The sequence below is a fragment of the Gopherus flavomarginatus genome, chromosome 3 (genome assembly GCF_025201925.1).
Source record: "Gopherus flavomarginatus isolate rGopFla2 chromosome 3, rGopFla2.mat.asm, whole genome shotgun sequence".
Classification (NCBI taxonomy): domain Eukaryota; kingdom Metazoa; phylum Chordata; order Testudines; family Testudinidae; genus Gopherus; species Gopherus flavomarginatus.
In genome coordinates, this window is record NC_066619.1 from 250066897 (window position 1) to 250180089 (window position 113193).

The 113193-nt window shown below is 43.1% G+C and overlaps 2 protein-coding genes across 11 annotated transcripts in view; one reads left to right on the forward strand and one right to left on the reverse strand.

Moving 5' to 3' along the window:
• SMIM20 (small integral membrane protein 20) overlaps positions 1-11049 on the reverse strand; it is a 25804-nt gene extending 14755 nt beyond the window's left edge. For 2 of the 10 annotated variants that reach the window (XM_050947976.1, XM_050947975.1), the window contains exons 1-2: positions 10833-11049; positions 4138-4194 (exon numbers count right to left, since the gene is read on the reverse strand). In XM_050947976.1, coding sequence (XP_050803933.1) covers positions 4138-4194; positions 10833-10941 — 166 coding nt within the window. In that variant the 5' untranslated portion in view covers positions 10942-11049. Of the gene's footprint in view, positions 1-486; positions 1044-4137; positions 4195-10832 lie in introns of those variants that run through there. The other 8 variants (XM_050947974.1, XM_050947973.1, XM_050947982.1 and 5 more) reach the window with 7 other exon arrangements.
• A 5798-nt stretch (positions 11050-16847) lies between these two features.
• On the forward strand, positions 16848-86997 carry SEL1L3 (SEL1L family member 3). Its single transcript, XM_050947433.1, has 24 exons — positions 16848-17038; positions 28304-28871; positions 30263-30389; positions 31918-32039; positions 33180-33295; positions 35759-35814; positions 37357-37489; positions 44060-44192; positions 45067-45213; positions 45811-46022; positions 48002-48181; positions 50430-50549; positions 52412-52552; positions 55834-55896; positions 61226-61402; positions 63541-63668; positions 65469-65552; positions 70185-70275; positions 70381-70465; positions 72908-73017; positions 74320-74447; positions 82504-82606; positions 82701-82773; positions 85825-86997. The coding sequence occupies exons 1-24, from the start codon at positions 16976-16978 to the stop codon at positions 85965-85967; spliced, it is 3303 nt and encodes a 1100-aa protein (XP_050803390.1). The 5' UTR covers positions 16848-16975; the 3' UTR covers positions 85968-86997.
• The last annotated feature ends 26196 nt before the right edge of the window (positions 86998-113193 follow it).

Consider the following 113193-nt stretch of genomic DNA (forward strand, 5'->3'; position numbering starts at 1 on the left):
CTTGGCAGTGATGCAGCCCACAGGCAACCAGTGACAGGCCTCCAAGGACTAGTTTATGCCAGGGGCTTCAGAGAAAATCTAGACTTAGGAGTGTGCTGGTTGAGAGTTTGAAAGTGGAAGGCAGATTGGGTGAAAGTGATGATGAAATGATAAGAATTCATGATTCTAAGGAACGGTAGGAGGGAGAACAAAATAAAGACATTGGATTTCAAGAAGGCAGACTATAGCAAATTCAGGGAGTTGGTACGTAAGATCCCATGGGAAGCAAGTCTAAGGGGAAAAACAACTGAAGACAGTTGGCAGTTTTTCAAAGAGACATTATTAATGGCACAAGAGCAAACTATCCTACTGTGTAGGAAAGATAGGAAGTATAGCAAAAGACCACACTGGCTTAACCAGGAGATCCTCAATGAGCTAAAAATCAAAAAAGTCCTACAAAAAGTGGAAATTAGGTCAAAACAAACAATGAAATGGAGAAAATGTACATCAGTTTTAATAAAAACATGATTTTAATATTGTTTACTAATTTACAGTTATATCACATTACATGCTTTCTGCATTGTTCACTCATCTTGCATATACTATGTCTTTCATTTGTATTTATAAACTCAGAAAGGAATACTCAAACAGCGGAGTAAAGTACAATGATCTGCATAATTTATTCTGATCAGATTTATTCTATAAATGGCTACAGATTAACCCCAATAGCAAGTTCTCTTCTCTTCCCTCAAACCCATGAAAAAGTGTTTCGGTTCTAAACTCGAAAATCATTCAGCCATCTCAGTGTCAGTCCATTTTGTTCCAGCAGCTACAGAACTCTGAAGAAAAATTTAGTATTAATCTTCAGAATCAGCAGCATTCATTGCAGTGACTACCTAAACCACCATATTGAGAATCCTTCTCCAGCAACACCTGAACAATACACTCATTAGTGTATGAGTCAAAACAGTTGCTTTGAACATATCCATCTTCAGGCACACCTTGTGAGGTACACAGACAATGTTGTTATTTCCTTCCAAATGGATCAGACCACACTTTTAACCCTACAAAGCAAATAAAAAAAAATACCATCAAGAGTTTATAGATTTTTATAGGCCAAAAGGACAACTATAATTATCGTCTGACCTGCACAACAGGTCAAAGAACCGCACACAGTAATTTCTGAATCAAGCCCATAACTTCTGTTTGACCTATAGCATATCATTTAGAACGACATCCAAGCCTTGATTTAAAGAATTCAAGTGATGAAGAATCTAGGTAAGTTGTTCCAATTACTCTCTGTGTTAAAAAACTGCACCTTATTTTTAGTCTGAATTTATCTAGCTTCCATCTGTTATGTCTTTTTCCACTAGATTATAGAGCTATTATCAGACATTGCAGACAGTGATCGAGTCACTGCTTAACCTTCTTTTGGATAAATAGACTGAGCTTCTTTAGTCTCAATCCATAAGGCATGTCTTCCAGACCTCAACTCATTCTTGTAGTTCTTTTATGAACCCTATCTAATTTTTCAACATCTTATTTGAACTGTGGATACAGTGGATACAATATTGAAGTAATAGTCTCACTGATACCATATACAGGAGTATTCCCCTGCAGTTGATTTTGGACTTTTATAAAAAAAATTGAAACAAATAATCCTGTAATACATCTTAATAGATATAGCCTATTTCAGAAACACAAATAGCCTCTTGTCTGCAACAACAAATGGCCAACCTTTAGCTAGTACTTTAACCCTCCCACAGGCAAAGTAAATATAAGGGCTATCAGCAAGAATCTCTTTCACTGGCACAGCAAGCCATAGAAGCTAGCTGGAAATTATAACAGTAGTTATCAACAAAATATTTCTGACACTGGAAACGATAAATGCTCAGGCAGCTCAGTTCATAGAATATCAGGGTTCACAGAATACCTAGTCCAACCCCCTGCTCAAAGCAAGGCCAATCCCCAAGTAAATCATCCCAGCCAGGGCTTTGCTAAGCCTGACCTTAAAAACCTCTAAGGAAGGAGATTCCACCACCTCCCTAGGTAACCCATTCCAGTGCCTCACCACCCTCCCACTGAAGCACTGGAATGGGTTACCTATGATTTTTCCAAGGACTGAGGTGAGGATGACTGGCCTGTAGTTCCCCAGATCCTCCTCCTTCCCTTTTTTCAAGATGGGCACTACAGTAACCTTTTTCCAGTCATTGGGACCTCCCTCGATTGCCATGAGTTTACAGAGATAATGGGCAATGGCTCTGCAATCACATCCGCCAACTCCTTTAGCATCATCAGATGCAGTGCATCTGGCCCCATGGACTTGTGCTCATCCAGCTTTTCTAAATAGTCCTGAACCAATTCTTTCTCCACAGAGGGCTGGTCACCTCCTCCTCATGCTGTGCTGCCCAGTGCAGTAGTCTGGGAGCTGACCTTGTTCATGAAGACAGAGGCAAAAAAAGCAGTAAGTACATTAGCTTTTGCCACATCCTCTGTCTCTAGGTTGCCTCCCTCATTCTTTAACCACTTTCTTGTTGCTAACATACTTGAAGAAACACTTCTTGTTACTCTTAATATCCCTTGCTAGCTGCAACTCCAAGTGTGATTTGGCCTTCTTGATTTCACTCCTGCATGCCTGAGCAATATTTTTATACTCCTCCCTGGTTATTTGTCCAATCTTCCACTTCTTGTAAGCTTCTTTTTTGTGTTTAAGATCAGCAAGGATTTCACTGTTAAGCCAAGCTGGTCACCTGCCATATTCACTATTCTTTCGACACATCGGGATAGTTTGTTTCTGCAACCTCAATAAGGATTCTACATAATTTCTTGGTTAGAGCTTCTATTCAGCAACGGGGAGTGCAAATGTACATTTTTACAGTAAAGCCCAGTCTACACATACAAGCTGCATCAATTTTAATTGGTTTAGAAATCTATAGTTTAATCTGTATAACCCCTCTGTATAGATGCTCTGAAACTGGTTTAAATGTGACATATCTCCACACAAAGGGGTTGCACTAATTTAACTAAATCAATTTCAAGACCAAGTTAGTTAAATTGGTGAAATTTCTGTGCAACGACAATGTGACACACTACACCCCAGGTGAGCGCCCTGTAACCATCAACAGGTATTGTCCTGCAAGGGAATTACAATTCAATGACTTACTTGCACAAGGCCTCACCAGGGGAACTGATCAACCTTGCCTAGTGGTGACTCAGCAATGCCCATCAGACATGCCTTAACTTATGTTCTCCAAACACATGGATGGAATAAGTGTATAAAACCGAATACAGGGGCCCCATGCTTTGCCTTTGCTCCTCCCCCAACCTATGCTGCAAGCAACAAGGACACTCCAACAGAGGAGACTGGCCCAGGTTCAAGGGTGAAATCTGCGTACTATGATCTGCAATATCCAGTGGGGCGAGAAAAAACGGTTTCATCTAGATGTTGCCCACTCTAATAGGGTTGAGAGTTTAGACTGCGTACTTATCTTTTCTTTTCTTTTCGTAACCACTCTGACTTTTTGTAATCAATAAACTTGTTTTACAGTTTATCTTTATCAGTGAGCTTGCCTGAAGTGTTTGGTAAATCTGCTCAGGTTCACAAAAGCTGGTGTATATCCACCTTCCACTGATTAAATGGTGAACCAATTAATAAACTTGCACTGCTCGTCTTGAGCTGTGCAAGATAATATATTTCTGAGGTACAAGGCTGGGAGTTGGGGAGATTTGGCTGGCACTTTTCTTTGTGTGATTCATGAGTGGCTCTGGGAGCATTCATGTAATCTAGCTGGGTGTCGGGCTCCACATGCAGTTGTGCTGAGAGATAACAGTGTCAGGAGGGGTTTGCTGCTTGTAACTAGCAAAGCATTGTGAGAGAGACAGCCCAGGCTGGAAAGTTAAGGGGGCACAGTGGTCCCACATTCCCAAGCTGCACCTCGGGGATCCCATCACAGATGATGCCTGAGATAACTGTTTAGCATTAAGTCACATATTACAAGCTTTATTTTTTCTTTTTTTAAATAAGAACAGGGAATAAGTAAATGGGCAGAGTATTTAATTTAACATACTTGCTTTTAAAGTCTATTTAAATGCTGAAATTATAGTATTCAATGAGTGTTTTATTAAATGCATAAACTCAGAAATACAAACTGGATATACCTGGAGGCTGAACATCCTCTTGAACAATACCAGATCGATTTGTTGCCTGGTCCTTCCCTGGTAAACACAACAAACAGTAAAATCATACAGAAAAGACACCATAGCTAACAAAATGCTATGAATCAGAAAGCCAGCACACACAAAAAAAAAAAAATCTGCACGTGACAGTCTGACATGAACAGCAGTCTTCTCAACAAAAATATAATCACCACACAGGATGAAAGCTTGTATCTTAGACCAATAAACAGCATGACAATTTTTGGATATATAATCAGACCAAAAAGAGATAATATAAAAGGAAGAAGTACCTGTGTTTCTATAATATAGTGTCAGCTATCACCAGAAGGTGATTTTAGGGTATACATCACCTTAATGGCCGAAAAAATCCAACACTAGTAAGTGCAAAATAATGCACATTGGAAAAACTATACATACAAAATGATGGGATCTAAATTAGTTATCACTCAAGAGAGTGATCTTGGGAGTAATTGTGGATAGTTTTCTGAAAACATCCGTTCAATGTGCAGTGGAAAGCTAATAGAATGTTAGACACCACCAGAAAAGGGATAGATAATAAAACAGAAAATATCATAATAGGGGAAACAAGATAACATAAAGGGAAACAAGACTTTTTATCAATACATTAGAAGCAAGAGGAAGACCAAGGACAGGGTAGGCCCACTACTCAGTGAGGAGGGAGAAACAGTAACAGGAAACTTGGAAATGGCAGAGATGCTTAATGACTTCTTTGTTTCGGTGTTCATTGAGAAGTCTGAAGGAATGTCTAACATAGTGAATGCTTATGGGAAGGGGGTAGGTTTAGAAGATAAAATAAAAAAAGAAAAAGTTAAGAATCACTCAGAAAAGTTAGATGCCTGCAAGTCACCAGGGCCTGATGAAATGCATCCTAGAATACTCAAGGAGTTAATAGAGGAGGTATCTGAGCCTCTAGCTATTATCTTTGGAAAGTCATGGGAGACGGGGGAGATTTCAGAAGATTGGAAAAGGGCAAATATAGTGCCCATCTATAAAAAGGGAAACAAAAACAACTCAGGAAACTACAGACCAGTTAGTTTAACTTCTGTGCCAGGGAAGATAATGGAGCAAGTAATTAAAGAAATCATCCGCAAACATTTGGAAGGTGGTAAGGTAATAGGGAATAACCAGCATGGAATTGTAAAGAACAAATTGTGTCAAACCAATCTGATAGCTTTCTTTGATAGGATAATGAGCCTTGTGGATAAGGGAGAAGCGGTGGATGTGGTATACCTAGACTTTAGTAAGGCATTTGATAAGGTCTCGCATGATATCCTTATCAATAAACTAGGCAAATACAATTTAGATAGGGCTACTATAAGGTGGGTGCATAACTGGCTGGATAACCGTACTCAGAGAGTAGTTATTAATGGCTCCCAATCCTGCTGGAAAGGTATAACAAGTGGGGTTCTGCACGGGTCTGTTTTGGGACCGGCTCTGTTCAATATCTTCATCAATGACTTAGATGTTGGTATAGAAAGTACGCTTATTAAGTTTGCAGACAATACCAAACTAGGAGGGATTGCAACTGCTTTGGAGGACAGGGTCAAAATTCAAAATGATCTGGACAAGTTGGAGAAATGGTCTGAGGTAAACCGGATGAAGTTCAATAAAGACAAATGCAAAGTGCTCCATTTAGGAAGGAACAATCAGTTTCACACATACAGAATGGGAAGAGACTGTCTAGGAAGGAGTATGGCAGAAAGAGATCTAGGGGTCATAGTGGACCACAAGCTAAATATGAGTCAACAGCGTGATACTGTTGCAAAAAAAGCAAACGTGATTCTGGGATGCATTAACAGGTGTGTTGTAAACAAGACACGAGAAGTCATTCTTCCACTCTACTCTGCGCTGGTTAGGCCTCAACTGGAGTATTGTGTCCAGTTCTGGGCACCGCATTTCAAAAAAGATGTGGAGAAATTGGAGAGGATCCAGAGAAGAGCAACAAGAATGATTAAAGGTCTTGAGAACATGACCTATGAAGGAAGGCTGAAAGAATTGGGTTTATTTAGTTTGGAAAAAAGAAGACAGAGGGGACATGATAGCAGTTTTCAGGTATCTAAAAGGGTGTCATCAGGAGGAGGGAGAAAACTTGTACACCTTAGCCTCTAATGATAGAACAAGAAGCAATGGGCTTAAACTGCAGCAAGGGAGATTTAGGTTGCACATTAGGAAAAAGTTCCTAACTGTCAGGGTAGTTAAACACTGGAATAAATTGCCTAGGTAGGTTGTGGAATCTCCATCTCTGGAGATATTTAAGAGTAGGTTAGATAAATGTCTATCAGGGAAGGTCTAGACAGTATTTGGTCCTGCCATGAGGGCAGGGGACTGGACTCGATGACCTCTCGAGGTCCCTTCCAGTCCTAGAGTCTATGAATCTATAATGCCACTATATAAATACATGGTACACCCACACCTTGAATACTGCCTGCAGATCTGGTCGCCCCATCTCACAAAAGATGTTAGAATTGTAAATGGTACAGAAGAGGGCAACAAAAATGATAGGTGTATGGAACAACTTCCATATGAGGTGAGATTAAGAAAAGACTGGAACTGTTCACCTTAGAAAAGAGACTACTAAATGGAGAATATGATAGAGTCTATAAAATCATGAATGTGTGCAGAAAATGAAAATGGAAGTGTTATTTATCCCTTCACATAACACAAGAACCAAGGGTCACCCAATGAAATTAATAGGCGGAGGAGTTTAAAACAAAAAGGAAGTACTTCTTCACACAGCACCCAGTCAACCTGTGGAACTTACTGCCATGGGATCTTGTGAAGGCCAAAAATATAACTGGGTTCAAAAAGGAATCTGATATTCTCATAAAGATAGGTCCATTGATGGCTCTTAGCCAAGATGATCTGGACACAACCCCATACTCCGAATCTCTCAAAACATCCAAATGCCAGGAGCTGGGACTGGATAATGGGATGGATAACTTGATAATTGCCCTGTTCTGTTCATTCCCTCTGAAGCATCTGGCACTGGTCACTGTTGGAAAACAAGATACTGGGCTAGATGGAACATTGGTCTGACCCAGTATGGTCATTTTTACAAAATGAGTGTGGTTAGCACATTTTGGGAGTGTGGTTAGATTACTGTAATATGATATTATAATAATGTATCTTCTTAAAGACAGGGCTGATAGAACTAAACATCAATAAGTTTCCCTGACACTTCCCAACAGAAGAACTGGTTTGCAATAGCTTTTAACTTTAACCATTTGGGTTGAAAATTTCCCTTCCAGGAGTCTGCCTCAGGCTCCCCGTCCCCCCGGGAGGAGGGAGGGAGAGAAACTGTGACAGAGTTGGAAGAGGAGATTGGCACTTGCTGGCCAAAGAGACTAGAAATTAGAACTAATGAGACAGACCTGTGGAAGAAGCAGACTAGGAGCTGTGAGGGGAGGGAAATATCACTAGGATCAGATGAGGAGCTGGGAGATATACATTTTGATACAGTCTACTGACAAGGAGGAGTGAATTAAGATTGCACAGGCAACCTTAATGCTGGAATTTCCAAACTTTTGAGTGCTTGACTTTGTAACCTTAATGATGTTCTTTTAGCATAGTGTTTTGTATGTAATCTATATTTAAACTGCATTGTAAGGAGGAACAGGGTATAGAGAAGAGTGTATTTTGGTGGAAAGCTTCAGTCTGAAGAAGTGGAGCTTCTCTAATAGACTGTAGGTGCTTACCAATTAGCAAAATTGAAATAAAATCAAAGTCCCTCTGAGGTGGCCATGAAATTAATATTTCACTTTCTCTTTTACAATTCAGAAATATTTTCAAATTCTTTCAATAGATGAATCACAATAAAGTTTGTGTTAAAATGGAGATATAAATTTTAGAGATTAGATCCTTTGTTCGCCATTAAGAGTTCCCTCTTAAAAGCTTGATATAAAATTTCTATGCCTAAATTTGATCTCCTGTGATTTTTCAAACTTTTTTTCCTTTTCTGTTTCCATCTGAGTTGTTATATGGCTCTCTGTGCACAATGGAGCAACAATAACTTTGGAATCAACTGAAAGTTAATTTATGCTCCCCCTGCTGGCTCTGCATCAGCAAAACACTAAACACTGACTCATCTAGGTCTTGCATAAAAAACATTTGATTTTTTAAAAAATTGTTTACAGAATACAATGGCAAGTTTAAATATTATTTAAGAGTCAAAGAAACAGTAGATTAGAGAAGTAGCATATCCTAGACAGTTAACTGTGAAAAACAAAGAAAAAAAAGAGAATGTAGTTTAGACTAGCATTCAAGGCAATGTTCACAACATTCTAGTCCAGGGGTCGGCAACCTTTCAGAAGTGGTGTGCCGAGTCTTCATTTATTCACTCTAATTTAAGATTTTGCACACCAGTGATACATTTTAACATTTTTAGAAGGTCTCTTTCTATGAGTCTATAATATATAACTCAACTATTATTGTATGTAAAGTAAATAAGGTTTTTAAAATGTTTAAGAAGCTTCATTTAAAACTAAATTAAAATGCAGAGCCCCCCCCACCCCTCCCAACAGGTGGCCATGCTCGGGCAGTGAGAGTGCCACTGAAAACCAGCTCACGTGCTGCCTTTGGCACACGTGCCACAGGTTGCCTAACCCAATCTAGTCACTCAAGAAAGCATGACTAGTGACTAAGGTAGCTCTTAAATTCACACTATATACAAGCTACATATGTGGTATACTTATGGGAAGCTTTATGCATCCCTCAAGCTTGGAATGTTCTCTTCTGCCTCATTCAAATGACTCCTGATAAATATTGCAGAAGAAGTGAGTTTTAAGAACTGAGCGGAAGGTAGAAAAGATTTTTTTAACAGATTTCAAGATGTGTTCATGCCTCACTGGTCCACATAGCTGTACGTAATTATTGTCATAATTGACCTTTCCTTTCCCCTTCTCTTGATTTCCCCATACATTGTCACATTGTCAGACTCTTTAGGGATAGGTCCATATCCGTAGTTGTTTCTGTGAGGGGACAGTACATTTTGGGAACTTGAAAAAGTAATTACAACTGCATGGATGTGAGATATTTAAGTAATGGGAAACCATCAACTTGAAGTTCAGGCATTTTTTAAAATAAAGGCCTTTTAGGTACTGGAGGTACAACAAGTGTTCCTGTTCCTTCCCCTGCCTTATTTTTGTTCACAGTAGAAAATGGAACACAGCAATGCAGTCAGGATTCAAAATCTAGAGTTTCTGGATTCCAGCTGTGCTCAGGCCATCAGTCCATACTGCCTCCTACATTGTACATATACACACACGCAAACATCTACTGTGTAGTGGATCACTGACAGGCCTATTTTGAGTGATAGTTTCGAGTTGTTTAATATGGTTCTATTTTCCACTGTAAAAGGTTTGCCTCAGCTCCCTTTTCTATAACAATGGGATATTGAAAACAAATAATAAAAGAAGAGGTTATTCAAAAATATTTCTATAGCAAAGACTGGCTGTTTTACACGGTGTGAAACAACAGGTAGTATACATTAGGAACATTTATTCCCTGATCTGCAACAAGTCATCTTTATCTGAGATAGAGACAAGAAATAAGGAAAAATAGTGAAAATAGTAGCTTGTGTTAAGTGAGTTTGTTGCAAAAAAGGTATTCTAGACACCATGGGAGGTTCTTGCAAGCAAAGTAGCAAGTGTTATGGATATGAAACCCATGCTCATGCTACAGTTTACAATGTAAAAGGTGAAAAAAAAAATCACTCCTCTACTGCTAACGTCAGATGTCTTAATAGTATTTCCACAAGATCATTCAGCATGCAGCATGGACAGAATTCTTTGGGGGTGATGATGGTAGGATTAGTGGTGCTAAACCATCCTATATCCATCATGATGGTAGGTAAATTACAGATGAACTGCCAAGCTAACTGAATACAGACACAATAACCACCCATGGAAACCATCACCATGAAATATTTTTCTTCAAAGTACTTCATTTGAAAGAAGAGAACACCTCTCCTGGATGTTTCCTGCTAAGTGGTTACTGAAAATATAGAACAGATGACAGCAGAGAGGCGTCAGTTGTCAGGTTAGGAACGTTTATTCTGAGAGGGAGTAATGGTGTTCTGTCAGGATGTCAACATTATATGTATATATTTATAGGCTGGCTAAAAATACCAAGGAAAATCTGAATCCCTGCAACAGCCAAGAGGACGAGGTTAACACAGGTTAATTATAATAATTCGTGATTAGGAGAGTCAGGAAGTGATAACTCACGGGGTAAATGAAGCACTTGCTGTACGGCATAGAGGGAGTGTTGTGAGGGGCGAGAGGATGAGTCCTAGGGATTATCTAGGGAGGGGAGCTGGGTGGAGCATGCCCGAAGGGAATGTTGCTCACTGGGGCCCGTGGCGGTCCCCAAGGACAGGGGTCACGGAGGTGGGTCCACGGGCTCAGCCGCTCAGGGTGAGGGGCACAGCCTGGCGGAAGGGACCGCCAGAATGATGCACGGAAAGCGGAGGCGTACACGGGAGAAGCAGCAGAGGGGCGCGGAGAGCGGGGATCACGTCACGCGAGACTCGGCGGGAGTCACTGCGCTGCCCGCCCCCAGCGGGGTCACGCGAGTCTCGGGCGGGGGGGGGGGGTCGCTGCGCTGCCCGCCCCCACCGGGGTCACGCGAGGCTCGGCGGGGGGGTGGTCCGTACTCACTGTATTGCTCCACCTGCAGCAGCGGCCGGAAGTAGATGGGGTAAAACGCCGCCCCCACCACAGCCGCGAACCCTCCGAAGATGAGCAGCGTGCGGGAGATCCGCGCCATGGCCGGCAAAGGAGGAGGCGAAAACCCTGCCCGCTAGCGGCACTTGCCCTCCCTGCCCTCTCACCTCCCAGTTTGCACACTTCCGCTTCCGGGGCAAGCGCAGGGGATCCCGGGAAGCAACCTGGGTCACGTGGGTTCTCCGGCCTGGGCGAGAGCTAAGCCACGCCCCGTCCGGGAGGGGGCCGTGTTCTTGCTGTGACAGAGCGTCTCGCCCAGAGCTCCCCGTTCTGCGTCCTGGAGCCGGGCTGCGAGCTTGGGCGGCGGGGCTGCCGCCTGCCGGTGCTCCCGGGAGGTGCGGAGTCACGGCAGCGACCCTGCAAATCGCGCAGCAGGCTGAGCCCGAGTCTACGAGGGCGCGCAGTGGGCCGGGCTTTGGACAAGCAAGTGGTAGAACGGGGGCCCTCGAAAGCCGCGCTGTGCGGACGGGCAGGCACACAGGAAAGAGGGGTACACGAATGATTCCTGAGGGGTTAGCGTTGTAGGCGGCTGAGGGGAGAGGTGTCAGCTTTGTATAACTTCTTACATCTGTAAAATAAAATGTATGATACATTTATATCTGCCATAATCTCAGTACCCTTCATTTTCCACATGTTTAGTGTCCCCTCTTTCCAACTAATGGAGCAGCTCATGATTTAAAACCCTTTGTTACATCCCATCCTGCCACAGTGTAATGTACTCCTGGGCGAATTTTGTGTCACTGTGCATGTGCAGAATTCGTGTCCCCTGCAGATTTCTATGTTTCCCTGCAGAAAAATGACTTCTAATGGAGAAGCTGCACAAACAGTCATGCACTTCTCTCTGGCAGCGTAGGCAGGTCAGATCAGGCGCGTGGAGTACCCAGGAGAGATGTAAATCATGGGGGGGAAGAGTTGTGGGCTTGTGAGAGAGACATTCTGTCCTCGCTCTCTATTGCACACTTGGCATGGAGGGGCAGAGCTTCAGGGTGCGTCTGAGCAGTTAGGCGTGGGGGAGGCCCTGTCCCCTCAGGCAGAGCAGAATACAGCAGTCTGCCTTCTTAGTGAATTGTTCCCATTGTCTTCGTGAATTCCCCCAGGAGTATAAAACAGGTCTCAAAGTTTTAAGGCTCCTTTACATTGCCAGAGTGGTGAAAAGGACAGTATGGCCTTATAAATGCTTATGGTGCTTTAGTGATTAGAACTGGTCTACATTTTTGGACTGAAAAAGTTTCCTATCAAAATGTGCTCCATGAACTGTTTGCTACTGACCATTCTGGAGATGGTCAGTAGCCAATATAAGTTACGAGTTTGATTCCTTAGCCTTCCCTTGCTCCTCAGTTGCCTATGATTACGGCTGGGAGTTTGTCACGTAGGTCATGGATTCCATTACTTTCTGTGACCTCCGTGACTTCTGCAGCAGCTGGTGAGCCTGGCCCTGGGGTCACCTGAGCAGCAGCAGGCATTTGGGTGTGGGAGAGGACAGGGGGTTGGGGCATGGGACAGGGTGAGGGTTCTGGGCAGCACTTACCTTGGGGGCTCCCCAGAAGCGACAACATCCTCCTCCCGGCCAGTGGGAGCTGCGGCACCGGCGTTCGGGATGGAGGCAGCATGCAGAGCTGCCTGGCCACACCTCCACCGAGGAGCTGAAGGAGGGGGATGTTGCCACTTCCAGGGAGGCACAGAGGTAGGGAGCCTGCCAGCCTCTCCCCAGCACCAGCAGTGGTCCTGGTCTGCTGGACCTGGTCTGCTGCCCCCTTGCCAGCACCCACGGCCCATCCCCCTCCCCACAAGATTTAGTCAGAGGTATATAATACAAGTCATGGACAGGTTATGGGCCATGAATTTTTGTTTACTGCCCGTGACCTGTCCATGACTTTTACTAAAAATACCCATGACTAAAACATAGCCTTATCTATGATGTAACACTGAGCATATGGCTGCATATATTTGTTGACTACAGTCTTTAATAGAAGGGGAGAGGATGCTGAATATTTAATAGACAGTTTTTTCTGCCCCAAGTATTTTGTTAGGTGTTAGAGTTGAATGTACTGTCAAAAACAAAGATTTAAACAGCCTGAACAAGAGTCACTGCCCCTCTCAGTTATCCTTTCACTTGCAGGATAACTGTGTCACATAGGTGGCGAGTTGTATGGGCTCGAGGTGCCCGGGCTCCAGGAATATTCAGGGCCGAGTGCCTTGCTCCAGCAATATTTGGAGCTGGGTCTCTCCCACGGCCCTGCCTGGATTGGGCCCCGGCCCCCGCAGGCCTCCCCCCACTGCCCCGCCCCGCCGCGTCCCTGCCTGGAGCGGGTCCCGGCCGCCGCCTTCCACCCCTCCCCCTGCGTTCCCCCTCCGCCACGTCCCTGCCTGCTCGCAGATCAGCTTCCGGCAGAACTGCCATCTGCTGCCCCAGGGTCTTAGCACCTGCCATCCCCTAATGGCAAGGCAGGCTGCCCTTACCCTGCTCTTCTGCTCTAGCCCTGAGCCTCTCCAACACCCCAAACCCTCATCCTCAGCCCCAACCCTCATCCCCAGCCAGAGCCCTCATCCCCCTGCACCTAATCCTCATTCCCAGCCAGAGCCCTCATCCTCCTGCATCCTAATCCTCATCCCCAGCCAGAGCCCTTATCCCCCTGCACCCTAATCCTCTGCCCCAAACAGAGCCCTCATGCCCCTGCACCTAATCCTCATTCCCAGCCAGAGCCCTCATCCCCCTGCACCCTAATCCTCTGCCCCAGCCAGAGCCCTCATCCCCCTGCACCCTGAGCCTCTGCCCCAGCTCTGAGCCCCTCATCCTCAGCCCCAACCCTCATTCCTCTGCAGCCTGATCCTCTGCCCCAGCGTGCACCACTTCCTCTTCCTACACCCCCCCAGCCGAGCCTGCACCCAAACTCCGTCCCAAAGCCTGCACCTCTCACCCCCTCCTGCACACCCACCCCCTGCCCTAGCCCAGAGCCTGCACCCAGCACCCAAACTCCCTCCCAGAGCCTGCACCCCTCACCCCTTCCTACATCCCCACCACCAGCCCAGAGCCTGCACCACTCACGCCTTCCTACACCCCCACCACCAGTCCAGAGCCTGAACCCAAACTCCATCCCAAAGTCTGCAGCCCTCACCCCCTCCTGCGCACCCACTCCGTGCCCCAGCCCAGAGCCTGCAACCAGCACCCAAACTCCTTCCCAAAGCCTGCACCCCTCCTGCACCCTAATCCCCAGCCCAGGACCTGCACCTCAGACCTCCCTCCTGAAACTCTGCCCAGAGCCTTAGGCAGGTGGAGGCGGAGTTTGAGGGGGCGGAGTTGGGGGGCGGGTTCTGGACACCACCAAAATTTCTACAAACTTGCCTCCCATGCTCTATCATACATCTACAGTTTCTCCTGTTGTCCAGAGAGTCTTTCAGGATAAGCACATTGGACACGATCTGAATCTCCAATGCAGCAGTTCTCAAACTGTGGGTCAGGACCCCAAAGTGGGTCACGACCCCATTTTAATGGGGTTGCCAGGGCTGGCTTAGACTTGCTGGGGCCCGGGGCCAAAGCCCGAGCCCCACTATCCAGGGCCAAAGCTGAAGCCTGAGCCCCATCACACAGAGCCAGAGTCTGCAGGCTTCAGCCATGGGCAGCGGGGCTCAGGTTACAGGCTCCCTGCTGAGGCTGAAGCCCTTGGGCTTCGGCTTTGGCCTTCCTGCTTAGAGTGATGGGGATCAGGCTTTGGCTCAGGCTTCAGTCCTCCCTCCTGGGGTCGTGAAGTAATTTTTGTTGTCAGAAGGGGGTTGCAGTGCAATGAAATTTGAGACCCCTGCTCTATGTACAAAGCAGCCCTCCTTTCCCAATGCCTCTTTTTGAGGGGAAAAAAACAAACAAACCCTTTCAGGCTTTTGTTTTGCATCATTAAAAAGCAAAATAATGGTATAAGCTGAATTTTCAGTTTGGGATATTTAAAGGACAAGCATTTGTGGTATGTGAAGAAGGCATAGTTGTCATCCTAAACACTGTGTCCTTCCCAACCAGATACAAATGTTTTCAAGGACAGAACTTGTATGTAGTACAATACTTCAGATGTTGGGAAGCAATATTTGCCAAATCCTGCTAATACTGAAGCCAGTGGGAATTTGCTTTGATGGGAGCAGGATAGGGGCCATATCCTGCAAGGCTAAAATTCAACAAAACATAGAGGAACCACACATTGCCCTACATACTACTTAAGGTCCCTTCAGTCTTGCATTAAGGGCTTCATATATGTGCAAGAGATCTGCCAAAGCCTACTGATTAGGACCAAGGCCTTAGACTGTAGTTTGGTTAGGGCAGGAAGCCCACAAGCCTGTAAAGTGCCATGCATTTCTATTGGTCTACATAAATGACAGATAACATTGAACTCCATTATCTAATACAGCTCTTAATTACAATATGATAGAAACACATATTAAACAATCATTTTAACTCCATTATTAGAAAATGGCAATTAAATTGACACTGTCCTGCCATATGTTTTATTCAAGTTCAGGTTTGAAAGCATAAGTAAAAACAATAGCATGCTTTATGTGAGTTGTTCGTGGCAGCTACTATGCCTTCCTATGTGTGTATGCCTAACATACTATATGCTCTAACATAATGCAGATATATAATAATTAATAGTAATAAAATGTTTCAAGGACTAAAGCCCATGCAATGTCTTTTTTATTGTAATTTCTATTATTCTGTGATTATGGTTAATAACTAATAAAACGATAATGTGCACTTCTATAGATATGTGACAGATGTTCTCAAAGCACTTCACTAGCATTAATGAAGCGTTACAACTTATTCCAGTTTGACTGATGGGTTCCTGGGGCACAGCAAACTTAAGTGATATGCCAGACTTAACATGGGAAGTCTGTAGAAGAATAAAATCCAGAAAACCTGAAGGCTGACATAGTAACATGGGAATTGCCAGACTGGATCAAGACTCCAGGTCAGGCTAATCCAGCATCTGACAGAGGCCAGCACCAGAAGCTTCAGAAGGAGGTGCAAGAATTCACACAGCAACAGATTTGAAATAATCTGCCTCTCACATTAGGTCTCATGTCATCCTGGTCCCTAATAGTTAGCAATTGCTTTAAACCAGGAGTCGGCAACCTTTCAGAAGTGCTGTGCTGAGTCTTCATTTATTCACTGTGATTTAAGGTTTTGTGTGCCTGTAATACATTTGAACATTTTTAGAAGGTCTCTTTCTATAAATCTATAATAGATAACTAAACTATTGTTATATGTAACATAAATAAGGTTTTTAAACTGTTTAAATTAAAATGCTGAGACCCTGGACTGGTAGCCAGGACCTGGGCAGTGTGAGTGCCACTGAAAATCAGCTCGTGTGCCGCCTTCAGCACGCATGCCATAAGTTGCCTACACATGGTTTAAACCTTGAAACATGAGGGTTTATCATTCTTCTATAATGTGTTAGCACAAATTATCATAATGCTGGATACATTTACCCGGACATTGGACAACAAGAGTATGATCCCTTCTGTTAGCCCAGCTCCAAACTAAAAGGTGTATTTCCAGTTACTTTCCCCTCCTCCCAACTCCCCCACCCCCGCAAAGCGTGGCAGTATATGGGGAATAAACAATACACACGCTGAACACTACACAAGTCAGCGTCTAAGGCAGTGCCACAGACTCAGATAAATAGCGTTAGAGAGGAGCAAAAACGGCGGATTGTCTCCCTTGATCTAACACCCCCTACCCACCCATTCACGCACACAGACAAGTTATACCAAGGGGAAGGGCAAAGCGAGACTGGGTGGGTGGGTGGGTGTCTGTCCGTCCTTGGGGAGCGCCCGGCCCCCCAGCCCAGCGCGTCCTTTCCTGCTGCACCTGCTCGGGGAGGCTCCAGCCCCGCCCGAGCGGCCCCTCCTCCCAGCGCGGAGGCTGAGCTCCAGGAAGCAGGATCTACCTAGTCCCCGTGGCCGGATTCCCCAGGCGGCCCGCGCACCAACCGGCCCCAGCAAGTTCCGCTCTCGGCACCGATCCGCCGCGCGCCGTCACCAGCGGCATCCGCGAAGCCCATGGGAGCAGCTGGCGCCTGAGCCGCATCGGAACCATGTGCTGCTCGGCGGAGCCCCGGCCTGTGACCCACGGGGGCTTCCTCCTGCTCTGGCTGCTGGTGAGCCCGCCTCCCCCCACCCCCCGCACACCGGTCCGGCCGCCACCCTGCTGCTGGGCTGGCCGAGACCTGCGGCCGGGAGCGCCCTGGGCTGGGCTGCCAGCTCCTTTGCCCCGCAGCAGACACATCCTCCGCTGCCAGCCCCTGAGGCTGTGCAGGACCCCGTTGTGCTCTGCAGGATACCCCGTTTCTCCCAGCACACCCGTCAGTGTACCCCCCAGCACACTCCCAATACTCCTCCCCAGCGCACTCGCTATACCCCTCTCCATCCATCTAGCACACTACCTATACGCCTCTCCATCCACCCAGCAAGCTCACTATACGCCTCTCCATCCACCCAGCATGCTCACTATACACCTCTCCATCCATCCCAGCACACTCCCTATACGCCTCCTCATCTCCTTTCATGGATTGAGAACTGGTTAAAAGACAGGGAACAAAGAGCTGGAATAAATGGTCAGTTTTCAGAATGGAGAGGGGTAATTAGTGATGTTCCCCAAGGGTCAGTTCTAGGACCAATCCTATTCAACTTATTCATAAAGGATCTGGAGAAAGAGGTAAACTGTGAGGTGGCAAAGTTTGCAGATGATACTAAACAGCTCAAGATAATTAAGATCAAAGCAGACTATGAAGAACTTCAAAGAGATCTCACAAAACTAAGTGATTGGGCAACAAAATGGCAAATGAAATTTAATGTGGATAAATGTAAATAATGCACATTAGAAAAAATAACCCCAACTATACATACAATATCATGGGGGCTAATTTAGCTACAACTAATCAGGAAAGATCTTAGCGTCATCATGGATAGTCCTCTGAAGACGTCCATGCAGTGTGCAGTGGCAGTGGCAGTCAAAAAAGCCAACAGGATATTAGGAATCATTAAAAAAGGGATAGATAATAAGATGGAGAATATCTTATTACCCTTATATAAATCCATGGGATGCCCACATCTTGAATACTGCATACAGATGTGGTCTCCTCACCTCAAAAAAGATATACTGGCACTAGAAAAGGTTCAGAGAAGGGTAACTAAAATAATTAGGGGTTTGGAACGGATCCCATATAAGGAGAGATTAAAGAGGCCAGGACTTTTCAGCTTGGAAAAGAGGAGACTAAGGGGGGATATGATAGAGGTATATAAAATCATGAGTGCTGTGGAGAAAGTGAATAAGGAAAAGTTATTTATTTGTTCCCATAATATAAGAACTAGGGGCCACCAAATGAAATTAATGGGCAGTAGGTTTAAAACAAATACAAGAAAGTTCTTCTTCACACAGTGCACAGTCAACCTGTGGAACTCCTTGCCTGAGGAGGTTGTAAAGACTAGGACTATAACAGGGTTTAAAAGAGAACTAGATACATTCATTGAGGTTAAGTCTATTAATGGCTATTAGCCAGGATGGGTAAAGAATAGTGTCCCTAGCCTCTGTTTGTCAGAGGATGGAGATGGATGGCAGGAGAGAGATCACTTGATCATTACCTGTTAGGTTCACTCCCTCTGGGGCACCTGGCATTGGCCACTGTCAGTAGACAGGATACTAGGCTGGATGGACCTTTGGTCTGACCCAGTATGGCCGTTCTTTTGTTCATTCACCTCAGCACGCTCCCTATTTGCCTCTCCATCCACCCCAGCACACTCCCTATATGCATCTCCATCCCAGCACATTTCTCCGTCCACCCCAGCACACTCCCAATACATCCCTCCATCCCAATACACTCCATCTCATTCACCCCAGCACTCAGGACTCCCCTACATCCACCCCAGCACACTCTCTCTACATTCCTCCATCCCAGTACACCATCCCTCCACCATAACACACTCCTTATACACTTGTCCATTCCTATATACACCTCCATTCACCCCAGTATGTTGCTAATACACCCTTCCACATTTCTCCATCCACCCCAGCGCACACCCAATACACACCTCCGTCCAGCACACTTCCAGTACAGCCCCCCGTCCCAGTACATCCATCCATCCATCCATCCAGCCACCCACTCCAACATACTTCCAGTACAACCCCAAATATTTTCCCAATACATTTCCCACACCCGTACCCCTAATATATGCCCTCCATACCCCTTCTCCCCCCAGTACACACAAATCCTGGCCCTACCCTGACATCTCGCCATTATTCCGCCCCACCTCTTGCTCCTTCATAATCCTCCCCTTTCTTTCTCTTTTTCTGCTTCCCCAAGATGCATACCTATCCCCTTACACAACCCTTCATCTTTTCATCAACTCAACTGCACCCTCCCCCATCAATACACCACCCGTCTGCCAAGCCTCATCAAAACATATTCCTATTTCCATTCCCAGTGATGTTGATTTCCCCTACCAACTCCTCCCATTTTTTCTAACATTGATTTAAAAAAATAGATTCCTCTAGTTTTCCACTGACAGGGTCCAATCATGCAGCCCCTACTCATGTACAATCATTATTAGAAAGAAGAATCCCATTATTTTCCATAGGACTATATTCACTTGAATCATAGAAATATAAGGCTGGAAGGGACCTTGAGAAGTCATCAAGTCCAGTCCCCTGCTCAGAGACAGGACCAAGTAAACCTAGACCATCTATGACAGGTGTTTGTGCAACCTGTTCATAAAAGCCTCCAAAAATGGGGATTCTACAACCTCCCTTAGAAGATCATTTCCGAGCTAAACTAGCCTTATAGTTAGAAAGTTTTTCCTAATATTTAATCTACATCTCCCTTTCTGCTGATTAAACCCAATACTTCTTTTCCTACCTTCAGTGGACATGAACAAATTGATCACAATCTTCTTTATAACATCCCTCAACATTTTAGAAGATTGTTACCAGTCCCTCCCCGGAGTGTTTTCTCAAGGCTAAATATGCCCAGTTGTTTTAACCTTTCCTCATAGGTCAGGTTTTCTAAACCTTTTATCATTTTTGTTGCTCTTCTCTGGACTCTATACTGTTTGTCCACATCTTTCTTAACGTTGCCCAGAATTGGACACAGTAGTTCAGCTATGCCTAGTAGAGCAGTCTTACATACACCGCTCCTGTTAATACACCCCAGAATGATATTAGTCGTTTTTGCAACTGTCTCATATTGTTAACTCATTTTCAGTTTGAGATTCACTATAACCCTCAGATCCTTTTCAGTTCTGCCACTATCTAGCCAGTTTTCCCCATTTTTCAGTTGTGCATTTGACTTTTCTTTCTTTGCACTTGTCTTTATTGAATTTCATCTTATTGATTACAGACCAAATCTACAATTTGTCACAGTCATTTTGAATTCTAATCTTTTCCTCCAAAGTACCTCTCCCAGTCTGGTGTCATCCACCAATTTTATATGCATACTCTCCACTCTGTTAGCCAAGTCATTTATGAAACTAAATAGTACTGGACCCAGGACTTAACTTCTCAAGAACCTCACTAGATACACCTCCCCTGTTTGACAGCAAACCATTGAGAACTATTCTTTGAGTACAGTCTTTCAACCAGTTGTGCACCCACCTAATGGTAATATGATCTAGAGCACATTTAACGCATTTTCTTATGGGAATGTCATATGTGACTGTGTCAAAAGCCTGACTAAGATCAAGATATATCATGTCTACTGCTTCCACCCTATCTATTAGACCAGTAATCCTATCAAAGAGAGAAATGAGGTTGGTTTGACATGATTTGTTCTTGACAAATCCCTGTTGGCCGTTGCTAATAACTCTGTTTATCCTCAAGGTCACGGGTTCTCAAACTTCATTGCACCATGACCCCCTTCTAACAACAAAAATTACTTCATGACACCAGGAGGGGGAAACCGAAGCCTAAACCCACCCAAGCCCCACTTCCCTGGGGAGGAGGGAAAGGAAGCCTGAGCCCACTGCTCCAGGCAGGGAGGCCAAAGCTGAATCCCAAGGGCCTCAGCCCCTAGTCAGGTGGCCTGCAACTTGAGCCCTGCTGCCCAGGGCTGAAGCCCTCGGGCTTTGACTTCAGCTCTGAGAAGTGGGGCTCAGGCTTCAGCCCTAGGCCCCAGCAAGTCTAAACCAGCCCTGGCGACCCCATTTGGGGTCCTGACCCACAGTTTGAGAACCATTTCTCTAGGTGCTTATAAAGTGACTGTTCAATAATTTGTTCCAGTATCTTTCCAAGTATCAAAGTCAGGTTGCCTGGTCTATAATGCCCCAGGTCCTCTTTGTTCCCCTTTTTAAAGATAGGTACTGTGTTTGCCTTTCTCCAGTCCTCTGGGACTTCACCTAATTCTCTAGGAGTTCTTGAAGATAATTACTAACAGTTCTGAGATTGCTTCCATTAGTTCTTTAAGTACCTTAGGATGGATTTCATCAGGGCCTGCCGACTTTGAGTACATCTAACTTCTCTGAATCTTTAACCTGTTCTCTTATTTTGATTAAGGATAGTGTGTGAGAGTAAGAGCTGAAGAGTTGATAACAGGGCCATTAATCTGGTAATTTATACTTAATGAAAACTATATGGGCAAGATTTTAACAAGATTTTCAGCACCAACAATCAAGGCCACATTTTCAAAAAAGCTCAATTTTGGAAAACCATCAGCATCACTCTGGAAGTTGCTGTATCCTGAGTGCTTTTGAAAATCTGCCTTTATATAAATACCTAAGGGTATGGCTACACTTACAGCTGTACAGTGCTGGGAGTTACAGATGTCTTCGTACAGCTGTGTAGGGAAAGCGCTGCAGTGTGGCCACACTGACAGCTACCAGCGCTGCAGTGTGGCCACATTTACAGCATTTGCAGTGCTGTTGGGAGTGGTGCATTATGGGCAGCTATCCCACAGAGCACCTTGTCCCATTTTGGCACCATGAGTTGTGGGAAGGGGATGGAAGAGTGCAGGTCATTCCACTTCCTGTCCCAACGCCCCGTGGTACATCACTTCACATCCCAGCAGTCACTGTTTTTCCGTCCACGTTTGGCGCCATTGTGAGTCTTCCAGCGGTTTCTGTGCAGCGCGATTTCTGTGGGAAATGGAGCCGGAGCTGCTGAGGACTTTGCTGATGAGTGTCGCCAGCACATCATGTTTGGCAGTTGAGCTATTCCTTCTGCTCCAAAGTGACAGTGAGGAGTCCAACGATGATATCAAGTCGCCTGACGTGTATGACACTAAATTGCTTGTGGCATTCACGGAAATGCTCAGCACCATGGAACGCCACTTTTGGGCTCAGGAAACAAGCACCGAGTGGTGGGATCACATCGTCATGGAAGTCTGGGATGACAATCAGTGGCTGCAGAACTTTCGAATGAGAAAAGCCACTTTTATGAGACTGTGTGCTGAGCTCACCCCCACCCTGCGGTGCAAGGACACGAGATTGAGAGCTGCCCTGCCAGTGGAGAAGCGGGTGGCTATTGCAGTCTGGAAGCTGGCAACTCCAGACAGCTACCGACTGGTCGCAAACCAGTTTGGAGTGGGAAAGTTGAACATTGGAATCGTGTTGATACAAGTTTGCAAGGCCATTAATCGCATCCTGCTAAGAAGAACCATGACTCTGGGGAATGTGCAGGACATTCTGGATGGCTTTGCACAAACTGGTTTCCCTAACTGTGGAGGGGCAATAGACGGGACGCATATTCCTATTCTGGCACCACCCCACCTAGCATCCGAGTACATTAATCGGAAGGGGTATTTCTCTATGGTTCTCCAGGCGCTTGTGGATCACCGTGGGCGTTTCATTGACATTAACACAGGCTGGCCTGGAAAGGTTCATGATGCACGCATCTTTCGGAACAGTGCCCTGTTCAGGAAGCCGCAGGCCGGGACTTTTTTCCCAGACCAGAAGATCACAGTAGGGGACGTCGAAATGCCCATTGTGATCTTTGTAGACCCCGCTTACCCATTAATGCCTTGGCTCATGAAACCATGTACAGGGAAGCTTGACAGCAGCAAGGACCGGTTCAACTACAGGCTGAGCCGGTGCCGAATGACTGTGGAGTATGCTTTTGGCCATTTAAAAGGGCGCTGGAGATCTCTGTATAGGAAGCTAGACTTGAGGGAAAGCAGCATCCCTGTGGTTATATCCACATGCTGTACCTTCCATAATATTTGTTAAGGGAAGAGTGAAACATTCAGTGAGGAATGGACCTCCGAGGTTCAATGCCTGGAGGCTGAATTTGCACAGCCAGAAAGCAGGGCTACTAGAGAGGCCCAGCACAGGGGTACAAGGATTAGGGATGCCTTGAGGGAGGAATTTGAGGCTGAAAACCAACAGTAATATTTGGTGCCTTGCACGGGAGTGAAGTGCAGTGGTTACAATGTTAGTAGGAATCTGCTTTTTCCTGAAATGATTTGCAGTGCCTGTTTCTTTCCTGGGCTAAAGAATTCATTTATTGAAAAGAAAATAACTTTCTTGACAGACACAAAACATTTTGGGAACCTAAAAGGGCATAGGGGTGAGGTGGTGAGCTGTACAGTCACAGGTTTGAATATGTCCTGTCTGGAGTGCTGTGCAATGACTGCTGCACTTCAGGATGAAAATACTGCATGGTGATGGAGGTTGAGTGCAGAGGGTAAGGGTCGTAGTTCTCAGGGCTGGTTGGTGAACGTACAGGTGTTGGGGGCAGCTGGTGGTGGTAAGAACCTGGATGCTGGGGAAGGGGGTTTGGAGCTGACATTGGGGCACAAAGGAAAGAGCTTTGGGACGGGGGGTGGGCCTGCACGGTAGTGCTCTGCCTGCATGGCTATGAGTGACTGGATAGAGTCCGCTTGGTGCACCAGGATGCTTATCAGCTGTTTTGTGCTGTTCTTCTTAGCCACTGCGTTTCTCCGGCGGAGCCTGCTTTCCCTTTCCCTCCAGTCCTGCAGTTTTTTACTCTCTCTGGCAGAGTGATCCATAACTGCTTTCAGCATGTCTTCTTTGCTTTTTCGCTGCTGCTTCCTGAGGTTTTGTAGCCTCTGAGCAGTGGATGATATGGGCAATCGAGTAGTCAAGGACACTTTTCGAAAGGCAAAAATGGCAAGAGTTAACAGAGGCTGCATTGTTTATAATCTCACCCAGACAGTTATTCCCACGCAGTGAAGGAGTTTACAGTCTTCAATTTCGCATACTTTTCCCATACCAAACAGAGCGCACGTAACCCACAGAAGCCACGAAATGGTGAGTAAGGGGCACTGTGCTTTGGGGAAAGCAAACTGCAGCAGGGAGCACCTACGGTGAACAGTCTCCTAACATTTTCCACAGGAGTTAATCCTGGAAGATATCTCGCTGCTGCGGGTCACCTGTAAAGGGGGAATGAGTGCTTCAGCACTGTGCTGGGGTTTCTATGCGTTGGGGAAAGCAAACTGCAGCAGGGAGCACCTACAGTGAACAGTCTCCCAACATTTTCCACAGGAGTTAATCCTGGAAGATATCTCGCTGCTGCAGGTCACCTGGGAAGAGCAGGAGGGTCTTCTACAGCAATGCGGATTCCGCCCTGGCCCCTATGCAGCTTGCCTATGTGCAGCAATGGTCCCCCCACCCCTCGCGGCACAGTGGCGCAGACGCGTTAGCCTGACTGGGACAAGAACCACAGGGGCTCTCCCTATAAACTTGCGCAAGCGCATTGCCTACGCTCTGGCTGAAACTTTTGAAGAGATTACCGAGGACAATTACTGCGACATGATAGACCACATCAATGGGCTATTCCACATCTAGGCATGCATGCATGCAGCCCTAACCCTCTCTCCTGTCCCGAAACATTTCCATCCTGAAAATAAAAGCCGCTTACCGGGAACCAGCTCCTCTGCTTGTCCTTCACCAAGTACCAGCTGCTGCTACTGGCTACCTTCCTCCTGACTTGAGAAGAGCTCCTAGCTGCATGCCTCCTGGGACTCCGGGATGTCTCCCTCCACCCCAGTACCCTCACTCTCAGTTTCCTCTCCCTTCTCCCCCTCCCCCCCCCCCGCTCTGAAGTGTCCATTGTGGTCGTCGGATTGGCAGTGGGGTCACCCCCAAGTATCGCATCCAGCTCCTTGTAAAAACGGCAGGTCATGGGGGCAGCGCTGGAGCAGTGGTTTCCCTCGCGGGCTTTGCAATAGGCACTCCGCAGCTCCTTCACTTTAACCCTGCACTGCACCGCGTCCTGGTCATGGCCCCTTTCCAGCATGGACCTTGAGATCTGCCCATATTTTCGTAATTCCTACGGCTGGAGCACAGCTGTGACTGCACAGCTTCCTCACCCCAAACACTGATGAGGTCCAGCCATTGCTCCATACTGGGGCTCGTTTGGCACGTGGAGGCATGGTCACCTGGAAAGATTCTGATTGCACTCCACACCTGGCTGAGCAAACAGGAAGGGGATTTTTAAAATTCCCGGGGCATTTAAAGGGCGGGTCACCTGAGGCCAGGGCAGTAAAGTGCGAACTGATGAGCAGAGTGGCTGAACAGGTATTCTGGGATACCTCAGAATACTCTGGAGGCCAATTACAGTGCTTTTGGTGGCCACACTGGCGGAGCAGCGCTGCATCACCAGCGCTGCAATCGTTATTCCCCAGGCAAAGCAGGAGTACAGCCAGCACTGCAGCCAGGGAGATGCAGTGCTGTATGTGCCTTGCAAGTGTGGACGGTGAGTAAGTTGCAGCGCTGTAAACCCACCACCGGCGCTGCAACTCTCCAGTGTAGCCATACCCTCAATGGGAGCTTTCCAAATCTGGCTCCAATTGTGGGTTTGAGCACCTGAACATCTGGCCCACAGCTTTTTAAAAAAAATTAGCTTCCGATTTCTAAAGTCTTGTGACCTTAGGTAAGCAACATACCTAACTCTTATTGACATCATTTTAAAATTATTGTATGTAGTTATTTTTTTTACCCATAAAAAAGGAAAAAAATCTTCTCCTCCTGGTTTCTTATTTTAGTGTCAAAATTTATCTTCAGAACATTACATATTTGCTGCCTGCACCACCTGTACAGAAAGGGCTGTGGTTATCTCTGCTGCATAGCCTTAGGTCAGACTTTAGATTATTATCTTTGTCTCTGACAACAGAGTTACAAATTATGAAGTGGGAAATGTCACATGAATTATTAACTCTGTGGCACTACTGATCTTAAAAATGTAACCTTTTAAAGAAGATCCTCCTCATTTAGGCCAGACATATTTATTTTCTCCTATCCAAGTTAGGGTTACTCACTATTTCTGAGTGTACATTATTGATCTAAGTGATGAGTCATACCATTAATGCATTAGAAAACTTTGTATAGTAGATGCCATTAAAAGCTCAACCTTTTCCTTTCCAGAGGGATTGTGGTACCATGGTATCTCTTCCTTTACATGTAAGAGTATACTATCATTACTGCAGGTACCTGGGTGGTGGTAAATAATGAGGTTTTAATGGCACCCACTATACAAATCTATTTAAAGCAGCGTAATTTCAGGACTCTGCTTTTGCTCTTTTGGTCTCCAGTTGAAGTCAGTGGGGATTGTTTTGTTATTGATACTGAATGGGAGCAAGACTGAGCCCTTTGTGCTGAATTTCTCATATTGGGGCTTTTGCACTCTTAAAATTCAGCATGGTACAGTAGAGGACTATGGGCCATGTTCAGATCTTGTGTAAGCAGATGCAATTTTATTGAGGTCAGTGGAGTTACTCCAGAGCTGAATTTGGTCCAGCAATAATATGAGCCCCCAATGACATGCTCATCATTCCTGATACTATTGAAATAATTCATAATAATGCCTATTCAGCCTTTGTCTTTTTTTGTTGCCTGGTATCAATGATTTTTCATAGGTTGAAAACCCACGTCCTCGCTCATCACTGGTGCATAGGAAACTTCCCCTGAAATCTGGCATGATGATTGAACCAATGCCATCAAATTCAGTGGAATCTAACTCCCCTCCAATTAATAAAAAGTTTGTAGCCCTTATGGATGTTAAAATAACTATGTGAATCAGCTGTAAACTAATGCAGTGTTGTCTTCCGGAGCATGTGGAGTGTTAGCATGTGAAATTAGCAGGACACTGTTCTGTTTTACTATTGCTGTTCGATGCCTACCCAATGTCTTGAGTAGATAACCTCATCGAACATCTAGGACAAGCACATATTATATAACGACCTTAGATCTGACCAAGGGATATTGGCAGATCCTCCAGCCAGTGCTGACTGGCAGCCTCACAGCAGCTGGAAGAATGAAGGTGCTGTGAAACAAAGGTGCTGCGAAACAAAGGGGTGCCACAGGAGCTAGCAGGCTAGAGGAGGGAAGTCCTGCCAGAAGATTGGTGACAAGCTGCCCATGCACAACACCTCAGACAAGGGATGACTGTAACTATGGGCTGAAGAAGCCCACAAAGCCAAGTAAGGTAGAAAGGCATTCTGGGTACAGCAGGAGGAATTGTTGAGGATTGATTGTCCCTGCTTGGTTGAAGAGCCCTGAGCTGGAACCTCGTGGAGTAGGTTGGCATGGGTTCGCCTGCTGATCCCTCTGTGGAGACTTAAGTACCAAAAGGTGTTTCCAGACCAGCTAGCCCTGGCCAACTATAAGGGGAAACCTGTACACCCAAGAGATACAGAAACAAAAACCTTCATAGTCCAGAATAGGACTATTATAGAGACTCAGACAGAAAAGGCTGACCGACTGCCCCTCCAGACTGGGCAAACTCTATGTAACAGTTCCGTCTGACCAGAGGGGCGGGGGAACTGACACTTTAGCACCTCAGTCTACACTGCCGCAAATAATGACTACTATGCTTTCCAACTAGTAAGTGCACTGCCATTCTGTATTTCATTCTTGTATTGCACTTTTGGATACTTTAGAAATGTTAATTAATCCTAGCAAAAATGTGATTGAGAAGTGGATTAGGTATTATCCCCACTTTACAGATGATTAATTTAAAGGTTTCTGTAGTAGGACAATTTATTTTTAAAATTGTATTAATAAAAAGCTGACAAAACACAGCTAAACAATAACAAAACAAGAGTCCATCCTATAAATTACAATAGGAGTTCTGATGATCTGATCCTAAAATGTGCTTAGTGCCTCCTAGAGTAAGTAATTTCCTTGGTGGATAGGATCTTACCTGAGAAGGTTTGCAGGATATATCTATATGTATATTTGTTTGTGTACGTAATTCTGAGTATTTAAACTGGTCAAATATTAGCCTAAAATTCTAACAATGTCTCTTCAATAATCCATATCTAGTTTCTGTATGAAAAGGTCTTTACATTTTGTGCGTCTAATACTGTATCTTACATTTTACATTTTAAAATGAGAAGAAACATGTGCAATATACCAGGGCAAAATTATTAATGTTTAACTCAGGCAGGTGGATATAACATTTTGAATTTTTTTTCCAGAGTTTTGTGCCATCATTTGGAAGGGAGACACTCCTGACGACACCTGTTATCCCACAGTCTGACCAAAGCATAGATTCTGAAGATTTTATTCATTTAAACATTTTAGAAAAAAGAGTTCTTAACAATTCTGAGGTCTCAGTTCAGTATTTATGTTCTAAGCCTTGCACTGTCACTTTGGAAGCAGTAGCTTCATCGGAGTTCAGAACTGGTGTGTTAGTGTATAAGAAGAGGTGGAAGAATGAGAAGCATCTTCATATAAGTAGAACTCAAACAGTGCGTTTGAAATTTCCAAACATCATGGTTTACAGAGATGATTACTTCATCAGACGCTCTATAATAGTGCATACTGTGATATTATATGCATGGATCAATCACAAACCTATTGAGAGCTATGATGCCAAACGGGATGAAAGCTACCTACGGGCAATTGCCAAAAATTATACTTTGTTGGAAACAGTTCCACCTTGTGAGCGTCCGTACAAAGATCACAAAGTATGTTTTAAGTGGAGCTCTGAGCATATGTGGAGGCTCCAGGCAAACAGGATACCTCAGTGCCTGCATGAGACTGGTAGGTACAACTATACGATTCCTTTTTTAGAGAGCTAAGATGGGACCAAAATGACACATTGTATACTTTTCTATAAAAGTGTATATTTATAGTTATTACCAAAAATATTTTGCCAGAGGGATTTACTTTTCTTAGCAAAATTATTAAAATCAGTGATTTAAATAGTTTTGATTTAAATCAAAGCACCCTACTTCATTGGATTCAAGAATGATAGGATCAGGCCCTAAAATGGATCTCCCTTCCTCCCCTCACACAGACGACTAGCCTTTGGACTAAGAGTGAAAATGCGAAATTTCAGCCCAGAAGGAAACGTTTTATGATACAGAAACAACTGAAAACAGGGTTTAGAATGCAATGTCCATCTCATCTGCAACTGTAGCTTTGCTATACTACACTTTATTTATAAACAAAATCTGAAGCATCCCTCTACATTTCCTAGAAAGGAACAGAAATGAGTTAAAGCATATGATGAGTCAGATTATGCTTTCATTTACACCCATCCACCCCCTATTGAAGACAGTATGTGAGTACAGTAGTAAATACAGAATGTGACCCACTGTCTCAGGAAAAGGTCTATTATCACCAAAACTGAACAGGTTTTGCCATTTTAGGCCTTTATGGCCCAGTTCTGCCCTTGATTACATGAGTACTTCTGCCAATGAAATCGATGGGAGTGCACTCATGTACCTAAGGGTAGAATTTGTCTCTATGTAGTTTAGAATGGTCTTACTTACATTATAGTCTATAACTGTTATGAGGCCATTATAGTGACCCAAAATTTTGTCTCCACTATAACTGAGCATTTACTATAATGTATTTAAAGGACCCGAGAGTTGCTTCTTTTTCAGAATGTTCCTTGATACTGCCGTCTTATGTTATGATCTAGTGTGGCGTTGTATAAGTATGCTATCACACTGGGATGCAACATGATGACATCTCATGATTGGGTTTAGCCATGATTGTTCCACAAGCACAGCTTGCAGGACGCAGGATATCTCTGTAGAAATCTAGTTAACCCCATATGTCTAGGGAAACCTACGATCTGTCAGAAGTCTCTCAGGATCCTATTGGGCAGATCTGTGTCTAAAAACTGGAATTTTTGCCACATTTTGTGACTTCATTACCATTGATCCTAGCCTCAAAATAGCCATGAGGAATGGATCCCATGCTTCTTTCCCTCCTATGAGTAACCTCTCCCTGGGCTGCAGTGTATTGCGTAAAGGACAGTTGACCTAACATTAGGGATTTGTTGTGTATTTGTGGACTGATTAGATCATAACGTTTGATCTATGTTACAAGATATTTCATTTAAACATTTAACAGTGTATGAACGTGGGGTGTCAATGTGAATGGACATTTCTTGGCAGACTAAGAATAATTACATTTGGCAGATGCTGTTGAGATCCTCAGTTTTCCATATGCATCAAGCGGAGAGAAGACAGGAATTGTGAAGAAGTTCAAGAGATTTCACAACAGAGAGCTTGAGACAATCAGGCAGCATCAGATCGATTACCCAAAGTAAGCAAATGCAGATCATGGAAGATGAGTATATTTAATTCCTAATGGCTAAAATCTGTCCTCAGAGCCACCCTTGTACAGAAAATCACAAGTTAAAAGCACTCTCCGCTAATTCAAGCAAGTGATAGGGCAGCTACCCTGCTGACGTTTATAAGGGGTTTTTTCAGCAGAGGAGAGAGGACAGGACTGAGATTTGCAACACCAAATAAACTTAGGCTCAGTCCTCTTCCATCCTCCACTCCCTCCAAATATTTCAGCAGCACCGAAGTGAGGATATGCAGAGAAATCGTACTTCATAAAGAACTCCCCTCCTGCAGCTTTCCCAGGCTTCCATTGCTCTTTGGTACCACATAGGGATCTGAGGGGGAGAGAGGAGGATTCCTACTGTTCCCCTGGGCTCCTGTTGCTTCCTGACCTCCCCTCAGTGCAACATGGAAAATGATCACTAGATTTGTGTATCACCCCTTATATACTAAAGGACAGGAGGTGTGGCTGCCAAGCTTGCTGATCCTGAGGATCTGCAGGAATTTATACTAACAGTTTATACCAACATGACTGAGAGCTATATTTGGCCCTGTACAGACAGTTTCACTGTTATGTGAATTGTACAGGCTGCACTTTTACTTATCCTGTGACAACCTTGCAATAGCTGCACATGTCCATGTCACCCAGAGGTTCGATTCCTGTAATAATTCTGAGCTGGACTTCCCCAGAGCATTTCCACTGCTTGCAGCTACCGCACAGTTCACATCTCATTTGTTCACAGGTTTCAGCAGCCCTGATTAGAAATCTCACACACACACACCCCACCCCTGCCGTGGTGTCTATATGGGGTGCCTCTATAGTGGAAGATTGTTTTTTAGTTGTCAGTTGATTTTTTAACTCCTGACTTGCGTGGGACCTGGTGATAGTAGAGAGCTGCTCCTCTAGCATTGTTTGATAGGAATGTGTGTTCACCCCTCCCAACCTGTAGAGATCCGCCCTACTATCAAATCTTAGGTTGGCAGGTGAATACATCTTTCCTTTGGGCCCCAGGTTGTGAAGATTTGCTCTCCATTGACATCTGTCTCAGCCCACCCCTCCTTTCAGGCAGCTGGTACCCAAGAGAGGTCTAAGGGACTATGCTCCCTAGCCACACTATAATTGGTCCATTCACAGGGGTGCAAGAGTAGAAGGCAGGCTATTGTGTCCTTCCCTTGTGCACCAGCAGAAGGGCTGGCCACAAGCTTGCCCTAGAGAGTTGCTCCTTCTCTCTGATCTTGGGAAATCAAGCACTGTATCAGACTTCTCAGTGCTACATCAATGCAAACCTGCATATCCAAGAGGAGAGCTCAGCAGCAAGACTCTGAAATGGCTTGTTTTGTCCCAAGCAGTTGTAACTGCTATGTGTTCTGTTTTGAAGATCATGAGAGTAAATGAGCTTTGCTAAACTAAAGTGGAAAACATGTCTTTAAAAATATGTAGATTTTAAAAATTGATATAATCTATATCCTCAGAGTGGGTTGTTTGTTTCTTTTTACTCATGCAGGTTCACTATTTCAGTTTGGCTTTATTTACTCCATCACTGTGAAAAGAATCTGTGTGGAATATTCTACTTTATTGACCCAGGAGAAATGTATAGTACCCCTGCTGTATTTCTAAATGAAGAAGGTAATAATAGTATAAAGCCTTCAGAGGAGAAATAATGTTATCACCCCTGCTCTGTAACAAAGAACAACATTTACAAACATTTTTGTCATGCCTATTTTACTGAACTCATGCCTGGCAGAATGCTCCATTTTGGCCCCGTGTGTTTGGAAACAAAAACTATCCAGTGTATTATTAGAGTAAGATTAAGAAAAATTAAATTTGGCCACGGTATTTCCATAGGAATCTTTGCATCCAGCCTGGGCTTATCTCAGAAAGTGTCAGTTTTCTGATTTTCTTTTTAAAAACAATCCCACACTCTCAGGAGATGAACTAAATATTATAGGATGTTCCCACAGCTGCTGGCATCATGCTGTGACTAAGAGAGCAAACATAGTCTTTGCCTGGGTAAACAAGAGAATATGGAATAGGAGGAAGGAAATGGTATTACTTCTGTATATGGAATTAATGAGACTGGAACTAAAACAGTGTGTCCTGTTCTGGTGTCCACACTTCAAAAAGAATGTTGAAAAATTGGAAAGGGCTCAGAAAAGAGGTACTAGAATGATTCAAGTTTTGCCTTTCAGTGATAGATGTAAGAAGCTCGGTCTATTTATCTTATCCAAAAGAAGGTTGTGGAATGACTTGATCATTGTCTACAAATACCTACAATGGAAGAAGATTTCTGAAAGTTGAGGACTCTTTAACTGGAAAAAAGGCATCACAAGATCCAGTGACTCAAAGCAGAAGCTGGACAAGTTCAGACTGGAAGTAAAATGCTATTTTTTAAACAGTGGGGGTAATTAGCCGTTAGGACACTTTACTTAAGGATCTGGTGGATTCTTTTGAAGTCAAGACTGGATGTTTTTGTTTAAAAATATGCTATAGCTCAACTAGAGCAGGCTTGATGCAAGGCTTACTTGGTGAAATTCTGTGGCCTGTGTTATGCAGGGCATCAGACTAGATGATCATAATACTCTATTCTGCTCTTAAAATCGCTGACTCTGTGACTAACTTCTGTGATTCTAAGTAGCACAGTCAAATTATCATTGTATTGCTTCACAGGACAGGGTTATTGTGAACAACATTTAGGAAGCCAGTTCCTAGCTTTCATATTTTTGTGAGTTTTACTTCTTTCTTTCTATTTGTTGCTGTGTTTGTCAGGTTATGTTCATATACAGATGCGCCTTGTCAAAGGAGAAGACCTTGCAGTGAAAACTATCTTCAGCCTTCCTCTGAAACAGTGGTTTAGACTAGATCTCTCTTTTAATGGAGGACAGGTATGTGTGGTGTCACACCTGCCATCTTGTAGTTGAAGATGAGGGTAACAGTGTTTGGAGTTTGCATAGAGCTATTTATATTCTGTTATGCCACCACTATCCCCTTTTACAGACTGGGCAAAGAGAGGTTATATGATTTGCACATGTTCACACAGCAAAAGAATGAGAGACCTGAGATTTGAAACTAGGTCTTTTGATTTAGAGGCCAATATCCATCACAAATCCACACACATTAGTCATTGCTAGCTCTAGTGTAGCTCTGCTGCTGCTAGAAAAGCGAATGTTTTCCAGTGCAATGAAGGACTGATTTTCTGTGGCTCAGTTTTCCAATCTATTAAGTATACTTCCGCCTCCTCCTCTAGCTCCTGCATCTCTCACTAATCTAAAAACTACCCTTCTCAGAAGCATGCCTCCCAGCTTCTTTCACTCCTAAAGAAAAAATATTCCACCTCCTATGCAATTTCCTAAGCTTTGCTTTCATACAGAGAACCAGTAGAATGCTGTTAAGAGATCACATTACAAAATCCACTGCCCACAGACAAAACACATATTTTAAACCCCTATAATTTTAACAAATCTCAACTAGTTTTAACCAGACCACTTAAAGGCACATCTGGATCATTCTCTCTGCCCTATTTCTAGTCTCTACCATGAACCACTAATGCACTAGAGCGCTTTGAAAATGTTTGCATCGTTTGTTTAAGTGTGCGAATCTTTTTTTCCTCTCATTCTCTTCATTCTTGAAAATGGCTGAATTGATTTCACTCAGATTTTAAAAAACAACTAATTCATGGATTAAAAGAACCACAATGCCCAGTTTAGATCCAAAGGTAAAAAACGGACAAAGCGGAAAATGACACTTTAAAATGAAAACATTTGTGCAACCTTAACTCCAGGCATCTGTAATATAAATATATAAATGGAGGAAAAGGTCAGGGTTCCACAAAGTAGCCTGATTTTCTTGCAAAAAAAATCAGATAGGAATGTACATTTATTTTTAACTGATTACCTCATTTTAACGTGGGTTCTGTCACCAACCTACTTTTTAAAATAGGAAATTAAAAAAAAGTTTGTTTCTGAATAATTTTAGGTAGCTTTTTTAACTTGTTTAAACTGCACTGTGTAATTCAGGCCTCCACTTCTGGAAACAGATGTGGACCTGGTTTGAAGCCCAGTTCATGTGCAGAAGTGAATGTTATTGTCAATATTAATACAAGGCGAATAAATCATTTCCTGTTGAAGGGGGTTGCCTATTGGTCACTTGGATGGCTAAATCAAGACATTATTCCGCAGTCTTAGGGCAGAGTTAGTTCACATAGACTTGAAGTAAAATCTCATGCTTTTCTCTATCGATATGAAAGGAGCATAAAAAGGTTCGTCAGAGACCTTCCTGAGGCAGGAGGAACAAAGCCAGATGGGAGAAAGGTCAAATGCTTTGAGTGGTAACCCGGGACATAGAAGATTCAGGCTCTATTCCCTGCTCAGCCAGAGTCAAGTTGCTTAGTCTTGCTGTGCTTCAGATGCTCACCTGTAATAATTGCACCTGTCTCTCAGGGGTGTTGGGAGGCAAATACATATTATGTGAGGTACTCAGATATTACAGTATCGGGGGGACTATAAGTACCTAAGATGGATGGAAGCAGCTTGACATGGTCTAGCCATGCAGAAGCCTCTCCACAGGCCCACTACAAGGCGGGGAGCAGTTGCTCTACAAGGCACATTCCTCCACTCCCTTCCAAGACAGGCTTCCGTGTGGTGCCCTGCCCAATACTTGTGAAGTCAGGCCGGATTCCTAAGGGAGCCTTAGGGAAATGGAGATTGGAGAGCAGCATGGATGGACAGCTCTCAGTTTGTGTTTGGCAGGAGCCCAGTGTACAGGCTAAGCTCCACATACCTTCCTACTGAGGTAATATCAGGAGGAAACAGCACACAGTAAACATTGTGATGTTTCTCAAGATTTTACCACAAGGAGATACCATGTGGCTTTTTTGTATGTGTAGAAATCTTAGAGTAATAGAAATTCTATACACTGCTCTCCTCCTCTCACTCCTCCCCTCCCACCACACGTGCAAACCCGATGGAGTAGCTATTTATTTTTTAGCTTTTCTAGGGCTCACATCTCTGTAGTATCACAAAAACATGAACGAATTACGTACGGATTATCATCCCCCTTTTATAGTTGGGAAACTGAATCAGCAAGAGATTAGAGGCCAGTTTTTTAAAGGTATTTAGGCACTAAAGATGCAGATAGCCACCTAGTGGGATCTTCCAAAGCAACTATGTATTTTCGAAAATCCCATTAAGCTGTTTGACAGTGCCCCTCTTAACATACCGAAAGATACAGCAGGATGCAAACGACAGTTTTCAAAACTAAGTGCTAATGCGTATCAAGTAATATTATGGCAGTTAACTTGCAATTTTTAGTCTATCACAACTGACATTTAATATTTTCCATTCTTTTAGATAGAAATAATCATTGTTGAGAAGAACCTGAAAAGGCAGCAGCATCAATCCTTTAAGTAAGTGAAACATTTCCCTTTGCATAATATTGTGGTCGGTGTTTGGTTGTGGGGCATGGGTGGGGAGGGGAGGGCAGGGAAGAGGGATGTAACTGAAATTCCAAAACTGATTTTCCAAATCTTTCTACTCTGCCTCTCTGACACTATTGTTTACTCTCTTGTGTCACTACAACAATCATAGGGCTAGATTACGTTACCTGTACACATGTTGAATACATCATGAGAAATCATTCTGAAGTCAATGGGACTATTTGAGAAGTAAGTTACTACTCAGCAGGGGTGACTCCAGGCACCAGCACACCAAGCGCATGGCTGGGGCGGCAAGCCACGGGAGGCGGCCTGCCAGTCACCTTGAGGGCAGCAGTCAGACTGTCATGCCTGCAGGAGGTCCGCCGATCCAACGGTTTCAGCAGAAATTTGGCAGCAGGCACGCCAAAGGCGTGGGACCAGTGGACCTCCCCCAGGCATGCCACCAAAAGTCGCCTGACTGCCATGCTAGGGGTGGCAAAATACATAGAGCCGCCCCTGCTACTCAGCATAAGTAAAGGTATTGCAGTCTAGTTCATAGGGTCTGATCAAAGACCACTGAAACTGGTAGAGTAAAATGTACTTCAGTGTGCTTTGAATCACCTGTTCTTAAGGTGAAATCTTGGCCCCACGGAAATCAATGGCAAAACTGACATTGATTTCAAGAAGCCAGAATTTCACCCAGAGGGTCCAGATTTGCTCCTCTTAAGTTGATGACAAAATTTCCATCAACTTCAGTGGCGTGAGGATCATGCCTCTAGTGTCAATAGTTGGGGGTGGCTCCTGTATTTGTACTGTCCCACTGACTTAGTGCTCTTTCTCCATCCCTGACTCCAAGCTATTAGACCATTTTTCTTCTTAAAATCTCATAAATTATTAGTTTTACCTCTAGCATACAACTGACTCTCTTGTGCAAAGAGTTTTAGGATTCCTTTAATAAAGGAATACATTATATTGTAAGCTTTGGTGTTTACTCTTTTTCCTCTCCATTCTTGTTTACAAAATGTGAACTGTGTAAGATGCATTTGTAGATATTCGCTGTGACAATGGACTCATAGTAAATATAAAAAAAAACAAACCAAGATCTTTGTCTGGATTTTAGAGACAAAAAACCAGGAAGACAGACACCTCAAATATGCAAATCATGTCAAAAGACAAAAATTAGCGGTTCTAAAATGTTTGTGAAACAAAATGTTTGTTAAATCTTTTTATGGGTTTTTCTACACAGGGACACTCATGAAAATTAATCTGAATTAACTACAAGTGTGATTTAAAAGTGGATTAGCTAAATCAATTTAAACCCCCTGTATAGACAAGCTCATTCAGAACTAAAATGGCTTTACTTCAGTTTAACTGCCTTGACTTCCAAAGAGAGTAAGAGTAAAAGGATAGGGAACAGAAATAGATGTTTGGGATGAATTTAAGGTAGTCTCTACCAAAGTATGAGACACAAGGTTCTTGTTTGCTTCATGATACCTCCAAATACTCAGAGCATTTATGTGTCTTGTTTTCCAGTTTTAGGGAAGATTTCTATTATGACGACATGGCTGGATACTTTGTTCTTGGAGGCAGTGGGTACGCACCTGGCATTGAAGGGTTCTTTGGACCTGTAAAATACTACCGTCTTAATATTCTGGAAACAAAACAGGTAAATGCACACAGTGACACACAGTATGGATGTGTCTAACTACTGGGGCCCAGTTCCGCCATCATTTCACCTTGGAAGTTCCACGGATATCACTGAGAGTTCTGCATGCAGACCGATAACAAGATCAGATCCTGTGTATTTACTAAAGCCACAGCAAATGATAAGCTTGTCATCAACTATTACTGAATTTAAGGGTTACATCAGTACGTGATCATGGGTTCTGTTAAGATCTAGTTATTTTAGATGCCTACAAAATGTGTACACCTGCTAATAGATTTTCATGGAGGGGTACCTAAAGGTAGGCTCCTTATCCATATAGAAGTGTCTAAATAAATGTCTCGATATTAAAAAATGCTGAGTGCTATTTAATTATACCTGACATGATATTGAACACAATGGATGAAATTCTGGCTTCTTTAAACTTAATGGAAAATGTCCCATTGGTTTCAATGGGGTCAAGAACTCATCCCATTGTGTCCTGGTCTACGCTGACTGCTTGGCATGGTTTGCATCATATCATCTGACTCAAAACAAATGCATCCAAACATAACAGTTTTGTGGAAAACAATCTTTTATTTTTGCACACGTCCATTCCAATGTAGGGGTGCACTCACTCCAAGAACAGCCAGCAGAAAGTTTTCCTTCAGTGGTATCCCTCAGGCTGGCCCTGGTGCCCCCTAGGGTCGTGTGTTCATAGTACTGATATAAAGGGTCCTGCCAACCCGCAGCCCCCTGAGTTCCTTTTTACCGCCTATGACAGCTGCTGGAACTACCTTGTCCTTGCAATCTGTTTCCGTCATTAGATAGTTAGGTTATCAGAACTTGGTCTCTGAGCTTTAAGCCCTATGCCACAAGCCTATGCCTGTGAGTGATCCCCATTCCACCTGCCTTAAGTGCCTGGGGGAAGCTCACATGTGAAAACATTGTAAGATCTGTAAAGACTTCAGGCCCTGCACCAAAAAGGGTAGAGACACCAGACTGCAATTTATCCACATGGAGGCAGCACTATATCCCTTGAAGCTGGGTCACTCAGACTTGGCACTGAGCATTTCAGCCTCAGTAAGGAGCTCCCTGGCTGCTGTTCGGGACCCTCAGCGCTGTTCTTCATCACCAATACCAAGGAGATGTGGTAATTCACATCTCAAGAGCCTCACCACCATCCACCATCTCCAGTACAAAAGAAAAGTGCTCCTGCAAGAGAACCTTGGCACCATTTGCCATTCCTCTATCAGACCTCTATCAGAAGAAGACCAATAGAGGTCAATTCCCAACCCCAAGGTCGGCGGGGCAGGGAGAGTAGAGTGTGACCAGCATCAGCTATGTGGCGCCATTGATTCCAGCCCCATAGCGGTTACCGTTATGGACTCACCTATGCAGGAAAGCCACCAGCGTTCCAGTGCCTTGGCAGTACAGTCAATACCAGAGATATTTGCCACAACAAGAGACTTACTCTCACTGCTGGTACCAGTGTCTCCGGCTACACAGGAGCTGGCAGCAGTAGCACTGAATGGAAGGACCTTTGTGGTACCTAGATCTCAGGTGCCTTTCAAAGGGAAACCATGATGGCCCAACACCAATTTCCTCCCTCTCAGCACTGGTCACTGGCACCGATCATCACTGTACCTCCCTGGTCTCCAGAAAAGGAGTCTTTGGAGTCAGACTTGGAGGCAGAGTCTCTCGCCGAAGCCGGCACCATCACTCCAGTTAGCACTATCCTCCTATGGACCTGGGCCAAGGCATCCCACCCATGGCGTGGCCATCAGATCGGTGGCAGATACCAGCACAATGGCCATTCTGGAACCCCTGAGCTTTCCCATCAGTGCAGGGGTCCCAGTCCAGAAGGTCACACTCCGTGGTATCTGAGTCCAGAACACTACCATCGCACCACTCCAAGCAGGATCCAGGCTCCAGTACCAAGACCAACGCTGAATACCAAGAGCCAGCACTTGAAAACCTATCCAGTGCTGAAGGTGAAGTGCCTCCTACCTTTTCAGGCATCTTCCTCCTCTTCTGATGAGGCAGTGGTGGGAGCGGATATAGCACCCTCTCAGGATGACTGTAGGGCTCATTAGGAGCTCCTTAAGAAAGAGGCCCAAAACCTGGGGATCCAGGTAGAGGAGGTCAGGGAGTCCTCCCATGCTTTGATGGATATTCTAATGTTAACAGGCCCATCAAGAGTGATACTGCCTCTTAATGAGGCCATTATGAACCCCATCAAAGCAGTGTGGCAGACCCCAGGGTCCATTCAGCCGATGGCAAAGAAGACTGAAAAGAAATACTTTCTTCCAGCTAAGGGTTATGAATTCTTATATACACATCCACATTCAAGCTATTTGTTTGTGTCAGCAGCCAATGAGTAGGAGCAACAGGTGCTAAAAGGGCCATCACCCAAGGCCAAAGATGCCAAAAAATTTGAGTTTTTCAGCAGAAAATCTGTTTGACAGGTGGTCTTCAGGTCAGGATCACAAACCAGCAACCACTCCTGAACAGATATGATTTCAATTCCTGGGACTTTGTGCTGAAATTTAAGGAGTTGTTACCCCAGGAATCCTGACGAGAGTTTGCAGCTCTCGTGGAAGAAGACAAATTAGTGGCAGAGGCATCCCTTCAAGCAGCCTTGGATACAGCTGACTCTGCAGCCCAATCTATGGCCTCAGTGGTGGCAATGTGCAGCAGCTCATGCCTTCAATCCTCAGGCCTACCACATGAGGTCCAACAAACTCTGCAAGACCTTCCTTCTGAGGGCATATCACTCTTTTCCAAGAAGATGGACTCCAAGCTGCACAGCCTAAAAGACTCCAAGGACACCATGAAATCCCTAGGTCTTTATACACCAGCACCCACGAGAAAACATAAATAAGCCTCAACCAGTCTCTCAATTCTTCCCGCCACCTGCCCTGCAGGACTCTCACAGGAAGAGGAGCAGGGTTTTAGGAAATGACATCCTCCCCTGTCCTCGTCCGTGTCTATACCTGCTCCCTCCCAGACACTCTAGCGGTCCTTTTGATGGTACACTTGAAGACAACATACCAGGACAGAACTTGGATCCAACCTCCCCGATATTTATGGACTCCGCAAATGGAATAATGTGTATTCCATTTCTATCAGGTATGGGCCTGTATTACAAACAAACCACTAGGTGCCAAGCATGATAGCAGTAGGATATACCATTCAATTCACTTCTTCTCCACCTCCCCATGCCTCTTCAGGGACCCGTCTTAGGACCATCTTCTAGCCCAAGAGGTGCAGTCACTCCTAAGTGTAGGAACCATGGAAGAGGTTCCACCAGAGTTAAGGGGCCGAGGATTCTACTCCCGATACTTCCTAATCCCAAAAGCCAATGATGGTTTCAGACCAATTATGGACCTGCAAAAGCTCAACAGATACATGAAGAAGCAAAAGTTCCACCTGGTCTCCTTGGCTTCCATCATTCCTTTCCTGGATCCAGGAAACTGGTATGCCTCCTCAATTTGAGGGACACTTACTTCCGTATCTCGATTTTTCAGGAACACAGAAGGTTCCTCAGGTTCATCGAGAAGCACATGCACTACCAATTTGCGGCTCTCACGTTTGGCCTGTCAGGTGCCCTTCAGTTGTTCACAAAGTGCATGGCAGTCACAGCCTTCCTAAGGAGGCAAGGGATTCAGGTCTACCATTACCTCACCAACTGGCTGGTCAGAGGTCACACCAAGAGCCAGGTGGAGTCTAAAATAAAGTTAATCCAGTCAATATTCCAGGATTTAGATCTGCTGATAAACACGCAGAAGTCTACCTTCTCCCCAGTTCAAAGGACAGAGTTTTCTGGGGCGATCCTCGACACTGTCCAAGCCAGAGCCTTCCTCCCAGAAGCATGGTTACAAGCAACAGTGATGCTTATAGAGAGCCTCAGAGATCACCCATCATAACAGCAAGAAACTGCTTGAAGCTCCTGGGCCACATGGCCTCATGCACCTATGTAGTACAGCACACGAGACTTTAACTCAGACCTCTCCAAGTGTGATTGGCATCCGTATACTTGCCAAACCAACACCATTTGGCCACAGTTATCACAGTTCCCTCATCGGTGATCACCTCCCTCAAATGGTGGCTAGACCCATTGGCAGTGCATGAGGGAGTCCCATTCTAAGGACCCCAACCATCAGTGTCTCTCATTACAGATGCTTCAGCGATGGGTTGTTCGCCTGAGTTCCCTCAGAGCTCAGGGCCTCTAGTCTCTGGAAGAGCTCTTGCTGCACATCAATTTCAGGGAGCTCAGGGCAGTTTGCATGTTTGCCAGGCATTCCAGCCCCATGTGGCAGGCAAGAAGGTGTCAGTTCTCACAGACAACACAATGGTGATGTTTTATATCAACAGGCAGGGAAGAGGGTGCTTCTCTCACCTGTGCCAGGAAGCACTTCTCTTGTGGGAGTTTTGCATAGCCTACTTGATCCACCACAAGACCTCCTATCTGCTGAGATTGCAGAACGAACTAACAGATCACCTCAGCAGATCCTTCTTCAAACCATTACAAATGGTCCATTCATTTAGATGTCATGAACCCCATTTTCCAGAGGCAGGGAACTCCCTAGATAGATCTGTTTGCAACAAGGCACAACAGGAAGTGTCTCTAGTTCTGCTCCCGCCTGGGTCACAGCCTCAGATCTCTTGCAGACGCCTTCCTCCTTCCTTGGATGGAGCATCCCTTCTACGCATTTCCTCCCATTCCTCTCATTCACAAGGTCTTGCTGAGGATCAGAAGGGACAGAGCATGAGTTATTCTGATAGCCCCTGCGTGGCCCTGCCAGCACTGGTTCGCCACAGTCCTAGAACTCTTGATGGAGTCCTTCTACCTCTGTATCCAGACCTGATCTCCCAGGACCACAGCTGCCTGCATCATCTGAACCTCAAGTCCCTTCATCTGACAGCAGGAAGCTCCATGGCTGAATCCCACAAAGCTAGCATGCTCAAGGCAGGTCCATGAGGTCTACTAGGGAGCAGGAAGCTGTCCACCAGAGCTACTTACCTGGCAAAGTGGAATAGGTTCTCAATCGGGTCCTGCCTACACAATCAGCAATGCCTTTCATTCTGGACTACTTACTACACCTGAAGCAACAAGATCTAATCGTATCATCTATTAGGGTCCATCTGGCCACAATCTCAGCTTTTCACCAATGGCCATTCCAGGTTTTCAAACAGCATCTGTAATCAGTTTCTTAAGGGCCTTGTTAGATGGTACCCCCAGGTATGTCAACCAATCCCTCCCTGGGACCTCAACCCAGTATTGTCAAAATTGACAGGATCCCCATTTGAGCCACTGGCAACGTGCTTTCTACTCTACCTGTCCTGGAAGGTGACCTTGCTAGTGGACATTACTTCTGCCAGAAGAGTCTCAGAGATCCGGGCCCTCAGTTGAGAACCACCATACACTATATTCTTCAGGGACAAGGTCCAATTGCTTCCTCATCCAGCTTTCCTTCCAAATGAGGTTTCACAGTTCCATAGTACCCATGGGATATCTTTCTGCCAGTCTTATATCCAAAACTACCTTCGAACAGGGAAGAGCAGAGGCTCCACTCACTAGATGTCAGACGTGCACTGGCCTTCCACATAGAAAGGACTAAGCCATTTCTAAAAACTACTCAACTGTTCACAGCTGTTGCAGAGAAGAGGAAAGGTCTTCCTGTCGCAGCCCAGATAATTTCATCATGGATCACTTCCTGCATCTACACATCCTATGACCTGGCAAAGGTCCCTGCCCCACCTGCCCTGACAGCACATTCCACAAGGGCCCAAGCCTCTTCGGCAGCTTTCGTAGCACAAGTTCCTATCCTAACAAGGACATTTGTAGAGTGGCAACATCATCATCAGTTCACACTTGTGTTTCACTCCTCCATCAACCAACAGGCCAAAGATTATGCTGGATTTAGCCAAGTGGTGTTGCAATCAGCATGTCAAACTCCGAACCTTCCACCTGCACAACTACTTGGAGTCCCCTACATTGGAATGGACATGTGCAAGCACTCAAAGAAAAAAAAAAGTTACTAACCTTTCTGTAACTTGTTCTTTGAGATGTGTTGCACGTGTCCTTTCCAAGACCCTCCCTCCTACCTCTGTCAGTCGGCCAGCAAGAAGGAACTGAGGGGGCTGTGGATCAGCAGGACCCTTTATACCAGTGCTATGAGGTGTGACTCCAGGGGGCACCAGAGCTGACCTGATGATTACCATCGAGGGAAAACTTTCCAGCAGCCGTGCTTGGAGCAAGCACACACCTACATTGGAATGGACATGTGCAACACATCTTGAAGAATAACAGTTAATGGAAAGGTTAGTAACCAGGGTTTATTTTGTCATCAAGTCTGTAAAATCTGTGGGCTGTACTACTTTGGTCTAATTTTGGTTTCTGGGGTTAGTGGGCTGGTGCTGGGTGGTTGTGGTGGCCTGTGATAAACAGGATGTCAGAAAAGATGGATCTGGTGGTCCTTTCTGACCTTAAACTCAGATTCTATGATATCTCTTTTTAGAAAAATGCAAATAGCCACAGCTATTGTAGTTACCAACATTGCTGTGTAATGGTCATTTGCCTTTGTCTAGATTTCTAATCATCTTTATGACAAAGAAATTACAGAACAGATTGAACTCTACTATGAGAGATGTGCAGACATCCAAGAAATAGTATCTGGGTATGGACACCTTGTAAAAAAAGGCCAAGCAGTGCAAAAAGATTGTAAGTACTGACCTTCAGAATCTGAATATTAGTCTACCTTGTTCTTGAGTTCTTCTGCTTTGCTTTTATCAGAGACAGAGTGTGACTAGAAGATTATTTTAATAAAATATATATATATAAATTCCACCATATGCTTTGTAAGAAAAAAATTAATTTGTCTTTTTCAGCATGCTTGCTGGCAGGTAAAACTGTGTTGCTCAGTGCTGGAAAGGCTTCCTTCCAATATAGTTATTGATTTTTTTCCCATAAGAAGAAAGACAAATAAAAAGAACAATAAAATGATTCCAGACTAATATGATATTCCTCTCAAATCCCTCTCTTCTGTTCTATATCTATGTAAGTTTCTAGTGGCTGATTATACAAAATTTGTCCTGAGTATTACATCAAATTCACAATGTTTTAGAGTACAAGCAAGCAAATAGCTGCAACTGTATACACATTTTTAAAATTCTCAACAACTTGTGTTATGCTGGAAGATCTATTCCATAGTTACTCAGTGTGAAGCAGCTGAGAGGCAAAATTCATATCAAAGCATCTATTCTGTTCCGTAATGGTGGAGTTACACAAGTCTAGCTATATCTATAATAACATTAATTATTATAGCACCCAAGTACACATATTGGACCTCTAGTATGTACAACATTGTTGTATGTCCTGAAAGATATGGAAGAAGTTTTAAAAAATATAAATGATTTATTATAAATGAGCTGTACTGACTTTATCAGTTTTTCCACTGTTTCCAGTCTCTTGCCTCTTCTCATCCAACATAACACTTTCTGATCCATCATAGGGACATCTTTTCAATATAAGCTTCCTCCAAAGACCAGCTCATTTCCCAGGTCAGATCATTTCCTTGATTTCTCACTTTGTTCAGGTATCCGTGAAAACTATTATTCAGAGCTGAACTACAAATATGGGGCCAAGACCAAGTGTGATGCCTTTGTCTGGGGCAAAGAGCTAAGGGAGAAATACCACACCTTGTTCAGTCTGCTGCAAGAAATGGATTTCAGTCCATCTGATGGTAATCATGCCTTTATCTTGTCTTTCTGAAGTTTCTATAAAGTGTCCCTTAGAAGTTGGCACACTTTGACCTTACCTCATGTTGCAGAAGTTTTTTCCACATCACTTAACTTAAGGACGGAGTGTCAAGGTTAACCTGTAATTTGCCTATATCACACTGCAAATGAGGAATGGATACAATGTAAAAGATGGAAATACAGAAACACGCAGAGTTTTAGTGTCCTAGGCCAAAATGTGGGCAATTTGTTTAAATGCTGGTCATGGAGTGGTAATTACTATGGGCCAGCTTCAGCCTTCATTATTCATGTTGACTAATACCTTACTCTTCAACAAGTCCTATTGATTTAAACTGACTGACTGACTTATTCCTACTGGGCCAGTCTGTGATTTATCCTTATCCATGCTGGGTAGTACCTTACTCTTCTAGGAATTTCTTTATTTCAGTGGTACTCCTGAGGAGAAAAGTATTTTTGAGCATGAGTAAGGATAGCAGAATTTGTCCCAATAAGAATAAATCACACAGTTGCACCATCACCATTTTGATTTAAACTGTTTTCACATATAATAATTGTGCATCTACATTGTGGTATATTTTTAGTGTCAGAAGACCAAAACAATACAGTTTTAGAAGTTGGCCGGAGGATATTTGAGAAGATTGCAACAAGTCTTTCCAGGGCTGATGGTCTACACTACATGAGCTCCTCCATCCCTTTTCTGATGGATTCCAGCTGCTGTGGATACCACAAAGCTTCCTTTTTCCTTGCAGTTATTTTTGAAACGGGACTAGCTGTGCCCGTAGACCCTTTGCAGGTAATGTATTCAATGTGTCTGATCATCTCAGATGAAATTAGTTACCTTCAAAAGCAATTTACACAGTAGGTTGCCAGAGTGAAACTTGGCCATTTGAAGAAAAAATACAGGAAAGAAATTTTGGTAGCTTTACCCATCTCAAATTTGGTCTCCTTTTCATGTCATGGCTAATAGGCTCCCTCTACCTTACCCCTTTACTGGGCAGCTGGCCACAGATATTTCTGAATTCCCTGACACACTATGCAGCTAAAAGCAGTGGCGCCTGATGGAAGAGCTTCTCTGTCCCATTGCTACAAAATGGGAGAATGCATTGATTAGTCACTCCTAAAAGAGGAGCAGAGAGTCCTGTTGCACCTTATAGACTAACAGACATTATGGAGCATGAGCTTTCATGGGTGAATACCCACTTCGTCGGAGTGCATGCATCCGACGAAGTGGGTATTTACCCACGAAAGCTCATGCTCCAAAACGTCTGTTAGTCTATAAGGTGCCGCAGGACTCTCTGCTGCTTTTACAGGTCCAGACTAACACGGCTACCCCTCTGATCCTAAAAGAGGGTGGCACAGTGAACTGGGATAGATGGACAGTCCTGGCAGCCCATTGAAGAGATAGGATGGGGGCCCACTTGTCAACCACATTTAACTCCAGATGGGAGTGCAGGCCAGCTTGCTGCCTCCAGAAATATAGACTGGAGAAAGCAGATCTGGTGGAAGCTGGCCCCCAAAACCTGTGGTGAAGAAAATATCCTTGAGTTGATGGGGAAAGCAAGTCATAGGGATTCCCCTTCAAGAAATCCTGGCACTAGGTAGGGCATAGTGGGGGGTCTTCTGGTGGAACGAGGTTGTATAGGACTAGAAGGGAAGAAATCCTGTGATCTGTTATGCAAGACATGATACTGAGACTGGGCTGAGAGGGGAAACTCCACAAAAGTTTCAGAAAAGCATCTGAATGCCAAAAATTTTCAAATTAATCATAAGGTCAGGACTATCCTTGTAATTTCACAGTGTCAAATAAAAGAGGAGGAGAATCTGAGAAGGATATATGTGTGAAACTGGAGGCTGTTTTATAATGAACTTACTGACAGCCATTTAGCTATGAAATGGTACAATAATATAAAATACTCAAAAAATGGTAGGGCTGCCTAATGTCACTGTAGAACTAGTCAGTATCTTAGGAGGGGAAGTTAAAAGGTGCTCCCAAGAGATTAACCTGAGGTAAAGTTTACCACATCCTGTTCAGGGAAGAGAAACTGAGACTTAGGTCTTGTCTAAACTACAAATATGTGCTAACAATAAGTTGCTTCTTGGGTTCCCTTCAAATATTGTTGAAACTTGTTTAAATAGCTAATGCGGGTGGGACAAAACTGGTTTCAGCACCGTTACAGAAAGAACCTTTGAGACTAGTGGAGTGCTGAGAATGGTTGTGTCCAATCTGCACTAGCAGTGCTGTTTTCAGTACCGGCTGAACCTATTGCTGATAAGCTTTGTCAGCCACAGGTCATTAGTGCAGGCAGACCCTTATGGTGAGATTCTTCAAAAGTGCCCCATTATAGCATAAATCTTCTTCCTCTGAAGTAAGTGGTAAAACACCCATTGACTTCAATGAGAGCAGAGTTTAAAGAGCCTGCAAAAATCCCACCCTTAGTGCCCCAATTATGAGCTGGTGCCTTTTGGTTGTCCCAGGAGTAGCATCTGCACTTAACAGCAAGGTTATCTAGTGGTAGCAAGATGATGGGCAGTAATACTCATGGTGTGTGTTCAGCAGAAGTGTCATAGGGTTTCTATATACCCTTCTTTATAAAAGAAATCCTAACTGCTTTGTTGTTCAGGTGTTTCACCTGATATAGTTGGTGTATTAGCTAACATTGCAGATGCACGTTGCTCATTCTGTAAAGTCTGTGAGACAGCACCAAAATGGTTAATAGTAGGTAAACTTGTTAGCGGTCCAATTAATTGTTTATTTTTGTTGATTTTTCCCAGGGGCTGCTATACAGTTTGGTTGGTGCTCAGAGGAGTGAGAGACTTGCTGTGATGAATCTTGGGTATAAACATTACCAAGGCATTAACAATTATCCACTAGACTTGGAGTTATCATATGCTTATTACAACAATATTGCACTAAAGACATCTCATGATCAACATGCTACAAAAGGAGATCAGGTAAGAGAGTTATAGGTGTATTTGAATTTATTTGCCATGATAGCAGTTTATAATGCATTCATACTTATGTATACAGAGCTTTGCATCTTCAAAGTACTTCACAAACATTACCTTACCTAATAATCACAACACCTCATGAAACAGTAAGTATTATTACCTCATTACCCCAAGTCACAGAGAGTTTAAATGTTTTGACTGCGACCCTACGAAGTCAGTGTCAGAGCTGGGAAAGAAGTCTGATGTACCTGATTCCTAGTCTCATGCTTAGTTCACTAGATCATATGAATCTGTATTAAGGACTGTTAAGTATCTGTTCTTCTTTTGGTTCTTTAACACCCAGACTTTATTAAATTCAGGAAAAAGGCCACCTGTATTCTCCGTATCTATGTCATTTCCATAATCAAATGTAAATTGTTTAGTTGTGTTTAATATCTGTATGAAAACCCAAGTAAAATTATTTCAGAACTGGCTTGTGAATAGGAAACGATATAGTTTTAGATGAAAAAATATTTAACAACCTAAATGAGTGCTAGGATCTTGGCCTGAAAAAACACTTGGATAACGTTATCTGTTTAGGATTGAAATTGATAACAAAAGGAAGGATAACACTGGGATTTTGAACATCGCAGAATCAGAACATACAGACTGCAAATTGATTTTTAATTACGTATCATAGGCCAAGTTCACATTAGAAACTTATGCAAGCATACCAATGTCAGTTAAGGTGTGATTATTTTTATTGGATTTTTTTTTTGTAACATAACTATGCTGGCAAAAAACATAGGGTAGGTGCAGTTATATTGGGAAAGGAATGCTTTTGGTGGTATAGCTTATTTTGCTCAGGGAACTGGTATAAGCTATATCAGTAAAATAACTTATTTTCCAGTATAAACTGGGTCTATTGTAGGAGAGTTTTGTCCATATAGCTAGACCAGTACACCTTTTAGTGTAAACTATGCTTTACGGTTTTGTGCTGTCACCTATCGCTGTCGTATCTCAGTGCATCCTACATTAATTATATTGGCAATAGCAATATCTCACTTTGTTGGACTTCACAGGGTCTCCGGATTTTCACCATTTTCAGGCTATAGAAAGCTCTGCTTGGTGTAGGTTTCTCCCAGCTGTTCCATTACATGGAGTGTGGAAGTTGCAAGTTCCAGATCTTAAATAAGACCCGTTTTCATAGATCTGCTTTCTCTTAAAAAAAATGCCAAGCAATTTCTCCAGTCACGTTCTTGTTTTTGCCCTCAACATTCCTTTTCCTTTCTCTCCTGCTTTGATAATTCTCCTCCTCTTATCCACACCCTTCCCAACCCCACAGTCCCATATTGGCGTGGCAGTGAATAATAGCTGGTGCCTGGTGCGTCTGCGTCTGTCTACACTATCTTTACCACCCCCAGTACTACCAAAGGTGGGAGCTTTAACAGAGACCAGCTGCCAGTGCTTTCACCACCATGTCATCTCAGTCTGCTCACTGCAGATCTAAACCAGGGGTTCTCAACCTTTTTCTTTCTAAGCCCACCTCCTTCCCCCAACATACCATAAAAATTCCATGGCCCACTTGTGCCCCAGTAACTGTTCTTCTGCATATGCAGTAGATTAAAAGCCAGGGCCAGCATTAGGGGGTAGCAAGCAGGGCAATTGCTCCGGGCCCCACACTACCGGAAGCTATGCAAAGTTAAGTTGTTCAGGCTTCGGTTTCAGTCCCAGGAAGTGGAGCTTGGGCTTCAGCTTTCTGTCCTGGGCCCAGTGAGTCTAACACTGGCCCTGCTGTCTGGTATATTTTGGCAGACCCCCTGAAACCTGCTTGTAGGCCCCCCAGGGCGTCCCACCCTGGTTAAGAACCGCTGGTGTAGACAACGTGATGGTTAAGATGCCAGCTGCCGCTAGCATTTTAATCCATACTAGTGCTACTTTTGCTACCACTAGTGGAGCTGCACTGAGTAGTATCGATGGTGGGGAGCTTTAGAAAAATACATCTAGAGTTGACAGGGTCTCTGTTTGTTCCATTCTGTCAGACAGGCTTGTAAGAGAATAGGAGGGGGGCCTAAGTGAATGAAAGGAAATGACAATGAACTAATGGTTTCAGGATTAAGAAATTGACCAATGAAGAAAATATCAGAACTTTGAAAGCCCAGAATAGAGAAGGAATTGTTCAAGATTTCAGGAAACATCTAATGTTTTCATTTAGGTGGGCAGGTTTATTAATGTGCTGTTTTAATGTTTTCTCTGTTCACCCTCTTTTCAGGCATTTGTAGAAACTATAAGGCTAAGGGATGATGAACTATTAAAAGCCCAAACTAAAGAAAATGGTGATGTCTTTATGTGGTTAAAATATGAAGCAACAAGAGGAAATGCAGCTGCACAGGTATAGTCCATAGCACGTAGTTTCATCATTTTGCTTGTACATACAGGTTGGATTAAACTATAAAATTGATGGTAGTGCTGTCATGCTGCTCCCTCAAACTTATTTTTTCTCTGATCTTTAAACTTTTCCAGTGCTTCAACCTGAGTGTGAAAACAACTAAAAAGATGCTATAAGGCTAAGAGAAAGGCACATTAGAGGATTTCCTCTTACATGTTTATTGCTTTACTTGCTATAACAGTCCTTACACACCAAGGGAACTGAATTTGACACTTGTTTTGTACAATTACAGAATGCCAGCTCCATTGCAAGTTGCTCTACTGTGCCATCTGCACACATTTTCCAGTGCATTTATATCACTATTTATTCACCACTGAATTCAATCCAGAGACTCTCATGGTAGTTGCATCTACATATGCCAGATCTGAACTCAGTCCGTTATCTGTAAACATTACTGATAGGAAGCCCAATCTGAAAATTACACGAGGCAACCTGTTTTCAGAATGGTTTCAGAGTAGCAGCCATGTTAATCTATATCCGCAAAAAGAACAGGAGTACTTGTGGCACCTCAGAAACTAACAAATTTATTTCAGCATGAGCTTTCGTGAGCTACAGCTCACTTCTTTGGATGCATAGAACGGAACACAGACAGGAGATATTTATACATACAGAGAACATGAAAAGGTGGAAGTATGCATACCAACAGGAAGAGTCTAATCAATTGAGATGAGCTATCATCAGCAGGAGAAAAAAGAAGTTTGAAGTGATAATTAAGATGACCCATGGAAGGTGTGAGGAGAACTTAACATAGGGATATAGATTCAATTAGTGTAATGACCCAACCATTCCCAGTCTGTTTAGGCCTGAGTTAATTGTATCTAATTTGCATATTAATTCAAGTTCAACAGTCTCTCTTTGGAGTCTGTTTTTGAAGTTTTTTTGTTGCAAAATTGCCACCTTCAAGTCTGTCACTGAGTGGTTAGAGAGGTTGAAGTGTTTTCACACTGGTTTTTGAATGTTATGATTCCTGATGTCAGATTTGTGTCCATTTATTCTTTTGCGCAGAGATTGTCCAGTTTGATCAATGTACATGGCAGAGGGGCATTGCTGGCACATGATGGCATATATCACGTTGGTAGATGTGCAGGTGAACGAGCCCCTGATGGCGTGGCTGATGTGATTAGGTCTTATGATGGTGTCATCTGAATAGATATGTGAACAGAGCTGGCGTCGGGCTTTGTTGCAAGGATAGGTTCCTGGGTTAGTGTTTATGTTGTATAGTGTGCGGTTGCTGATGAGTATTTGCTTCAGGTTGGGAGGCTGTCTATAAGCGAGGACTGGCCTGTCTCCTAAGATCTGTGAGAGTGAGGGATCATCTTTCAGGATAGGTTGTAGATCTTTGATGATGCACTGGAGAGGTTTTAGCTGGGGGGCTGTAGGTGATGGCTAGTGGCATTCTGTTATTTTCTTTGTTGGGCCTGTCCTGTAGTAGGTGGCTTCTGGGTACTCCTCTGGCTCTGTCAGTCTGTTTTTTCACTTCAGCAGGCGGGTATTGTAGTTTTAAGAATGCTTGATAGAGATCTTGTAGGTATTTATCTCTGTCTGAGGAATTGGAGCAAATATGTTATATCTTAGAGCTTGACTGTAGACAATGGATCCTATAGTGTGTCCTGGATGGAAGCTGGAGGCATGTAGGTAAGTATAGCTTTCCAGTAACAAGTATAGCTTGTTTTCAGAATGCTTAACTGCCTTCTTGACACATTTATCACCAGTGTAAATCTGTGACAATAATCCATCCTTGTAACTCCAATTACAGTTTAAATTTAAGATTTATGATGAGGATAGTTGTGGTGTTTTGTTTTTAGCAACGATTGGCACAGATGCTCTTCTGGGGCCAGCAAGGGGTGGCAAAAAATCCAGAAGCAGCAATAGAGTGGTACTCAAAGGGTGCACTGGAAACTGAAGATCCAATATTAATATATGATTACGCCATCATTTTATTCAAGGTAAGACATGTTTCCAATTGTTAGTTCATTTCAGACTTGAAAAGTAGTTTCCTTTTGGGTGTGGGTACTTCAGAATTTAGAGAACTTTGTGCATTTTCTGCAGTGACATACTATGTGATCATCGTAATACCCTTAGAGTATGTTTACACAGCAAAAAATACCCGTCACAGCGAATCTCAAGAGTCCAGGTCAACTGACTCAGGCTCATGCTGCAGGGCTAAAAATAGCAATGTAGAAGTTAAGGCTGGTGCTGGAACCTGGGGTTGAAGATACTCCCCCATTGCCAGGTTTCAGTCTACATTGCTATTTTTAGCCCTGCAGCGTGAGCCTGAGTCACCTGGGCTCTGAGACTTGTTGCCTTGGTGGAGGGGGTATTTGCTGTGTAGATGTACCCTTTAAGCTATGTCTACCTAGCACTTTTGTCAGCCAGGGGTGTGAAAAAAAAACACACCTCTACCCGACATAAGTTTCACCAACAAAAGCACTGGTGTGGACAGTGCTATGTTGGTGAGAGATGCTGTCCTGCTGACATAGCTATCACTGCTTGTTGGGGGTGGTTTAATTATGCCAATGGGAGAGCTCTCTCGCGCCGGTGTAGAGTGGCTACATGGGAGACCTTACAGCAGCACAACTGTACCACTGCAGCTGTGGCGCTGTAAAGCATTAGATACACCATTTTACGCCACTTAAATAACTTCACTTTTTACCAACTTGAGCTAAATTGAAAAAGGACACTCTGAAGCCCACACCCAGACTTGCATTGAAATAACAAAAGGGGTGAATTAAAACCAGTTTAGTTACTCTAGTGACTGTTTGTGTGTCAGCAAGATCTGGGTGGGAGTCACACTTATCAAGAGTTAACAGTTTCCCCCAAGCTATAGGGTTATACCCATTGGAACCAATAGAAATGAGGGGCCAAATTCTCTCCTGGCATAACTCCACTGAGACCAAATGAACTACTCCAGCAGAGAATTTGTCCCTATATGATTACAAGAGCACTAGGTAGTCAGTGTGTCTCATAAGGACAGTCCACCATATCACTGAATTACAGAAGTTAGAAAGGACCTATTAGTTCTCTGGTACATCTCTTTGCCCATGCAGGGTTGTTCACTACAGCACATTTGCTAGTGTTTTGTCCAGTTTAGTTTTAAGCATCCCAACCAATTGGGCATCTACCTGTCTAATCTATCTAATTTATGTCTGGTACTTACATGGCCCCCCATCACCATAATATCTACATCTTCCCTTGAGAGACAATTCCACAACCTATTAAAGTTTGACTGCGGAGCCGGTATCCATAGCCACATCCTTATTGTTTCATGGGGTCTTTTTGATCTCATCGCTGAAAAACAAGAAGATTTCCACATGCATAGAGGTGGTACTAAGCTTTGGATGTATGAACTGTGCTTAGATGAATATTCCTGAATGGAGTTTGGGGGACCACTCACACCACTTGGTGTTAGCAAAATTGGGCCTGTACCTAGTCACTTCCGGGCCTAGACAAATCACTCTGTCAGGTGTAAAGAAACAAAAGGTTATTTATTTGTGCTCAGCACACTCAGACAGGGCACCAGGTGAAGCCACCTGCCTCCACAACTGCAGGCAAGTCACCAGTATTAAATCAGAAGAACAATAATCCCGTGTCAGGCCTACCACCCCTCAAAGATAGCCAGCAGCCTCTCAAGCACTTCTTTTAGGGTGGCCAACTTTCTAATTTGTGAAAACCAGACACTGAGTGCCGGAACCTCCCCCACCCTCTGCTCTCTCCACCACCCTCCCCCTGCCAGCCGAGCACAGCTCATGGGATGAGGGGTGACAGGGGCAGGACACTGGAGAGAGAGCTAGGCAATGGGGCAGGGAAGGGAAGGGAGAGCCGCGCTCTGGGGGTGAGTGGGGCGGGGAAGAGAGAGCCGCAGTCTGGGGGTGGGAAGGGTGAGTGGGGCAGAGAAGGCAGAGCCGCGCTCTGAGGGTGGGGAGATCGGTGGGGGGGTGGATCAGTGGGGCAGGGAAGGGAGAGCCACGCTCCAGGGGTGGGGTGGTCAGTGGGGCGGGGAAGGGAGAGCCGCGCTCTGGGGGGGGGGGGAGTCAGTGGGGCAGGGAAGAGAGATCCCACTTGGGACAAGACATGGAGCCTCCAGTAACCCTCTCTGCCAGAGCCATTGCTGAGTGCTCCTCCAGGCTCTAGCAGCAGCTGCTGCTCTTCCTTCTCCCCTGGTGGCAGGGGCCGTTACTGCAGGTAACTGGACTTTTTGTGTCTGATCAGCCCTGCTGACCGGACACTGCCAGGTTCTCTTTTTGACTGGACTTTCCGGTCAAAAACTGGGCACCTGACAACCCTAACTTCCTTGTCCCAGCCAGGCCTCATTTACAGACTGAGAGCTAGAAGCCTACTCTACTTCCCAGTCAACAACCAGTTGAGCTGAGCTTTCTCCTTTTAACCCCTTCCTCCCAGCCTGATACCTTTTGCCAGTGTAGCAAGGCAGAGCTGGCTGAGTCTACAAACAGCTTGTTAACCCTTTCCTGGCCAGTGTCATGTTTACGTACCCCATCACAGGGCCCTGTAATTACAGAACACACAAAACAATACAGCAACAAATATGAAAGGGTTCAGGTAGAGATTGCAGAGGAAAAGAGGAGGAGGAAGCAGCCTTTCAGTGTGTAGATATCCATAGCGAGCATAAGACAGAAGCTGGCTGCAGTTTGAATTTCATGTTGGTTACATTTTAAGAACATTTGTGAGGGAATGTGGTTTATAGCAACAGAGAATTAGCAGTGAGAGCCCTGTTAGAAGAAGTAGGTTTCAAGGAGATTCTGCTTACAATATTTTTCCAATTACTAAAATTATTTCGGGATGTGTTCAGGTCTATCAGATTCAGAGACCCAGGCCAAATTGTCATGAAAATTCACCAGCCCAAGCGCAAAAGCTATTCGCTATTCTTTTTTCCAAAGTAATTGACAGAAATGGGGAAAAAGGATATTTCACTTGTCCATCAGAAAAGTTACTCACCCAGGTTAATTGGAGAAATGGAATTTTCCAAGGCTCAATTAAGATTAGGTTAAACTAGGATATTAAATGTGAATGGGCCCTACAGAGTCACACAGCTTTCCCACCCAACCCCTGGCCCCCATTATAACATGTTAAGGTTAAAAAAAAATTATAATGTCCAAAAATTTTAAATTTGCTTTTAAAATTATTAGCTGTGAATGTTCATTAGCATATATTATTTGTTTCAAAATAGTGGTTGCTTATATATACTTATTTTATTATGTTTGTTGTTTAGGGTCATGGTGTGAAAAAGAACACAAGACTTGCTTTAGAACTGATGAAAAAAGCAGCATCCAAGGTAAAATATTCATAATAGTAAATATTTATTGTTGTGCTATATAAGTAAGAAGTATTATTACTGACATTATTATAATTAATATTTATTATGTAGCACTTTACATCACCCTAATGCTGTATAAATATTAATCAGTCCTTCCAACATCCTAATCATAAATTAGGAAAGCATTATTATCCTGAATGGAGAAACTGAATCCCACAAAATCTAATTGAATTCTGGAGTAAGCAGGTGTAACTCCACGGAAGTAAATGGAATTGTGCCTGCATACACAAAAGCTGAATTTTGCTCCAAGTTACTTAGGTCACACAATGAGTTAGTAGCAAATGCAGGATTAGAACTCTGGTGTTCTTACCTCCAATTCCTGTGCTTGTTCTTTTAGACCGAGTTTTGTGTTAAATTGTCATACAGAAATCCCCACCTCGCCTGATGTTTGGAGATGTTGTGTGCCTACTAATCTCACTGAGGCTGATGAGAGATAGAGGTGATCCTCACCTTTGAAAAATCAGCCCAACAAACTTTGTAATAATACAGTATAAAGGAGAAGAATAAAGAAGGATTGAGAGCCAGACTGTGCTTTTGCAATGTGCTCTGTGTAATTGGTGGTGGGTAGCTGCGCCAGGACTGAATGGTAACTCACAGTCAGGATTCATTCCCTCACACCCATTACACCTGGCGGGTTCTAAGCTGTTACCATCTCTTACCATCTTCAGATCATTACCTCCTGCTCCAGCTCAGCTATACTAGCTGGAGTGCTGAGCAGCTAAGAACAGACTCCATCCTCTCCCTGCCCTTATGCATCTCATCTCAGGGGGAAGCAATGGGTGTGCGGAGGTTGCATACTCCTGTGACTGGACCAGGGAACTCACATGGGGGCATAATGGGGGAAAATGGATCTCCCTCCCTCTTATGGCGCTGTGCAGCCATGATCTGGCCCCTAGTGATTTCCACATCTTCATATATATTTATGTCCTTATTTATATTGCCCCAGGCTTCTGGTAAATTTAGATCTTGAAAACCATAACTATTCAAACCACTCATAATCCACTGCTAACTACTGACACCAAATAGACAATCTCCAAATTAATTATCAGCCACTGCCAGATAAAAAAGAAACTCAAAGCAGCATTTCTACCAGCCCTGTAAAACACTGTTCAAATGCCTTTTGAAGAGAAGCCTGACTAAACAGATTGCCTTTCACAGCATGGTGCAATACCTGCTAACTTTGGATTTTCTGGAGGGCCAGCTCTGGCAGCAAATTTCAGACAACTGGCACATGGCAGATAACCAAATTCAGCAACAATCAGCATGTTATTATTTAACCATATATTCCAGTGCACATTTTCACTAAAGAAATGAGATAATTAATGAATAGTTGCTCTGCTTTTGGATTTTAATGAGTAAGGATTCCAGGTCTAATTTGAAATTTGAAAAGAAAAAGACTCCTCCAGAGTCCCTTTGAAAGCAACAACAATGTAAAACTCTTCTTACAGCTAGAAATTTGACAATGTGATTGTGACATTTTGGGGCTCACCCAGATCAGGAAGGGGTTCTGTCACCACCTGCCTTCTGATGGTGGGTGCTGTAATGTTATGCTGCTATGGTTCAGAACTCTAACACCAGGAGCCAGCCCACAAGCATAAAGTCTCACCCTGGCTTCCTAGATACTCTGTGCAGGGTGACCTCAACAGCCTTTCTGGTCCCACATCTCCCTAAATCCATCCCTCAAGTTCTTAGCTACCAGCTACTCTGATATTTCCCTTCTGGTTCATCACCCCTGAAAGAATGAAACCTGCCCACAGTTATCAGTTCACTGGGGGCTGCCCAGTCCACCCAGACTGCACAACAGTAAAAATAAACAATGGAAATAAACAAAGAAAAAATAAACAATAGAAAAATCACAGTCAAAGATGAAATAGTGAGAAAAAGCAAACACATACAAGTTACACAGAAAATAACCATAAAGATGCAACCTCAGCATTATCTCCTGTAAATGTAAACTAACTTGTTTCTCTTTGCAATTGGCTGAATGAGAAGTAGGACTGAGTTGACTTGCAGACTCTAAAGTTTTACATTGTTTTGTGTTTGAGTGAAGTTATTTAACAAAATAAAACTACATTTGAAGTTGCACTTGCATGATAAAGAGATTGCATTACAGTATTTGTATGAGGTGAATTGAAAAATACTTTTGTTTATCATTTTTAAGTGCAAATATTTGTAAGCAAAAATATAAAGTGAGCACTATATACTTTGTATTCTGTGTTGTAACTGAAATCGGTATACCGTATATACTCCTTCATAAGCCAAATTTTTTTAGTCAAAAAGGGAAGCACCAGAAAAGGGAGTCGACTTATGAATGAGTATAGAGAGGGAGAGGTGGGACACAGCCCTTCCCCCCAATAGAGGGAGCAAGGAGGGGCAGCAGAGCCAGAAGGGAAGAGGCAGGGCCAGAGTCTCTCCGCCTCTGGCCACGCTGCTCTCCCCCCAGCCTGCTGCTGCCACACTGCCTGGTCTGGCCCACTGGAGCAAGCTGCAGCCGCGCTGCCCAACCTGCCAGAGCAGCTCCCACTAGGCCAGAGACATCCTCCCCTGGCCCTCCCCAATAATGGTAGAAAGGAATGGGATGGGGAGAGTGGAAGGGTCCCGGGCTAGCGGTGGGGTCATGTGAGGGGTGGTCACAGGGGTTACTCCCCTGACTCCCAGTTTCTCTCCCCAAGAACATTTCCCCACCAGTTGCTGTCCAAGCCCATCAGGGTAAGCAGCTGGCGTGCTGGGACACTTTGTTTACTTAGGTTTACCTCCGTGCCTGTGGACACTCAAAGTAAACAAACCATCTTGGCCCGCCAGCAGCCTATCCTGATGGCCCAGGAGTCAAAGTTTGCGGACCCCTTTATTATAGGGTCAGCTTATGAACGGGTTATAAAAATGTTCCATTTTTACTTATCCATCTTGGGGGGGGGTCAGCTTATAAACAAACCAGCTTATGATCAAGTATATACGGTATTAGAAAATGTAGAAAAACATCAAAAATGTTTAATAAATTTCAATTTGTATTCTATGGTTTAATTGTGATTAATCACACTTAATTTTTTTGAGTTAATCGTGTGAGTTAACTCTGATTAATCGGCAGCCCTAATCAATACAAAATAACATAGCATATAGCCAGTTGATTCAATTGTTTATTCTGTGGGGTTCAAACCTCCAGTTCTCCTTTAGGGTGTCTAGACCCCGATTGTCACAGAGATTGTTCTAGATGTAAGTTTAGAATAACAAGCAAATGTCTTGTCTTGTCTTTTAGATAGCTCTAATCCTGCATATTCTACTGTTTTTGGCATAATGCTTATTAAACATGCATCAAAAGGAAGTGGTGAAGAGCATGCTTATTAGCACAGTAATTTGAACTGCGTATGCTTGCAATTGACCAGGCTATGCAAGGAGACAGAGTTAATGTTGACAAAATAGAACATTGTCACAGGATAATGAGCTTCTCTTGATGCCTAATTACTGAGACAAAGATGAGGTTTAATGTTAGTGTATAGCACTGTCATAACCTGAGCTGCTGTGGGAGGCATCCATGTTGTTTCCTAAAATTGACTGGCACTGATCATCTCTCTCTACTCTGTAAAAACAGCATGTTGAAGTTTTCATGTTAATTGTCTCCCATTTATTTTCAGAGCAAATGTAAGGAATGCAAGCCAAAATAGCAAAAGTACATTTAAAGAATATATAGATGTATTTAAGTCAGCAGGACCTGATTAAATTCATCCTAGCATACTTAAGGAACTAGCTGAAGCAATCCCAGAATCATTATCAATTATCTTGGTTATCACGGCTGGTGAATGGGTGAGGTCCCAGAAGACTGGAAAAGGGAAAACTACCTATCTTTAAAAAGGAGAACAAAAAGGACCCAGGGAATTATAGACTAGTCAGCCTAACCCGAAAAAGATAGTTGTTTAATAATTTGTTCCACTAATTTATAAGAGTCTGGAAGATAAAAGGATTTTAAGGAATAGCCAGAATGGATTTGTCAAGAACAAATCATGCCAAATCAACCTAATTTCCTTCTTTGACAGGGTTACTGACTTAGTGAGGAAGCATTAGATGTGATATATCTTGATTTTAGTAAGCCTTTTGGCACAGTCCCACATGGCATTCACAAACTAGGGAAGTGTCTAGATGAAATCACTGTAAGATGGGTGCACAACTGTTTGAAAGACCATATTCAAAGAGCAGTTGTCAATGGTTTGCTATCTAATGGGGGGACATATCTAGCTGGGCTCCATAGTGGTCTGTCTTGGGTTTGGTACTATTCAATATTTTCATTAATGCCTTGGATAATGAAGTGGAGAGTATCCTTATAAAATTTGCAGATGACACCAAGCTGGGAGGGGTTGCACGCACTTCGGAGGATTAGAATTCAAAATGACCTGGACAAATTAGAGAGTTGGTCTAAAATCAATAAGATTAAATTCAGTAAAGACAAATGCAAAGTTGGGAAATGCAAAATCCTTCACTTAGGAAGGAAAAATCAAATGAACAACTATAAAATGGGAAGTAACTAGCTAGATAGGAGCACTGCAGGAGAGGATCTCAGGGTTATAGTGGATCACAAATTTAATATGAGTCAACAATGTGGTGCAGCTGCAAAAAAGGCTAATATCATTCTGGGTGTACTAACAAGAGTGTCATATGTAAAACATGGGAAGTCATTGTACTCAGCTGGAGTACTGTGTCCAGTTGTGGGCACCACACTTTAGGAAAGATGGGATCACACTTGAGAAGGTCCAGAGGAGATCAATAAAAACAGTGAAGGTTTAGAAAACCTGACCTAGGAGGAAAGGTGAAAAAAACTGGGTATGGTTTAGTCTTGAGAAAAGAAGAATGATAGGGGCCTGATAAGTCTTCAGATATGTTGAGGGCTGTTATGAAGAGGATGGTGATCAATTGTTCTCCATGTCCACTGAAGGTAGGACAAGAAGTAATGGGCTTAATCTACAGCAAAGGAGATTTAGGTTAGGAAAAAAAAAACTTTCTGGAAAATAGTTAAGCTTCCAAAGTTAAACAGATTTCCACAGGAGGTTGTTAAATGCCCATCATTGAGGTTCATTCAACACAGGGCCTTAGAGAAGAAAGGCAGAGAAAAATAAGGGGACCCTAAGGGTTCCAGCAGTCACAAACCTCTTGGTTACAGCTTGGTAGAACTCTGTCTAGGTAACATATGCCAAAGAGCTACAAAGATTAACTTTCTAGAACTCTTGACACTAGAGAAGATGTGGCAAAGCACAGCTGAACCTGAGCGGTCTGAGGACATTTTTTTTTTCTTTATCCACAGGGATTACATCAGGCAATGAATGGTTTGGGATGGTATTACCATAATTTTAAAAGAGATTACATAAAAGCAGCAAAATACTGGTTGAAAGCTGAAGAAATGGGCAATCCAGATGCATCCTATAACCTGGGTGCTCTGCATTTAGATGGGATTTACCCAGGAGTGCCCGGCAGAAATCGAGTAAGTAAATAGTCAGTGTGTGATTTCTTATTACAGGGTCTGGTTTACAAATATTGGCTTTATTCTTTAAGAGTCTGTGTTTACTTAAGGGGAGCATATTCTGCTACCCTTGATCACAGTGAGTCTCGTCTTTTCATGTATGAAGGCCCATTGAAGTCAGGGGCACTGCTTCTGGAGTGCAGCACTACTTAGCATAATAGGATCACAATCTGCCTCATGTCTGCTGCAGATGTGTTTGCATTCCTCTGACCTGTGTAGTTCTACCTCAAGAGTACCACTGTCCTTTTAAGAGTAAAACACAAGTCCCATTAAAAATGGGATACAACAATCAAATTTGGTGTTTATTTAAAAAGTTGTTTTATACCTTCTTGAGGGCCAGATTCTGCCTTCATTACTCCTGTAGAATAGCTCTTGACTTCAGTAGTAGCCCCACTGACTTCCACGGTACTTTACATGGAGCAGAGCACTATCCAGTGTGATTAAGGGCTGCATAATCTGCGCTAGAACTTTTAAGCGGTTACACAGCACTCATATCGAAGCTGCTATTGTTGTGAAAAAAAAACATTTCAAGACAAATTTTAATTAAATTTCCCTTTCAAAGTCTGAGTTAATGTGGCCCTCATAGACCTACATATTTTATTTTTGTCTTTCTAAGCCAGGACCTAAGGACTTTATTTTTTCTTGATATATATATACAATTACGTTCTTTTTCCAGCCGAGGATAGCATTATTTTGACGGATAATTTTATGACCAATCACATTGTTTATCGTTCAGAATGCTAAAATAAAAGTTATCAAACCTCATGCTTCAGGCTAATGGAGGCATTCGAGAGCATGTCTAGTGCCTCATCAGTGAGCATATGTGCTGCAGACAGCAGCCAGAGCTACCCAGCAAATGGTGGCAAGCATATTTCTCCTACCCAGGTGACAAAAATACATAGTACATAATAATGGCCTGCCCGTAATACTACAATTCCAAGTTAATAACAGCCCCTGCAAAAGCACTCTATGGTCCTGTATTACTTCATTCACCAAAAGCCTGAGAAAAGAGACATGCTGCTGTGTGCTCTGAAAGTTAATAAAACCAGGCTCTGTTGGATCGAATGAGGGAGCTAGTTCCAGAGTTCGGGACCCCTGGCAAAAATACCGGATCTCCATTTTACAGCAGGTGTTGCTCGTTAGAAGTTCCTGGATTAAAGAAATTGTTTAGTTGTGGTTGCTGTTGCTTTATTACAACTACTGTATAAAGCTTACTGATTATGAGAACTGGATACTCTCTCAGTTCCCCCTCCTTCTGCGGTTCTGTTCTGCCCTGCTGAGACTGTATTGCCTTATACAAACTAGCTTCATATGCTTGCGAAATTATGGGCCTGATCCCGGAGCCCATGCTCGTGTGTAGTTCATGAAAGTCACTGGGACTACCCACACACTAAAGTCTCCAGGATTGGACGCTCTGTTCTTGCCAATCACGCAAATGATTTCTCAGATGTTAGAGAACAAGCTTTGTTCCAGCAGGCTGTGACACTGGCAAAAACAGCTCCTCTAATTCACCACTTTTGTAACAACACTGGAAGCTGTCGTGTAGACAGGACTGTGTTGTTTTTACCACTAACAGTGAATGTAGGCTTCGATAGCCTGGAGGTTAAAATGCCTGTACCCTCTCTCTACACTCCAGCTTCCACTGCTGCTATCACTGACGGTGACTTACTGGTCCATTTTTGTCAGTGTCAACTAGGGTGACCAGATGTCCCGATTTTATAAGGATAGTCCCAATATTTGTTGCTTTGTCTTATATAGGCGCCTATTATCCCCCACTCTATCCCGATTTTTCACGTCTGGTCACCCTAGTGTCAACAAAGCCACACTGTATGGCACCAGAAGCCAGTTGTACATTTTATATATTCATACCTGATAAACATGCTACCACAGTTTCAGCTTTAAAGAACTTCCAACCTAACCTAGTAAGGTGGTAGAAGAAAGAAACTCATTTCACCCATCAGCACAGAAAGTGATTAAACTGACCGGTTTCATTAGCCAGGCTGCCATTATTTATCTATCTATCTATTGTTTAAAAGAAGCAAATACAGCAAAATAGTAATTCCCAAGGAGGTTGCCATTTTTATCTTGTTTCTTTGCAGACACTAGCTGCCAAGTACTTCTATAAAGCTGCCCAAGGTGGACACGTAGAAGGGACCATACGATGTTCTCTGTATTACATCACAGGAAATATGGAAAACTTTGCTAGAGATCCAGAAAAAGCTGTAATGTAAGGAATGAAACCCTTTTTTATAAGGAAAATCTTATTATTTAAACCAATGATGATTCAGATCATGAAAAATAATCATTTCAATTATGGCAGGTTCTCAATTCTTCAGTCTAAAAAATTTGCATCTTTCTTCTTGAGAAACTGTTCCATTGCAATAATACTTGCTCCACTTGAATGCGCATATCTTAATGTTTAGGAAATAGTTAAGCCTTCATTTTCAGAGATGCTGAGCACCTGCAGCTACCTCGTAGAATTGCAGGTGCTTCACATATCTGAAACTCAAGTTGTTGCTGCCCATTATCCCAGAAAGTGTTTTGGTTGATGAAACTATTCACGTGAAATCCATGTCTACTGGTTTGTTAAAGGATATCTAATTCACAGCTTTGTAACAAGAGGTGGGACCTGCATTTTCCAATACCACTGAGGCCTTGTAGTTTCTTAGCACCTAGAGCAATTGCATCATTTTTCTCCAAAAAGCAGAAGTAATTTTATCAGCAAAACTATAGGACCATATGCTGTCCTAAATCTTTGCAGGGAACTTCCATGGATACTAATGGGAATTCCATGCAAAGATGTGCACAAGTTCAGGGGTTTTCAAACTTCATTGCACCGCAACTCCTTTCTGACAACAAAAATTACAACATGACCCTAAGAGGGGAGATCGAAGCCTGAGCCTGTCCTGGGCAGGGCGGCCAGAGCCAAAGTCCAAGCTCCACCACCATGGGTAGGAGGGGCCAAAGCCATAGCCCAGGGGCTTTAGCTCCAGGCTGGGGGCCTGTAGCCTTGAGCCCCACCACCAAGGGTTGAAGTCCTCAGGCTTAGGCTTCAGCCCCAGGCAGTGGGGCTCAGGCTTGGGCTTTGGCCCTGGGCCCCAGCAAATCTAACGCCAGTCCTGGCAGCTCACAGTTTGAGAACTGCTGCATTAGTTCAACCAGAAGCTGTGGTCTTGATGCAGGACTTACTGGGTGAAATTCTATGGCCTGTGATATACAGGAGGTCAGACTAGATGTTCTAGTGCAGTGGTTCTCAACCAGGGGTATGTATATCCCTAGGGGTATGCAGAAGTCTTCCAGGGGGTACATCAACTCATCTGGATATTACCTAGTTTCACAACAGGCTACATAAAAAGCACTAGCGAAGTCAATACAAACTAAAATTTCATACAGACAATGACTGGTTTATACTGCTCTGTATACTATACACTGAAATGTAAGTGCAATATTTATATTCCAGTCAATTTATTTTATAATGATATGGTACAAATGAGAAAGTAAGCTATTTTTCAGTAATAGTGTGGTGCGACATTTGTATTTGTCTGATTTTGTAAGCAAGTAGTCTTTAAGTGAAGGTACACAAGACAAATCAGACTCGTCAAAGGGGTACAGTAGTCTGGAAAGGTTGAGAACCACTGTAATCTAATGACCCCTTTTGCCCTTAAAAATCTATGAATTAGTAGAAGTTAGGCTACTTTGCCACCTACACCTGCATAGAGTCCAATTCATAACCAGTGTATACATTGCCACTTTTTGGTTTGTTGAATTTGACCTGGAGTTTTGTTTTGATGCTGTACCAAAATTTCCATTAAAAATGTTACAGAAATAAAATATTACCTTAGGACATTTCAACATTACTACTGCATCAGGGGCTAAATACAGGATAGAAATGTATGCCTTTAATGACAAAGAGGCTGATCCTGCACCTGCTTAAGTCAATGAAAAAAGTCCTATTGGTCCCAATATGAATAGCACTGGACTATGGTGTGTGAAATGTTCATTTATTGTCATGTTTCTTCTTTTACAGCTGGGCAAAACATATTGCAGAAAAAAATGGCTACTTGGGACATGTAATCAGAAAAGCTCTCAATGCCTATTTGGAATTGTCCTGGTAAGTTTGATCTGCATTGTCTCTGAAAATTAATTCGTTATGTCATGTCTGTGATTTATTTTTATAAACTTTTTGTGGTAAAACAGTGTAACATCTCCCCAACATACACCCAGGGTGAAATTATGACCTCTTGAAGTCAATAGCAAAACTTCTGTTTACTTTAATGGAGCTGGGATTTCACCCAGGAAGTCTCCCAGACATGAGAATAAATACTGAAATGAAACACACCAAAACCAGGACTATACAGAAAAGTTGTCTTTCACTGAACTGTAGACAAAACACAATTATGGGTAGCTTTTTTTCAAACCTGGTCTCCTTCATTTATTTAGCTGTTATGTGGTCATCCAACAGCAGATAGGAATCCAACACAACACCCAAAGTCACAAATGGTGGGTGAACAATCTCTTTCAAAGGGGCAGATATTAGCCTTGCCATATCATCTGTTTGCTTCCTCCAAATTGCCACTATCACCTCAATCTTTTCTGGATTGAGCTTCAGCCACTTAGTTCTCATCCATGACCCAGTCTCCCTCAAACACTGGACTAGGCTTTCAACAGCACTGCTGGAATCAGTGAAATGGATCTATAAATGGAGATTTAGATGTCTAACACGTGCTGTGTACATACACGTGCAGACAGACAGATTGATGTCAAAACAGTTCCCACAAAACACTATTAAAACTTAGTATTATATTAAAGGGGTGTAGATGAGCGGACTCACCCCTGCAGCACCTCCTACTGGTCTGTCAGGGAATTAGCTCATTCCAGCTCTAGAGCACCCTCTGCAGGCCAGTGATCCACCTATCCTCTGGCCCCCCTGTCCCTCCCTGGACCCGGTGCCCCTTTAACTGGGGTGCTGCCCCCTGGCAGAAACCCACCAATCTGGGACTCCCCTCCCCAGGGAACTCCCAACCCACTACCCCCACTTTTGGCTACTGCCCAATCTCCATCTAGCCCCCATTCACTGGGGCAGACTGCACTGTCAGCCACTCATCATAGGCAAAGGGGTTTGGACCTGCTGCCTTTGCCTACCCCTGGGCTGCCCCCTGCAACCCCCAGTACCAGTTGGCCTTATGCTAATCCATAGCCTGGGGCTTTCCAGGCTGGAGCTCCCCAGCTCCTCTGCCTTTCCCCAGCCCTGCTCTACTCAGGTACTCTGTCTGTAGCTTCCTGCTGGCAGAGAGAGACTGACTGGGCCTTTGGCTCACTGCCTCTTATGGGGGCCTGCTGGGCCTGATTGGGGCATGGCCACAGCTGAGCCTACTTTCCCCAATCAGCCCAGGCTTCTTGCCCCAGCCACAGCCCTCTCCTGGGCTGTTTCAAGCCCTTCAGGGCTTTACAATGGGTAAAGCAATCAGAATTGGGATCCCATTGTGCAAGGCACTGTAAAAACATAGGACAACCCAATGCCTGTCACAAAAAGCCTGGAATCAAAAAGTCAGGACATACTTAGCTGCTTTTGAAAATATCAAAAGTGACTTAGCCACTCAGGAACCTAAGTCTCCTGGAATCTCTATGAGACTTAGGCTCCCAAGTAACTTAGGTGCTTTTGAGAATTATACCTCACATCTTGTTCATTTATAGTAGCAGATAGTTCATTGTTATCAGTCATTTTAATGCACCTGCTGGTTGCCACCTGCTTGTGCAGGTTTCCTTCAATTCTCCCTGCGGCAAATTTCTTCTCATATTACATTTTTTATCCCATGATATTTAACTTTTTGTCAGTAGCCCACGTTTCCCTTATGGTTTCCAGGTGGATTTTGTGGCACTTCCTGTGGCATTGAACTGTAACATTCTCTTCTTCTCCCAAAACAATATTTTGCCTTCTTTTTATTCCACTTTCTTTCTGTTGTATAATTTTGTGATTTCATATTAGACACTTTTTTAATCAGTCCATGTGAATTTGTCTGGCACATTATTTCCAAAATATTCATGTAGCTCTGATGAGCTGGAATTTTGGGAGGTCATTCTGGAGTTTACAAAACAACATTCATGCTGCATCTGCACAATGGTGGCAAAATAGTTGCTTTTGCCCTGGGGCCTTTCTAGGTCTTTGTGAGAAGTAATCTGATGAAAAACCAAACAGCCAAAACTGTCACATCATATTTCATTCTCTCTTCATCGTGTGTGTTTTCAGTTAGCGCTATTTTTTTTAGTTTATCTACAATTTCCTCTAGAGACCTAAGCCTGGAGGCACCCAGAACTTACAGTGGGCTGCAGGGAAGACAAACACATACTGCTGAGCTGAGATGCTCCTTGTCATGCGCAGCACTGTACACCTTGGTGTCTCTAATCCTAGGCACATTGTTTTACACATTATTCTGTGCCAGGCATTGGTACAACAAGCTGACACTGATAGCAAAGCATCTTCCAAAACACAGAAACACATGCTGTGACCTTAGCTATGTTCTTCATTATGAAGAGCTTTGGTTACGTTTCCCCCAAAATTTAATCGGTTACAGTGTCCAACAAGCCAGCCAATGGAGTCTCGATGCAGGCTCTGAGTTTGTGCTCCAGTTCTGCACGCATCCTCATTTGCAAGCATCAGCATCGTAGTTTCTGCATGCAGGCAGCAGAGCGTAAGGAGTGTCATACTGGATGAGGCCAGTGGTCCATGTAGTATCCTGCCCCTAGCAGTGGTTAGTCCTAAAAGAAGGTTTATATCCTAAAATATGGGGGGTTATCTTTCTGATGCGGGTTCATGCAAATCAGACGACTTGACCTCTGCGTTCTGCGAATTGAAAGCACTCTCCAGTTTAGTTTTATGTGGCACTTTCTAATGTGCAAAATTTTAATAAGCCCTAATTGTTTATTTTAAACAGTGCCCTATTTTAGTCCCGTTATTTTACAGGGTGCTAGAAAAGATGCCTGTGTGAAATAGGCCTGGTTCACCCAATTCTATCCTCAATTACCCCTAGGCCATTCCCACTGAAATCAATGGGAGTTCCAGGCAGATAGCTGAGAATGGGATGCTATGATGTCAGTCCCTCAACAACTAGGAGTTGTGAGCTGGTTTCTGCAGGAGGGCCACCTGGCTTTTGATTTCCCACCACTATACATTTAGATTTGAGACAGCACAGAATGTTTAGACAGTCGTTTGCAAAGACTGGTGTTAGTTATGGAAGTCTTGCATTGTTCGATGTGTTGATCGTTCTCATCTTTAGCTCATATTAAAACCCTCTGGTTTTGAATTTTTCTCCATTCATCTCACACAGAGGTGGAAACTTCAGTTTGTTGCAGAATTTAGTGCTGACATTGCCGCAGAGCTCGGGGAGTTTGTTACAGCTTGCTCCTAGACACATTGGGTCCCAATCTTCACGTCCATGTTTTGCATATGCTAGAGGTCTCTGACTGATCCAGTGGCCACTGGTAATCCTCAAAATACGTGCGGGTTGAGCACAGAGAGCTGACTAGTCATTTGGTGCTGACTCTCTTTGTCCCTGCTGTTTCTACAAGATTTTAGACTCTTCACTGAAAAGGATGCTTTAAAATCCTATAGAAGCAGCAGGAAAACAGGAGCAAAGCCTGTTTATTTGCATGGTGCGGCTGATATACAGCGCTGCCAACACTCACTTTTTCATCTGTGCCTCAGTTTGCCCATCTGTAAATGGGGATAATGATACTGACCTCCTTTGTAAGGCACTTTTGAGACCTGCTGATGAAGAACACTAGATAATATCAGGATATTGTTATTATTTTATTATTTTAGGTCTCTTTGCTTAAGCCTCTGAAGTCATGCAATTATGTGAGAAACTTAATTTGCATTTAAAAGACCACAAACCTGTTTCTAGCCTTCATGGTTGCAGAGAACAGCTTGGAAATGTGACTCCTAGAGGCTCTAAAACCAGAAAGCAAGCAAAATTCACCCCCCATTTTTAAAGCCAGTCTCATGATTTCTTGAGTAGGGCTTGGCCTTCATGAATGAAGGAGAAGAAGAAACAGGAGCTGCCCTCAGGATCAGTCACCAGTAGACTGCCAGTTATTGAAAATGTGACACTGACTTTTATTAGTTGTATTGCAATAGTACCTGGAAGCCACAGCCAGGACTGAGGTGCCATTGTGCTAGATGCTGATATGTGTACATCATACACAAACAAAGAGTTTACAAGCTAGATAGACAAAATGTAGGAAAAAGGGATGGATCATACAAGCAGAAGTGAAATTTGGCAAATGTAATGTTAGGTCCATGTTGTGATGATGGTGGTGTATGTGTCTGCGGAGTGTTTTTGTTTGTTTCAGGTTGCGGAGATGAAGCTCATTAAATACGTTATTTATAGAAGGGTTATTATGTCTTGAAACAGGCCACTCCATCTCACTTAGTGTCATAATCCAGCCTTACACACCAAACATTCTTGCAGGCGCACTTTAAAAGAATAGAACCTTACATGGAGCTGATTCTACCTCAAAGCAGAAGAGAAGATGCTTAAACCACACTAGACCAAATTCTATTCTGTTATACCAAATGTGGCCAGTAGATGTAGCTGTTGCATAGAATATCCAATCATTTCTGTCTAAACCTTCCTCACAAATTCTGATTGGCAAATGAATGTTTCAGAATTTATTTGGTTGTTCTAACTTTAGCTAAATCCTGATGATTTCAGGGTTTTTTTTAAATTTCTGTCCTCTGTTTTAGGCATGAAGCTCTTCTGTATTATGTTTTAGCAGCAGAGGCTGGGATTGAAGTGTCACAGACAAACGTAGCACATATCTGTGAAGAGAGACCAGTAAGTAAATTTATTCATAATACATGGGCCTTTTAAATCATTAGTGATACTGTAATACTAATAACTTTCCTGTGATATAAATAGATCTACTCTTTTTCTTTCCAGGAACTAGCAAGAAGATACTTAGCTACTAATTGTGTTTGGCGATATTATAATTTCTCCATATCTCAGATCAATGCTCCCTCATTTGGTATGTATAGCAAACTTTTTATTATTTCAGATATTAATAGGATTTCAGTTTTAATCATTAGTTACAATGAGAATGTAACAACTGTGTATACAGTGTGAAATTTTTGTGCTAATGAGCAAATTAAGGAAAGAAAGGGGATGGATTATGGGGGGGTCTAGCTTTTTGCACTTTACACAACTTGAGTGTGGACAGCAAAATGATTGTAAGCTACCTTTGCCCTTCCTTGGTTCTTGGACCACCAGACCCAGGACTGGTCCCCCAGAAATATGCAGAGTAGCCTTTTCAGAAAGGAAACTTTAAATTAGAAACTCCTGCCATTCACACCTTTTTCTTTTATAAATGCAGTGTTCCAACAGGAATTTCAGTAGTAGAAATATAAATCTCTTTGCAGGCTTACCTGTATCTTAATGCAGTTTGTCAGATAATTTCCTTTTTTTTTTTTTTTTTAGGTTAGTGAATAACATTTTCAAAAGCACCTGAGTGACTTAAGAGCATAAATCTTATTTTCAGAAGTGACTAAGTCACTGATTCACATGCTGGAAAAAATGCCCTTAATGAAAGTACTTTACAGTGAGACACTTAAAGAGCTTAGTCTGTGTAGCTTATCAAAAAGAAGATCAAGAGCTGACTTAATTATGGTGTATAAGTACTTTCACAGGGAGAATATATGGGTACTAAAGGACTTTTTAATCTAGAAGAGAAAGGCATAACAAGAACCAATGGCTGGAAGTTAAAAGTCAGACAAATTCAAATCAGAAATAAGAAACATTTGTAATAGTGAGGGTGACTGACCACTGGAACAAACTACCTAGGAGAGTGGTGGATTCTTCGTCTTTTGAGGTCTTTAAATCAAGACTCGATGCCTTTCTGGAAGTTATGCTTTAGTAAAACACAAGTTATTGGGCTCAGTACAGGGTAACTAGGAGAAATTCTATGGCCTGTGTTATGCAGGAGGTCAGAATAGATGAGCTGTTGGTTGCTTCTAGACTTAAAATCAATCTATGACTTTCAATGAAGCTTAGTCTCCTAAGTCAGTTAGAAGCTTTTGAAAATTTTATCCTGTATTTAAAAACACTGATACAATTGCTATATTTCATTCTGAGACAATGTTTTGTTGTTATAAGTGTAGTATAATAATAATGCAAGCTATTCAATGAAACAGAAAAACAACATAATATTTGAATCCAGTACCACACAGTTGGTACCTGTACCCAACTCAGTCCAGAGTGATTCACCCATTGGAACTTGCAAACACCACAGGTTTTTCTAATGGAGTGTGTAACATCCTGTGATTTGGCTCACAGAACTTACAGACTTCGCGAGTGCAGTCTTATGCCAGAGAAGCATCTCAAGTTCATCAGACTTCTGGGGTGAAATTAATTGCAAAACATCTCTTGACTTAAATGGAGTCACGATTTCATGCCTCTTTTGGAATGAATGTTAAAAAAAAAAGTTTTTGTTTGTAAGTAATAAAGGGCTCAATCTTGCACTGATTGAAGTCAGTGGCAAAATTCCCATAGACTGCAGTGGGATTGAGCCCACAGAAAATTTATAAACTCTGCAAGAGCTGAATGCTAGAGCTCATAAAATCTGCCTCACGGGCTCCGGGCGGGGGAGGGGGGGCTATAAACTCTGCAGCATGGGCTACTGTAATGATCACGTTACAGGATGTTCACAAACACTTGGACCAAATTTCCTCTCCTGGAACATTTCATCACCATTCTATATCATAGATAGGAGTCCTTAAAAGCCATCCCAGGCATCACTTGGCTCTGTGCTAAGATATTCTAGCCATTCAGTTCCTCTGTGTTTGGGGAGGATTTGAACAACTAACCTAGAGAAATTCTCTCCATAGGCACAACACAGCTCTGTAGTTTGGAGAGGTTTCCATCTACCACAGTGATGGATACAGAAGAAGCATCTAAACAGAACACAAGTGTTTGAAGCCAGTTCACATGATCAGGGCTAACAACTCCACTAAGCCCAGTGTTTCCCCCAAAAGACTATTAGACACCAGTAGTTTTAATGAAGCCGAATGAATAAAACAATTTGAAGTTTCTAGATCAGAGGGGTTTGGAGGTTATTGTTAGTTTTGTGGTAGAGATTATGCTGCACAGTCTTCTTAGAAATTTTTTAAAGCGTAGGAAAACCCATTTTTAATTAAACTCATGTCTTCAAAATGCCTTGCCTGATTAACCTGAAATGTCCTCCTAAGAGCATTGAACCAAGAAGAACAATGAGAAATTTCATTCAGAATGTGTTTTTTCCGAGGTTGGTGGGCTTGGCATAGAAAGAGGGTCACAATGTTAAGCAGAGAGAAACTATGATTATCCATAACACAATGCTCTGAATGGAAAATTCAGTAAATTCTTCAAAATATTAATAGTTCATCTCTCTCTATACAAATATTTGTTAATGCCCTGCTACTGTTACCTTCCACAGCTTACTTGAAGATGGGAGACTTCTATTACTATGGTTACCAGAACCACTCTAAAGACCTTGAGCTGTCAGTGCAGATGTATGCACAAGCTGCATTAGAGGGAGATTCACAGGTATCTTCACAGTTATAAAAATACCTTCTTGAAATACCAGTTCTAAGAACAAGCTATAAATAATCAAGATACACACATGCAGTGAACACACCTACTGATATAAATATATCATTTATTTTAAAGTATGATCTGAGTCACGAGTTTGCTATTTCACACTAAGATGAACTAAAATTAGCCTGGGGAATGTTTTCAGGGCTAAAGGTGAAGAGTCTAGTTTATTGTTACTCTTTTCGGTGCTACTGTAATACAAGTTAATAATAGCAGTGCACTTCCCTTAAAGCCAAGCGTTACTCCTGGGATGAACTTGGCCCAGTATGTTCCCATGAACAACAAAAAACTTCAGCATATGTGCTCTCATAATGCCAAGATATTCCAAGACATTGTACCAAAGACATGAGTAGTTTAACACTGGGCAGCATTTTTTTCTCAGATCTCCATAGCAGATGTTCTTCAGTGTTCTGCTGTCGCTAGGCATATGGAACTCTCACGGACACCAGAAAAATTATCGCATGTGATTTGAGCAGTTACCAGAGTTGGGACACGCCCCGAGGATCTTTAAACAAAAAGCTGCCAGTGTCTGCAACAGCAGCTAAAATGGAAAGCAAAGAGAAACAAGCGTCTTCAATTTTAAATGGGAAAGACACTTCAAAGCTCCATCCTGCAACTGCATCCACACAGACAGACCCTTGTATCTCTGGAGTGCCCTACTGAAGTCAGAGGTCTGCCCAAGCAGATGCAGTTGCAGGATCAGAGCCCAAGCCATTTTGAGCTAAATTCTCCTCTCAAATGCACAATTGCAACGTCCATTGAATTCAATAGGGTTACGTGGGAGTGGACTAATTGGGAACAGAACATGGTCCATTACTGCTTTCAGTCTTTGTATAAGACGTGGTGATGCACTCTTCAGTTGTTGCTGTATTTGTACAGGATCTAGGGACGAAAAGCTTAGACCCTTGGTGAGCTAGTTTGAGAAAATGGCTCTCAACGTTACGCTAAGATGAACTAGAATTAGTCTGGGGAATGTTTTCTTGTTTCTGATGCTCTTGTAAATGTATCGTTCACATGAGCATATCTTGGGGAAATGAAATAAGGTGCTCACATTTATTCAGTGAAGATCACAGAACCATATGGTATTAAAATAAAAAAGGTAAAAAAAATTGTAATTATTGACATGCCGATCAGTAGCCCAATCTATCTCCCACTGAAGTCAGTGATAAAACTTTCATTGAGCTCAGTGTAGCAGGATCAGACCTTAGATTCATGTATTTTCTTCTATATAATAGTATCTTTTATGTATTTTAGGGATTCTTTAATTTGGCCCTTCTCATGGAAGAGGGTAATTCCATTCCTCCCTACATTTTAGATCACTTAGAGATTAACAGGACTCTCCGGTCTAATAATATTTCCATCCTTCAGGAGCTTTATCAAAGGTGAGTTTATATATTCATCTTTCAGTACCAAGAGCTAGAATTCTTATCTTTACTCACATTATTACTTGTTGCATATATCACTGGGACTAGTTGAGTACTCTGATCCCACATTGGAGCTTTAAATTTTACTGCCAAACTAGGCTCTAGCAATTTGTACCTGTTCCATTTGTAAAATGCCGAAGATAGGCTTTTAACTGCAAATATGAGAAATAATATAGAGTACTGAATTAGGAACGCTTCCATTTATTTCTGCTCGTTTTGCTATGACATGCTGACATGTCTGCTTTCACTTTGGAAATTCTGGCTTTTCTTCAAGTGTCCTTTGCATATTCCCACTCACGCGATGCACTAGTGTATGCAGCTCAGACAGTGGAACCTTCTCGTAGCAGTGCTTGTTAGCACGCACACATGCCCCTCCTGCTCCTCTCCTCTGTGTTCCTGAACATTCTGAGGGCAGGGCTTGTCATAGTATAATTCCCAAATCTGAACCTTAGCGTCCAAAAATGGGTACTAGCGTGAATTTTCCTAAGCTTAATTACCAGCTTAGATCTGATAGGCTGCCACTCAAGACTTAGGTAGAGCGCCTGATAGACTCTGGTCTCCCCAAACCCTTCCCTGGGGACCCCCAAGACCCAGATTCCCTGAGTCTCACAACAAAGGGGAATAAACCATTTCCCTTCCCCTCTCCTTTCTTCCCCGGAGAGAGATACAGAGATAAACACAGAGAGCAGGTTTTTCTTCGCTTCTCCCTTTCCTTTCTCCCACCAATTCCCTGGTGAGTGCAGACTCCCTTCCCTGGAGTCTTACAAAAGATAACCAAAAAATTAACTAGATTCTAAAAAAGAGGAAAACTTTAATAAAAGAAGAAAAAACATAAAACTTGTCTCTGTAATCAAGATGGTAAATATACAGGGTTTTTCAGCTTATAGACAATAGAAAGAAAGCTTTCTCCAGCAGAAATACAATTTAGAATACTTTCACCCAAATACACAGTAAAACTCTACCAGCCAGATACACAGTTGCAAATACAGAAAAACAATTAAAAAGACTAAACTGTCTTTCTACTTTTGTACTTACAAAATTGGAACAGAAGATTAGAGAGCCTGCAGGTATGTGTGGTCACTCTCAGAGCCTAGAGAGAACAAAGCAAAACCCCAAAACTACAAACAAAGGCTTCCCTCAACCCAGATTTGAAAGTATCTTGTCTCCTGATTGGTCCTCTGGTCAGGTGTTGCAGGTCACTGTTTGTTAACCCTTTACAGGTGAAAGAGACATTAACCCTTAGCTATCTGTTTATGACAGGGCTATAGAAAAGGGGGGTGCGGTGCTCCCTCAGTTATTTCCAGCTGCAGCAGCGGACAAATGTGAACCTCTCCAGTTCCATTCAACCTGGATTCTTCTCTCTAAAACAACTCAGTGCCTTAGCTTAGTGTAGTGTCAGTGTTAGTGGTTAGATTTTTATTCTTAGGATGAAAGCAGCGAAGAGTCCTGTGTCACCTTATAGACTAACAGACATATTGGAGCATGAGCTTTCATGGGTGCATGGATCCGACGAAGTGGGTATTCACCCACGAAAGCTCATGCTCCAATACGTCTGTTAGTCTATAAGGTGCCACAGGACTCTTCACTGCTTTTACAGATCCAGACTAACACGGCTACCCCCGATACTATTCTTAGGATAGTTAGTTAAGCCTTCGGTTCTGACTATAAGTTCCATGGTGGTTCTGAAAGCTAAGAGACCTAGCTTCAAAAGATGCCTGTCTTGTCCAGCAGTCTTCCTGGTGTCAGATGCCCATACCAGATGCATGGCATGCCTCAGAGAAGGCACTCTCCTTCAAGGTGCTCCATCTGCAGAACATTTACCCAAGAACTTAGAAGGAGCACTAGAACAGGCTGCAAGCCTTATTGCTGCAAGAAGCTCTGGCTGCAAAGCCTCCCAGATACAACTTATCTAAACAGTCTGTATCTAAGTTGAAAAGGCCAGTGTCAGCTCCTGGCCCATCAGGGACTAAGAAGATGAAGAGCACTATTCAAAAATTTCCAGTATCTGCCCTAGGATCAGGATCCAAGACCTCAGTGCAGTAAGTTCGCAGATGATTGGATCCGATCTCAACACACTCAGACTTCATCAGTGCCAGTCTCCAAAAGTAGAGCTAAACCACAGGAAAAGCCTTCAGATCCTTCTATTTTGGTTCCGAGAAAAACTGTGAGAGACAAGAAGGTTCCCATTAGTAGGGCCAAACCACGTTCAGGACACTTCTTGTATCCATCAGATCCAAATCAGAGAACATTGGGTCGTAAATCAAAGACTAAGATAGATTTTAGCTCAGGATAGATCCCTGCTTCAGAGTCATCCACCACTCCTGAAGTTCACATCAGACCTGAAGATCATTCCAGAGCCAACAGTTGTTTCTACATCACCCATTCAAACTAACCCCAGTCTCTACAGTGATATCACAAGAGCACCATAAAATGCGAAATCAGATCTGTTGGCAGATCTACAATGGACAAAATTGATTTCTTCCCCTAAGGGGGATAGTAGGAAAGCTCCCACTAGTTATAATCCTCAGATCTCCCAGAGAGAGAAAAGGAGGAGACTGGATGAATTCTCACAGATAATATAAGACACCTCCCTTTCTCCCCCAGCACACCCTGTAGCTCTACCAATACATTTGTTTCCCCTTCTCAGTTTTACACGTCCGTCCTGTAGTTTCTCTAGTAATCTGTGTCTGATCCAATTGGATCTGAGGTTGTATCCAGAGTCTGAGGAAGGATCATCTCATGTTAGGTATACCAACATACCTCCCAGTTTCCATGCTCATGAGAAAGAACACACTTCTAGGTTTGGTATCTAGAAAACATGTCCTCCTAAATATGACATGCAGCCTGAGTTTAGTTAGTGGCATGATTGGCAGATACCACTGTAGGCTAGGTGGCCCTACTGGCCTTGACGTAGATAGTATAGGAATGTTTTGAATTCTTGTCAGAACCCCTCTCCGACGAGGGGTCACAAAATGTCTTACTCCTCATCTCCGAGATTCCCAGATCAGTTGACTTCTCCTGTTTTCAAGGTTCATTCTCCTACTGTAATTTCTGATACTCTTTCAGAAGAAGAGGAGGAGCCTACAGCTCAGGTGGACTATCAAGAGTTGGAGCCAGAACTTGATGATGAATCTTTCCTGGATGAAAATATTGGAGTTGCTTCAGTTTCCAATCCCTCTGATGATGCTTTACAGTTCCACGACTTGTGGACAGAATGGCAATGGCACTGCAATTCCATCGGTCACACTGGAAGCCTCAATCCTGTTTTAAAATAAGATTATCTGTCCAATATTAGATAAGCTATTGCAGCCTGCGAAGACAGTTGGTCTACTCCTTCACTTTGTCAGGCTATATTGAAAAAAGCTGACAAATTATATCTATTGCTCTACAAGCTTTCATTCTTTCATGCACACCTTACCCCTAAGTCTTTAGTGGTGGCAGGGTTGGAACAAAGATCCCGAAGAGGGCAATCACATTCCACATCTTCTGACAGGGAGTAAAAGAAGATGGAAGCAGCTGATAGGTATTTTCATCTGCATAGCTCGGAATTAGAGTAGCAAGTTACCAGGCAGTAATGTTAAATTATCAATATCAGTTATGGGAAAAGATGTTCATGTTTGCCAAAACACTCCCCAAAGAGCTAAGGAATCTGTCCAACACCTTGGAAACACAGGGGAAGGCAATGACTAAATATGCTTAGAGCTTCTTTTCATTTTGTAGCTTCAGCAATGAGAATGGTTGCTTCAGCTATCATACTATGCTGACACGCTTGGCTCAGATCTTCTTTCTCCAACCTGAAACCAAATCGAAGGTAGAAGATCTTCTCTTCAGAGGTCTTGTGATTATTCAGTAATAAGGCCAAGGAGATACTGGAGAAGATGAAGGACATGAGGTCTACTGCAAGACCTTTAGGTGTCTACCTAGCTCAGAGGAAGAGGAGTTTGAGACCTGTCTTCAGGTACCATAGAAAATTCTATCCCCCTGCTTCATCATCTTATTGTGGATCATCTTATTGTCATCAGAAAGATGTCATTTTCAGCATCAACAGCCTTCTTCTACTCAGTCACAGAAGAGAAAGCCTTTTAAGCCCCAAATGAAGGGAAAACAACCATCAGTTGCAACATCAAATTCAAACATCAGACCTTGAGTTTGACATGATGATCAGAAACTTCAGACCAACCTGTAACCTCCTTCCAACCCTGCCAACTTTCCCGACTTTTCTATTATGTCAGTGCTCACAATTCCATCACATCCCAAATGAATTCTGGAGATATTATTGAGTGGTTATGCCATTTGATTCGATTCCTTTCCTCTTCCCTGCCGGCATGCCACTTCTATCCCAATTCAGGGACCCTCTCACAAGAGTACGTTAAGATCAGAGAATCATTCCTTGTTGGAATCAAGAGCCACAGAGGAGCTGCCAAGGGAATTCAAAGGACAAGGTTCCTACTCCAGATATTTTCTGGTACCAGAGACAGACTGAGGACTTTGTGCAACGTTAGATCTATGGAAGACCTGTCTCCTTTATCAAAAAATCAATTTCCTCATGTTGACACAAGCATCTGTCATAGCGTTCCTGACCACCTTAGATTGACTTACAGCTCTCAATCTGAAAGACGTACTTCCATATCTGTATCAGATACAGGCATCAAAAATATCTTCATTTCCTGGTTAGACAAGACCACTTCCAGTACTAAATCTTACCCAGCTACTGTCCCGTGGGTATTTACAAAGTACCTTTCCATGGTTGCAAACTTTACGCACAATCCCTCTTCAAAAGGTTAGGACTCATGGTAAACAAGAAAAAAATCTCTTCTGCCACTTACACAAAGGTTTTCTTTTATAGGAGCAGGTCTCAGTTCCCTGGAGGGCAAAGCCTTTCTATTAGAAGAAAGATGCCTGAAGCATCAATCCACTACAGAGGGGCTTCATCAAGATCCCACTTAGAGGCATGTTCTTTCTAGGCTTCATGGGTTTAGCCACTTATGTCAAAACTTATGCTTGGCTCAGGATGAAAAGTCTGCAGCTTTGGCAGATGTTAATTATGGACCAAGCACAGATGGCATGTGCATGAAGTTGACCATTTCAAGTAAGATACTGATGTCCTTGACATGGTGGACTCAACATTACAATGTTCTGAGAGGGGTAGCTTTCAACTCTCCAGTCCTATCTGAAACAGTCACCTCAGATGCCACTAACAGGGATGGGAAGTGCATTTCGCAAATAGACAGTTCAAGGTCATTGGAGTTCTCAGGAAAACCTGGAAATGAGAGCAATCCATTGGGCTCTCAAATTATGTCTGCCTCACAGCCAGAACAGGTAATGCAATTGTCACAGACAACACAATGACACTGGATTATATCAACAAATAGGGAGGGTCTCACACTTCCCAATTCTGCAAAGAAGCAGTTGCATTATGGGATTGCTGTATCCAGCACAACTTTTATCCCATAGCTCTACACCTAGCAGGCAAGGACAACTGCCTGGTAGATCAGCTGAACAGAGATGTAACAGAACTTCATGAATTGTCATTAAAGAAATATATAGATGAGATCCTCACCTTGCAGGGTTGCACATAATACAGTTAGAAGATTTATGAAGGAATTTGTTGTGATGCTTCCTGGGTGTACCCGGGGTTGTAAGGCACCTCACCACCACCTGCCTTTAGTGCGAGGAAGCCTTGTCTGTGCCTGGCAAGGGTCATACCCCTGGATTGTTCTGTCCATGGACCCTCACAGAATTCACAGATCTACTATTCCCAAAGAAACAGTATACCTCAGCTTACCAATTACATCTCAGGATCACTGCTCACCTCAATTTACAGCACTTAGATATGGTTATAGTGAAATCGGGTAAAAGTTTATTTAACAAATAATAGAGCTTCAAGAAGAAGCAAGTAGACTTAATGGAAATGAATCTTTACCTATAAAATAAAGTTGTAACATGCTTTCTAGAACCTAAACTTAATTAACAGGACAACCTGCCCCATAAATGTTGGCTCACTCAAAGACTCACCCCCAGGGTTAAACAGCCAGACCGGCTGTGATGCTCTGTTCATAAAACAAACACACTGGCAACTTGTCCTTTAGGTTAAGGTGTACCTGTGCAACCCCAAAATAGTTCAAACAATCCATTTTCTTCACTGCAAACAGTGTATCTCCTGCTGGTTGTTTTTCCAGAGAAACTCCTCTGGGGACTTTGCAGTCTCTTAATTAGTATTTTACTCAGTCTGCAAATAGGCATCCATTGTGAAGTATCCAATATTCAATTTACATACAGCCAGCCATCTAGAGCATCTTCTGCTTGAAAGAAACTTGTTTTATCCCCTCTTGCTCCCCAATCCCAACTCACAAACCTTAAGTTTGTGTATATATCTTCAGTGTATATATACATAACACATTACACATTATGCACCCATACATTTTCCAATGGATATGATATCCGTGTGACACAGGCTTTCAGTAGAGACCTTATGCGAGACCCTTTGATGTACTATTATGTAGAGACCAGATCCAGGGGATCCATTTAGCCCTATGCCCTGCTGTGCCCTCTGCCTGTGGATACCCAGAGATCCCTGGGTCATACTTGCCAAAATATATCCACAAATAAAGGATCCAATACCGTCATGGTATCTCAATTTACTCCTTAAACAGCTAATGACACTTCCCTTTGAGCCTGTGGAAGACTGCTGTCTTTACCATCTATCTATAAAAATTGCTTTCATAGTAGCCACAGCCTCAGCTAGGTAAATGAGTGAACTACCACCACATGGCACATCAGGTATCGTCTACAAGGCTACGGTGGCCTCTGCCCTAATCCTAGATTCCTTCCCAAGGTGGTACCTGACTTTCACGTTAATCAGAATTTTTTCCCCTAGGGTTTACGCTCTCATAGGGGAGTCAAAGTTGCATATGTTAGATGCTAAAAGAGCTCTGGCTTACTGTATTACTAGAGTCGAGGAATTTCAGAAATCCTCCAGTCTCTTTATTTCATATGCAGACAGCCATAAAAGACACACACTGTCTTCAGACTTTATCTAGTGGGGTTAGACGGGGCATTGAGGAAATCTATAAACTAGCATTCATTCCACCCCTTCTTTGGATTGGGTCATACTATCAGAGCAATTGCTACCTCCATCAATTGCCTTAGACATGTCCCAGTTGCAGAGCCCTATAGGGCTGCTACTTGGAGCTCCACACATACTTTTTACAAAACTTCTCCCTAGACCTAACATCTGTTTGGTGGAGCAGTACTATAATTCCTATTCAATTGGAACTCTGAGTCCCACCTTTCATGATTGGGTACTGCTTGCCAAACTATCAAGTGAGTGGGACTGTGCAGCAAATACCTGAAGAAGAAATGGAGGTTACTTACTTGTAACTGGAGGTTTTGTGGGGAAGGGCTCTGCACTCCCCACCCACATTCCTGGGAATCCTATTGGAATTTTGACTTGAGAAGGCAAGGTTGGAAGGAACTGTGGCAGCAGGAAGTGCCACACCCCCTCTCCTAGCCTCACCTTCAGAATTTGCAGGCACACAGAAGAGAGAGGTAGGGAGGGGTTCATGAGCATTCTTAGGGGCTCTGCTACAAAAAGGATCCACCGACTCAACTGCACCCCCCCGGTGCGTCCCGCGAGTTAGGACCACGCAGATTCCATCTCTAAGAACTCCAATTACAGATACGTAAAAGTTATATCTGTTCCGTTTACTTACAGAGAGCTAGTTTTCTTGATATCACATAAAGCAATTCCCATTCTATCCTCTAAGTGAAGTACAGTATGTTCTGAAAGTTCACTCAGTAATCTGTAACATTGTAGAATCACCTTACAGATATTTGAGGAAGGATGACATAGTGGTTAATGCATAGACCTGTCAGTTAGGGAATGAAAGCTCTATTCCCAGCTTTGCTACTGAGTGGCTGTGCGACTTTGGATAAGTCACTTACTTCCTGTAGTCCCATTGCTATAAAAGTACAAAACAAAATATTCAACACCACTTTTTATTTTTGTTTATAGGTGCTGGAGTCATTGCAATCAAGAATTAATTAATCCATGCTCATTAGCTTTGCTTTATTTTTACTTAAGAGTTTTCTGGAATAACATTTTGCATTCTACTCTGGTATGTATTATTCCATTGTCACATTCATCAGTACAGTTAGAGCCCGGGACCTGCCTTTGTATTGATCTAACACACATTTCTAAACTTATTGCAGATCTACTTCATGGGAACCTTTCTTGTGTCAATATTGATTGCATTTGCAGTGCAATATTTTCAGTCTCTGTCTGGTAAGTATTTTCCACGGTCAGACTGAAATAATCTAGAAAAAAATAATTCTAGACATAAAATAGGGAACTTTAAAGATATAACAGACTTCAAGATTTGGTGCCAGCATGCAGTTCATATATAATTTAAAGCAAGTAATGTCCTATAAATTCAGTCTCTTAATTGCAGGAGTAGATCTAACTCACGCAAGTAGTCCTATTGCCTTCCAAAGCATCAGCATGAGTAAGGGTGTGCAGACTCAGGCCTCAAGCACAGAATAATAATTTTGCACCAGATCAGTAATTTGGAACTGTGTATTGATATTTGCCATTTCCCCCCTAGGAACCATTTCACCATTCTTTCACTAATTTTAACCAAACACAATTTGATTGGAGGAGCATTGTAGCACTCTGCTTTATTTCAGCATCCTAAGTAAGATACTGTTTTTACCTTTTCATCCTCCAAAAAGCTATTAATAGATGTACAAGTGAATTAAGGGCTTTTGTTACTAAGGCCTTGGCTGTTTTTAACATAATTATTGTAGCTTGAAAACTGCAGCTTCCTTTTGTTTGGAATGATAGTCACAGAAATGGGAAAAGATCTAGTATTAGAGAGCCCATCTCTCTGCCAGTGCAGGATTATCCCCACTATACTTTGAGTGGTTTTTTTTCCCCAACAAGTTTTCACATGCTCCAAGTGATCTATCTTCTGTCACTTCCTTGGGGAGAGTATTCCACAATACACCTCACTATTATACTGTTTTCCCTGAAATCCAGCCTAAAGTTTTGGTTTAGGAATTTTTTCCTCCTAATGCATTCTGAATTTTCATACTCTTCATCATACCCAGTGTACGATCCTCATTTTGTAATTCCTCTCCCTTCTTGATGTTCACACCCCACAGATATTTGTTATCATGGCCCTTTGTAGTCATCACTCCTCCAAGTAATACATACTTAGCTCTCTGAATCCTACAAATCACTCCTTCCAGCCCCACGCACATTTCTTTTCCTCATCTCTGTACTCCTTCTTCTTCTTGAAGTACAGTTAACTAGAGTAATGGGAATAAAACACACAAAAAATAATGAACAAACAGTTCAGTAATGTCAATTTCATGTGTCCTATTCTAGTGAAATATTTTTATATAACTAGAGTTGGGTTAAGCAGCAGTAAGAAGATTTTTAATCTATCCTTGAAATAAAGGTTCAGAGAAGTAATTAGTATCACAGGAGAGGTTATGCTTATTACCACTTTTTTTTTGTTACCATTTGTGCTAAGCCTTTCTGATGCTTTGACCATCACATTAGTTACGGAAGTCTGAATGAAACCTGGCACTGATGACTAATTTAAACCTGTTGTTAAGGCTGTGATTATGAAGATTCCTAGTATAGCATTAACTTCAAGAGATAGTAACTTGAATGAATAGATCATTTTCTTTTATAGTCCTTATACCTATCACCTTGTGAATAATCAGACTAATGAGTTTATGACTCCAGGTGATTGTTGCCACCAGATTCAGTGGGCTGTATTCTGCACCCTGACTGAGCTGCATGGGCAGTGGAGCCAGTTGGGCCTCATCCCATGCCACTCAGTCCCAGTGTAATAGTTACTGGGGAGCAACTCTGACTTACACCAATGGGCGGAAGCTCATACTTTACACCAGTACACAGTCAGTCATAGAAGAGCAAGAGTGGGTCAAAATGGATCTAACAGAGTGGAAAATCCCGCCCATTGCTTTCTTTTCTGACAGGGAGGAAGTAGAGAATCAATGTTGGGGCCACATATCAGGCCTCAGTCTCCTAGAATTTTTTTTTCAGTTTAAAGGAATATTACAGACAAAAAAAACATTGTCTAGGGGGAAAGTGCTCCTGATGTGCAATAGACAGTAAATCATCGGTCAACAAAGCTGAAGAGCATGATCAGCCACAAATAAAAAAAGAGAGCAAAGGTAGGCACGTATCTAAGGACAAGACAGTTTTTGATCAGCAAACTATGGAAGAAATATGGACAAAATTATGGAAAGAGAGTTTCCATTATATTATATTTTCTTGCAAACTTAAAAATGTTATCTACTCTTCGTAGAATGGGTGTATGGTGACAGGCTTATTACTGTAACCAAATAAAGTAAAATCGGTTACTAAGGCTATGTCTACACTGTGCCACAGTGTGGACAGCGGGGTTGTGAATTGCAGAATACACCAAAATGTTGCACACAAACTACCCTATGTGGACACTGCTAGTGTAAACTAAAAGATACTAGTTCCCATTAATGTAGTCCTCTCTCTAAAGCTAACTTTTACTTTGCACTAGCAGTGTCCGCACGAGGCAGTTAGTACTCAATACTTGGGTGTGTCCTGCAGTTCACACCCCATGTCATCAGCCATACTGCAGCACAATGTAGACAAGCCCTAAATCAGTGGTTCTCAAATTTTGTACTGGTGACCCCTTTCGTATAGCAAGCATCTGAGTGCAAACCCCCTTATAAATTAAAAACACTTTTTAATACATTTAACACCATTATAAATGATGGAGGCAAAGTGGGTGTTGGGGTGGAGGCTAGCAGCTCACAACCCCCCATGTAATGACCTCGTGACCCCCTGAAGGGTCCTGAACCCCAGTTTGAGAATCCCTGCCCTAAGTGAAAGTACAATACTATCCTAGGCAGGATTTGAAAAATCTCCATCAACAGTTTAGATATAAATTACGTTTTGGAAAATAATCTCTCATAATCACAAATATTCCTTTATTAATATAAAATATACTGGATTATTAAGAAATAAGACTTACAACATATATAAATTGTTCACATACATTCTAAACTTGATTTTGAAAGCCCTGTCCTTTATTACCAGATGCAATTGATATAATTTAGGGACCATCATAATGCATGCACACAAAGGGGCACAGTTAAAGTTACATTGGGATAATTATTTTGACATTTCCTAATTTTTGAATGCTTGATTTTTCTTTTGTGTAGTTTTATTTAGATGTGTGTAAGGGAGCCAGATAGGTACGTGTATACTTTATATACAGTTCTACATTTCAATATTTATTCTGTATTTGTGTTTTTTCTACAGCCAATGATTCTCAGGCACCACAGCCAGAACAATGTCCAGATGTACATTCTTCCACTGAAAACACGAATGACACTAGATCAACAGAGCAAGAGGAATCTACTCTTACAAACAATGTAGCTCAGCATCCCCATTTGATCAGCTGAGGGGTAATTCTCTGAAAGATCGGAATTCCAAAGCAAACATTAGAATGGCATGGTCTTGAGCAGTTACAATACTAAGAGTTCACAACTGTATAGAATGGTATTAACTATGTACTCCATGGGCTAAATCCTGCTCTTAGTTAGACCTGGGCAAACCCAGTGATCTAATCTATCTATTATATAAGGCAGAAGGAAATTTTTAAAAAACCAAACCAAGAATACATGTTGATTATCTCATAAGATTATACGTCTGCATGCATTGTATGGTCTTGTTTTTGATGGGAATAGAAAAACAGGTGAAATCCTGACCCCGCTGAAGTCAGTGGCAAAACTCCCGTTGATTTCAATACGGCTAAGATTTCACCCACGGTATCTAATATTTGACTAAACAGTCTTTGCCCACATTTAGACGCAAGGCTAAATTTCCTGTAGCCCTGTTCGTGGAGGCTTGGCAGCCAGTCTTTGTTTGCTTTGAATGTATCGGGTAGGTGCACAAGAGCAACTGATTATAGGGAGCAGCTCCCTTTACCAAAAAATACAAAAAAAAGTGGCAGTGTCACAGTAAATCAGTGAACAGCTTCTTCTCAAATTCTTATATGGGTAACATAGGAAGGGATTTCTCTCCAGTTTTACAGTATATCTTTAATTGTCCTTGAACTAAATTACTGATCAGGTGTCATTTCCATTAATTAATATGTTTATACACCATTAGTGCTGTGGGGTCTTTGATTCCATGTCTAGAGGTCCAGTAGGCTACGGTAATACAAATGATAATAAATAATAAAAGTGCTAGTTAGGACAGGCAGGATAACAGGATATACGGGAAGTAATCATACAAAGCATAGATCTCATCTGTCTGATTTTAAAGCTGCACAAAGTGAGTGGATGTAGGAAGGAATGACTGTATGTATTCAGCAGGTGTGTGTATAGGTCATAGGTAATTGTATCCATTTATGCATTACTGTCGGTTAAATCTAATCTCTTTGCACTGCTTTATTTACAAGAGTAAATAAAATTATTTTTCTATTGCTAACTGTATGGTAACTGGCTTATTTGTCTTTTTATCTTGTGCTACAGTTAGGATAGTTCTACACAAATCTTGTATCCACAAATTGGCTTTAGAGGATATAATCTGTGCAGGTAATCTCATCATCAAACTGTGATCAAGCAGTGCTCCACTATTTGTAGCATTTTCAGAAAAGCTCAGCAGCAAATGGGGTTTTCCCCCATGGAAAGTCCTGACTTTTCATTGAAAAAAACGAAAGCCAAAACATTTTCAGACTTTGACCAAAAAATCTGAAAATTTTCAAGAAAAGCAGATCCTGTCAGCAAAAATTTTCATTTAGTCAAAAACCCAATTTGTGTCACTTTTTTTGGGCCATCCCCAATGTTCAGTTCAGCAATATCATCACAATATCCATTATTAGCACGAACTATTTTTACCAAAGTCTAGTTATTTTCAGTAATAAAAACTAGAATGGTAGAATTGCTTGTTTGTTTATAAAATAGTACACTTATAGTTGAAAAGCCATGTGATCAATCTAGTTCTATTTACCTAGGGCCTGAATCACAAGAAGCTTTTACCCTGCTCTAGCAACGTAAGGGGCCATAAGGTCAGCATTAATTAAATGTAAAATGTAAATTATAATCAGGCACCTAGTGTATTGTATTGTTTTTATCCATTGCAAATAATTGCTCATTTCTATTGAGCCTGTGTTCAAGTGTAAAATTTTGCAATGCTACATTTGATCACAAACAGTACGCACACACCTTTGGACTTTTGGCAGAATTCTAATATTATATATCAAGGGTAGGCAACCTATGCAAGCGTGCTGAAGATGGCATGCAAGCTGATTTTCAGTGGTGCTCACACTGCCCAGGTCCTGGCCACGGTCTGGGGGGCTCTGCATTTTAATTTAATTTTAAAAGAATCTTGTTGAACATTTTAAAAACCTTATTTACTTTACATACAACAATAGTTCAGTTATATATTATAGACTTATAAAAAGAGACCTTCTAAAAACGTTCAAATGTATTACTGGCACACAAAACCTTAAATTAGAGTGAATAAATAAATAATAACGACTCGGCACACCACTTCTGAAAGGTTGCCAACTCCTGTTATATATCTAACCAAATAAATGAAAACAAGTTGTCATTATTACCCTAAATGCAGACTGCATTATGATATTTGCACTTTATTTAAGTTTGTATGAAAATTTTAATTTATGTTAGAAGGGAAACCAAAATTGGGCTTAGTATGGAAACTAATTATGAAGCAGTTGCTGTTGCAGAACAATATTTGACACATAGTACCTGTTTTTAAAATGCCTCTGTTCTGTGCCAAATGTGCATATGCAAATACTATGATTACATGAAAATCAGGTATTTGTACATAAAAGTGGCAAGTTTTATATCCAGCTAGTCATTGGTGTCAAACCAAATATTAATTGGTCCATACAATTAAAGTAATCGCTTAACCTCACACAATGCAATTGTGGTTTTTTTTACTCCCGAGGGCATTCTGCGCCAAAAATTTGAAAATTCTGCGCACAGTATTTTAAAATTCTGCAACATTTTGCAAATTTTATTTGTCAAATAAATGTGGAGGCTCCAGCATGGCACTGGGGAGCACAGGCCACTGGTTGCACCAAGATAGGACATCACTGTTCACCTCCCCCCAGGACACGGACTCAGCAGTGAGACTGCACCCAGCTCTGACAGTGCAAGGACCGAGCCTGCTCAGAAACACCCCAGGGCCCTGCCCCTCTGTGCCAGGTGCACTAAGTGTGAGCAGGCAAACTCAGCAAGGCAGGATCCAAGTGTGGAGGGGCTAGTGTGAGGGGATCCAGATGTGGGTTGAGAGGGTTCTGTGTGGGGCAATCTGGGTGCGGGTGGCTCAGTGGGGGATCTGGATTCACAGGGGCTTGTTGGGAGATTCTGGGTGCAACGGTAATGGGACTCTGCAGCGGGATTCTGGTGAAGGTGGTTGGGGCTCAGTCAGGGGGGTGTCTGGGTGTGGGGGGAGAGAGCTTGGCAGAGGAGTCTGGGGGTGTGGACCTCACTGGGGGATCCAGATGCTGAGTGAGAGGGACTCGGGTAGGGATCCAGTTGCCAGTCATTCTGGAATGTATTAGCGGAATGTTGTAAGCAAGACAGGAGAAGTAATTCTTCCACTCTACTCTGTGCTGATTAGGCCTCAACTGGAGTATTGTGTCAAATATGGGTGTCACATTTCAGAAAAGATGTGGACAAATTGGAGAGAATACAGAGAAGAGCAACAAAAATGATTAAAGGTCTAGAAAACATGACCTGTGAGGGAAGATTAAAAAAACTGGGTTTGCTTAGTCTGGAGAAGAGTAGATTGAGAGGGGACATAACAGTTTTCAAGTACATAAAAGGTTGTTACAAGGCGGAGGGAGAAAAATTGTTCTCCTTAACCTCTGAGGATAGGACAAGAACCAATGGGTTTAAATTGCGGCTTAGGTTAGACATTAGGAAAAACTTCCTGTCAGGGTGGTTAAGCACTGGAATAAATTGTCCAGGGAATTGGAGATTTTTAAAAGTGGGTTAGACAAACACCTGTCAGGGATGGTCTAGATAACACTTAGTCCTGCCATGAGTTCAGGGGACTGGACTAGATGACCTCTCAAGGCATAGGTGCTGACTCTGTGAATGTTCAGGGGCTCAAGCACCCATGGGAAAAAAAATGGTGCTCAGCACCCACCTGCCACAGCTGTTGGGTGGGGCCATCAATCAACTGTTGGGCGGCTGGCGGCAGGTGCTCGGAGGAGGGCAGGGAGCAGTGAGCAGCAGGCCTCGGGAGGGAGTGGAGCGGAGGAAGGAAGAGATGGAGCAAAGGCAGGGCCTCAGGAGAGGGGGCAGAGCAGGCACGGGGCCTCGGGGTAGAGCAGGGATGGAGCACCCACTGGGAAAAATAAAAGTTAGCACCTGTTTTCTCGAGGTCCCTTCCAGTCCTACTGTTCTATGATTACAACAGAAGCCATGTGAAGAGTAATTAACGATCAAGTAATGTGAAGATAAATACTACTTTACAATAAGATTGAATTAATTAATGCTGAAATAACAGAGATTTAATTAAGTTATTGTCCTTTACTTGTGATAACTGATTTTTTGGAAGTCATTACTATAATAAAACCTAGACAACCAGAAGTTGGATTTTTTTCTTAAAGAAAGAAAACTGAGTAGTTCCAGAAAACACTAGGTCTGAAATGGAAAATTATCAATTTAGTTATATTTAAAAGTGGTTTTCCTAAATTGGAGTAGAGAATAGAATTCTTCAAGTTTATATTTTCTATAACCTATTTTTAAGATTTAGGTTGGCTAAAGAGAGGTGAAAGAGCTCCGAAGTATAGCACCAAAAACAAGTTACTAACCAAAATTCATTTCATACTAGAAAAGAAAGAGTGAGTGTGTGTGTGAAAGCAGCAAAGAGTCCTGTGGCACCTTATAGACTAACAGACATATTGGAGCATGAGCTTTCATGGGTGAATACCCACCTCGTCAGATGAGTGTGTGAGTGCGTGTGAGAGAGAGAGAGTGCGCAATAATCCATCACAAATATAGCTGCTTCTAACAATGTTCCATCACTCGAGTAGTACCATGCATAACCAGGTCTGAGGTTTTGGGGTTTCTTTCTTTCTATTATTTCTATTGGTGTCAGCTTTGCATCACCTGCAGCAAAATACAAATGATAACATGGCAACATTACAGAGTATTAGAGACCTGATTTTCCAAAATGGGTGCATAATTGTGCATATAATTTGTGCACAGTTACAACAAAGGAATAAGCACGTGTGTCTGTATCTGCAAATGGCCAGTTAGTCATAGCACAATAATAATATTGATAACATTTATGTACGTCAAAGAACTTTGATAAAAAGGAGTGTTGCCTAATGAATAGGGCACAGGGCTAGAATTCAGGAGACATGGTTTCAATTCCCAGCTCTGCTGCTTGCCAGCTGTGTGACCTTGGGTAAGTCACATCACTGCAGTTCACCTCAGTTTCCCCAGCTGTAACATGGAGATAATGATAAGGACCTCCTTTGTAAAAAACTTTGAACTCTATGGATGAAAAGTGCTAAATAAGAGATAGGAATTACTATTATTAGCAGAAACATGGACAATTGTATCCAATTTACAGATGGGATAATTGAAATACAGAGACATTAAGACCTAGATTTAAACAAATAAAGTCCGTTTTAATCAATGGGTAGCGCAGGTGCTTACCACCTCTGCAAAATTGGCCAAAGGTGTCTCAAATCAGACATCCAAAATTAAAGGACATGCTGAAAATTCGGTCATGTGAATTACCTAGAGTCACAGATTGAGTTAGTGGCAGAGTAGACACAGAATTCAAGTGTTCTCAATGGCTCTAGCCACTGAACTATGCTCTCCCCTAATTTGTGTGGGGATGAACTTTAAGCATACAATTCTGTGTGCATATTGGAGTGTGTAGTTACACATAAACATGCATGAAAATAAGGCCCAGTGATGCTAACACTTTTGTATACTTATATTTGAAATTAAATAAATTTCATACATATGAAACATTTCTTAGTACTTGTGTGGCACCACTGAGGCACATGCCATTTTACAAGAATGCAAGACGACACAGAGCATTCCCGGTAGGGCTAACGTTCTAAAGTAATGGAGCTCTGACAATTTACACTAGCTGCAGATCTGCCCCTGTATTGGACAAAGTACCGTACAACGATACAAAGAAGTGTTGTGTGACAGGTTGATCCCCCACTCTGGAGTGCCACCTGATGTACTGGGGTACCACTGAGCCCGCCTATTCCACCAGCCTGGTTTCCCTTACACTGTCCTGCTGGACCAGGCCCTCAAGCCTCCACCAGCACACACACAGGTAGGGACACACCCAGCTGCAGAAAGACACAGACACTGAAATCAGCTCTGCCTGGGAAGACTCAGCTAGGAAATTGCCCAGCACTCAAGTGCACACCCCCCCTCTGGGATGCAAACCCAAAATTGTATTGTATTTCACTGAAGAGCGAATTGTACAGCATAAGCTTATTGAAATTCACCTCCTCCCTCAATGTGGAGGAAGATATGCACAGCTTCCCTCTCCCACCTCTCCCCAGTTATGAATTCCACAAACTAGGTTTAGAGAAAACAAAAACAAGTTTATTAACTACAAAAGATAGATTTTAAATGATAGCAGACAGCTCAAAGCAGATTACTGAGCAAATAAAACAAACCTGCAAACTAAGCTTAATACACTTAAGAAACTGGTTACAAGTAAAAAAAAAACAAATGAGGAGTCCTTGTGGCACCTTAAAGACTAACAAATTTATTTGGGCATAAGCTTTTGTGGGCTAGAACCCACTTCATCAGATATATGAAGTAAAAAATACAGGAGCAGGTATAAATACATGAAAGGATGAGGGTGCTTTACCAAGTGTTAAGTCAGTCTAATTAGATAAATCAATTAACAACAAGGATACCAAAAGAGGAAAAATAACTTTTGAAGTGGTAAGAGAGTGGCTCATTACAGGCAGTGGACAAGAAGGTGTGAGTAACAGGGACAAACTAATATGAAGCTGATACAAACTAACACAGATACCACTGAAACTGGTTACATGTAGTAATTTCTCACCCTAAATGTTGTTTTATGGCAGATAGCAGAGGTCTTGAAGACAAGCTACTCTTGCTTGCAGCTTAAAACTCTAGGTATTTCTTTCACAGGCTAGATACCATTTCCAGCCTGGGCTCAGCTCTTCTCCCTGCCCCCCTCAGTCCTTGTATCTTAGATGTTTTCAACAATCATCCTGGGCAGGGATTCAGTGAAGATATCTGTTCAATATCTTCATCAATGATTTAGATAATGGCACAGAGAGCACACTTATAAAGTTTGTGGATGATTCCAAGCTGGGAAGGGTTGCAAGTGCTTTGGAGGATCAGATTAAATTCAAAATGATCCAGACAAACTGGAAAAATGGTCTGAAGTAAATAGGATGAAATTCAATAAAGACAAATGCAAAGTAATTCACTTAGGAAGGTACAATCAGTTGCACACATACAGAATGTGAAATGACTGCCTAGCAAGGAGTAATGCAGAAAGGGATCTGGCGGTCATAGTGGATCACACGCTAAATATGAGTCAATAGTGTAACACTGTTGCAAAAAAAGCAAACATCATTCTGGGATGTATTAACAGGAGTATTGTAAGCAAGACACGAGAAGTAATTCTTTCACTCTACTCTGAGCTGATTAGGCCTCAACTGGAGTATTGTGTTCAGTTCTGGGCACCACATTTCAGGAAAGATATGAACAAATTGGAGAAAGTCCAGAGAAGAGCAACAAAAATTATTAAAAGTCTAGAAAACATGACCTACGAGGGAAGATTGAAAAAAAATGGGTTTGCTTAGTCTGGAGAAGAGAAGACTGAGAGGGGACATGATAAGAGTTTTCAAGTACATAAAAGGTTGTTACAAGGAGGAGGGAGAAAAATTGTTCTTCTTAACCTCTGAGGATAGGACAAAAAGCAATGGGCTTAAATTGCAGCAAGGGAGGTTTAGGTTGGACATTAGGAAAAACTTCCTAACTGTCAGAGTGGTTAAGGGTAGTCGGTACATAGACAATATTCCCAACTTCAGAAATGATACATGCATACAAGTAGGGTAATCATAGTCAGTACATCATAACCTTTCCAATGATATCTCACGTGACCCATCTTAGATATGCTATAATCATATTATAACAATATTTCTATGAAGAATGTGGGACGTAGTGTCACAGGTTGCACATACGTTGTGATTTACAAGGTGAGTTTTTTGTTTGCCTGGGTGTTTTCATAAAGATATGATAGAACAGAGGTAGGCAACCTATGGCACGCATGCCAAAGGTGGCACACAAGCTGATTTTCCGTGGCACTCACACTGCCCAGGTCCTGGCCACCGGTCCAGGGGGCTCTGCATTTTAATTTAATTTTAAATGAAGCTTCTTAAACATTTTTAAAACCTTATTTACTTTACATACAACAATAGTTGTTATATATTATAGACTTATAAAGAGACCTTCTAAAAATGTTAAAATGTATTACTGGCACGCAGAACCTTAAATTAGAGTGACTAAATGAAGACTCGGCACACCACTTCTGAAAGGTTGCCAACCCCTGTGATAGAATGTGAGCTAGATTCGATGACTGAGCTATTGAAAGAGACCTGGAGTGAGATTAGTACCGGTAAGTGTTTTTAAAGCGAATCTTGGATGAGAGCAAGATTGCTTAGTGCACTGGGCAGAAGGAGATGGCCCAGACAGAGAACAGCATGGAAAATAGCCCAAAATCCTGAGAGAGAGTAAGTGACCAAGGGCTATGCAGTCCTGGAAGAGTAGAATGAATGTAGTCCATGAGCCAGAGTATAGTAGGACAGATGTGTAAACAGGATTGGGACTATGCAAAACCTTGGGAGCGAAGACCAAGAGCTGGAGTCTTAGTCACTCTAAGGCCCCTTTAGACCACTCTAGGCACAAGTAAACTTTAAGGCCCTTTGTATGCTGCAATGTAAAGGGATTTTAATGAAAATGTGAATCAGGAGCAACGTGTCTGAACCTGATGCAGAATAAAATAGCAAATCTGCCATACTTTCAGCCTCCGTGCATTTACAGTATATGCCTTGTGCAGAACTTGTGTCAAGTAGTGATTGCACTCCCATAAGCCTGCTTCTGTTAGACATTTACACCGTACTTGGCTTTCATGCAGGAAGTAGCATGATGTGTAGGATATCAAAATAAATATTGGTGACAAGGACATAATTAATTCAGTTCAAGTATTTCATTGTAGATATTGCTAGGAATATGGTTTTCAGTTGCACCTAAATCCTATTGATTCACAAGGAGATTTTTCAGCACTTATGAAAATCCCATCTTACATTCATAGTCATTGTGGATGAGAGTTACAAAGATATTTTAAGGCCTAAAAATGCAGATAGTGGCACCATGGATGAGGCAGAACATAGGAACCTAAATACCACTTTTGGTGCCTGAATCAAAAATTTAGATCCACAGTACTCCCACACAGCTGCTGCCTAATGCTGTAAGTGCCTAAATTACCCAGCCTATGTTTCTACCAGTAAAGTTCCCTGGCTATCTACATCTCTGCTGGTGCACATGCCTACACCCTCAGTCCTGAGATCACTGAGCAACTCTGTGCCTAATTCACACCTAAGCCCCAGCCAATTCACAGACTAAGTATTCCCCGCTCTGGCTTGCCTGCAGGGACTGATCTGGTAGACATGTTCAGCAGCTGCTTTAGCCTCTAGTATTGAATGGATCAGGGACTGGAACCCAGGCCCAGGGAGACGGATTCTTCCTAAAAGTGGGGGGAGGATGAGGCCCTGCCCCCGCCCCTCCTCTTCTCCCCAAGATCCTGTCCCCCTGGTCAAGCCAGAGCCAGTCCGGGGGCCTGGGCCTTTCCACCTGCCTGAGATGGGGGGGTCCCAAAAGCAGCCTCTGGCCTGTGTCCCCACACCCTGGGCAGCCCACTCAGGGCAGGTGGAGAGTCTGGGGCTCCCCACAGCTGCCCGCACAGCTCTTACCCCCAACCTGGCTCTAGCTTGCAGCCTGGCCTGGAAGTGGGATCTCAGAGGCCAAAGACCCACCGCCAGGCCATAGGTAAGAGCCACCCATGCAGATGTGGGAAGCTGTGAGCCATCCATGTGCCTGTAGCAAAAAGTGGGTGTGCCATCGCCTCTTGGCTCCTCCTGTTCTGGCACCCCGACCAGGTCTTCCACATCCTGGGGTGAATGCACTAACTACTGTACTCTTGGGTAAAAGGGGACACCACCTCTTCTTTGCTTTCACTTGAGAAAAGAGTGGCCTGATTTAGGCACCTAATGCCAGGAAAGGGATAACAGCTGGGACTCCCCAATGGAGGGAGGAATCTCCCTGCAGCCCAGAGTTGGTGTCCTAACTCCCTTTGAGAGTTGGGTGGGCCTTAGGTTGCACCTTTCTCCTCAGCAGTTCCTTAATGGCTGGTTTCAGTAGCTCTCCCTTTAGTGTACTTGATCTGTAAATTCCATTGTTAGACACCTAACTCCCCTTGGATGGGGAGCCAAGGCATCTTTCTTGGGGTTGTGAATTCCACTGAAAGGCAAGGTGCCTAATCAGGTGCTGTACACTCACCCTAAGTCCCCCTGGTAAATCTAGTAGGATTTTCAAAAGCACCTGAGTGAGTTAGGTGCCTAACTCTCCCGGCCTTTCAGTGGGACCTAGGTTCTTACGCTGTAAAAGCACTTTGTAAAGCCTACTAGGCGTCTGTCTGCACCTTTGTAAATTTGGCTCTTTTATCATCTAATCTTCGTTGTTTAGTCAAAATACCTGAACTCTCCAGGCTGTCTTTTATCCCTGCTCTTGTCTCTAACTTTCCTCTTCCCATTCCCTTCTCTGATTTCTTCATGTCTAGCTGTGTTCTTTATCGCTCATCCACCTTCCCATCCATCACTAAGGAACATCCGAGCTGCCAGTGCTCCTCGCCATTTCCTCTGAGGTGAACGGGGGGCCCACTGCCCCCCCAAATGGCAGCTTGAGAGAGCAGCAAAGGGACCCAGAAAACAGAAAGGCTGTATAATCCATCCTTTTATTGTGCCCATAATTTTTATGTGACCTTTCTTGTAACTTTATCAAATATTGTTTGCACTCTAAAGACTGAAAACTTTATTGCCCCAGTGTCTGGAGCAAATTTAAACTCAAACAAAACAGCAAGAAGCAAGTGCATAGAAATTACTGTAATAAATGCCTGTACGTGTCGGAAGATCAAGTTATGACAACGTTTGACGTAGATTCATAGATACTAGAGATGGAAAATGCTTTGCACAGCATACAGTTTAACTGAATGCAGTAATAAAAATAAGGGTGCATAATTATGAGGCCAATAAAATAAACACTTTATTATCCATCCTATGCTTAAACCTAGTTAGCAGGGACAATATAGAGCTTGACTTACTAGCAAGACTAAACCTTTTCAGTCTTCCAAACTAATTGTTATTATTCAACTATGATGCATTCGGCTCTCTCATCATATATTATACTAATGTTAAAGGATCTGTTTTGTTAAAAACCAGTCTCTCTACTGCAGTTGCAATTTTTGCAGCCAAGCGTGGGCATAAATGACTTGTAGGTTAAAAACAGGTATTTAGGCACCTAACTGCCCTCATAGATACCCACATTAGTTAATCCCACAATTATTTGAATGTGCAAAATGTGAGACTATATTGAAAAATCAGGTCCAAATAACAAAGCTGAAGAGAGATGCACAAACTGCACTTTGATTGCATTTACTGGCAAATCATTGCAGAATTCTTCCAATGCTTTGGCTGACAATGTTGGATTTTATACATCTAAAAGTTGTGCTTCAGTTAAGAATTGCAGCCCTGGGACATCCAAACTAATTATATTTAGTAGCTGCAGCCAATGGATAGGGTATGGCTTCACTGCAGAATTAATGGAACCATTGTGTTAACCCCCCCTCCCATCCACACACAAAACCCTCTCACCCAAGTGTGGTAGCGTTTCAAACCTAGGCTGGCTGGCCTGGCGGTAATAGAGCTCAGGTGTCACTTTTATTCTGCCTGGTACCTAGTCCATTTTGCAGTGGGACTCCAGGCTGAACCTCTCGAGTACAGCTAGGCATCTGATGCCTTCCCACAATTTTCCCCTCTCCCCCCATGTGCCGCAAAGGACAGACAAGTTCTACAATTCAGTGGGAAAGAATCATAGAGCAACTCAGCTTATGGCAGCACAACAAACCATAGGAGATGCCCCCAAAAGTCCTACTGTAGTGCCAGTGGGGACATAGTAACTCTGTTATGCAGTGTGGCTGCTCACACCCCAGGCCAGGCTACTGTGGGTGCCAATCACACAAGCTATTGCTATCAAGAAGACGTACCCATAGAGAGGAAAACTAGAAGAGGCTTGCAATTCAGTTTACAGCACATGAGCTCAGGAAACTGGGTGAAGTTGTTTCAAGCAACTGTGGGGTTTGAACTCAGTTCAAGGTAAGAAACAGCATTAGGACTGGGTTTGAGATCTGTGGCAATGGAAATCAGTGGCACAGGTAGAGATGGAGAAATGCGGATTTTGGGGCACAATTTGTGTCCACAATTGACCCAGTGCATAAGAGGTTAGTGACCTGTAGGTTTGGCCCCTGCACATACCCTCCTGCACAGCTCTGGCTGGCTTTTCCACAATCCAGCGCGATAATCCACAGAGCCTGGGTTGTGTCTTCACTAGGGGAAAAAAAATGTATTTTAACCCACTTTAACTCACCCACATTGCAATCCTAGTGAAGACAAGGCAGTTATAATTTCAATCTGCATTATCTGGTGAAGGTAAACCCTAGTGGGGAGTGCAGGGTTTTCCTTCACCAGCTAACACAAGTTAAAATTACAGCTGCTTTGTCTCCACGAGGATTGTAACATGGTTTAGTTTAACACTGATTAAAAACACACCTAGTGAAGCCACGTCCCCAGGGAGGATGATGCTGTAGAGTGATAGTGGCCCATTATCCATCTTCCAGTTCCAGGTATGAAGGGGAAGCTTGGTCTCTAATAAGGGGAGCTATAGCTTCACTGCAAAAAAGGTGTGTTTTACACTGAGATAACTAGTCTAGTGGAGACAAGCCATTGCAGTTTTTAACCTCAATATGCCTACATGTGAAAAGCACAAATTGCTTTGTCTTCAGAATTTTACCATGGCAGTTCCCACATGTAATCTAAAACCTGGTAAAAACCCACTTTTCCCCCCTAATGTCAATGCATCCTTATAGATTGATTCTGGTACCGTGGATTTATAAATGACAGACCTGATCCTCAGTGTGATGAGCTCTAATAGGAATAGATTAATGTCATGCTAGGAGTGAGTGAATACACTGAAATGCACCTCAGGCAAATTTTGCCCAATGGAACAAATGTTGAAGTGTCTGCATAGCTGTATTAATAGCCTTCCTGAGGAATCATTAATCTGCCCTGCTGACGCTGACCAAAGGAATGATTTTTATTTCATATTCAACCAAGGCCAGGAGAAAGGTCTATTGTCATTTGAAGATATTGGTATATTGCAGTCAAAGGGCAAATTTTCGGTCTGTATTTTCAACTTGATTATCTGGAGATTTCTAAGATGCTTTTCACAGCAGGGTAATACTCAGTTGCGTTTTAACAACTTATAGCTGAATGTGGCCCTCGGAGCTAGTTCACAAAGAGGACATCGTAGAGTATGTCTACACAGTAGTGTAAGCCCATGCTTGAGCCTAGGCTCATGCCTATCTCTCCTTGTGTCTACACTGCAGTTGGGCTAACCCAGGGTCCCAGGACTGTGCAAGGCTGGAGGGTCCAAGCTCAAGTTAAGCTGGGACTCAGGGTCCAAACCCTATTGCTTAGAAGCATAGACACAGCTCCAGCTGACTTAGGTCTTGGGAGTCCGCTGGAAGTATGACAAAATTCCATGTGACAACTTCCTTAGTCCTCTCTAGGCCAACAATCTGCAATTTACTCTATTGAAAATGGAATCCACTCCCATCCTTTGCAAATGGCAGCAGCTCAGGTCAGTATTAACCCATTCTCTTCTGATCACTGATCTGCAAGCCCACTGTCAGACAGCCTCCAGGCTTTGCAATGGAGAGCGAATCCATCAACCCTTTTGCAAAGCAAGCTACTTCCTGGTAACATACAGAACAGGCAGTAAAGTTTTCCCACAGTGCATCACAGTCATAGGGCTAGAGCAGCCACATGTCAGAGGCAAGGGGCCCTAGGCATGAGGCTATGGCTACTTTGACTTGGGGTAATGCTCTACTGTATGGACGTCAGAGCCCTAAGTTCAAGTACAGATTAGAAAAGTCTTACCCTAGGGTTAAAATACAATGTAGATGTTCAAGTCAAGGGTTCCCTAACATGGGTGAGCTGACTCAAGTCTCACTATCCCTGGGCTTATATTGCAGTATTGACATACCATTAGGCAACTAACTGCCCCTTTAAGCACCTATGTCCAACATTTAGAATCCACTAGCATTCACAAAACACTGCTCAACTGCCAACTAACCTTGTAAGTTCCTAAATTCCCTTGGAACCCAAATTTCTACTAGTAAATCCTCTAGATGCCTGAATGTTTATCAGTGGGCATGCACAAAAGTGCCTGAGAGCTGAAACCACCAAGCAATTCAGTGCCTAACTCATTCTGAAGCCCAGTGGGATTCACAAACTGCAGCTTTCAGCATCTAAATAGCTTTAACCATCTTTAAAGATCCTTTTGAAAATGGGACTTACGTTCCTAAATCATGTAGGTGCTTTTGAAATTTTCCTCCCTGGGACTGTAACTATGATGATTTGCAAAACAAAAAGATATTGGGTTTCGTTACTAAATTGAGCTCAGTATCTCCTGCAAACTAGGTTTACACATAACATAATACAGTATTTTTTATTATTATTGTCCTTGTGGTTATAGACCCCATTTTACTGCTTTAATCCAATATACCACATGCTGCACAAGACAAAACATTGCCAGGTAATAAAGTGCATAGCATACTATGATACTCCAGCATGTAAAAACCTTTGTTATAGTCATTTCTCTGCACGCATCTCTGTTTTATTTGCAATGTGTCCAAAACAAGGGCTCAAAGGGGGCTCTGAACTTTCCAATGGAAAAAAAAGTGTTTGAGAAAGTTTTAGATCAAGTCATTTGAGTAAGTGATCAAATATAAAAACAAGACATGAACATTCAGGCTCCAGCCCTCAGTTCCGGTCCAGAAGTGTTGCACTTAAGTCACCAAAACCAGGTCCAATCTACACTGACTGTCTCTGGCCCACAGGGTCCCTAATATCCCTGGGGGTTGTTGGAGTATAGGAATGCCCTGGCTATAGCCCCAGAACTGGCAGCTGGAGGGGTGGTGGATGTAAGAGCCTCTACAGCACCTCCACACTGGCTAGGGATCCTCCAGCAGCCTGCCAAGCTGGCTTTGGGGCTGCTTTGTGCTGCCTGAGGACTGCAATGCAGCGCGCTGGGGAAGCAGGACCTCAGTGTTTACTTTGACAGATGAGGTCAGGGATTTGATGGCAGTAGCAGAAATAAAGTTACTTTCATTTTAGTTCCCAGAGGACACAACTGTCTAGTTACATTCCCCAGCCATTCTGTCCTACAGAAGATTGAAGGCACTCAATACTTTTTAAAATGAATTAACTTATTATTTGATTTCACTGAGGAGGTTGGTTCCATTTCCATTGCTGTTTCCAGACATGCAGATCCTTAGGGTTACGCTAGATGGCTAAAGCATCACCTTACTGTATTAAGGGGTTGGGGCTCAGCTGTGCCTGCACCAGATTTAATCCACTTTCCCAGATGGAGGAAATGAGTAAACTGGGTGATTTGAGCCAGACATGCTGAGATATAAAAAGACAGCATGTGGATGGGAGAGCCAAGTAGCAGGAGGTTGGTGTCTGATGCCCTATCCCAAGGGAGATGTTTGAGCCTAGGACAGAGAGCTAGAAAGAGACTTGAAAGTGACACCAGGAGGGAAGAGAGAGGAGTCCAGGAGTTAGTATGCCAGAGATGAGCAGGAGGGCAGGAAGTATAGAAAGACGCCCTGAGGGAAAGAAGCAGAGCAGCATGTAGCCATAGGCAGAGCAGCCCTAACTGTTTTGCTGGCAAGGACGGAAAAAGTTTCCAGCCATCCACTCCTAGCTGCTGAGCAATTAAAAAAAAATAAAAAAAATCTGACCAATTGGAGTGGTTTAAAAAAAAAAATCTTGAGCAGCACAGCAATCTGGAGCCCAGGTTGCCCACCCACCCCTAGAACTGTGTCCTGGCTGTTGGGGCAAGGCAGCCCCATTGGTTAAGGTTCCCAGGCTGGGCCCATCGAACAGCACAAGGGTATGTTCCCACTGTACAGCCCCAAGAATGAGAGTTGTAGAGTCCCTATCCCAAGAGGGGAAGAATTTTGAGCCCAGAGTACAGGCTGAAGAGGGGGTAAGGTGAGCAGAAGACAAGCCTTTGGGGCAAGATGGGCTGTGCACAGCTTAAGCCTAGGGCAAAAGACTGCTTCGTCATCTGTTTTATTGGATTTTGATACCACAGAAGCAGTGGACTCTTGTGACTTAGCTGGAGGGGCCGAGTTACCTCAGCAACTGAACTGAGCTGATGACTGGAAGAATTAGTCAGAGCTCCAGGAGGGGAAACCTAGGCAGATTAGCTACATTGCCCTGTGGGGGTTACACACTGTCCAGTTAAAATGGGCATATAACAGTTTCATAGTGATATTTGTATGCAGTGTAAAATTTGACATCCAAGATCTACTCGTCTTTAGTATCTTATTTTACCAGGTCCAAAAGGAGATCTGTGTGTAACATACTCTGGTAAGTGGTCATTCTAATTCAGATTGGCTTCTGTTCGCTAGATCACAACCAGACATGCTGAATCTGCTGTAGGGGAAGAACCTCCTCATTGTGTAGGACTTCATTCTGCATGTCTGGCCTTCCTAACCACCGGGCTCAGCAGCAGGTCAATCATGCCTCTCAGACTCATTTGATAGCCCTCTCTGGGACAACAGAGCTGCTAAGGAAGATCACCTCAGTAGCTGATTTGAGTGTTTCTTTCATCGTGACCTATAGAATAGCAGGAGACAAGGATAGCACGGCCCATATGGGGAGTGAATTACTAGAAGGAGAATCTTGTTGCTGAGGAGACTGAACATTAGTATTCAGACTTGCTGCCTTTTATGAGTGCACACAACACTTAAGTAATTAAGGGCTTGCCTACGCTTACAGTGCTGCACTGGTACAGCTGTGCCATGTTAATGCTAAGTGAAGACACTACCTATGCCAATGGAAGATCTTCTCCTGTCAGTGTAGGGAATCCACCGCCCCAAGAGATAGAAGCTGTGTCAATGGGAGAAGCCCTCCCATTAACATAACCCTGTCTACGCTGGGGGTTATGTTGGTATAACTGCACTGCTCATGAGTGTGGATTTTCTACATCACTGAACAATGTATTTATACCAGTGTAAATTTATGATGTAGACCAGGGGTCAGCAATCAGTCTGTGCCAGTGTCAGCATAATAGATTTGGATAGTTTTGCTGTGGGTTTCCTCATTAAGTTCCCTCCCTCTCACACTTCCCTGTTGTGCAAGGGTGCATGGTACAAGCAGGTGAGTATTGATTCAACCAGAACACACATGCTGTGGCAAATGGTATTTAGCCTTTGACGTTCAGCTTTGACCTCTCTGCCTCCGACACACAATGGACTGGTGAGAAATGCCTCTCCACCCCATCTCCATGAACAATGCCCTTCATTTAGAGGGATGCCACCCTCCCCATAGCCCTAGCTGCTTAGTTATTACACTCATGTGGCCACAGAAGTACCAAGTAAATGGACCTGTCTTGAATCTACCCATGTTTTAAAAAAAAAAAAAAACACAACCCTGATGTTCTCTCATTCTTTTATTATCATAAATTATTCCATCAGAAATACGGAATCATGGAACAGAGATGAGACAAAGTCATTTCCTCTAAAGAATTGAATCCTATGTCTTTGTAAACTTCCTGGATACATAATTTTTTTCTGTGCCCTTCTGTTGGAACTTTTTCATACACTGTATCCTACACTTGTGTCCTGTCAGGTTGAGATGTACAGAAAAAAGAATATGACATTTTCCTATTAAGGACAAAAAATGTTAAAACATGGAGAACCTCAGATGGAAGGTGCTATCTCAGTATAAGTTCCTAGCATGTGTGGATTACAAGGACAGGTGACGCATCTTGGACTAATGACCATTTGGTTTGCTCACAAGGTTTTCAGTGGCAGACTATAAAACTTGATGGATTTAGTCATATTCATTTGTAGATAGGGTTTTATGAAACATATCCTGGGGAAAAAATCTGCAATAAAACCAAAAAGTGAAAAGCTAAACATACACTTCTCTTCTAGGATTCTTATCTTACCATTTGCCAGAGCAAAGGTCTCCTGCAGCAAAGGTATCCACAATATAGATGGTTGGGGGTCTCAAATTTCTCAAATACATTTGCTTCAAAAGAAAAAAAATATTCTTATTTTAGAAAAGGACAAAAACAACGCTCCTTGAAGCTCCAGTCAAACAGAGTCAGACTGGCTACCAGAACCTCTAGTCATATGTAAAAAGAAAAGGTTTATCTCGCAATTTAACCATTATGTTTTCAGCCACAGGGCCTTGCTCTTTTGTGCTAAGTTTATCTGATAACATTCTCTCTCTTTGCTGTGATCCAATCTCAGGAAATCAACACATACAGATAACTTAGACAAAGCACTGGGACAAGGGAGATTCCTGTTAATTTTGGACCTTTTCCAATTCCTATAGAAGTTAATGTGAATCTTTCCATTCACTTCAATGGACTTTGGATCAAGCCCTTCAACAGGAAGCTGGGGTCAGGGAAAGAATGTGAACCTTCTAGAAAGTGTAAGAAAAATGAATCTTTTGTTTAGAAAATCATATGTGAACTCCTAGCTAAATTGGCGACGCTGGGGGCAGTCTGGAGAAGGAGGGAAAGGCAAGAAGAGAGTCTTAATTTTAAGTGTGTCTGTTAAATTGATTTCAAGAGGGGCAGGGATCAGCATTCCCAAGCAGGGAAGTTAATGATCCAACCAGCAAACCAAATTTGGTGATGAATCCTAGTCACTTGCCACCCAAGGCATGTTGTGCATACACTAAGAGGAATTCATTTCAAGATAATAAAGAGAGGGGTGGGGTGCTGGAGCTGAGAGGAGAAAGTACACAATTCTGAGTATTTTGCAGTTAAAGCACCACTAATCGTGCAAGCTGGCCAAGTTTTGCCTAAGATTTCTTGTTTGCGTCCCAAAAACACATTGTACAAAACTCAGATACAGGCATGCTTCTGAAAATGTGCCCCATAAAGCCCCATCAACACCCTTTTGCTAATTCCTGCAGCATGCAGGGCTGCAGCTGGTTGCAAAAGAGGCAACACTCAGCAATCTCTTGCAGATTCTCCTAGAACAACCGTCAGGAGACTTCAATGAAAGCCAGCTCCAAAGCCCAATTGTAATCACTGGGATTCTTTCCACTGATTGACAATGGGTTTGGACTAAAATGCAATATATAAACTGAAGGAATCCCACTGCCCCATCTTCCTTATATGCTGTGGTTTTGTCTGTAATAATAATAAATGGGACAGATACTGCAAAGATTTCAATCCAGACCATCAAAATCCTTAGGAGGTGAGGGTGAAAGGCCAGGCACCTTTTGGGCCATCTATCAGACATTTCTACAGGACCCAAATAAATCAACTTGAAATGAACAAATGCATGACTCTTACCTGCTTTGTTTTTCCCTTTCTGTGTTGTGATTGTTCTGGAAAGGAAACGCTCTCCCCCTGCAGAGCAAAATACAGTCATTTCAGTGTATCCTTCACCACATGCCCCCACATGATTCTCATGAGTTATTTGCTCTTCATTAACTGCTCGTTAGTTCAATAAGATAATTTCTAGGATAAACTGATGATTCAGCTCCAGAGAAGGTCAAGGAAAAACGAGTGTGAAATCTCGATCCTGGGCTGGCCTTGGTGAAAGTGAATGGAATTTGGTCCATCATGTTGTATAAGTAGCTCAGGATCAATGTGATATGAAACAAATAGGTCAGGGCCACCCATAATTCCACTTTTTATCAAGATCATTGAAGGAGCTGGGGAGATTAAAACATCTTTAAATGCCAGTGGGGAAAAAATCTGTTATATAAATTAATATATGATTTTGTATCAATATGTTAGGACCAGCTCACAATACAGGCTGTTTTTATTTTAGAGATTGTGGCAGTGTCATTCCTGGATTTGCAACAACCCACTGCTGTAGCCCCATTCGGTCACAAAAGATAAAAGGGGTTTATTGGGCTGTCTCCCCTTTCAGGCAAGGCAACTCCTGCAGCAGTCGTACGTAGCAGCAATGGAGAAGTCACGGGTAGCAAATCACACTGAGAGTCCTGCCTCGGGCCTACCTTCCCAAAGGGAGGTGCTGGCAGCAGCAGTCTCTAGTTAGTTCCTGGCCACAGACAGCAATGGTGTCAATTCAGATAGTTCTTTGGGGGAAGGGGGCAAAGTCTATATGGCTGGTTCAAATTTCAGTAGTGTCATGACCGCACAGCCAAAATAGGGTGACCAGACAGCAAGTGTGAAAAATTGGGAAGGGGTGGGGGTAATAGGAGCCTATATAAGAAAAAGACCTAAAAATCAGGCCTGTCCCTATAAAATTGGGACATCTGGTCACCCTAAGCTGAAGCGACCCTTCAGACTGCTCTGGGAGCAGCTGAACTGATTGGCATTGCCAACCCTCCAGGATTGTCCTGGAGTCCCCAGGGATTAAATATTTTTTAATGAAGCATTATATCATGTGATGAAACCTTCAGGAATACTCCCAACCACAACTGGCAACCCTAGTACTGAAGTCATGCAGGCCCCTTGCTTAAAAGTGTTGGGGCCATGCCACCTCCCCCACGCTCCACAGCCTGGAACTTTGAGTGAGAGCAAAAACCGGGGGAGGGGGGGGAACCTCACTCCCCAGCCCAAACCTAATTGCTGCCAGCCAGGCTTCTTCTCTTCTGCTTTCCCTCCCAGCCAGATCTTAACTGAGCTGGGCTGTCCCCTTTTAACTCCTCCCTCCAGAACACTACCTATTGCAGGAAGAGTGGATCAGAGCTGATTAAGCCCTCAGCAGCTCATTAGCCTGTCCAGGGTGGCATTTGTATTCCCCCATCACAGTGCTATTCAAATTAAGACTGGTTCATCTAAAGCAGAGGGGCACATTCTCTTCTTGAAATGCAGGGATGAAATAAGCACAGTGTGATTCATAGCTGAAATTCTCCTCTCTGATCTTCATAGCAAATCTCAGCTGACATAGCATTGACTAGAAACTTCATTTTCCTGCAAGGAAGCAGCTCTACTATGCTGGTATGAGGGCAAAATTATCCCCTATATAAGGCCCAATGTTCAGAACTGTGAAAATACATTCTTGCTATGACATACCTGTTTGATTTCTAGCAGCTCTTGATGAAAACTTGGGAAGTTTTCATATATTATATATATATATATATATATACACACACACACACACACATTATATATATATATACATACATACACACACACACACAGTCTATGGCAGAAATTTCAATGAATGAGCTGGCAGATGGCCCAGAATGTGCTGTAGTTTATCAGAACTGCATTCATTTGCTGAACTAGAAGGCTACAAATGGCTAATACATCCAGAGACAGAATATGTGGTCTTGTGCTATGAATAAAGGCTTTGCGCTGCCATTGACTCAGTGGACTTTGGATCAGGCCCTTTCTCAGCAGGGATTTGGATTAGCTGTGTTAATTCACAAGAGTCAGCTACAAATGAGTTCTACATGGAGCTCATTGGTGGGGCAGGGCCTGAGTGACAGGGTTAGACTGACCCTAAACTGACCCAAAAATACTGAAGATGGAGAAGGTGGAGAGTGATACAAGGGTGATATTTTGCTTATCTATAGCACTTATCAGAGGATGGTGCACAGTATTATAGCAAATCTCAAAGCACTCTGTAAGTGCTATCTCCCTTTTGTAGATGGGCAACTGGGACTCAGAGAGGTGAAGGACCTGATTTGTTGAGTTACTACTGAACTCAGCCAGAGCTAGCATGGTCCACCTCTCAGAAAAAAATCAACCTTGAGTGAGTTGGCCACACTTGCAGCAACTTAGTGACAGAAACCAGCATCAGATCACAGAGTTCCTGACTCCGACACAGTGCTCTTACTACTAGACCATGCTGCCTGCTGTATGTGTCATTTCACACTCTTTCTATAAAGACACCTTTCTGCTCCTCCCCAGAATGATGCAACAAGCCAGGGCAGGGGCATGAACACAGCAGGTTGCAAACAAAACATTCAGCTTCACCACCTTCAAAACAGCTTTATTTAAAACCAGAATTGAAAAGCTTTTGGTCAGGATAAGAGAAAACCAATCAGCCAAAACAGTTACATGCCTTTTTTCCTCCCTTTCTTTTTATAGTGTGGACAGGAGATGCTCATCAGAGTAGAGGGCCCTGATTAGCCAATAAATTTGTTCTTAAACAGCAGCACATGAGTGCGATATCAGAGCTGAAATCTTCTGTCCCAATAACCATGTGTCTAAGTTGCAGGTTTAACTCATGTTATTATGCATGGTTTAGTCCCAACCACACTATCATCCACACCTTAAACTCATGCTTGTATATGTTTTAAACCTGGGCACTCTTGTACAGCTGGGGCTTTGGGCCTGTGTTTCATATTAAGAAATGTTCCAAACTGTCCATTTTGCAGTGAAGATATAGCTAAAGCATGTATTGCAGAGCTCATGTTCAGTTAATCGTCCAGTGCTGCCCCACAATTCCCAGGCCTGTTTGTTCTGATCCTTCTGCCTACTCACTTCCCATGCCACAGGTCATCCAAGGTGGATTCCAAGTGGGAGAGAGGAAGGATTTAAACATGCAATTAGCACTTACTATTAAAAAAATTGCACTTATTAAAAAATCAGGATAATCAGGATTACATTCTTAGCAGGCATGAGGACATATCCTGCTCTCTGTGAAACTCTGTCACTCCGATAGACTCATATAGAGTTATATCGATGCTAGCATTACAGCAGTGTCCCAGACAGTCTGAATTAAAAGAACAAGTGGATATACTAAGTGAAATCCGTTGGGAAATTAGTACTTGTCCTCCTGGTCCTGGTCCAGGCTGGAGAGAGGAAGGAGGGGGAACCTGGTCTGCTGTTAGCAAGCCTCTGCCTTCTAGTTTGGCATACTGTTAATGTTTGCCCAAAATTTCACCCCTTCTGGCAGATAATTCTTGAGAATTATTAATACAGAAGAAACTCAAGATGGTCAATGAGATCCCTGGGCAGGGTAAACTTCTCATAGCCACCCCTATAACTTACTAGCCCTCTCCATGCCTCGCTATGCTGTTCAGTCAGCAAACAATGAAACATCTCCTTTGCACAGATAGATGGAATTCAATTCCTGGCCTGGAAAAGCTGCTCCCTCCTCCACTTTGGAACTTCCAGTTGATTAATATTCTCTAAGGCTTCCTTGGCCTGAAATAATGATAAAGCTACTACTGGTGACAGGCCCCTGGTCATAGCCCTAAATCACCCCCATCGCCATTTTTTTTAAATGGAAATAAATCAGAAATTCTGACCACAGTGTCTCTTTAGGATGAGTACGTGGCCAGAAAGGGCTTCTGAACAGGTCAGTAAAGACGAACTAAATAAAAGCATACCAAACTGATAAATGTAGACACTGTGGCTTTGCCAGGATGGGGAGATTCTTTTCTTCCACCCTGCCTCCCCACCTTGCTCAATGGACAAAACATAACACACACTTTAATTTCCTTTGCAGGAACTTCCAGCTCAGCTGGACTGAGGCAGCTGCCCAGGACTTTTGAGGCGAGTTCACCCAACAAAGTGGAAAAAGGAAGAGGCTCAGAGATGACATTGGGTGCAGGTCAGACAAACACCTGGCGTGCCAGAGGAAAGGAGGAGCAAAACAGAAAGCAGGAGGAGAGCACGGCTGCTTGTGTTCTGCTTGAGCATGAGTAAGGGATCAGGACTGAGCGCAGCACAGGGAGCAGCTGTTTGAACAGCTGCTTGCCCTGATGGTCACCACTTCACAGCCCGCAGCTCCAACACCATAAGCAGTACCCATGGGCTCTCCTCTGTACTACTACATCCAGTGCAGCCACTGGAGAGCCCTGTGGCTTGGGGTGGGCTCTGAGCAACTCCTTGAACTGGAATGGGCAGATGTACCCTATTCACTCTACCCCATCAAACCCGTTCAGCCATGGGGAAGGAAAACAGACACTCTTTTGACATCCAGTTCCACTGCCAGGGAGACTGCACAGCTTGCACTTTAGCTAATGGCACAGTTCTGCATGGTTTTACTTTCTTGTCCTTTTACATCATTATTTGCAGACAGGCAGTTGGGATGCCTGCAATGATCATCAGAATACTTTGAGCTATTTTAATACTTTTGTTCATAAATTGGTTTGGCTGTATAATACATTGGTGTCTGAGTGCTTGGAAAAGAAGGAAGTTGTATCCAAAGCTTTTAATAAAGGATCAAACTCTCTTGCAATCACATAAAACCAATAGCAAATAAACAATCGCAAATCAGCAAAATAACAAATACATTGATATAGGTACTACAAAAATACATAGCATTGCATTCCCCCACCAGAGCATCATCATTCCTCACCAATGTCACCCCAAAATTAAAAGTATGGGTGCACAGTGCTTCCCTAGATTCACTTGCTGGTCTGGCCCCCGACCCAGAGATGGCAGGTGCACTATCTGGTTGCCTGCACCAGCCCTGCAAAATGACAGTGTCCTGAGCCCATGCCAGGCAAAAATGTTTGCCCTTATTCATGCATATGTTGAGTAGAGCACAACAGTACACAGGGCACTAGCTGCATTGGCATCCAAACAGTTCTGTAGGCAGTGCCATCCTGCCTTCAGCCTGCCAAATGGACACTCAGCACCATCCTGCAATTGCTTGGTGTGTAACCGGCCTTTCTTTTGCCATGTTCCCTTGTCCAAACAAGTAAAGGCCAGATCTTCTCAGCACCCTGTTTTCAGGCCTCTTTCCAGTATATCCTACGTTTGAGGTCATGAACCTGCCTCTGTGGCTGATCAAGGCCTGCAGAATGATAAAGTAGCATCCTCTGAATTTGACATATTCATGTGCTCCTTGTCAGAGGTGAACTATGGACATATGAGTGCAATTGATGGCTCCAGCACAGAGTGGGAAACCCATTCTCTCAAAGCCAGATATTTTTCTAGACACATTAGCAATGTCCACCACAATATTAATTGCCTCACAAATCTCCATCACCACAACCCCAAGAGCTGACTTACCAACCTAACTCCAAACTGGTTAGCTATGGAACTGTAGCAGTCTGGGAGCCAGAATCCAGATGGCAATAGCAACCTGCTTCTGGTCCAGTATAATGGCCTCCCTCAGTTGTGTGTCCTGGTCCTGGATGGTTTGGCAAACTTCTCACACAGTTCCATGAAGGTCTGCTTCCTCTTGTGGAAGTTCTGGAGCCACTACTGATCTTCCCAGGTGCACATAATGATTTGATCCCACCATGCTGTGTCAGTGGCCCTGCACCAGAAGTGCTGGTCTACATATGGGGAGTTTGCAGTGATTGCAATATGTAACAGGTGTCTCCAGTCTGCCATGAATGAACTCCCCTCTGAGACCTGCTGCCACCTTCCTAGGGGCAAAACTGCTTCTGTAATATCATCCACCATCTCACAGAATCTCTAGCTGCACCCTGCTCCAATAACAGTTCAACCACAAGCAGTTCTGGGTCCATGGTCTGGAACTGGCTGGAATGGAGAGAAGCGAGGAGTGTACAGAGCCACAAGTGTCCCAGCTAGATGTGCTGGTGGACTAAGAACACTTCCACAAAGAGGCCCAGGAGGAACAGACAAATCCTCCACAATACACCGCTAACCAAATGTGAGAGCAGCTCAAGCAAGTGAAGTGCTAAGAGCCCTGGGATACACCTCCATGGATCAAACCCATGTAACTGCAGTGCTAGTGTGCATGCAGCTACATAGGTATGGTCATCTGTGGCTCTGCAGCATGGATGCTCAGACACATACTTGGCAAACACTGATCTGCCTGCACAGGTGCTGACATTCCCTCAGAGGGAAATTTTGCCGTTAGTACATCGCAGCTCAGCAAGTGGCATTAAAAGCTCTGATTTTATGAGGGTTCCTTCTGTCTACTGAACAGAAAGATTATTTCAGTTCATGGTCACATTTACAGTAGTACTCACCACTTTTATTTGTTGATGGCACTAAAAATGTGATTATTATGCAATTCACCTTTCACTGGCAATGGAACAAAGGCCACATTGGATCTTTTACAACCATTTAATTGCAATGATTTTTACTCTTCCTAGTAGAGGAATTTGAATTGCGGGCAGTTTATCCACTCATGACTTAATTCTGTCTTCTGATATGCACGTACACCACCTCCCGCTGATTTTAATGGGAGCTGCAGTGGCAGAACTGAGATGAGACTTGGGCTTTTACAGTTTCACATGTGTCATTAGCTTTTTGAGGAAAGATCTGCTGGGACTTCATCTGGGTTGCATGCCTTTTTTTCCGGTAAAGATCATCTAAATCCTGTGAGGGAACACGCCATGATTTTGTAACATACAATAACCTAATGCAGCACCAATGTCAAAGAAACCTTTCTAAGCAATACACTTTGTGCAGCTATGGACTTTCACAGTAGGTCCATTGTGGAAATTCTATCTTGGCTAATACTATTAATAACAGATGCTTGGATAAAATGACTTATAACAAAGGATGGTGATGACCAAAGGTACAAGTAGCCGCTGTTAAAATCCCGCTGTTAAAATTCCACATCAGGGAATCTGAGGTACTTGATTATGTGCTATTCTCAGCACAGGGAGAGCTTGCTGAATGATGACTATTGGAAAAATGACTGTTTAAATACAGGGCTGGCTCTGGCTTTTTTGCCGCCCCAAGCAAAAACAAAAAAAAACAAAAAAAAAACCTGTGGGGCGGCTGGAGTGGCAGAGCGAAAAAAAAAACCATGGAGGGCAGCCAGAGCACGAGTGCAGGGGGACTCCTGGCGTCCAGAAGTGCCCCGGGTAGTGGGGAGGGGGAGGGAGGGAGCAGGGGGGTGAGAGAAGGGGTGCAGCCAGGGCTTCTGCGGTGTCGCCTACCGGCCAGGAGTTCCGCTGCACCACCTGCCAGGAGGGCTCCGCGCCGCTCCAGTCGGTGGGGAGGGAAGTACGCGGGCTGTCCTGCCAGGCTTGCTACAGACCTGGCACCAGCTGGGGCAGAGGGAGTGTGCAGCCCGCTCCCAACAGGGCACTCCCCTCCTCCGCGCCGCCGCCCCCTACAGGGCAGCCAGAGTGGTGAGGCAAAAACAAAAAAGGATTCGAGGGAATGCCGCCCCATAGAATCTGCCGCCTCAAGCACGAGCCCTGTTTAAATAGCAATTAATTGTGATAGTTTGGGTGGATGCTTCAGTTCATTTTTGCCCCTCATTACCATTGCAGAGGGCAGGTCTCAGACTATGTTGTCACACCTCTAGGATGTTTGGTACAACACTGCCAACAGTGACACTGAAAATAGAGTTAGCACCTGCAGTATGTGCGATTTA

What these genes read in the sequence shown, in the direction of transcription:
- SEL1L3 (XM_050947433.1), top strand. Translation starts at nt 16,976, where the DNA reads ATGTGCTGCTCGGCGGAGCCCCGGCCTGTGACCCACGGGGGCTTCCTC. An exon ending in TCTCTTTTAATGGAGGACAG is followed by an intron (nt 33,296 to 35,758) that starts GTATGTGTGGTG and finishes CCATTCTTTTAG; the next exon opens with ATAGAAATAATCATTGTTGA. An exon ending in ATGCTACAAAAGGAGATCAG is followed by an intron (nt 48,182 to 50,429) that starts GTAAGAGAGTTA and finishes CCCTCTTTTCAG; the next exon opens with GCATTTGTAGAAACTATAAG.